The 144179-nt window shown below is 38.8% G+C and overlaps 7 protein-coding genes and 1 long non-coding RNA gene across 13 annotated transcripts; 4 read left to right on the top strand and 4 right to left on the bottom strand.

Moving 5' to 3' along the window:
• Positions 1 to 4453: 4453 nt before the first annotated feature.
• Positions 4454 to 23810, top strand: phactr3b (phosphatase and actin regulator 3b). 2 transcript variants are annotated; one of them, XM_087800494.1, is made up of 13 exons: positions 4454 to 4856; positions 8674 to 8832; positions 8918 to 9004; positions 9073 to 9213; positions 9433 to 9645; positions 9709 to 9916; positions 10001 to 10191; positions 11870 to 12023; positions 20534 to 20589; positions 21748 to 21809; positions 21871 to 22011; positions 23005 to 23081; positions 23340 to 23810. In XM_087800494.1, exons 1-13 carry the CDS (start codon positions 4751 to 4753, stop codon positions 23353 to 23355), a joined length of 1611 nt encoding a protein of 536 aa, XP_087656620.1. In that variant the 5' UTR covers positions 4454 to 4750; the 3' UTR covers positions 23356 to 23810. The 2 variants fall into 2 exon arrangements, with proteins under 2 accessions (XP_087656620.1, XP_087656619.1); XM_087800493.1 differs by having other exon boundaries at positions 9433 to 9916.
• A 5397-nt stretch (positions 23811 to 29207) lies between these two features.
• On the bottom strand, positions 29208 to 39097 carry LOC148070169 (carbohydrate sulfotransferase 11-like). The gene is made up of 3 exons (XM_087800652.1): positions 38861 to 39097; positions 33754 to 33830; positions 29208 to 30078 (listed from the first exon to the last, which is right to left on the bottom strand). The coding sequence occupies exons 1-3, from the start codon at positions 38952 to 38954 to the stop codon at positions 29233 to 29235; spliced, it is 1017 nt and encodes a 338-aa protein (XP_087656778.1). The 5' UTR covers positions 38955 to 39097; the 3' UTR covers positions 29208 to 29232.
• Positions 39098 to 41094: 1997 nt separating this feature from the next.
• LOC148070168 (uncharacterized) lies at positions 41095 to 41727 on the bottom strand. The gene is made up of 2 exons (XR_015712937.1): positions 41341 to 41727; positions 41095 to 41274 (listed from the first exon to the last, which is right to left on the bottom strand). It is a non-coding gene; the product is annotated as an uncharacterized LOC148070168 (long non-coding RNA).
• A 5021-nt stretch (positions 41728 to 46748) lies between these two features.
• txnrd3 (thioredoxin reductase 3) lies at positions 46749 to 58223 on the bottom strand. 2 transcript variants are annotated; one of them, XM_087800335.1, is made up of 16 exons: positions 57951 to 58223; positions 57522 to 57582; positions 56837 to 56946; positions 56108 to 56209; positions 55862 to 55934; positions 55429 to 55611; positions 55207 to 55349; positions 54994 to 55109; positions 54587 to 54812; positions 52579 to 52671; positions 52285 to 52361; positions 50247 to 50403; positions 50077 to 50184; positions 49888 to 49983; positions 48566 to 48700; positions 46749 to 47456 (listed from the first exon to the last, which is right to left on the bottom strand). In XM_087800335.1, exons 1-16 carry the CDS (start codon positions 58065 to 58067, stop codon positions 47394 to 47396), a joined length of 1860 nt encoding a protein of 619 aa, XP_087656461.1. In that variant the 5' UTR covers positions 58068 to 58223; the 3' UTR covers positions 46749 to 47393. The 2 variants fall into 2 exon arrangements, with proteins under 2 accessions (XP_087656461.1, XP_087656462.1); XM_087800336.1 differs by having other exon boundaries at positions 55492 to 55611; positions 57951 to 58221.
• A 2029-nt stretch (positions 58224 to 60252) lies between these two features.
• On the top strand, positions 60253 to 69570 carry bin2b (bridging integrator 2b). 2 transcript variants are annotated; one of them, XM_087801112.1, is made up of 13 exons: positions 60253 to 60339; positions 60898 to 61192; positions 62354 to 62434; positions 63368 to 63422; positions 63633 to 63727; positions 65117 to 65212; positions 66856 to 66963; positions 67026 to 67111; positions 67184 to 67259; positions 67366 to 67448; positions 68360 to 68960; positions 69153 to 69245; positions 69315 to 69570. In XM_087801112.1, the coding sequence occupies exons 2-13, from the start codon at positions 61100 to 61102 to the stop codon at positions 69441 to 69443; spliced, it is 1596 nt and encodes a 531-aa protein (XP_087657238.1). In that variant the 5' UTR covers positions 60253 to 60339; positions 60898 to 61099; the 3' UTR covers positions 69444 to 69570. The 2 variants fall into 2 exon arrangements, with proteins under 2 accessions (XP_087657238.1, XP_087657237.1); XM_087801111.1 differs by having other exon boundaries at positions 69312 to 69570.
• Positions 69571 to 74216: 4646 nt separating this feature from the next.
• On the top strand, positions 74217 to 104337 carry LOC148070165 (integrin alpha-5-like). Its single transcript, XM_087801532.1, has 30 exons — positions 74217 to 74504; positions 81862 to 81980; positions 82901 to 83001; positions 83167 to 83290; positions 83560 to 83621; positions 83737 to 83782; positions 83929 to 84054; positions 85425 to 85469; positions 85555 to 85598; positions 85669 to 85725; positions 87555 to 87607; positions 87867 to 88072; positions 88757 to 88948; positions 89078 to 89123; positions 89192 to 89305; positions 91876 to 91931; positions 92548 to 92705; positions 94077 to 94214; positions 95766 to 95833; positions 98288 to 98438; positions 98523 to 98615; positions 99455 to 99534; positions 100049 to 100129; positions 100226 to 100331; positions 101542 to 101700; positions 101756 to 101854; positions 103330 to 103443; positions 103539 to 103640; positions 103706 to 103828; positions 103908 to 104337. The coding sequence occupies exons 1-30, from the start codon at positions 74314 to 74316 to the stop codon at positions 103989 to 103991; spliced, it is 3138 nt and encodes a 1045-aa protein (XP_087657658.1). The 5' UTR covers positions 74217 to 74313; the 3' UTR covers positions 103992 to 104337.
• Positions 104338 to 104813: 476 nt separating this feature from the next.
• Positions 104814 to 108211, top strand: fbxo2 (F-box protein 2). Of its 2 annotated transcripts, XM_087800453.1 has the most exons (6): positions 104814 to 104874; positions 106911 to 106964; positions 107218 to 107341; positions 107410 to 107502; positions 107562 to 107700; positions 107778 to 108211. In XM_087800453.1, exons 2-6 carry the CDS (start codon positions 106928 to 106930, stop codon positions 107919 to 107921), a joined length of 537 nt encoding a protein of 178 aa, XP_087656579.1. In that variant the 5' UTR covers positions 104814 to 104874; positions 106911 to 106927; the 3' UTR covers positions 107922 to 108211. The 2 variants fall into 2 exon arrangements, with proteins under 2 accessions (XP_087656579.1, XP_087656580.1); XM_087800454.1 differs by lacking the exon at positions 104814 to 104874 and having other exon boundaries at positions 106784 to 106964.
• Positions 108212 to 108324: 113 nt separating this feature from the next.
• On the bottom strand, positions 108325 to 110827 carry svbp (small vasohibin binding protein). Of its 2 annotated transcripts, none has more exons than XM_087800451.1 (3): positions 110733 to 110827; positions 110447 to 110617; positions 108325 to 108653 (listed from the first exon to the last, which is right to left on the bottom strand). In XM_087800451.1, the coding sequence occupies exons 2-3, from the start codon at positions 110558 to 110560 to the stop codon at positions 108567 to 108569; spliced, it is 201 nt and encodes a 66-aa protein (XP_087656577.1). In that variant the 5' UTR covers positions 110561 to 110617; positions 110733 to 110827; the 3' UTR covers positions 108325 to 108566. The 2 variants fall into 2 exon arrangements, with proteins under 2 accessions (XP_087656577.1, XP_087656578.1); XM_087800452.1 differs by having other exon boundaries at positions 110748 to 110800.
• Positions 110828 to 144179: the final 33352 nt, after the last annotated feature.

Here is a 144179-nt window from a genome sequence, read left to right as displayed (position 1 = left end):
ACTGTGAAAAACATTAATCTAGAACTTGAATTCATTAGATTAAAACTGAAAGTGAACTAACCTAATTGATTTAAAATAAACTAAAGAAGAAATAAAATATATATTAAAAGTAGAAATAAAGTAGAAAAAAAAATGTTAATAGATCCAATATGGAAATAATAAAAATGCAAAATAAATACGAACAACAAAACAAATAGGGTAAAAGAAGATGTATTGTGGTCGGCTCATACTGCCAGATAACCGGCAGGAGGGCAGTGGACGTGTGTTTTACTCTCTCCAACCAGGGTCAAAATCAGTGGAGGATATAAAAAATCAAGTCAAGGGACCACAGGATTTTCTGACCTGGATGAAAAGAGAAGTATCATCAACCACCTTCCCCTATCCGAAAAAAACACGCGGATAAGTACATGGGGAAAATACCCAATTTTATTACATTAATAAAAAAAATCATGGTCTGAGCTACCCCTAAATGAAGGTTATTTGTGTGTAGGTTGAAGAAGATGGACTCAGAGGAGATTGACGAAGACGAATTTCTGGGATTGATTTTTCCTCTGCACGCCTGGAATCGGGACATGGACGAGGAGGACCAGCTAGACTACGAGAAGGGACAGTCGGACCGACTGGTGACGGAGGAGAACAGTCATACCGACTATGGAAGAGGAAGAGCAGTCAGACCGATTGAAGATGATGATGATGATAATGCTGATGGACTGGACTACTGAGAAACATGATGAAAGAAAGATGAAAGACCACTTCTGAATAGGGCAAAGCCTTGTGTCACCGATTAAAAAATATTAATATTGCAGACAGATGATTATACTTTTGGTTATACATATAGTGTGTGCTAAAAGATAATCAAAATATAATGTATAAATTACTCGCTTGATCTAAGAGCGGAAACGTTTGACTACACATTCACAATCAACATTCCACTCAGACTGATTGACACTGGTTCGAGGCAAGCTTGGATCAGAATTAGAGATACGACACTGGTAATTTGAAACATCTGTTTATCTGCAAATCACACCTTAAATTCTAGATAAAAGAAAGAAGCAAGACACTCAACTCTGAGAAACTCCAGGTTGAGGTCGGTGGGGCTGACATAAGATGGACCGAGGCAGAGGAAGGCACGCCCAAAGGGTAGGGGCCATCAACAGTAACCTGTGGAGAAAAAAAAAGGAAAAGGTGACTTTTTTGTTTCTAGAAATGGTGACAAAAGAACCAAGTTTATGTCAGTGATTTTCTCCCGGACAATCGGGATGAAACAGAGACAAGTGTTAGAATAACAAACAGAGTCAGAATCCAGATTTACCACCAGCAAGGAGTGGAGGTGTTTCTCACGGCTCGTCCCAAACCACTGATGTTCCTCTCTCCTTGCTGGATTTTTATTCCATAGCTCAGAAGATTACAAACTTCAGACACAAACAGTTTCTCTGGACGCAGACAGCAAGAACCGATTTTCTGAGTCAGTGAACGCAGTTATATCAATAAATGTCATGGAGAAGGAGGAGAGATAAAATGAGTTAATATAAATCAGGAAACAAGAGATAAAAGGAAAAAAAAATATTGCAGCAGGAAGAGTGAATAACCGGATGTTATCATTTAATTATTTACATACATGCATCTTGAGAGGAAGACGACTTTTCGGACATAGATAAGTAAAGTTATTTTCATAGTACCTTGTACCGCGTTTTGAGGTTTTCCTGATTTATTGTCAGCTTGGTTGAGCTCCACCATACCCTCCAGGCCAGCCGCTTTGATGAACTGCCTGTATAATAACAACAAGTAACTTTAAGGTTACGACAGAATAACACAAAACATCTGTGCTTTGATATATTGCGGATATGTTCAGAAATCTAAACATTATGCTTCGTCACTAGAGAACCATTGCCACTAAACTATCATATATTTTTAATATGAACCGTTCACAATTAAGTAAGTAAGTAACAAATTACTCATGCCCATAGTGTCTTGGGAGCTTGTTTGCTACGCAGGAACCAATCCTCCAAGAAAATACTTACATTTTTAGCTCGTTCTTGTTGATCTCATACTTTTTCTTTTAGAATGGCAGTTTTCAGTTGGTCATATTCCAAGGTGAAGGCCGGATCCATGGCAATTAACGTAGTATGTGACTTGCCTGTTAACAATGGGATGAGATGGATGGCCCAATCTTCTTCTTCTGGACCCCCACAGGCTGTCGCCCAAATGCTCAAAAGTGTTGAGATAGTGCTCAACGTTGTCACTGTCTTCCAGCTTGGCCGCCTTGAGCTTATAAGTATGGCTCCCTCTCCTGGACGATCAGGGCTCCTCCGGGGTCATAATAGTTCAGTTTCTGTTCATAATTTTCTCTTTTTTTAAATCACTCACCGTCATCCAAGGGTCACAGTTCAAAAGCTACACATTGTAGTAAAAAGGTTATAATACCACTAAAATACTCTGGACTTGTGCCTTCATTTTAAGCGGGTATGGTTCCAGAGCAGGAGATGTTTAAAAAATGTTGAAGATTTGCACCTTTTTTGACTGCGTCTCATTCATTCTTTATGGGAAATTTAGCATAGTTTTTTTTAATATTCTACATAAAACTTATAACACCATAAGTTTTAGCTTAACTCACTATATTCTGGCGAGAGAAATAACCGCAGTGCAAGGCCGAGTGAGCCACACGTTTTCATTTATTTTTTCTTTGTTTGCGCTCAATGCTATGGGGCGTGAAAAGTGCAAAAGAAACGAAAGAACGATGAATCATAAGTTCCTCGGGGAAGAACAATAGTGGGCTGTGCTCTGCACAACAGCCCACTAATTATTTTTAATAATTATCATTTGTGACTTACTCCTTTGAATGTACTGATTATATGGGCCTCTTAAGGAAGTTTGACCTTAAATTGGGTTGATATATATTTATCGCCCCGAAAAGCTCATTTGGGTCGCGTCAAATTCACTGAAGCATTTACGTTGTAAAGAATTGTAAAGAATAGTCATGATCATTTAATTCCCTTAAAAAATAAACCTGAAAATCGAATTAATTCAATCAGATTTGAAGGTTTTCACTCATAATCTCACGATATATTCATTCTTTCCTTTACACGGATAAGTCGTCCTGGTTCCTTTGCAGAAAAAAAACGGCCCCAAAACATGATGTTTCCACCCACTTTCTTCACGGTAGGTATGGTGTTCTTTGGATGCAACTCAGCATTCTTTCTCCCCCAAACACTACAAGTTGAGTTTTTACCAAAACATTTTTTTTTTTGGTTTCAATCCTCTTCTGGATCATCCACATGCTCTCTAGACAACTTCAGACGGGCCTGGACATGTACTGGCTTAAAAAGGAGGACAAGTCTGGCAGGATTTGAGTCCCCGGCGGCGTAGTGTGTTACTGATGGTACTATTTGTTGCTTTGGTCCCAGCTCTCTGCAGGTCATTCACACGATTTGTTTCTTCTCATTTTGTCTCGTATAGTTGAGGTATACCTATGATGAAAATTACAGGCCTCTCTCATCTTTTTTAAGTGGGCGAACTCGCAAAATTGGTGACTGATTTAATACTTTTTTTGTCCCACTGTAGATTAAAAGTTGATTTGAAGTCAAAAACTCAAATTTCCAAGAAGCTATTGATAAAAAAAAGGTAAGTTAAATTGCATTAATTAATAACATAATTATTCTTCTGCTGCCATATAAGTCAGTGATCTTGATGTATCTCATGTCCACTGATGATTTGATTTGAAGTGGATAGGTCACATTTCCTAGAAGCCGTTGACGAAAAATAAGGAAACATTATACAATTATTAAATAATAATAGTCATCGATATTGTGCTGTAGTGTAGGTCGATAATCTTGGTGTGTCCCAGGGCCCCTGAATATTTAAAGTCGTTTTGAAAGTCAAAAGAGTCAAATTTCCTAGAAAATATTGTCAGAAAAAAAGTTAAATATTATATATATAATAAACGATTATTAATTCAAAATAGTAATCAATGTTTTGATGTAATGTAAGGATGTAATGGAGATGTATAGTCATTAGGTCATCTCTCCTAGAAGCTATTGAGGGAAAAAAAAGGAAATATTATAAAATCATTTATTAATTATAGTAATCGGGCTGTAATATAGGTCAGTGATCTTAGTGTATCTCTCTCCTTGGAATATACAGTTGTTTTGGATTTAAAGGTTTCCTAGAAGCTATTGACGAATTATAACGACAACATAACATTTGTTGACGGTCCCTAACAGACCCAGACGCGCTACATGTGAGAAACTCATGCCGTGATCGCTTGAAAAAAATGAAGGACTAAAGTGTTATGAAAACACTTTTCAAGTAGTGACGCCCTCATGACAAACCCAAGAATAAAGATCTGTTCCGGGTATTTTATTGTCATATATTTTAATAGAAGGGGGAGGAGGAAGACGATGACGACTATCCTGTCACGCGGAGATCGCTCCCCCGTGCGCTCTTACTGCACACATACAAATATTAGAATTAAAATAAGTCTGTAATTCCGATATTTTTTATCAGACCATCGGATGCTTTGCGACACCATGCGCCACTGACGGTGGCGTATATACATATATATCTAAATACTGTATCTATATATATATGGATGTGCAACGAGCGCCACTTGGAGACGTCATAATGCTGCTGCGCCGATGACTCTCCTCGTCGCTGCAGAGCCGCCGCTCCTGCCTCCTCTTCCCCATCTTCTGGATCTAGAGTCGATCCGCCTCAACCGAAAAAGGACTCGTTTTATTGTTATTTACGCGACATGGCATCGGCTCTGGATGAGGAGTGCGTGGTGCAGCGAGGGAGATCTCAGAGTGATCCGAGCAGCATCACCGAGGTCTGGCTGGCTGACGTCCACACAACAGCAGGTTTGTGGTGATATTCCTTCTTTTTTCTTTTTTAAAACACCATTTTTTACTGTGGTGTCTTCCCAGCCCTGCGTCATTATTATTAGCTGCACTTCATCAGAAATGGCTCCAGTGTCGTCGTCGTCATCATCACCAGGTTTCTACCATCTTTTCCACTGTGATAAAAAAAAAAAAAAGCGCTGTCGAGAAAATAGACGTGGAGCAGGTCCAGCTGATCATGGCAATGTGGGGATCATGGTTGGAATATTCTGACACTTCTTCTCCGCCCACATCCGAGGGGATTCATAGGTTTTAACGTCGATGGCGATAGTGAAGATCAATCTGGGTTTTTAGGAATTTGCAACAAAAAAAACCAACATGTTGAAAGGAAGAGGATGAGAGGGATGTAGAAGAGGATGCTGTGTATCTAACTGTTTCCATGGCGATAGCACTTGTCAGCCCCATGTCGCTCTCTCTCTCTTTCTCTTTCTCTCCCTCTCTCTCTCTCTCTCTCTCTCTCTCTCTCTCTCTCCAGGCCTGTAGTGGTGCTAACAGTCACAGCAGTCAGATATGATAAAAACTGTAAAGACATCCCACAATCATGAAGTGGCAGAATAGTACCTTGGTCTGTCATGGGTTCATAAAGGAAACAGTGATCATTCCTCTTCTTATCGAACATAGACAACACAGTGGATTAAATAAGATGTTGTTTTTGGAGACACCGAAATATTCTTCTTCTGTTTTATTAAATCTGAACAAAAACAATTAAAATCTTTAGTGACAAATGTTTACAGTGAAATAAACTAGAGTTATAATATTACAAAATGTAATTTAAAAGCAAATGCAGATATATTCTAAACCTAAAAAAAAGAGTAATATTGTTATAGTAAATAGCACATTTATTAACAAAAAACAAAAAAAATGTAAACTCAACCATCGGAAAGAAGTAAACTTTGAATACATGATTAAAAGCCCTTAGTGGCTCAATGGGCATATAATAGCTTTAATAACGACCATTTTTTTGAGCCATGACCACAACTGGGAGACAAGGTTGGAATCATCAACATGTCTCTGACAATTTATGTGATTGTCGGTTCGCCTCCAGGTCGGGGATCCAACTTGTGACCTTTCTGTGTGTTTGATAAAACAAATAACCAGAAAAAAACATCTTGCATTTCATTTTACACTTTAGATTTACATGTTTATATTTGTATACTTTTCTGCTGTTGTTTAATGAAATCTCCGGGGCCAAGAACTCCAGGGTGTTTTTAAGTTCATCTCCCTCCTGAGCTGTCATTCGGCGGCATTCTGCTGCTGGGTAACGCTTACCAATTAGCTGTTAGCCTAGCCTAGCCGTTGGCTAGCTGGCTTGCGGACTAAAGTCTGTGTTTTAAAATCCGCCTCGTAAACAAGATGACTGATAAAAGTAGAATAATAGTCCAAAATCGAGCACCAAGCACACAACGAGTGATCAGCATCTCAGCAATGTGAAAAAAGGGTGAAGGGGATGATGATGATTATTTTTAGCGTTATACAATTGAATCAAAATACTTTCTGGTGTACCATTTTTAACATTGTGCATTTATATTAATATTATTTTACTTCCTCTGATATAGTCATTTCAGTGCAAGACCGTAATCATCATCATAACTCGGTGTGTTTGCATAGCAACACAATCATGTGTTAATAAATATTTCATCGCAAATTATAAATATTGCAACTGTGTGTAATTGCCATTAAGCATCATTACACACACTGGGCCATTATTGGCTGTATCCTTTTGTGTGGAAACAACCCTAGCATAAGACCAGCACTCATGCAGTGATTCCCTCATGCCTACATTGGTTGCTCTGCAGCATCCAGCATGGTTGCCGCGGCAACGGCCACCCTGACCCTTTACTGCAACTGTTGACTTACTACACGCTTGACCTGATTTCTTCATAACATCCGTCGCATGCGTTTGTTTCACTGGTTACTGACCTGCTACTGGTTCTGAATCTTGTGTTAAGAAGAAGCACAATACATGCAATTCTCACGCTATCCTTCTTCTTTATTTCTACATGTTTTCATTTGTTTCCGACTGAACAGAAAAACATTTTCATTTACCAAATATATTTTCAAAGGAACACGCATGCAATTACTCTTCCATTTTATTTTGAGTTTGTTTCATAATTCTTTTTTTTTTTAGATTACATGTTTGCATTATTATCTTTATATATAAAAAACACAATTCCCTAAAATCTAGTTAATATGGATTATAAGCCAGAAAATGTGGAAAGTACTTACTTTAAACAAACGTGGCACAGTTAAAGGTAATGTACTTTATAAATTATGAGTGGACTCAATTCTGTTTTCCTGAAAGGTAAAGTGCCTGGTAAATTGAGACGGGCTCAAAGAAGAAATACAGCCCGTCTCATTGAGAGGTTGCTTGGTTTATCTCGGTATGATGCTTCATTGACAAATTCTAACTAAGGTCCTCTGGGCAAGACCAACTGGGAGGAAGTTAGTCCAGACCGTTTTCATGCTAAAGCTGGTCGTTAATATAGCTACTATTGACAATCTGTTTAACCCCCTGACTGCCCCCCTACACACCTCTACCAAGTATGCAACTACTTTTTTTGACACTCAAAATCATTGGAAAATCCCAAAATGTCCTCACACTAAAACTTAAGGGGGTGTGGGCCTGTCTTCATTAACTACTGCCCCTATCACCCAACCATGGACAGTCCAGAAAGTTGAACTTTAAAGTACAATCAATGATTTTTTTAATAATTACAATCACATTTGCCACTTGTGTAAAACTGTCCAAACAGATAATTTCCTTGTTTGTTAGATATCCACCGCATTACACTGCAGTATAACATTCCAAGTCTAGCTTTCCCAACCAAAACCTAAGAGTAAAAATAAAAAACTGCAGCATCTTTATTGTCTGGTTCTTTCTGTTCATATGGTGTCTTTCCATGGGTAAGGAACGAGAACTGCCAGCCTTACAGTCCACCTAAACCCTGCAGATACGGAAACCTTTCTACTAGAGATTCATCGGATTGTGTGTCTGTGGGCCGATTGAATTGTGTGTCTGTGGGCCGATGAATCAGCCCAAATTATCTTCAGCTCTCTTCAAGATGAACAGTTGCTGCCTGTGTCACTGCTGGAAATCAATGTAAAAACAGATCCTACCTCCAAACATGTTACATGTTTGTTCCTCAGCTCGGGTTAAGTACGTTCCAAATCCACTTGGCAGTTTTTGTTTGGTTTGTAATATTGTTATTGTTATTGCCTGTCAACATCCAGGTCCACATTTATTTCTTAAAGGGTTAGTTCACCCAACATTTAAACTTCACTCATTTTTTTTACTCACCCTCATGTCGACTACGGTTTGGAATTATTTTCAGAGTAATCCTTTCCTTTTTAGAGTTGTAGGCAAAAATGTATATTCATTTTAAAGTGGTGACTGGTGCCGGTTCAGAAAGAATTTCGATCCGGATTGAAAGGGGTTGGATTTTACCAAAGGGTGTTAAGCATTCATGTAAAACCAGGCAGATCTCCAGGTCTTGGCTGCTTTTGTGTCATTTTAAGTAATTCTGATCTCTCTGGTTCTACTATTAATTATTATTATAACCATTATTTTTGTCAATATTGAAGTGATACTTTTGAGGTGTTGCTATGTCTAGTCGTTTCACTAGATGTAATGAGACTAATGAGAGTTTCTTCTTAATATGCGTGTCGTTTAATGTCGGTGAGTATTTCAAAGAGCCTGAACTACCCTCAGCTAAAGGTTCCCCACATGCTCCACTTGAATAATGACACTTTGCCTGTTATTTCAATGTCTCTGTTGTAGATATGATGGACCAGCAGCGAGCCCTGCATTCTGATTGCCTGGTCTCAGGAGTGTGTACACCTCCCATCAGGCGAAACAGCAAATTGGCCAGTTTGGGGCGGATTTTTAAACCTTGGAAATGGAGGAAAAAGAAGAATGAAAAACTAAAGCCGTCTATAAGTATGTATGTTTTTCTAATCTGAGAATATTTCCTTGGATTTGCACTTCCAGGCCTTTCTAATGATGGCATTGTTTGTTTGTTCAGCCGCGGAGAAGGCAGCTTCACGATCGAACGGTGACCATCCAATCAAGAGGAACCCAGAGGAAATAGAAACAGGTTCAGATGTGGAAGGTAGAGCTGCTGCTATTGCGTTTGACGTACTCAACAACAACGACAAAGGTCTGTCGTTTTGTGCACAGAGTCCGATCTTGCCTTCGGGGGTAACGGCGAAGTTCCAGATACACCAACGCATCCAGCTGCTGAAAACAAAGACGAGGCGCCCATGGCACCGCTGGCCAGCACCACCGATGACCTGAGCAGTGATGTGGAAGCCTCCACAGGTATGAAGACTGAAGGTGGCGCTGTTCCATCCAAGTGTTGCCACTAGAGGGAAACAAACTATTAGCTGTATTTATTCAGTTCCGCTTCTTATTTTTATACTTTGTGGTCTTATCAATATCAAGCGTCTACATATCTTAACATGTTTTGTTGATAGTAGAAGTTTTGTTGCAGTTTGCACTAATTCACATTTAATTTGAATTATTATTGATTCTGTTAAGCTCAAGATATGTCCGAAGACTTGAAAACCGTCGCAGAGCCCAGTCTGAGTGAGGACGGGGAGTTTGACGGCTTCTCCCTGAGCATGACCTTTGACAAGCACATGCTGGAGACGGCTGAAGGCAAACAGGAGGTCCCGGTCGCCAAGTCCCACAGAGGAGCCAGCACCCCACCTCCACCCGTCAAATCTCTCAGTCGGCTCGGCAGCCTGGAAGGTGAGACCGACTCAGTCGTTTGCGATCTTTTTACGACAACGCCTCACCCCTGTGTCCACCCAGGTCCTCCACGTGTGCCGGTGAAGAAGTCCCCGGCAACGTTACCCAGGAACTTCACTCTACCCAAAGAACCTCACGGGTCCCTGTTGAGGGCCCGCATCGCCACGAACGCAGCCTCGTCCCATCTCGGGGTGCTTCACATCCAGCTGCCCCCCAGCTGCATCATCGAGGAGTTGCACAGAACCCTGGGCACCAAACACAGACAAGAAAGGTCAGAGTCCAAACATAAAGCCGACATTGTGGGTCTTTTTATTCGACAAATACCAAAAACGACTCTCCCTACCGCCCGACTCAGTTTTCAGACCAAGGAATTGCGGTCATCGCCGAAAGGCCGGCTGGACGATCGTCTCCCTCGAACGGCTGGCACAGAGAAGGATCCTGCTGGTGAGCCAGAGAACCGGAGTAACTCTGATGAGAACAAGGAGAACTGGCATGTGGACGAGTACCTGAGTGACCCGGACCGCTGGAACAACTCTGTGATCTCTGGTATGAGTTTTCACTCTGATCTGACACTGTGCACCAACTAGTGAATAAGTATTGAATTTAATTAAAGAATAGCGAGCTAAATCTAAGATGTGTTTAATATGGTCACCAGGGGGCGCATGTAATTAGAAAAACATTGATATACCCCCCAAAAAAGTTATTTGCGTGCACATAAACTCAAGCACATTTTCTTTGTACAACCCAATTAACGTCGAATTCATCCCTTTCATGTCAATCATATTCAAATCAACCCGAACCTGGGATTCTTCTTCTGAATGGCGTGAAATAACTGATAAAAAAAATGAGGTACTAAATGTGGTCATGTGGTGGTAACCAAAATGTGGGTGGATGGAGACGCAGAAATTAGTCTGTGAATAGTTTGATATCCACCTATGTAACTGCAGACAAGTGTGTGTGTTGATTTCTGATCAATATTGATTGATGATGTGTCTCTGATGTTCACTTCTCATCATGACTAGCCAGGGCTCCTAGATCTATGTGTACAATACTTCTGAAAGATTTCATGCTTTTTAAACTTGATACACACTTTTCAAGTTCAATCGCTTTGTGAGCCTGCTCTAGAAATCCGCTTTACAAATAAATATTACTTACTTACATGATGAGGCCATAGTAGTATTAAGGGCTGCAGACATCTGCCTCTGGTCTCATCTCTGCTGCTCAGTGGTGAGCAACAGTACCATGACACATTTCCTTCATGTAAGTAAGTAATATTTATAGAGCGCTTTTCCAGACCAGGGTCACAAAGCGCTTAAACAATCAAAACAATACCCAATAAAATAGATGATTAAAAGATCAAGATAACACAGAGAACAACACAGGAGTCTCAGAGAATCAAGGAAAAGTCTGCACGAATAAAAGTCTCTTGAGATGTTTCTTGAAGGAGTCAGTAGATCATCAAACACAGAGATCGTTCCAAAGCTTAGGAGCAACAGTCTGGAAGGATTTCTTTCCTCTGGTCCTGAACCGTGTCCTCAACACGGAACCATCAGTAGATTCTGATCCACAGACCTCAGAGCCCGAGCTGGGGTGTAAGTCTGGATCAGATCACTGATGGAAGGTCTGACCATGAATAGATCTGAAAGTAAGAATAAGAATTTTAAAGTTGATCCTGAAAGAAACTGGCAGCCAGTGAAGAGTTTTAAGGATCGGAGAAATGTGAGTTCTTCTACTAGAGCAGCTCACAATTTTTGCTGCAGAGTTTTGTATCAACTGCAGGCGAGACAGATCCTTCTTGTTAAGACATGAAAACAAACTGTTACAATATTGTAAGCGAGAAGACACAAATGCATGGATTACAAGCTCCAGATCATGCTGTGACAATGTAGCATGCTCTATAAGTTCTGGTCCTTGTGCGATATTGGGTTTCAATATTGAATAATATAAAATTCCCCAAGGGTAGGAATAGATGTATATTAATCAATCAATAATAAACTATAATATCTAACAGTATTTTAATAAGCTTTAAATATAAAAGCTACAGATTAGTCCATTCCAAACTCATTAAACTCAGTTTAATCACCACATACTAAACCAGGATTCACAAAAGTGCAGCAGAGAGGTTTGTTGAATAAAATATGGCTCATCTGATCCATGCAGTTGTTTGTCAGGTAACTTTTAAATCAAGCACCTCAATCAGATCTTGATTTTTTTGCCACAACAGGGACGCTTCCAAGCAGGATGAAGAAAGAGCTCCTGGCCGTGAAGCTCAGGAACCGGCCGAGCAAACAAGAGCTGGAGGACCGTAACATCTTTCCAATTCGGAGTGATCAGGAAAGGCAGGAAATACGACACCAGATAGAGATGAAGCTGTCTAAGTAAGTTGCCTTAACATTGAAATCTGTTGGCCGACAACTTTCAATTTTTTCGAAGCAGTACTACACAACATTTTGACTCATCATATATCATGTATACTTTTTTTTCAATGTTGAAACTAATGTCATCGCTCTGTAGAACTCACTGGCTTTTATTTTAACGCAGCTATGTCACTCTGCCACTCACCCATGTGACCAGCTTACAGTTTTAACAGTTTGTCTTCCTTTTCATAAAGGATTTAATGCTGAGTTAACTTTTTCAAGGAGATGAAAGTTAAAAATGAGTGAAAATAATGCAGAATTTTGTCACGTTTCCATTGAAACTTTGCTTTAAAAAAATAAATAAATAAAAGGAGTGTGAGTAGTTTGAAAAATGAAACAATGGAATACTTTTTTAATACCTTACTTATTTTTAAATGTACGTGTTGCTCTTCAACCATGTCAATGAGCCTTATATATGTGACTTCAGTCTGCGTTTGTTTGTTTCCTTGCTGTTCTGTCATGTCGCTGCCACCACCGGATTCAAGTAATGTGCGTGTTATGATACGTTATACCTGTGATTGACAGTTGTTTGTCACGATTGGGATTTTGATTCATACTCGTGACTTTGAAAAAGTTATAACTTTTTTACTTGTGGACAGCTGTAGATGATTTCAGGACACATTGAAAAACACGCACACATTTGTAAAATAGGCAGAGATTTTATACAATTCAGATACGAATAGCGACAATTACATTCACAAACTTTTCATACACTTACATCATTTTAACAGTATCCTGTATTTCAGCTTTTTACCCCTCCATATTATATTGTTATTATTATATTTTAGATGGTTGTATGGCTTTATTTCAAAATGATTATTATTTCTATGAGTCAAGGCCTATATTATAGTTCTGTGCTACAAAAAATGACTTAAAAAACAATGTAATGATGTAAAATACACATAAAATAGAACCGCATTCATTTTTGACTTAGTTGTTGAAAAGGATTTTAAATAAATAATAAGTTAAATAATGTAGAGGAGAAGATAATAGACATAGAGTGAATGTAGAGAACTATTTTGTTATCTAGATCAAACTGGATTCATAATGGCTCATAAGTTGTTTTTCATATTCTTGAGGTCGATGTTAAGACAGTGGGTCACGTTCATGAAGCACAAGTAAATCCCAGCGCAGATTTTCACATTAAGGTCTTTGCCACAAGAAACCTTACTCCGGATTCATCAACCATGCGGAACAGTCAGATCGGATGGTAAACACGTGTGGATTTGATGAATCCTAAATATGAGAGCAGCTCATGGTAATGCATAATTAGCATAAATATGATCTCATGAGTATACTATATAAGAAGGTGCAGATGCCGCCCATCTGTCAGACTCAAGATAAACAACTTCTCTGAAGCTGAGATCAAAATCATTTTGGGTGGAGTTGAGAAAAACATTGTATTTTCTTCTAGTAGTGGAGTTAAAACTAGTTAACAGTTAATTATTTTTAAACCATTTATGTCTATATGTGATGGCTTCAAGTTCATATGTTAGAACACTCACGCAACATGGCTGACTGTCACTGCATCTACATGAGAGAGAGAGCGATAGAAAGAGAGAGTCATACTTTCCACCTCCAGCCAGGAGATAACAGCATAAAAGGAGATTATTGGACGATACATTTTTATCCTCCCAAGTTACTCCTGTGTTGTTCTCAGTGTTATCTTGACCTTTAAAGTATATATTTTATTGAGTATTGTTTTGATTGTTGAAGTTCTTTGTGACCCTGGTCTGGAAAAATGCTATATAAATACAAATGACTTACTTACTTACCTTCAGAAATGTGACGTTTAAGTCTCGATACAGTCTTACATTTGCTTTTATTAACGGAAAAAAAAAAAAAATGGACAAAAACTGATTTTGAGAATAAGGCGTCTGTTTGAATAAATAATGTGTGCAGCCGCCACACTCGCCGCTTAACACTCTGTCTTGGACTTACACCAAAAGTGCTGACTCACACCTGTAGGTTGCCTCACTTGCAATATGATGAAACATTTGAAACATAAATCAAGTGATCATTCATGTGAGAAAATATGCTTTGAACGTATGCTGCCCACATCAAGAAGTCATGGTTAAGTGAACGGGATGCAAATAACTGTAACAAATGGAGGAATCACGAAAGCAAGTACATATACGCTGACAAGTGGTACAGTAAGGAGTAGCAAGAGGCAGCTGTTGTCAGAACCCGCAGTAAATAACTTCACCAAATGTTACACAACCACCACAGCTGAGGACCTAATGTTGGCAGGCGGTCAGCTGTTACCCACACAGTGACAAGATGGTCTGATGAAGAAGCTTTAAAGGACTGTCTTGACTCTACTGTGTGGGACGTCTTCAGTGATGGTTATGGATCTATTGACAGTCTCACCAAAAAAGGTCACTGACCATTTTAATAATTGTGTGGCAATATGAAAGTTTTTCTTGTTGTTTTTTTTAACCCACCTCCAACAATAAATAAATTGTTCCCTGATCTTTTGGACCTCACAGCATCCTTTGACAAGGTGGTCCACGATATTTTGTATTGATTGTTTATTTGTAGTAGTGCACTGGAGTAGTCGTTTTCTAATCTCTTGTCACGTGGCGTTCCGCAGGGGTCCATTTTAGGGCCCCTCTTGTTTTCTTTGTATTTAATGCTCTTTGGTAAAATCTGCAATAGCATGGAATTTCTTTTCAATGTTACACTGATGACACGCTGATACACAGTATGTACCACTTGAGAAAAAAACTTACTTTCACGCTCCAGCATCTTGATGTGTCTCGAAGACCTTAAAGCCTGGATTTCCCTTAACTTTTATTTTATTTTGAATGAAAGAAATTCAGAAGTCATGTTGTTTGGACCCCATGGCTCTGTTGAACCCCCCGCTGTTAATTTGGGTCCATTGGCTCATTATAAGAATCCTACCATTCCTAACCTGGGTTTTAAGATGGATAGTGATTTTAAGTTGGACAGGCAAATTGGAGAAGTTGTGAAGTCCATCTTTTTGTCCATCTTGTATCGTCCCTTATGAAGTCCAGAATACTGCTGCTTGATTTTTCAACGGGACACTTACTGTAAGAGAGAGATTTTCTGGAACTCCTGTTGTGTTCTCAGTTTTATCTTGCCCTTTAAAGTATATACTTTATTGAATATTGTTTCGATTGTTTAAGCGCTTTGTGACCCTGGTCTAGAAAAGCGCTATATAAATAAGAATTACTTACTTACTTACATAACTCCTGTCCTAGCCTCACTCCACTGGCTGCCTGTGCATTGTAGAGTTCATTTTAAGATTCTTTCATTTGTTTTTAAATCTTTAAATGGCCTCGCCCACTCATCTTAAAACCCACTGTTATTCCCTGGCTTTTAACACAGCATGAGACTCCTGTTGTTCTTAGTGCCTTTTACTTGTTTTGTTGTAATTATTGTATTATCTTCTTTTTTACTTTTTTTTAATTGGGGTGATATTTTTATGTATTTGTACAGCACCTTGTGTCAACTTCTGCTGTTTTAAAGTGCTCTATCGATAAAGTTGAGTTGAGAGAAGTGGAGTATAGAAGAACATTTTATTTCTCATGTATATTTCATTCTTATTCTGCAAGTTGTGTAGTTTAAAATATATATTTTGTACTTTCTTATGTTAGTTTTGGAGTTAAATATAGATATTTTGTTTTCTTCTGTTAGTTGTGTAGTTAAATATATATATTTTATTTTTTTATGTTGGTTGTGTAGTTAAATATATATTTTTTGTTTTATTCTGTTAGTTGTGGAGTTAAATATATATCTTTTATTTTCTTCTGTTAGTTGTGGAGTTAATTATATATATATTTTGTTTTCATCTGTTAGTTGTGGAGTTAAATATATCTTTTATTTTGTTATGTTAGATGTGGAGTTAAATATATATTTATTTTATTTTCTTCTGTAAGTTGTGGAGTTAATTATATATATATTTTGTTTTCTTATGTTAGTTGTGGAGTTAAATATATATCTTTTATTTTCTTCTGTAAGTTGTGAAGTTAATTATATATATATTTTGTTTTCTTATGTTAGTTGTGGAGTTAAATATATATATTTTATTTTCTTATGTTAGTTGTGGAGTTAAATATATATATATATATTTTGTTTTCTTCTGTTAGTTGTTGATTTAAATATATATATTTTGTTTTCTTCTGTTAGTTGTGGAGTTAAATATATATATCTTTTGTTTTCTTCTGTTAGTTGTGGAGTTGTGACTGTCAAAAGAACAGGATAAGATTTGTTTGTAATTCAAATGGTAACACTTGTTTTGTAGTATTGCTTGACTGATCTTTTTTCGTCAGAGTCTGTGGAGGATTTGAAAGACAGTGCTTGCTGATACAGCCTTCACTTGGAAGGAGGTGAAACCTACAAATTACATGTTGTCACCTCATCACACTAACTCTGTCCCGAAGGTGGCAATTATTGTTGTACCATGAGCAGTTTCTTTTTAGGTATGGAGTTTCAAGAAACCTCATAATTTGAATGTCACTAACATCAGCACCCACTTGAATCTCTTGTTCAAGTTTGGGTAACACTGTATCTATTAGTTCTATTTATATCAACTGCTGCTTCAAACAGAACGTATTTTCAAAGTTTGCATGTTATTATTTTATGGCTTGTCTTGTATGTTAATGTAAGTTACATCCTATATAAGAGAATAGTGAATACCTGCTGAACCAGAAATGTTCTCCTGCACTTCTGCTACGACTCCGAGCTGAGTCTCGTCCAGAAGTTGCTGACTACACTGCCATTGTTGGATACATCAGGGACAACAGCGAGGACGAGTACATGAGTCTGATACGTGACTTTGTGGACTGGAGTGAGAGGAACCACTTGCAGTTGAACATCTCAAAGACCAAAGAGCTGGTCTTGGACTTCCAGGACAAAGTCACGTCAAGTGTCTATCAGAGGCGACGAGTAGGAGATAGTTCACAACGATAAGTACCTCAGTGTGTGTGGCTGGACAGTAAACTGGACTGGTCCAGCAACACTGACCATGTGTATAAGAAGGTTCAGAGTAGACTGTACTTTCTGAGGAGGCTTCGATCATTTAACATCTGCAAGAAGCTCCTCTGCATGTTCTACCAGTCTGTGGTGGCCAGTGTTCTATGCTGTGGTGTGTTGGGGTGGGAATGTGTCCAAGAGTCAACAGGTTGATCAGGAGGGCTGGCACTGTGGTTGAAGCTGGACTCACTGGTGACAGTTACTGAGAGGAGATCATTGAACAAACTACTGTCCATCATGGATGATGACACCATCCTCTGAACACTGTCATCAGTGAACACCTTCTTTCTGGAAAAACACCTCTGATATCGATCAAAATGGAACCATGGAATGTAGACAAAAAAACTAGAGACTGTTCACAAAAAAATTGGGCTACATTTTTACCACCCTGTCACAGTCAAGACACTCTGCATCATGTTTTAAAACATTCAACGTTTTACTGCCAAACATTAGGTGAAGTTATCAAGTAGTGATTAACGGAATTTTAATTTCAATCTTCAACAATACAATACAATTAATCGCTAAGCTAAAATGTAATCTCTTAAGCAGCTCGATTTAAAAAAAAAAAACCTCATGGTTTGAAAACTTATAACATTTTTTTCCGTTTATTTCATGTTCCAAGGTTTACTTAACAGACCCTGAATGGAGAAAATGAAAATGTCTTAATTGTGTGGGAAACAGCATGTTTGAGAACTTGAGAGGGAGAGCTGTACTAAAGGACACCTCAAATTAAAGTTTTTCCGGGTTGTCCCACTCCTTTCTACATATGTAATTAGGTAGAGCCGACTTTGCCAATTCGTTTCCTTATTGTCAAAACACTTTTTTTCAATGGATTGTTTGGTTATTTACTACCAACAATGTATTACACGTATTTAACCAATGTACCATTACCTCAATGACGTTACCAATTCCAGGCCACCAGACCAAAAATCTACTTGACTTTCACAATGTATGACCTATGCCCTAATGCACTGGGAATCACTGTGCACGGAGAGGTCATGATCGACAGAGTGGAAGAGTGTTAGTTTTGCTGGAAACTTTGCAGGCCAGCCATCCCAGATGAAAGTGCAGAGCTGGGTAAGCATAGGGTTGATGGTGACTCCAGCTCCCCGAGAGAGAAACTGCTGCTTTGAGGGGTGTGTGAAGCATAAGTATCTGACTCAGATGTGGCCTGGGTTGTTTTCAAAATGACGAAGTTGGTGTAGCTCTGGATAGCAAGTTAGCTACAACGTTCCATCCCACGACTGAACTGTGGGGTTGCAGTTGTATAGTTGCAGCGGCTTGTGTCCTGACCCTGTCGTGGCCAGTACAGCAGTCAGTGCCTGGTGGTCCGTCCTCAGGGCGAAATGTCACCCATAAACATATGTGCCACCTTCCACATGCCTGTAGACAGGCCAGGGCCCCCCTTTTTTCACACTAACCCTGAAGGAAAAGCCACTGGACGCTCTATCTGGGAGAGGACAGGTGGGGAAGTCAGTTGGGATTTGAGCTTGCAGATAGCAGCTGCGCATGCGGGGGTCCAGGAGCAGGGCGCATCCTGTTTAAGGAGGGTGCAAAGGTACAGGAAGTGGATGTAAAAAGGCTGTGATCCCAAGAATGACAGCTACCATGCCAGTCATAGTGTGTCCATATCCATACAGATCCTCTGCATCAGGCTGAAGTGAGTGAAGGGGAAAGAGTTTCTGGACCATTGACTCCCTGAGCAGTGACCTAGACACTGCAGTATCAAGGAGCAAGGGCAAGCAAACTCCAACCAGATCAACTGTGCACCATTTAAATGTCTTGCCGCAGAAACCTCTTTGACATTTTGGCATTTTTAGGGATAGATTATGTGACTACTGCGAATTTTCGAAACATACTCTCTCGTAGCTATGTTGCTTTATTGTAACACTTGAGGTTGGGGTCATTATCTGACGACTGCTCTTCTTCATGTGCCACTAACAGCCATTGACAGCCGGAGCTGTCAATGGCTGTTAGTGGTACCAGCTGCCCAGGCTCTGCTGGGGTCTTTTTTTATATAGTATTTTGAGTCTGGACGGATGTTCGGATCACACTGAGTTGTGTTGTTATGTGGTTTGTCCTCTGATAAACTATCCAGGCTCCCCTGGAAGGTCTCGGATGTGATTAAAGTTCTTCAGTTCTAAGCTTGTTTGTGAAAAACAAATATAGACATAGCAAGTGATGACATTGTGAGGAGCATTTATTACGGTGAAATACAAAAGGAAGAAAATTCCAGATATATTTTTTGCCGAGGAAAGTCATGCGTCATGTTTTCAATTTAAAATAAAAGGGAATCATTTCAAGCTTGGCGAGTTTTTGTAGTGTATTATTTTTAACAACGTGTCAAGATGTTGCATTCCACGCATGCCAAAGTAGCAGGACCACTGGGATGAATCCCAACCGCGATTACCATGTGTTGCATGTCACTCTACTGCTCTTATATACAACCTCCCCCACATATTGCCCTACATCACACCAGTAAAGTAAGGCACACGGGCATCATACTGTATTTATGAGGTCAGAGTCAATATTGTTTCTGAAAACTTAAATATATATATATTTTTTGTATCATTCATTACTAGCTCAACTCCAAAAACAACCTGTTAAAGTTATTTGTGTTGGTACTTATTCTATTTTCTTCTTTTTATTGTATTTCTTGTAGAACAAACTCAATTTATATTAACATATATTTGTGTCCATAATTCTTTTTTGATTTATATTCATCTCATTCCAAAATAATATAATTTGAAAATAAAGTTCAATTCAAATGCTGTTTTATTTTTAAGTTCTTCCATCAGTTTAGACCTCTATATCATCCACTACATGATCATGTGTTGTCAACCCCTCTTAAGAATGTTGAGAGCAGTTCTGTGGTTGTCGGTGCTAGTTTAAAAATAGGGGAAATAATCATGCTCATGTTCCTTTACTTCTTTTTGTCATTTTATTGCTTATATAGGACTCAATAGTTATTACCTGGCAAACAAAACAACCAGCAACAAATCATCTATACAGTGACTCTAATAATTCAGTCCAAAACAGGAAGTGGAAATGGTTTACTTTTGTTGTAAATTGTAACCTGTATTATAAAATAAAGCTACTTGATCTAAGATTGATGGTGGAAAAGATCAAGAGCGCGCATGTGTGCACGCTCACCGGGGAACTCCTTCACTCCTCCTCCCCTTCACTCCTCTCTCACTCCAATTATTCCCCCAGAAGTTCGCTTCACAGCATCCAGTTGGATCTAACGTTTCATTTTTTCATCCCTGGATGAGGCTGTTGTGAGCTGAGGGTTCAGGCGCACGCGTCTGGAGTTTGTGCCCAATGTGGATTTTTACGCGCGGGTGGAGAAGGACTTGAGTTCTAGGACTGTCTCTCCGCACCGACCACACTCGAGCAGAGGACTGGACAAGTAACCCCGCTGCTGGTTCGGGGGACACGATGGTCCAGAACGTAATTCTGGTGTTTTTCCGCAGGAGACTGAGCCAGAGACCTGCGGTGGAGGAGCTGGAGAGCCGCAACATCCTCAAGCGTAAGTGAAGAGGCTGTTGGACTCGTTTACAATTGACAAAAAGATTTAAAAAAAACACAAAAAAACAACAGGTTTTTCTTTTTACTTCAAGTGTAGTGACCTTTAAATATCAAGTATCGAGCTATAAATGTAAATTAAGGAACTACATGATAAACATTTTACAAATTAACTTGTAAAATATGTTTTTTATATACCAATGCAGAGTTTTTATATACCAATGCAGAGTTTTTATATACCAATGCAGAGTTTTGTTTCGGATGTTTAATTGAAATTGGAATCATTCCTTCTAACAATAAAACTGTTTAAGCAATGAAGTGTCACATTTCAGCATGAGGGTCCAAAAGCCAGCAGCTGCCCTGAACATCACCTGTTGGCATCAGACAACTGTCCTCAACCGAGAGCACAAGAAATTAACATTTGTTTTTTTTAAAGTCACACGTTCTTTCAACATTAACTCTCTACTAAAATACTAGTTTTCTTGGAGGAACTAACCATTAATACAACATGTGCACGACAGTGTAGCACAGTCCAGGTCACACTCTTTATAATAGTCATCATTTTACTTGCAAGCTAAGAAGGACATAAGCGACAAAATTAAATGAATTAATTCATCATTGAAATAAATGCAATTGGAATTAAATATATAGATGTTGTTATGTGTAATTCAAGTGAAAAAAATACGTATTCATTGTATTAAGAAAACAATATTTGAATGTTCCTCCTTATAATGCAACAGAGAATATGAAAGGTGTTTTTTTTAATATATATATATATTTTTTAATAATTGAAATGCACTCTCCTAATGTACGGTATCATAAAGCTTTTCTCAAATGTCTGAAAACTCCTCATTATATTAAGCATTTAAAGCAAACTTGGATATTTGAAATACATAAAAACTGAAATGGTGAGAAAGTATATTGCATGTGATCTGTAAAAAAAATGTTATTTTCCAGCTTGTTTCACTTTAAAAAGAAACTGCAACCAGAAGACCTGAGAGCAACCGTGTTCATGTGTTTAGAGAGAATCAGTCACAATTTTGACTTTAAAATGTGATCCACACAGATCTGTTTAGAATTTTAATTGTGAGCTTAAATTGAACAAAAATTCTATGTGGGAACGTAAGTGTATTTGCCTACAATAAGTGTTTCTTTCTCGCAGAAAGAAACGACCAGACGGAGCAGGAGGAGAGGCGGGAAATCAAACAGAGGTTGAACCGTAAAGTAAGAGGATTCCAGGCATGTGTTGTCGTCGTCCATACTGAGAGTCCTGTGTTGTTTTTAGCTAAACCAGCGGCCCACAGTGGGCGAGCTGCGCGACAGAAAGATTCTCATCCGCTTCAGCGACTACGTGGAAGTGGCCAAAGCTCAGGACTATGATCGGCGAGCTGACAAGCCCTGGACCAGACTGTCGGCTGCTGACAAGGTACGTGAACACACACACAGTGGGTGTGTGTGTGTGTTTTTTAGGCTTCAACACACACAATCGCACTGTGCTTGCTCAGGGAATGTATTGTAAGTTAGCGGTGGCTGGTTCTGATAAAAAAAAGATTGTGAAGTGTATGGAACCTCCTAGTCAATGTGGTGTTGGGAGTCCTGAACATTATCAAATGTACACCTGTTTCACCAGGTGTACATTTGATAATGTTCAGGAACACACATTAGTTTGTAGCATAAGGTAAGTGTTGATCATTCAGAGGTGTTGTTATAAAGTACATTCTTCAATGTGTGTTGTTATATATTGTCCTTGATCATTCTTGATGTAATGTATTTAGTATTTAGTTACATACTGTATGTATAACTGCAGACGAACCAAAGAAGTTTTAATTTGCTTTTGTAACTTTGTATTTTCTCACCAGACAAGAAAAATCCAACAAGCTTCCTGGACAATCTAATACTCCTTGCTCACTTATGTACTCACAAATACCGACATCAATCTAGACTGAATTCATGCCTAAACTCAAGGAATCATTGGTTCAAAATGCTATTAAAACTATTTCAATTGCTCAGTACAGAGTTTAAATCAGTTACATCTTAAGACGTTTGTAATTGTTCAGGCTTTTCCTTGATTTTCTGGAACTCCTGTTGTGTTATCAGTTTTATCTTGATCTTTAAAGTATATACTTTATTGAATATTGTTTTGATTGTTTAAGCGCTTTGTGACCCTGGTCTGGAAAAGCGCTATATAAATACAAATTACTTACTTACTTACTTACAATAGTTGACTCGTATGATCATTTGGAAGAGGAGTTGCTCATGAAAGGCTAAACATGAAATGATGGCTAAAGATACTCTTTTCTGTGACCAATAAACGCTAAAACTAGACTATTTAATTGGTTCAACATTGCAACATTTGGCTCATACCTCAGTCATCCATCTACATTTTTAAATTAAAACCTTTTTTTTGTATTCCTCACAGGCTTCAATAAGAAAAGAGCTGAATGAGTTCAAGAGCACGGAGATGGAGGTCCATTTCTCCAGCAAGCATCTGACCAGGTCAGCAGCAGCCTCACCGATCACGCTTTGTTTTGTCCCATTTGCTGAAAGACACGGTGAACCGGGTCATCGTGACCTTTTTCCTCCAATTATCAAAGAGCTTCACGTCACCGAGTCCAAATTTAGTTGCATGCAGGAGAAAACAGGAGAAACACCCTCTTGCCACTGTAATTAACGCCCACTTGTGTTTAGCTTACGTTTGTTTGTGTGAAGCTGAGGTACTTCAAGTACTCATGACGAATCTCCCGCTCTCCGCAGGTTCCATCGACCATAGCGAGCAAAGGTTTCTTCTGTGAAGAGTTGCTTGAAATCTGGTTTTAAAAAGCCTCATCTGGAGTCCTCTTGCATCTGGCCCACAGTCAGTGGGTGTCCTGATATTTGGGTCCAGCGAAACCTTGGAGGCTATGTCTCTGGAAATGGAAGAGGACGTGTGCAGGCTCCCGACACCTCCTCACCTGACCCGGTCCGACAGGCGGAATGCCACTGTCGCTGCGTTGGACTGGCAAATACTTTTTTAGGCATTTGTTTTTTGTGAACACAAGAATTCATAGGTAGACCCTAACATTGCATGTCACCTGGTTAACCCGGTATCAGTCGTCACGAACCCGTCCTGCCTCAGGATATCACTGATTCATGTCCACAGTATCGATGTTCTCAAACTGCAACCAAGATAGAATTCCTTTGTAAGCACTATTTATTGTCTATACAATACAGCTTTTCAATTCCTAACGAGTCTCCTCGTCTTGTCTCTTGAAAACAGCTTTAAACTTCCATTATTCATCAGTGAAAGAACAACGGATAAAAAATAATTGACAAACATTGAGGTAAAATGTGAGATGCATTTAAGTCTATGGAAGTTTAATAAGTTATTAGAACACGGTCTTACATGTATTGTTGGACTTTAGGTCCGGTATCTCAATCTATTCATTCACCTGAAGAGAAATCGACAGGGAATATAAAGCGTGTTGAAGTCACGAAGACGAACTACAACAATGGTGAACTGTCTGGTTGTTTTGAAAGAAGGCAAAAAAATGCAAGATGACCTAAAAATAAAACTCATACTAACATGATTGAATCCATTGTTGTGACCTATAACCCACACAAATCTTACTTCAATTAGTTAACTTTACTAGAAAATCAGGAGGAACCCTGTTACCTTAAAGCATTTGAGTTTAAGAAAAATGATGAACTTAAACTGGTTTGCTTGTGTTATGTAGTAAACAGGTTTAGTCTTTAATGCTCCAATATCTTTTAAAAGTGACAGAACATTTCACAATGGTATTAAAACAGTAGCTATTGGAAAGCTTGCCATCCAAAACATCTGCACTTCCACTGCATCTTCACAAGGACTTATAATAAATGAATAAAAAAAACACTTGTCCATGATTATTATATGACATAAGGGATGACAGATAATATGGTATGTTGGAATATTGTCTTTCTTTTAAATTTCTGTTGTCAGCAATAATTCAAGATAAAAACCAAGTCTATCCATTTTGTTTCTGTCTGTAACTTTATACAGAACAAATTTAACTAACTTTACTGCAAATACAAGCTGGTATGAACAATGCAATGACGAAAGTCCACCAAAGAAATATATGTACATATACTATGTACGCATACTGTACATATACAAATACACATATACCGTAAATACGGAAAGTATTGACACCCTTTCACTTTTTCAGTGTTTTTTTTTTTTTTTTTGCAGAGTCATCTGAAAATACATTAAATTTAGATGCTGGAGCTCAGTCACCTTGGGTTCTTGGTAACCTCCCTGAACAAGGTCCTTCTCCCCCTATAGCTCTGTTTGGAGGGCGGCCAGTTCTAGAAAGAGTCACAATGGTTTTGGATGGTTCTTCAGAATGATGGATGCTGCTGTGCTCTTTGGAACTTTCAATGAATCCAAATGTTTTTGTACCCCTTCCCCAGCTCTGTGTCGTGACACAGTCCTGTCTCGGAGCTCCATGGAAACAGATCAAGGTCAGCATGGATTTAAGCTCAGTTTTGAGGGTCATAGAAAAGAGTGAGAATACTTATGTATCGGTGAGATTTCAGCGTTCTATTATTTTTTTCATCACCAAAATATTATCGGGCTATCATTATGGGGTATTGGTAATGTTAACATTTGTTTTCTTATTAATGTGTAAATAAACAGAAACAACCACTACTATTAACAGTGGAGTGGATCAGCCTTAAAGTATAATAACTAACATTTGTCAAATTAATTTGAAAATTATTTTATGTAAATTATATGAAACTTGATCAATACAGAGAAACTAGGAAACATCCATATTAATCCTTCGGGCCTATATATATATATATATATTTATCATATCCTTATGCCATGTGATGGACTGGTTAGATGGATAAACTTTATTATACTTCATATCATCATTCCTTTCTTGTATCAGCATCCTTAGGGTCTAATTCATAGTTACAGTAAACAAAGTAAAAACCTTCAATAAATTCAGTTATTTATCAAACTGTATATTGTTTTTTTTACTCTTTAAAATGCAATCGAAATGATAAGATAAAATAATTCCAGTTCGCTTAAAAAAATACCTTTCAGTTCACATGATCTTTTAAGTATATATTTTATTGAGTATTTTTTGATTGTTTAAGCGCTCTGTGACCCTGGTCTGGAAAAGCGCTCTATAAATATAAATTACTTAATTACTTACATACGCCCCCTAGAGGTGAGAAATAGTACTGCTGCTGTCTTGCTGACTTCTCTGAACTTTACTGGACGATAAGCAGCAACAATTCGTTCACATACATTCAAGACATTGGTTGAGTCATGCTGTATAAGAAATATTTATGTTCATGTGACGCACTTTGTATTGGATCAGTCAGATATGATTGACAGCTCATGGTCACTTCTCTCGACCTCGCTTCACTCTCAGACGGACACAAATACTGACACCTGACCTGTTAATATGTTAATATGCGGAAACGAAACAAAACTAATTTTATGTCATTATTTTAATGAAAAAAAAATGGTATTTAAAGGTCTGCAACACAGATTTTACACTAGTGCTTTGGAATCTTGAATCCTAAATACTCAACTGGTCCTGATATTTTGATTGATGTTCTTATCAAAAGTTAAGTGGCATCATCGTACAAGCTACTACTTGGTTTCAATAATATTTGACAAATAGGACACGGTGTACCTCAGGATTCAGTCATAGGATCATTGACCATTTTGTTTAAAATGTACCTAAACAATATGTGTGCAAACTTTTCATTGAATTTCACAAACATTTACATTTTTTACTTTGATACAGAGCAAACTGATCTGAAGAAATTGAAACATGTTTTAAAATCCAATTTTTGTTGTTGTTTTTTTTTAAACGTATCAGTTCCCATGGAAAAAAAATATTTCAATTGGAACTTTTTCAGCGAACCAGAAGCCATTAGGGCTTACATTCCAATAACATTTTGCACACGTCTGCACCATTGTTTGGACCAAAACTGGGCAGAAAAAGCTTCCAGGTTCATCTATAACTTTCCACTCCATCTTAATAGACAGGCAACAGAAATGCACTGAACAGTGCTCAACTTTTTAAATTGTTACTCTGACCATAACTCCTGCAAATTATGTTTGTCTACTTGAACTCTTGTACGTCAGTGTTTGTTTTTTAGTTGTTGTCTTCGTCTTTATTTAACAATGATGAGCGTCGATGCCTTGCTTGGCCAGGTCACCCTTGTAATGGAAATCTTGATCTCAATGAGGGTTTTATCTGGTTCAATTAAAAAAAAAAGGCTTTAATTGATGTCTTTGATGTAATTTCAAGAAAAATTATCTTTGTAGTAGCCACAGGCAATTAATGTAATAGTCACATGACCTCACTCTAAATAAGACATTCACGTTATTTACTCTATTTTTAATTTGATGATAATACTCAGCAGTATTGAAGAAACATAGTAAAATGTCAGGGAGCATATCTTATTGATGTAACAAAATCATCTAATTTTATAGACCACTAAAAAAGATTAAAATAAAGAAAGTTTGCTGACATGTAATCTCTGAATTTGAAAAAATATAACTCACACACATTTTGGCTGCAGTCATTAGGGTATATTAGATTCTACTCAGGGTTTTATCTCATTAAAAAGTAGAAGAAAATATGTTATCTAGCAGCTATCACATCCGAGTGTTAATAGATTTTACTTCTTCTGCATCTGCTTCATTAGGAAGTGACATGAGATTATAATTCCTATTTACTCTTGTTGCTTCCTGCCAGGTAGACCGAAAAAATAACATGTTTTGAATTCCTGGGATGGAAATGTTGTTTCTTCAATTAACAACGAAACATTAGTTATCTTGATATGATGGATTATCTCCCAATACCCAATCTCCCCAATAGTGCCTTCCTGAGACTTTTATTTTTTGTCACTTCCTGTTCGTTCATTCGTTGTTAAGAGACTGTATCCTGAATCCTGACTGCTTTTTTATCAGTGCTTTTTGGCAATTTTTTTTTTTACTTCAGACTTTTTTTGGGGTGTTCCAGCGGCTCTCGCTTCCTGTTGCCTCTCGTTGGCTCCTTTTTGCTTTTTCTATGGACAATTATTTCATGATGTACTGAGAAAATGGACTCCTTGAATTGTATCCCCCTCTAGTGGACGTTTTTTGTTTTGTGCTTGTATTTATTAACTTACATTTGTATTTAATTCTACCTTGGCTTGTGTCACTTTGTTACCATCCGCTTCCGGGTCACCTTGTTCTTAAACTATTGACATATAGTATTATAATAAAAGCATCATCATAACATATGTCCGTAGAAATAAGAAATAAACAAATCGTTGTGATAATTTAAGATCGTTATTTTCACTTTTCTTTCAATTTTGTTGTAAAATCAAAGACCCAACAACAAACACACATGTTCAGTTTGTGTATGCACACACATACACTCGCTCCCACACAAGCACATAGTTAATCATCACAAACTTTGACCGTTCAATAATTCTGCTTTATCAGGATTTGTAAACGTTGCTAGTCTGCTTGACATCGCTAGCATTTCATCATAAATACACAGTTGAAACTCAAGATGCTTCTTTACACCCAACATGTGATCTTTTTTCTTTCAAACTATTCTCATTATTGTTTTTAATTAAATATTATCAACATTTTTTTGGACTATTTCGTTTGAGGAACTGTGTTTTGTGTGTGTGGAAATCTTATTTCACTATTAATCAAGCAGCATTCCTCTTCCAATACACCAACACAAACGTTTGTTATTTAGAATTAGAGCGCTCTTATTGTGTCTAATTCATGCACTCATTACTGTAGAATAATGAAAGTATTGAGGTGTGTGCAGCATAAATGTTCTTTTGAACTTCAATTAAATATATATTTTTAAACTTTAAGTCAGGGTGGCTTTAATCACTTTTAATAAAGGCTGTCTTATTATAATTACAATTATGGAAAGCACCTGTCAGTTCACGTAAGCATCCCTTTTATATCGTAATGGCAGGTGAGGGATGCAATTTAAAAAAGTGCCAATCACCAGTGTAGTTCGTTCCTTGAATATAGAGGATTCATAACCATCTAACTATACTATATAACGGATGGAAATGAGCTATTTTGCTAACTCCGGCATATATACGTTGTTGCTGAATGCTGACATGTTGATGAATATGCATTGACCTAGTTCAAATAAACAAATTAACTCATTTCTTCCAACTTGTTTGTCCGCCTGTCAAAGTCCAATTGAAAAAATCCTGATAGGTCCCAAATGTTTAATTTGTAATTTTATGAAACGTCACTTTGAAATGACTAATTTTAGCAATGTTAGCAATGAGTTTGTTTTCACTTATTTTCCATGACAGCAAGGTAGGTTTGTCTTCAATTGTATTTCTATGAAAATCTGCCATTCTTGCCTTCAATTTTGAATACGCCTTGACGTTTGGCATGACAATATTTTGAAACATATGTAATATTATTTATAGATTATTGCTCTATCAAAAAGGAATTCTATTCACAATTAGAGCTTGTATAGTGCCTTCCCCTAATGTGGAGACAATGAAAGATTCACAGAAAATCTTTCAAATAACAAGGACTTCCTCAAGTCTTCATGTAAATGCTTTTATTTAGCCTTAAAATTCTTCATTTATATACAAAAACAGGTCCAAGCAACAATGTCTGGCCTCAACTAAACTTCAGATACTCCGGTGTGGAGTAGTTGAAGAGAAGGAAGTCCATGCGGTACAGGTTGTACAACTTCTTCTGATAAAAGGGACTAACATTGTTGAAAAACTGGGCCGTCATGTCCCCAGTAGTCCTGGTGGTTTTAGATGAGGCCGGGAAGCTGACCAGGTCGTCCACCCGGGCGAGCTGCAGCACGTAGCGGGAGTCCTGCTCCAGCGTCTCGTATTTGCCGACCACGTCGTAGTGGATGAGGCACGGGTGGCAGAGCGAGTGCACCCTCTCCCAGTGCTCGTTGAAAGGCTCATTTTGTTGGGTGGCCGGGTCCACCAGATAGTACACGAACTCCTCGAAGGAGACGTCGTCTCCGTTCGTCAAGGCCTCCGGCTTCGGATCGTGTCGGTGCCGCCGTACGATCTTTGTTCCGTAGCGTTTGTGGAACGCCGTGTTGTAACTCTGCGTGAACTTGTTTCTGTACGCAGAGACGAGACGCTCGAAGGGTTCGCGCACGAAGATGAACTTGAGATACGAACGCAGGCGCTGGTTGATCTGGCTGATGGAGTACTCCGACAAAGTTCGTAGTTTTCCAGGGACGTGGGCCTCGTTGGCCGGAATGGAAAGCGGTTCTTTGTAGGATCCGTTAGCAGCCGTCAGAACCATAAGAACTCTCTTCCAGTTGGTGCAGGCCACTTTGGGGACGTAGCAGTAGAGCAGGCCATGCTGGTCGTCTACAATGACGTGCTTCAAGTCGTCCGGCACCAGGACTCTTTGTTTGCGGGTGTAGGTCCGACACGCTTCCTCCAACAGCGCGTGTCGACCCTGATGAATGGCCAGGACCTCCGACTCCACCTGAAAGATCCATAATCATAAGTCAGTAAGTAATTTTTATTTATATAGCGCTTTTCCAGACCAGGGTCACAAAGCGCTTAAACAATCAAAACAATATTCAATAAAGTATATATTTTAAAGATCAAGATACAACTGAGAACACAACAGGAGTTCCTGAAATTCAAGGAAAAGCCTGAACAAATAGAAACGTCTTAAGATGTTTCTTAAAGGAGTCAGTAGATCCATCAAGCGCAAAGAGAGAGGAAGATCGTTCCAAAGCTTAGGAGCAACAGCCTGAAAAGATTTCTCTCCTCTGGTCCTGAACCGTGTGCGAGGAACCATCAGTAGATTCTGATCCACAGACCTCAAAGCCCGAGCTGGGGTGTAAGGCTGACCATGAATAGATCTGAAAGTAAGAACCAGAATTTTAAAGTTGATCCTGAAAGAAACTGGAAGCCAGTGAAGAGTTTTAAGGATCGGAGAAATGTGAGTTCTTCTACTAGAGCGGGTCAGAATTCTCGCTGCAGAGTTCTGAATCAACTGCAGGCGAGACAGATCCTTCTTGTTTAGACATGAAAACAAACTGTTACAATAGTCCAGGCAACTGCAGCTGATTATTGTGGTCTTACCAGGAAAGTACCGAAAGTTTGTAGACTTCAAATTGTTTACCCGATTGAGTGTATGTGTTCTTTTTATCGTCTCAAAATGATGGTACTAATAATTAAACTGTGTCCAAAATAGTTTGCAATGAGACATAAAAACCCTTGAAAGTGGAGGTCAACAAGTTCACCTAACGATACAAACGCGTCATTTACTTCCAACAGTATTCAGGCCAGCCGCTGGACCACAGGTCTCTCTGCCCACAGAGAACCACACATGGAGGCAAACTGTGAGTCTGTGTCCACTGCCAGAGCCTGAACATCAGAGACGCATCGGACCGGGTCGAAGCTGACTGCTCAAGAGTCAACAGACAGATAGGTCAGGGATATCTTTATCATTTGGGACTTTGATATATCAAATATCCTCCATTACTAGAAAGATTCATTCTTCAGTGATAAGCACTTCAGTGGCATAAGACAGATATAAATTAGACCCAAAATGACTATTTGTTTCATTGCAGCCATTCGCTGACACACTATGTATTCCTGGGGCAAGTGGAACAAAACTCAGACTCAAGTTTTGACCAAGCATGGCTGCAAACTGAACGTTGTTCTTGCTCAGAATGGTAGTCTGGTTCCAGTTTATGACCTTATCCGCTCAACGGATATCAACTTTGACAGGATGTCCGCTCGGCTTAAAAGATAATTTGGCAATTTGGAATGGTCAAGAGGCTGCTGAGAAACTCAAGTGGAAGAAAAAAGTCCAGCCCGTCTCCAAAACTAGTCCATTGTTTAGTAATATACCATTTTTTTAATACACATTTGCTTATTTTTGGGGGCTTATGTCATTTCTTTTTTTTTATTCCGATCCAGGACGGTTGCAACCCAAAATCATCTTTACTTTCATTTAAGCCGAAAATCCAAAAAAATAAATAACCATCATTGGATGGTTGAGGGAGATGTTCTGGGCCAATGCGAGAAGAGATTTGGGTCTGATGACGATGAGTCCTCTTTTGTCGAGTTTGTGGAAATTGTGGTCCATCCATGTTTCATGTTTAGAAGTCAGTGTATAATGGTGGACAGGATGACTGGGGGATTGATTTTGTTTATATGTACGACTGGGTGTCGTCTACATAACAGTGAAATGGAAGTCCATGATGGGGGATGATATGAAGCATGTAGATGATAAAGAGGAGAGGGGCCGAGCAGCAAACCTTGGGGAACCCCCAAGAAGACAGGCAGAGTATTAGATTTGGAGTTGTTTAGGGAAACGTAGTGGTGGCAGTCGGAGAGGTAGGAGGAGAACCAGGAGAGTTCTGTGCCGGAGATGCCAATGGTTTGGAGACTATGAAGGAGGACGCTGTGGTCCTTGGTGTCGAACACTCTGAGGAGGTTGAGGAGGATGGAGAGTGAACTAGACTCGGCGGAAGGGAGGAGATCGTTGGTGACTTTTAGGAGGGCTGCTTCTGTTCTGTGGTCACAGTGAAAACCGGATTGGAGTCTTTCAAACAGTTGGGAGTTGACGAGATATTGCTGGAGCTGTAAAATGATGGCACGTTCCAGTATTTTCTGACAGGAATGGGAGGTTGGTGATGGGTTGTTTTGGGGTGTAGTGATGGTGGCTAGTTGTAGAGTGGAGGGAATAATAACGGAGCTGAAGGAATAGTTGCTTATGGTGGTGATTAGTGGTATGAGAATAGGGATGCAGACTTTCAGTAGGGGGAGCTGGGATGGGGTCCAGGTGGCAGGTTGGTAACATCATGTCTGACAAAACTTCATTGGTGTCTTTTGGGGTGATAGGGGAGCAAATAGGACAAATAATTTTGTAGTCATGTGAAGGGCAAATTGAACAAGGATGACGAGACGTGACCATTACGTGATTTTATTGTATTGCGTTATCCAGCAGTTTTCTTTATGAAGAAACCTAGAAAGGCACTTTTAAATTTATTTTGTTATTATTATTATTATTAATAGGTGCTATTTGTCTAAGTTTTAAAGAAATTCAGTTTTGGAGAAAATATCTGACCAAGTGGCTAAATCGTCTGACAATAACTTACTACTATTTAGAGCTTTCATTAGTCGTCACAGGTCATCAATGTTTTAAAACTGTGACCATAAAAACAACCTTAAAGTCTTGGTGGAGAACGGTATAAATCACAAACTCGCCGAAAATAGCTGCTTCAATCTGCTCACCCATCTGGCAACAGCACCCGACAGAAATAACAATTCTCAATGCCATAAAAATAACTCTCAACACGATATCACATGGTGGGATTGTGTGATATAATATTAATATTAATAATCTATTTATTTATGAACGTAATTTTTTAATCTCTGTCACGTGCAGTTTGATGATAATCGTTGTAACAACGTTTGTATTTTTGCTTTATTTCATTTAACTGTTTGACACCTTTTTTTTTTCTTTTTTTAATCTTGTTGTACTTGTTGCCATGACAATAAGAACAAAAAGAAACAAGCAGGAGCCGAAATCTCTTGAAAGATGTAAGGATGTTGCACAAACTACATGTAATGTATCAGAAGTAATGTAATAATGTTTAAAAAAAAAGGTAATTTAAATGGATAATTTAATAAGATTGTATCAGAAGGAGATTTAAATAAGAAATTAACTTAGAATCCTTGAGATAAAGAGATTGAGGTTTTTATTAGGAGTGACAACAAAAGACAAAATCATAAATCCTCCCTAAAAAAAGGTTGTCAACGTTTTTTTGGAATGTTCTCTTTAAGGCCCTATTTAAGTATTTCATTTATTTTGTTGTATTTCATATATGTTTTTGTAAGATGGTAATGTGATTGTCATTTGCATTGATCATCTTATTGTACATTGTTTACACATAAATGTACAGACCACAAAATAAAGTGAAAGATTCTGGAATAATGAAGCATCTGTTGCTGTGGTGAGGGTACAGAGGGGCGACCAAAATTCAATTCCTTGGCCACTTTAGGATTAGATTCAGAAAGTTACAATCTTGGCAGTATGAACGCAGTACTTAAGAGAACCACTGGTAATGTTTTATCATCCTGTCAGAAAAATAAACCATGACATAACTTTATCAATATGCTTTGTATAAAGATCTACCTGGCCTCCATCAAAGAGCGTCTGCAGTGGACTTCTTCTAGACTTCTGACCAGTGGTCTGTTCCAGCAGCTCCAAATCTGCAGAGAAAAATCACAAAAAACATAAAGGTGGGCACAACGAAATTAAGCAGAGTGTATGTCGGACGTTCACTCTGAGAACAGAAATATCATTAGGCCTTGAGAGCGACAAAACATTTGTGGAGGAAGCCCGGGATTTTTACTTGGTGCTGATCGGATGAATTTTGGGTTGAGCATCACTGACTTGCTGATAATAGTTGTTTGAATTGTGTACATTTGTCATCCTGGCTTCCGCATCCACCACTGATCAAACTTGATCTTTGATTTCAAAAGAAATGTTTTGATTCCAAGCATACAAGTTTGATGTAATACTTGATTTGTTGTCATACTTTCGGAACATCCAAATGAGCCTGCTGACGTTGAAGGTACGTTTAAAAGACGCAGAATCTTCAATAGGCACCTCCACCTCACCTCAATCTGTTTATTATATTGAATATATTTTCAGCTAAACTTGATCATTACAATTTATATTTTATCATAAAAGTCTACTTCACTAATTTTATAGAGAAGCAGATTGAGTGCACGAATGCGCCTCCCAAGATGCAACACTAATAGACTCAGGGAATCATTCATTCCTCGTGCTATTAGACTGTATAACTCTGAATTTGGTGGCAGGAGTGGATTAAAAGTATGACAATATTCTATGTTCTTTGTATCCTTTTCTTTGCGATATTTACTTTGATCTATGTTCTTTATGTTGATCTATGTTCTTTTTACTTTATACTTTGCACTTTGTCATCCTTTGCACTTTGTTATTTTGTTTGCACCTTGTTCTTGTTTTTATGAAACTTTCTCTACCTTCTATCGTCTGCAGTGAAGTGGAAACAGAATTTAGTGAAGGAGAACCACACAGGGATTAATAAAGTCTATCCATCCATCTGATTTACCAATATGATTTTGTCTGAAAGTAATCACGTTTAGTTCCTACATAAAAACCCTGTCATTGAAATAGTTGCTGAACGATCATCTTGGATATGCCAGTGATCAGTGACATTTTTACTGGCATCTCATGGAAAGATACATCGAATCACTGGCATTCCTTGAGGGGAGGATGACTGGCAGCTGCCAGTGCCAGTGATACAGCCGGCCGTCTCTCATGTAAGTAAGTAAGTAAATTATATTTATAGAGAGCTTTTCTAGACCAGGGTCACAAAGCGCTTAAACAATCAAAACAAAACTCAATAAAATATATACTGAAAAGATCAAGATAACACCGAGAACAACACAGGAGTCTCAGAAAAGTCCTACTCAAACAGAAAGGACGTTTGCTTGAGGTGATCTGAACACATTGCTACGAATCTTTGGCGCAAAAAACAAATCCCCACATTGTGATGAGTGTAAAATATACAGTCATCAGGGACTCTAGTAACTCAAAACATCCAAATACTTCCATACTTGTATGTAATGTCCCTCTTGTATCGAAGCCCCGACATGAGAATGATTTAAAGTCAAATGTTCGCTGCATGACCATGACCAGCAGTTAATGTACCTAGACAAGACGAAAGGAGTGAGGCAAGTTTTCTTTTACCTTAATCAAGATTAGGGGATGTATTCTGGAGACTTTGAATGTGAAAATACTACACAACATCTCCTGGTTTCAAATCAGGGAAAAGACCCCTGTAGAATAAATAAAACGCGATGTGAACGCCATCAACGAAACCTCTGTGTTTGAGCACCCAGACTGGAGCCCCCTCCTTCCTTCATCTGCTCTCACCCCTAATAAAGAGCAGTTTTACTGGGATGACCGAGGGGGAACCTAATGGTCTGAGGCAACAGATGTAGGAGTTTCAGTTGAAAAATTTAAAATGCAGGGTCAGAGGTTCAGGTTCAGAATTACAGTCTACAAGGTTCTTAGAGTTCACGTCAAACAAATATATGTTGAGAACTTATGAAGTTAGCTAAGGAGCTTTGAAAATATCATCAGAGATCAAAAACTAGTGTTACTATTGATTGCCATGTTAATATTTTATAGACATTCCTGAGATCTTTTTTTCTTTGGAATCATCATTTTGTATAAATCAACTATCAGAATATCTTCCCAGCAAGAATAATTGTTTTTTAAAAACATTATTTAAGCTTAACGCAGAAAAGTCAAATAGCAGTAAGAGACACATTTTCACCCATGGAGAAAAAATCAAGTAAAGAATCATCAACTCAAAAGAAACTGTCAGATAGACATCACTAATGATCCTTTCGAAATTAGCAACATTTTCTGTCTTTCTTTTAGGAACTTTAAACGTCCAGCGATGCAGTTTATTACAAGTATTTTAATTGACTTCTGTTAAGGACAACAAATGGTCAGATCTAGACAGGAAATTAGAAATAAGAGAGGACCACCGTAAGACATCTAGCCCATACTGGCTAAGATAAAATATCAATTATTGTGAAATAAAACTGCTCATGCTTTTAATAAAAAGCAAAAGTTACCACATATAGAATTACAAAGTTGGTATTTATTCAAATAAAGTGTAAACAAACAAGATAATAAAAGCACTCTCTTATCTGCTTCCAAATAAAAAACGATTGTAAATAAAAGAAGCACAATCAATATAATCGTATGTTGTCGAGAGTTTTCTGTCTCCATCCTGACCCTTAACCTGATCATCATTTGATCTCCATTTAAAAGTAGTTAAAATTGTAAAGTTAACTTCTTTGTTTTGTTTTTGTCTTTCTTGTTTTCGATTCTGCTCGTATTCTTTGTTGTGATGCGGCTTTAAATGCTTCGTAAAGTCAGTCGTGTGGAATCTTTTCCCGCGATTTCTCATTTAAAACATCCGCTAACATACTGTAGCTTGGATAGGATTCGTGGATCTGAGCTTTTTTTTTACCGCCATGTGGAATTGTCAGTGAAGCCATTTGAAGACGGAAGGTGTTGGAACAATTACAGCATGTCCCCAAACAACGTTTTATCTCAGTTTGACCTTGCTAGGCCTGTTATATAAAATTCTTCTGGGAAGTCATGTCGACTGATGCTCCGCCAGCTTGTTCTTTCGGTCACTACCCACAGTTCATGACCTTTAGGTGAGGGTAGGGACACGCTTAATGATTTAATTAAAATGATAACTTTGAACCCCATTTTGTTTGAATAATGTAGTCTAACTTTAACCTTCAATAGATGGATGGATGGATGGATGGATGGATGGATGGATGGATGGATGGATGGATGGATGGATGGATGGATGGATGATGGATGGAAGGATAGGTGGATGGATGGATGGATGGATGGATGGATGGATGGATGGATGGATGGATGGATGGATGGATGGATGGATGGATGGATGGATGGATGGATGGATGGATGGATGGATGGATGGATGGATGGATGGATGGATGGAAGGATAGGTGGATGGATGGATGGATGGATGGATGGATGGATGGATGGATGGATGGATGGATGGATGGATGGATGGATGGATGGATGGATGGATGGATGGATGGATGATGGATGGAAGGATAGGTGGATGGATGGATGGATGGATGGATGGATGGATGGATGGATGGATGGATGGATGATGGATGGAAGGATAGGTGGATGGATGGATGGATGGATGGATGGATGGATGGATGGATGGATGGATGGATGGATGGATGGAAGGATAGGTGGATGGATGGATGGATGGATGGATGGATGGATGGATGGATGGATGGATGGATGGATGGATGGATGGATGGATGGATGGATGGATGGATGGAAGGATAGGTGGGTGGATGGATGGATGGATGGATGGATGGATGGATGGATGATGGATGGATGGATGGATGGGTGGATGGATGGATGGATGGATGGATGGAGGGTTGGATGGATGGAAGGAAGGATGGATGGATGGATGATGGATGGAAGGATAGGTGGATGGATGGATGGATGGATGGATGGATGAACAGATGGATGGATGGATGGATGGATGAACAGATGGATGGATGGATGGATGGATGGATGGATGGATGGATGGATGGATGGATGGATGAACAGATGGATGGATGGATGGATGGACTGTAGTAATAATATATATATATTTTTTTATAATTTGTCATTTCAAACTAAGCAATGAGTCGATACTGCAAACAGACAACAACTGTGCACAGATGTGACGAGGAAATGAAAACGACCTCTTCGGCAAAATAATCAGCCATTCATCGTGAAAGATTATGTCCTCGATCTCAGAAATGTGTCTTGGAATCTCATTCCACTGAAGCTCGTACCTATAAACATATTTTTGCACACGCCCTAAACTAACTGACCTCTCTTTTTCCAGATTCCCAATAGGATGGGCTGTCGAGGGTTTTTTTTTTTTTTTCTTTTTCCCGGCTGGACACCTATGAAGGAGTTCATTGTGTGTCGCAGAGGGCAACCTGGGAGAGTTGCAGCTCCGCCCAGAGGAACCTCATCCCTCGCTCACTGAAGGAACTGTTCTCAGATCGGATGAGGTGACAGAGAATCAACAGATTTGTCACAGAAAAAAAAAAATACAATTTAAGCCATTGCAGCTTCTCCTGCACCACAATAAACATCTATCCTTCATTTTCACATTTCATTCTCAAATTGTTAAAACTGATCAAAGCACCAGAGTTTAAAGTTTGAGGAATAACTGTTTTTTTTTTAACCGAAAGTCAAAATGAAATGTGTGCTACACAGTGCTTTATAATTGCATTGCTAATTTCATCCTCAAATGCACAAAGGTATATATTATTTATTGATTCTATAAATGCTTGTTTTTAATCATGCAATACCATCACTTTTACACTGTAGTTTAACCAACAAAGATTTCATACTGAATCCCAATCGCAATACAGGCTTAAAAAATTAAAATAAAACAATGTAATTGAATTTCTTTCCTGAAATCGTTCAGCTATAGCGTTAAGTTACTTTCCAAACACTGTTGAGGACAAAGATACTAAGATTTAAGTTATCATAAATGTATAACAAATCACATAAGACACACACTTGTCTCTGACATAATAACAACGTTGTTACTATAGCAATATTTTCAATTGTTCAGGAAGAATGAATAAAACTTTTTTTTGTCACTCACCTGGTTGGAGGCAGATGTTGAGGTAGAACAGGACCACGATCAAAGACCCCAGACTCACTGCCAACACTGTCCGGCTCACGCAGAGTTTCCTCATCGTCACTTTCTGACCAGGACCGAGCGATCCACGCGACCCCCGCCGAGGCTCATGCGGACCCCCGGGCTGTGGCGCTCACCTCGCGTTCATCTGACACCGGACATGAGTAGTTGTAGCGAATATTGGATATATTCGAGAGAATAGCGGAGTGTTCGTGCTGTAGAAGCCCGGGGTAGAGCTCACTGACCGCTCGATCTGACCAGACGGTTCAGCTCCAGCGCAGCGTCTGCCAGGGATCGTCAACAAATTGTAAATCTGAAGAAAATTTAAATAAATAAAGAATATTCAAAAAATAAAGTAATATGTCAAATGAAAAACGAAAGGGGTGTATTGTGCATCTAAGTGAGTACAATGATCCAATACTTATTTTGAGTACATTTACCCAAAATTTCTGGAAGGTATCGGAGGAATAAAAACAACTAACTCCTTTAAGAAACATCTTAAGACGTTTCTATTTGTTCAGGCTTTTCCTTGATTTTCTGGAACTCCTGTTGTGTTATCAGTTTTATCTTGATCTTTAAAATATATACTTTATTGAATATTGTTTTGATTGTTTAAGCGCTTTGTGGCCCTGGTCTGGAAAAGCGCTATACAAATAAAAATTACTTACTTACTTACTTACTTAATAAATACAAGCACAAAACAAAAACGTCCACTAGAGGGGGATAAATAACAAGGAGTACATTTTCTAACTTTATATTTACATGTAAAAATAATTACAATGATTTTTAAATGTAAACATTTACATGTACATATTTGAATTTTGTTCAATCAGGTGCATAAAATACACCTTTTATTGTCATTTTTTACATTTATATTTATTTAAAAATATTACTGTAAATGTAAGCATTTTTTCAATAGCTTCCAATGATTTGGAAAATTCACTCAAAACCAGTGTGACATCATTTTACTCAAAACCAGTGTGACATCATTTTACTCACTCGGATGCATAAGATACAACTTTTGTTTTCGTTTTTAACATCTCCACTTATTTTTAAACAATTCATATACTTAAATATTAGCTTTTGAAAAATGTGCTTAAAACTGGTGTGACATCATTTTACTCACTCTCAAATCTATAAGATAGACATTTGGTTTTCAATTTTCAATCTTGAAAAAAAAAAAGGTATTATATGTAAATATTTTTCGATTGCTTTCAAAACCAATGTTGGATCATTGTAGTCACTCAGATGCTGTTGTTTTTTATTTTTAACGTCACGTTATTATATTAGAATATATATTAGCAGTGTGTGTGTGAGTGCAGTAGCGGGACGTCAGGGCCAGTAAGGACTTCTCTGCTGGCGTAAACATAATCAGATAATTAATTAAAATTTTATTTAATTCGATATTTTTTTTATTGTTTATTTTTCATAAAAAAAGAAGATGCACGCTGCTTCCAGGATTGTACGTTCATGTGAGAGCTTTCATCCAAACATATTTGAGCTGTCATGTGTTGCCGGAAGAAATCTACCCGAGGCCTTCAGTCGTTTCAGAGATGGCCCTTGTCCATTGAAATCAACGGCAGCCGAAGGATTGGGTTAACCAGTCAGATTCGAGTTGGAGAAAGCAACGTCAGCGTCATGGCAGCTATCAGAAGGGTAGCTGCCATGACGCTGAACGGGTTGAACATGTGACACGTTTGTGTCCTTTCATTGGACAGCACTGAGACTAGTCAAATGGTGCTAAAACGTTGATTTGGGTTCATTTCGCTGTTTGTTTTTTAAAACAATGGCTGAAGAGCTTGATCTGGTCGCGGATATACTTGCAAAGCCATCTTCAAGAAGGACTTTTCAAGATAAGCTGGACGTTGTTAAGAAAGTGATGCTAACTCCGAGACGAGTCTTTCACGAGCTTCAAAGGATTTATCCGGCACATTTCCTCCATGAAGTACGTGATTAAATGCATTTTTTCCAAAATAATGTTGCGATTTATGAGATCAATAGTGTTGCTTGTGTGTGTGGGTGTGTCGCTTCAGTGTGTGTGCGTTTGTTGCTTAAGCGTGCAGTGTGTGTGTGTGTGCCTCCTCCCCCCCCCAAGTAGAATATTGAGTCTAGAAAATAAGTAAAACTTGAATGTTGAGTGAACTTTAAATACGATTCCTTAGATTCCCCCTCTCAGCTCAAAATAAGAGTGACGACTCTTGGTTGATAATGTGGGTTTATATTTAAAAATACTACAGATCCTTTTTTCAAAAGTCTACAAGAAGATCTAGCTAGAAGCAGCACCCACAGGGGGACTTTGCTTTTTTGTGGAGCATCTTCGAGAGTTCACTAACGTGATCGTGCACGGTCCGTGCGATAGCAGCGTCAATAACGGGCTCCTGTAAAGTGATGACATTTCTTAGCATAAGATTCCCACAAAACTGCTTTTCCAGGTCTTTAATCACCTTCCTGCAGGCAGGTCTGACATGCTGGGGTGTCGGGCAGAAACCATTAGTGAGGCTGATCCCATCAACCGTTTGATTGACAAGCTTCTGGGTGTGGGTGCCCCAGTCCACTTCAGGGGTTGCCTTAAAAGCCTCGCATTTGACTAGAAGTTGAACCGTCAAGAGGGTCAAGAATAACTTCAGGTCTTCCTTTCTTATGTCCGAAGCCGAGTTCCGGTGATGTGCCTGCTTAGCTGTGTTCTCCACGGAGCCATCTGCCACTTCAGTTACGTCCGCTACGTTCACATCATCAGCTGCAGCCATCTCTGGACTCTTGGGTTTCGCTCACACACCTCCCTCATCCATTCGTCCATGTCTGCACTGCAGCCCAGAGGAAACGTGTGAGAAGCAAAGCCATCCGTGACAAGCTGGAGCATCAGAAGGAAGCCACAACTCTTATAGAGCTTATGTAGTCAGAGGTGGTGATGCAGTAAAGGGCGCGAGACTTTATAGTGTTGGGACACGACGACAGAGGAAGAAAGCAAAACATTAGCAGTGACATCATCTTACTTTTGCAGTGGCGGGTCTACTATAAAAGACAGCAACTGAGTAGACGATCGTCATTGTTGCTGCTGTGATGTTGGCACAGTGTCAATGACATATTTTAAGAGCGCTTTTCCGGACCAGGGTCACAAAATGCTTAAAAAATCAAAACAAAACTCAATTAAATATATACTTTAAAGATCAAGATAACACCGAGAACAACACGGGAGTCTCAGAAAATCAAAGAAAAGCCTGAACGAATAAAAATGTCTTTAAATGTTTCTTGAAGGAGTCAGTAGATCATCAAACACGGAGAGAGAGGAAGATCGTTCCAAAGCTTAGGAGCAACAGTCTGGAAGGATTTCTCTCTTCTGGTCCAGAACCGTGTTCAGGAACCATCAGTAGATTCTGATCCACAGACCTCAGAGCCCGAGCTGGGGTACATGTCTGGATCAGATCACTGATGGAAGGTCTGACCATGAATAGATCTGAAAGTAAGAACCAGAATTTTAAAGTTGATCCTGAAAGAAACTGGCAGCCAGTGAAGAGTTTAAAGGATCGGGAAATGTGAGTTCTTCTACTAGAGCGGGTCAGAATTCTCGCTGCAGAGTTTTGTATTAACTGCAGGCGAGACAGATCCTTCTTGTTAAGACATGAAAACAAACTGTTACAATAGTCCAGGCGAGAAGACACAAACGCATGGATTATAAGCTTCAGTTAATGTTGTAACAACATTTTCCTAAGTTTAGAGATTTTACTCGGTTGAAGGAAACAGTTTCTGGTCAGTTTTCTGCAGTGTTGCACAAGAGAGAACACCCAGGTTTCCAGTTTTACAAACTGACCTTAGTCACCCAAGTACTGACGCAACCCTGGAATCTATCATCAGGAGCAATAACCAGAGTTTCAGTTTTCAGTTTCAGTAAGTGTTGCCATTGTTTAATTTCCAGCAAAGAAGCTGCTCCGCCTCTGGGGCTCAGTTGAATCAAAAGATCAATACAGCTGGAAGTCAAAATTTGTGATTTTAAATGTTTTTAGTGTATACTACAGTATGAAACAAAGGAAGGGAGATATGTCCGATTTATACATAACAAAAAAACATCTAAATAATGTGCTATTCAATTTAAAGTGACAAACTATTGACTGTGTCAATACATACTTTCAGATGCACAAAGGTGAAGACTCTGAATCTGATGACAGCTGTAGCAGCTCCAGAAGTCACATGAACCTTCCAGCTAAGTGCGTGAGCGTGAGCTTGACTAGGTCAAGTGGATCTTGAAGAGAAAGAAGGCAACCAGTTTGCTTAAAAAGGGCTTGTATAAACTTAGAAGTTGTGCACACTTTATATCCTACTATTAAATCTAGTTTAGAGTTAAGATCAGTTTTTCTGCACTGTTCAAAAAACTTCCAAATAGTTCCAAGTGTGGCGTCAGAGAGGTCCTTGGATGTGGATGAATTTATAAGATTGTTTTGCTGAGACCTGAATGACGTGGAAAAGGCCATCGCTGCACTCCTGAGAGACCCGAGAGACGACGAGGACTAAGACAATGATAGGTGTTCTTGACTAATCTCTACTTCATAATGAAGGTTTTGTGGAGAAGTAACTGTTGGTGAGCAGAACGCGTTCTGTGCGCATAACAGGAAGTCAGTTGCTGTTTGAGGAAGTCAGGAGAATCAGCTTTATTTCACCATTCAGTCTCAACTGCTGTGCTTCACATCGACATTCCAACACGACGTCCTACAAAGACCGTTTTTTAGCACTCTTTACAGCACTCTTCTTGTGTCTAATTGATATTTAATGTAAACAATTTATAGTATAGAAATGTGTGCAGTATTCATTGACATTTTTACTGAAGGTAAACTTTAAATTTGGCTTAGGTTTGTATTGTTAAACGACAAGAGCAATAATAACATCTCTGGAAACATGATGATGGGAAGCTACTGCGATTCAGTTCAAGAACACAATCGATTTTTATTATGTATAATAAAACCTTCCGAAGAAGATTCCCCAAAAGATGCCACTCACCAATGTTTTCCATTCCTATACAAAGGATACATGAGGATCTTTTATCTGAGCAATTGCATTATTATTACTCATCAGGTCCAAACGTTACAAAATAATCCACATGGTTCATTCTCTTTGTTAATTTAAATTTTTAAACGTTTTAACAGATGGCAGCAAGTAAGTATGTAAGTAAATAATTTATATTTATAGTATATGTATATATAAGTATGTAAATAAGGTTGTAAATACTGTATATTTCTCACTGTTCTGTGCTGGCCTCTAGTGGAGCTGAAGGCAGGAACACAGACGAGAAAGAATTCAAATGGAAAGCAGCATAAGCGTGTGTGTTTACACACCGAAGTGTTGGTTTAGTAACATGACTAAGGCTGTGCACTCAAACAGAAATCAGAGATGGTTCAAAGTCACACACGCTTTACTTGCAAGGCCTATAAAAAGGATCTTACGTAACTTCCCTCTGAAGCAAACCAGTCTTTGGTGGCTGTTTGTACTGTAGTACAGTAGTGTTTGCTCTTCCATTATTACTAACAAATATAAACACCAGGAGCCATCAGGATACAAATATTAGAATAGTATACAACACATCATACTTTCGCTCCACTCCTGCTCCCAAATTCAGAATTATACCTTTTAATAGCATGAGGAATGAACTAGTCCCTAAGATTGTGCAGAGAATTGTAAATAGCAGATCATTGGGGTGATGTTGTTTACACTGTGATCTCTAGCAACACTCCGACCTACACTCAAGACCACATTGAGGTTTGTGCCCCCTTCTCGTGACAGTCAAATGTTGACCACCACAACTTGTTTTTCCGGCCAGTCCTGTGTGAGACTGAGCCCTCGACCATTATGCAGTTGGATGTGGCCTCTCTCCACTCACATCCTGATCCCAGTGAGAAGTAGGCCATGGATTCTTCCTCTCCAGCTTCTCTTGAATCATCTTGTACCTGCTGGGAATATCGTGCACAAGGTTGTCACTCAAGACGGTCCTGCAGTGGATAGTACCATCCATACTCAATATTAGTGCTGTGTCTCAAATCGCATACTTCTCTTAGTATACTAGAAGTTAGTATGCATCAGGATAGTGTACGTACTAACTAGTACGCAAATTCTCCACAGATAGTACGTCTCAAACCAAACCAAACACTGCCGCTACGCACTAACCGGAAATGACGCGACAGCTTCTTCTTCTACAACTATTTAACGCTATCGCCGCCACCTGCTGGCAGCACGTTTTGCAAGTTTGGAAAAAGAAATAAAGAAAAAATATGAGAATGGAAATATTCGCGAGATATTTAAGCTGGTATCAGCAGCGAAGACGTGTTTATCCTCCTACTGCTGCTGAAAATGCACCTGTAAGTATATGAATATATATATTTATATATGACGTAACTTCCATTTAAAACGTCACTAAGATGGCGACTGTTTAGTGTGTTTAGTGTCCATCGAAGCATACTCAGTTTTGTGGGCGTTTGCGCACTAAAAATAGTAACTTTGAGTACGCAAGTATGAGATTTGAGACACAGCATAGGTTTCTTAGATCCCGTGAGAACTACAGAGCAGGTGCCCTCAGTTATGCCTGTAGCGGAGACCTGTGTGACTAGTTGTGGCTCTGAGAACGCATGTGTGCATGGACGTGCTTCTATTAATGCACGACCCGAATGCCACCTTCTGATGTTCAACTTTCCTGAGGTGTCATGTCTCTGAGCCACTTCTCCAGCTCTTTCCACAAGTGTCCCTGTTGAAGTACCCAGTGGTCCAAAAATACTGGAATCTGTTAGACCTAGCTCACTCAGTTCAGTCGGTTTAGAAAGTGGTTCCCCTTCCGTTTTCAGTGTAAACTTTATGTAAATCATGTCTGACATGTAGCTCGTTTTAATCCTTCCCCGTCTGTATCTTTATTTCTGTGACTACAGTTTTTCGGTGAATTAAAAGACTACATTCAAACATAATATGGGTCTTACAATTGAAAAAGGCTCTGAAATTGTATATTTATGAACTACTATGCTCAATCTGCTGTTGGAAAAAAAAACATTATTGTAGTAGAACAACTGAACAGCAGAGGGCGTGCTCACACATGTCATCTCAGGCACCGAAATGGAAGCAACGACTATTTTGAACCCTGCGGGATTAAAATGTACTTTTTTAATTTAACTTGTCATTGACGAAAGAGATTAACGAGAAAAGTCATGGCCATGAAGAAGTGTGGAGATCCTTCCTGGGAATCCATCGTAAAATAATTACGAATTGAACAGACTCAATCTAGTTATTGACTGAAGGGGTCAGAGGTCAACCCATATTTATGAGCAACACGCATCGACAGTCATCGCGATAAAGATAGATATCAAGAGTTCGGATAATGCGACGTCAGCGAACGAATCAAAGGGTGTTCCATGGCAACCGCCGCGGCTTGTTGAGCGGACAAAGAATAAACACCCGATTGATCCTCGTCGCCACCTGTGGAGGATGAATGGCCGTCATTCATGTCTCGTCTCTGATGTGTACGATTGTACGTCGGCAGGATCCGACAGGAAGCAGACGCACACAGGTTGTGGCTTATTTAATAGCTACACAATTCTGCAATGACACTTTGTATGTTTAAATAGTGAATATATATCACCAAAGTTGTTTGCGATGGCAAGAAAACTAATAAAAACTGACCATTTCTCAAGTGTTATTTGTAAGTTTTGCTGTCGTGAACATCTGCTTCAACAAGCTTTACGTTCAAATATGTTCCAAGATAATTATCTGGCAAGTCTGCTCTTGAAGAAAGTGTAAATGAGAGACTGCAACAGTTCCAGAGAAACCGGTTCAAACCTGCCGAGGTCTGGGTTGCAGCAAGAAATGCACACAACTTCAAGCAAAGTTGAAGAAAGATCATGAACAGAATGTTTTAGTTTATTATTATTTTTTAAAGAAAAAAAAAAAAGGTCAAGGTTCAGGCTACAAACACAACTCATGGTTGTTGACACTTAAAATACAAACTCCACATAGATATGAAGAGGCAGACAGCAGGAACACAGAAATCATCTTGAAGAACATTCAGTATTCAGGGGGTTCTTTCTAAAAGTGCTAATCTTAAATAGAGTTTATAATTCAGTTGGGTTTGAAGAGCCAATTACCATATATTCCGCACATGTTCTAACCCAGTGTGCACAAGCAAAGCAGAAAAGAAAGAGAATAAAGGCGGACGAATTGGGGGATCGTTCTGAGCTTCCAGAGGTCCATCGATCTCTGCCCACCACAGTATTTTGGGTTAAGGGCAAAGACGTCACAAATAACACAGATAGACGCACACACAAGTGTGTACCTGTGCTCCTCTTAAAAAGCCAGACAAGGAGGAATATTTGCAGAGTAACCCCGCTGTTCAGCAGGACGCCTTCATCAGCCAGATTCAGCAACGCTTGGTGGAATTGACGCGAGCAGAGTGTCTGGTTCGTACCAACTAGTTTCACCTGAGCTGAACTGGCAGATTATCGAAGGCATCCCGCTAAACCAGCAGGGTTTAACCTCAGCAGCCGCCGCCAGTGATGTCTTCGCCGGAGCTCTTGGTCACATCCAAGGTGGTGAAGACCTGCAGGAGGACACAAATGTTGTAGTGAAATGTTTTATGTGCGTGTGTGGAGAAAGAAAAGGCTTTGCTGTCGTACAGGGGATTGCGTTTCAACTAAAGTACTTAAAAAAACAATGTTACGACAAACTAAAGGTTGCATATCCTGTTTGTTTAGTTTAAGTTGGATCACAGTGCACCAAAGAAAATACCTGTATGCATTGATGAAGCGCTTTACAAATGTTAGCTTTTAAAACACTATAGAGCAGAGAGTGCCATCTAGTGGGCAATGAAAATACGAACTATGCTTTATTAAGTGCCACTGTGCCAATCCGTCTTTAGTGCAGTGCAAAAATATCCAAGCCTCACAATTCCTTCTGCTTTTCGACTTCACTTCCTGTCTGTCACTTATGTGAAACAATTCTTTTACACAAATGATACCAATGAGAAACAAAAAACCAAGTCCATAAACTTGACATTAATTAATTGATGGTGAAAGGGATACAGCGAATTTATTAAGCATTAACTTATAAGGACAGGCTGATTTTGGATACGATAAGTATCACAATATAGGGGCAAAAGTACGATATATTGAGATATTCTAGGACCAGTGATACATTTGTTGAATCGTTGAGTACTTGACTCTGGTGTTGCAGAATTTACAGAACGCATGACTCTTGACGAAATCCTAACTGCCTTAATTTGTGTTGAAACCAGAATATGTCCAAACATCAGCTTTAAAAGCTGCTGGAGTCACTGTATCCTCTAGTCCTCAGTCATTACCAGGATCTTACAGGATTTCACTGTTCATTTAACTGTGGATGACGTAATGACTGCTAGTGGCCAGACGTTAAATGCAACAGAAAAATAGTGGGTAAAAAACAAAAACAATTGCATGTAAAAATGAATTATTTGATTTAGCGCAAGAACTATTGAACTGTAAACCAAAAACTTTTGTCATAATAAACAGGGTTCTGTTGAATATCGATAGAGAATTGTGGAAAACAATATTGATTATATTCTCCATGGCCTCGCCAAACTCCTCCCACACACAGGTTTTTGTCTAAGGTATTGCTGAAGCCCAAATTTCGCAGACGAAATCTTGGTAAAGAAGCCCAGGGGTCGGTTCTTACCTCAGCGCAGGTCGGATGAATGCCAATGGTGGCGTCAAAGTGCTCCTTGGTGGCGCCACATTTCATGGCGGCGCCGTAACCTTGCGTCACTTCCCCTGCGTTTGGACCCAAGTAGTGGAAGCCAATGACTCGGTCCTGCAGCAACAACACAAAGAGAAGATCGTTATTTAAGCACATGCAGCGAAATTCAAAACAATGCCACGTTTATGAACATGGAGATAATAAGACATCAGCCTTTTCACTATGGGATGCACCAATCCATTGATGGTATCGAATATCACTCCGATCCAGCCTCTAAAAGTCAGATCGGGGAAGACTCTAGTGCTTACATTTGAAATGTTTATTATACAAAAATGTTATTATTTAGTATTTAGTTTGGACTTGTAGTGTGTACTTTATAATCTTGACACCGGCAGGGTTGTTTGCAAATTGTCACTCTTAGTATTGTTTTACTAACTTGTCAACTTCAGGGACAAAGAAGTTTTTTTCAGGTTATAGGAAAACAAAGTTCACAATTTAATTATTTATCAACTGATTTTCTTTTTGTTCTCAAAATGCTGGTAAACAAACACTTAATTTGAATAAATACAAACTTTGTAATTTTCCATATGTATTTTTTTTTGGCTTTATATTAAAAGCATGAGAATTTTTATTTCACAATAGGAAAGAAAGTTTTCATTTTAACACTTTGATCGGCCGAAACTCAAAGCCCAGTTACTGGTATCGGGACCATAAAAGTCGGATCGGTGCAGAACCTACTTTGCACCGAAAAGTGCAGGTATTTGTTCTTAATATTTTTGTATGTGCACCATTTTCTGGAGTGGAGAGTACGACCTTTATTTTAGTAGAAATTCCACAAACTTCTTTGTACACGAGGCTCCAGATGTTATTTTGTAAACTCACTAAAATGTAAATCAACTGATATACAAACATTTCCTGCCAATATTTATTCAGCAGAAATAAGGTAAGGTAAAACTTTATTGAAATTGTTTTTTCCCAGTAGCCAATACATGCATACAGTATTATCTTGATCTTTAAAGTATGTACTTTTTTGAGTATTGTTTTGATTGTCTAAGCGCTTTGTGACCCTGGTCTCGAAAAGCGCTATATAAATAAATGTTACTTACTTACAATGCATTTTTTTTATAAAAAATAAATCAAAATAAAAGAACAAGAGAAATAAAGAGAAAGAACACAATTACACAATCTAAGTCTAAAGATAAAGACAAAGAACATAGATCAAATAAGAACAACAAAGACAAAGGATACAAAGACTAACAGTAAAACTAAATAAGGAATTAAGACTCAACGATGGGACTTACGCTGTCTAGCTTATTGCAGATAAGTTTAGCGTAGCATTTGTTGTTGTCTCTTCCGGCGACGGTGAACTCGAGTGGCCAAAACATGGTGTGGTACACCTGAGGAGAGGAAAAGAGGGAAAACTGGTCAGCCTCAGAGAATTTTTCTACTTTTAACCAGCTTTGAAGAAGCAGTAGATTAGTGTGCGTTACCTCAATGTTTTCCGAGCCGTACAACTCTGTGGCCTTTTCCTCAGACAGACCGATAGACCCGTATTCCATGGGTGTGAAGACGGTGGTCGGGACATTGATGTAGTCGCACTGTGGAAGCACATGCTTATAGTGAAGGTGGATTCTTTTTTAGCGGAGCTCGATCGTTGTACCTTGAGTGTGGCGCCGGCGTACAAGCGCCGTGCTAGCAGTCTCCCCGCCTGAATGGCCACTGGTGTCAATTCCCACTTCCCCTCCAAGATGTCGCCGATGGCATAAATGTGCGGGACGTTGGTCTGCTCCTCGTCGTTGACTGGGATTTTCCCATTCCTTGAGTGGAGAAAACGATCGTCAAAATAATCCCACAACAAAGGAATTACTTTTTATTGTCCTTTCAATCAATCTTGATAAGAAGAGTAAACCTTTGGTAAACCTCCCTTTATCGTCGTCATAGCTCAGATGGTAGAGTGGTTGCCTGCAGTCCAAAAGGTTGCAGGTTCAATCCCAGCTCCAGACAAGCTTGTGTCGTTGTGTCCCTGAGCAAGACACTTTACCCTGATTGCTCCTGATGGTAGACTTGGCGCAGGTGTGCAGCCTACTCCCATCAGTATGTGTGAATGGCTGTCAAAAGCACTACCGAATTTCCCCTCGCGGGACTAATAAGGGATTCTATCTCTCCCTGACATGTTTTTGATTGAGGTTTAAACTCAACCGAGGGTACGTCACCTGCACCGGCTCAGGACAGGATAGTCCAGTTCCTACTTCATTCGTGAGCCAAAAATAAATCACAACAGATCAATATTCTTGGCCAAAAGAAGGAAACTCAACCAATATTCACATGTTCACACAAGCAAAAAAAAAGAAGTTTGTTCATTCTTATGGGTTGCCTAGCGGCCAAATCTTCCCTGGAATTTTAGAGCGGTTCAAAACATGGAATGTTTGCCACTACTTTAGAAGCTTTTGACACGAGTTTCAACCAAATAGAAAATCCGTTTGTAATATTTGTTGCAAGAAACATATGTAACGATGGTGCTACAGATGTGCTCGTCTGAAATGATATACAGGTTAACGCGGTCGCCTCACAGCAAGAAGGTTGCCGGTTCGATTCCAGGCCGAGCCAACATTTCTGTGTGGATTTTGTATGTTCTCCCCGTGTTGCGTGGGTTTACTCCGGGCACTCCGGTTTCCTCCCACAGTTCAAAAACATACAGAGGTTGATGGGGAACTTTGGGACAATTTTCCATAGGTATTAGAGTGTGTGTGTGTGAATGGTTGTTTGCGTTTGTGTGCCCTGAGGCAGACTGGGCGTCCTGTCCAGGGTGTCCCCTGCCTCTCGCCCTATGATACTGGGATAGGCTCCAGTCTCCCCGCGACCCCGGTAAGGGAATAAGCGGTAGAAAATGAATAAACTCTAAATTATTATTATTGTTATTATTATTATAACAGTTTTTTTTTTATAGTTTCAAGCCTTGCAAGAATAAACACTAAATGTTTGTTTAAATTCATCTGGTAGAAGAATACTAAAATGGACAATATAAAGTAAGTCCAAGGCCACGTAAACAAACAGAAACGCTGTGGTCGATTAAACACAATAGTTCATTTACACAGCAGTGGCCACTGAACAAACGCAAGTACTTTTGAAGAGGGGTGTAGAGTGAGAACTTGGTTCTGGTGTCAACATTCAAGCACAATGCATTCATTGCTTGTTGAATATGTTGAGGAAACAATTTTTTTTGGATAGAAGAGATTTTTGCTCTCATAATATTGCAAAGGTGTGATTACAGCCATCGATGTGAGGCTGTGTAGATGCAGTAGTTTTGCATCAAAACATTTAAAATGAAAGTATGATTAAACTAATGTTCATGTAGTGCCAAATTTAAAAAGACTCTTTCAAATCACATTGTGTAAAACTACCGTCACAAGACTGCAGCACACAACCTAAATCTCTTAAAAGCTGCTTTTAGCAGTTACTCAGAACGAGCGCCGGAAAAAGAACTTCAAAGAAATCCTGCATTTCATGCCGAGGGAGATTGTGGTTTGGTCCAGTAAGAAGGAGCAGGTGGAGACCTACTTTACAACCATGAGCAAATTCAGATAAGTGTGTCAACAAAACCCCCCTCAAGGGAACCGAGTGGCAGCGTATCTGCTGAATCACCATGACCACAGCGAGAGCTTTAAAGAGACAGTAGGACGAGAGAGCGGTCCACTCACTTTGGGTTGACTTTGACCCCAACTTTATCCAAGCCGATCTTGTCCGTGCAGGCATCTCTTCCAACTGCAACCAACACCTGAGGATGGATGAATATTTTAGAAGATGCTAAATGAACATCAGAAACCAGAGATAAACATTAAAAAAAAAGGATAGTTGAATGCAGAGAGAAGATACAGATTAAAAATGATTATTGTATTAACACTGCATTACAACTGTATATGGACGATGGTGGCCAAGAGTCCAGCAGGAGGTGTAATGAGGGAGAAGCAGAGAAAACAGGAAGTATTACTTACAGTATTGTATTCTCCCTCGATGATCTCATCCGTTTCCGTAGACTTGGCTGTCACCTTCAGCCTGCCAGGAGTTCCTGCTTCAAGCTGCTCCACCTGACAGCCACAGACGTCACAACGGTCAAGGCCATCATTCTCTACAGTGTCGTTTAACAATTATGAATAAAAAAAACTTGTGATCCTAAATAACGGTTGGGTATCAGAGCCAGCTTCCCGAATCCATTCAATAGGTTTTTAATAGATTAGAATCTGCTGTTGAATAATGAAAATGGCTTCCTGAATTACAGTTCACTTTGTTTCAGCTCTACTTCATGCATGACCTTCCCCCCCGACATTTGTTTAAAACTCGTAGAACCAGGATTACAACTGCAACTGGGTCGTTTTTTATGTGCAAACTGCCCAAAAAAAAGCCCCAAAGAGAAGTTGAACAACAATATGATCGTTTCACCAAAACCACATTAACTTGGTTCTTACATGGCATCTCTCTGATTCTATGTATAATCAATAATCTAAGCAGGACGATGTAAGTAAGAAAGTCATTTTTATTTGTATAGCGATTTTCCAGACCAGGGTCACAAAGCGCTTAAACAATCAAAACAATATTCAATAAAGTATATACTTTAAAGATCAAGATAAAACTGATAACACAACAGGAGTTCCAGAAAATCAAGGAAAAGCCTGAACAAAGAGAAACGTCTTAAGATGTTTCATCACGATGCAATATATTGCAATACTGTAGAAGCAAATGTAGGAGATATATTTGTAGTATTGCTCAGGTACTTGACTCATGCGTGTTCCACAAAGACAGATGTTCATTTTTTTTTCTAAAGAAACACTGACCTATTCAAAGCAGTAATGTTAAATTGTTTTGTAACTTGTTTGCACATTTTTTTTTTCTGTAAAGTTGGAGGGGAAATACTTGAAATTAGCTAAAGAATAATGTTGTAAAATTGATATAGGAAAAAAGTATTGTTCAGGAAACAGTACTGAACGTTTCTAATCGGCATCAAAAGCTACTGGGGTCGACTGTATCCTCTTGTCCTCTGTCATCGCCCGGATTTTATTGTTCCTTTAGTTATGAAGAACGTAATGACTGCTGCCATCCAGCGGCCGGAAGTTGAATTGCGACAAACGCAGGACATTTGCATGTAAATCGGACATCAAATTAAATTACTATTTTTCATTCATTTATTGATATACAAACCAATAAATAGCTATGGTAACAATAAAACATAAACAAATAATAAATCTAAAATATTTTAAAGACAAAGAAAACATTTTTTAAATATTAAGATCTATACATTCCTGTGGAGTAACGAAAAATGACAAAACATAACGCTATAGTCGCTCCATTTTCTTTCTTACACCCTTCTTTGCATAACAGGTTATGCAAACTCTCTCAGAATCAGACAGAAACTTTTATTAACCGAGTAAGTAATATTTGTACAGTGCTTTTCTAGACCAGGGTCACAAAGCGCATAAACAATCAATAAAATAGATGAATAATAGATAAATAAAAGTGTAGACTCAATGAAGCGCAGAGAGAGCCACAACATTGGGGTTTTTTTGTGGTACAGAACAAATGTATAAATAAGATGACTCACAAAATAAGCAATAGAAAAACAGAACCGAGCATAAAAGCCAACATTCTGCCGCCACCGACTCCATTGTTGTTTTTAGCCAAACAAGTTTCACACGTTCATCTACCCCGAGAACGCACTATGACGTTGTACAATTTTTAGCTCCTGAACCAGACTTTTTAAGTCCACATTTTTCCTCTAGCGAGTAAGCGCTTAATGTCAACATCCATTATCCTGATGGTACGGATAATAGGCCGTTTAAGTGGTTCTGTCGGTCTTGGTCGTTTGCTAACGTTAGGGTTTTATCTTGTTTAGTGGGTTCTGACTGAAATGGGCCGCTATGAGATGACATGCAAACAATTGTCCTAACGCTCTTAAAATCTATGAATTTTTTTTTAATCTAGCTCTTAAAGTAAAGAGATGTTTCTGACCTTTACGGGCACATATTTGCGCAGGAACTTGATTCCGTGTTCCTCCATGTAATCCCCGGCTCGGTTGGCCATGTCCTGGTCGAAGCCCCTGAGCAAGATGGAGCGCACCATGACGGTGACGTCGAGTCCGATGCTGGCCAGGAAGCCTCCGCACTCCAGCGCCACGTAGGACGCGCCGATCACCAGGGTCTTACCCGGGCAGTACGGCAACGAGAACAAGTCATCGCTTCATGGGGAAAGAAAAAATAAAAAGATTTATTTTGAAAGTACTTTTCAAACAGGTGAGAGAAACATCAAGAACATAATGTACAGAAGACTTAAGCATCTTTGTTTGTGTGGTTTAACAGATCACACCATAGCAACACAACCACCTTTCCCACACCCAAGTTAAAAAAAATAAAACTTGCCTTGTGATGCAGTACTCTTTGTCTCCAGGGATTCCGAGGTATCGTGGCCGCTCACCAGTCGCCAGGACAAACTTGGCAGCCGAGTGAATCGACTCCTTCCCACGTTTGTTTGTGGCCTGCCAAGAAAGGTTTGAAAAATGTAAACATACATAACCAGAGCACATGTACCTCACAGCCTTCCAAGAGGACTTTCCGAAGGGTCTACTGCATTACCTTGATTTTGTGCGGCTCCACAAACTCGGCATAAGCGTTGACATAATCCACTTTCTTGTCTCGCAGAGAAACTCTGTAGCCCCAGTTCAGCGAGCCGATGTAGTCGTTGATGGCGTTCTTCATCGTCTCCCAGTTGTGACTCACTGTTCAGACACCAAAAAAAAAAAAAAAGCTGGAAAAACTAGGTGCGAGTCGTTCCAAGTCTGATCATCTACAATTTACCGCGCCATGTCGCCGCGATGTCGCCCCTTCGTGACCTTCTACGCCGCTGATCGGATTCCTCACCTTGTTCGTTGAACTCCCAGCCAAATTTACGGGCATCCTGCATGGCAGTTCCCAACAAGGCCGCCTGGTGCATTAGCTTCTTTGGAATACAGCCGACATTTACGCATGTTCCTCCCAGACCTGGACGCCATAGCAACATTTTTAACATGCCATTTGAAAATGAAATGAGCTACAGTGTTCATAAAAGAAAAGCAACTTGAGAAAGGTGATAGAAAAAGAGTAGAATCAAGAACATTTCTCAATACTGCCCATTATTCCCAACTTTTTTTTTTAAACCATTCTGATTGAAAATGCATCAAAACTTTGCAACAACTTTACTAAACATTTTTTAAGGTTGCCCCAAGTTAATAAAACACGACAAGTATCTCACCCCAAGTGGTTCCTTTTGGAGTTGGTACCACATAGTCTAAAACCATGACCTTCAATCCTAAAGAAGCCGCTTCCTGTTGATAAAAAAACCCAGATGAGTTATGGTTAATATAAACCATATCTATAGTCACTGAATACAGATGTCTTCACGCTGTGCTGGCTAAGAATTAAAAAACAAACAAAAAAACAATATTGCACAATAGCAATTTAAAGGTCGAGACAGTTGCACGGATCATAATTGAGTGACCTTTGAGCAGGACAGGCCTCCGGATCCGCCCCCGATGACAATAAGGTCATATTCGTACACGTCTCCGTCGAGCAGCTGCTGCAATCTTCCGTCGGTGTGCGCCTTAGAGAGGGAAGTTACGAGTCGATTACATTCATATAAACGTTTGTTTAATCGTTTTTTTTACTCAACTTGGAAAAACTACATTTCAACAAAACTTAAATTATATTCTATATAATACAGATAGATAGTCACTTTTTCCAATATCAGCACTTTTGATTTAGAAATTAAAAAACTTTGACAAAGTCCATCTGGCTGGGTTATCGGACATAAGAATTGCAAAATTTCAAAAGAAAATGAGAGCAAAAAAACAATTTTAAGAGTGAAGATCCGATAAGTAAGTAAGTAAGTAAGATTTATTTATATAGCGCTTTTCCAGACCAGGGTCACAAAGCGCTTAAACAATCAAAACAATACTCAAAAAAGTACATACTTTAAAGATCAAGATAATACTGAGAACAACACAGGAGTTCCAGAAAATCAAGGAAAAGCCTGAACAAATAGAAACATCTTAAGATGTTTCTTAAAGGAGTCAGTAGATCATCAAGCGCAAAGAGAGGAAGATCGTTCCAAAGCTTAGGAGCAACAGCCTGAAAGATTTCTCTCCTCTGGTCCTGAGTCGTGTGAAGTCAGTTTTTAAAACTTTTCTATTGGATCGGTAATCTCCCAACGGAAAATCATTAGTGGTACCTTCAGCGTTTTGTCGCTGCCGCCGAGATGGTTCTTGTTGACGAAAACGTTGGGGACCGTCTTCTGTCCAGTCATCTCCAGCAGCATCTCCTGGTAGTTGGTTCCATTCTCTGGACATTAAAATACACATTTACTTAAGTACAACTGCTCAGTTAATAGATGGCACGGGCACCCCTATTTCGAAGGGTTTCATGGGGCCCATCTAGATAAATAAAAGCACCTGTTTTTTGTGGCTTGGTTCAAACTGAAGTAATCAATAAAAATCAACATTTAAATTGTTTTTAACCAGTTTTTCATTTCCTGGCTACAGAAGTCAACAGAAATAAAGTAAGTGGATCATTCACTGAAAACAGGTGGTTCTACCTATTCAAGGAATGCGTCTGTCAATCATTTCCAAAACGACTCTTCGCCCTTCTGTGATGTAACAACATTAAACGACAGGAAGAACAAAAGGAAAAGGCATCTATGGCGGCAGGCCATGAGATCACGACAATGACTCAGCATTTTTTTTCTTTTACCTCATGACAGCTAGATCCGTCCGTTTAATGTAAAACTGTTAAAAAACTATTGTGCGAGTGAACACACAAATAAAACCACCTCACAACTCCACTCAAAACTTTTGATCGCAGGTGTACTTTTTGTTGTTGTTGTTGTAGTTCGATCAAAAACAAAAGGATCTACTTGCCCATAAGATCCAACTCCACCACATGACAGTCCACGTTCAGCGTCTTGAACAATTCTTTAACCTATAAAAACACAACAGTGAGTAACTTCATAGAAGTTTAAATTAAAAAAAACAGGAGAAAATAGACACAATTTTACCAGATGCATTTTTGAACCAACAGATACATCTATAGTATGCAATTTTAAACTTAACATTTTGTTGCAAGTTTTTAAATAAGAAGTCTAGGATTGAACACAATACATTTTTTAAGTTGAATATTTCGCATCACTTTTAGGTATAAAAGAATCTATTATTTAACATGTTTATTTGCCGCTGAACTAGAAGTTCGTGTCTAAGCTAGTTGCTGGAACGTTCGGTTCCCAGCAACTAGACGGAGCCCGAGAGTAGTAGGAAACGGTCCAAGTTTATCCGGAAGCGAAGGCGTCTTACCTTCAGACAATACGGACAGTAGCTTTTACTGAAGACCATCACTTGGTTGGAGTCGATCAGCTGCTGGATCTGACACTTGAGGTCGCCTTTCCCGCTGTCTTTTTCGACGGGAGGCATTTTGATTCCACGACTGGTCCACGCTCACGACAGAAAAAACAAAACTACGCCGCCCTTGCAGCCCCTGATCTCGCTGAGCTGTTGTGGTGGTTCGAGTCCTGGATGAAGACACTCACTGAGGGCGGATCCTGTCCCTCATCTGTCGGCTCGGTCTCTACGCGCCGCGCCAAATGTCTCCCCCCCCCCCGCCTTCTTGTCTTGTGTCTTAGGGTGCACTCGATTTGTTCGCCGAAACCCGACAGCGTCGCTCGGTGCGTGGCAAATCCGTAGGGCCCCGCTCACGTGTGCAACGCCGTTAAATAAAGCGAGCATACCTTCGACTACGTCATCTAATTCCCGGCACGACTCAGATGACAGCGGAAATAACTAAATTTGTTAAGTTGTTTTCGATAATTAGCGAAGCACTTAAATTACTATAGAAGAAAATTACATTTTAGGAGGAGTATTTTGGGGATATATTTGTAATGGAGCTGTTGTTTTTTTTGTTTTTTTTTTCCCGCAACAAACAAGACAGGGTTGCCAAGTGTCACATCTTGTTCTTTCTCTTTATGTTCTTATTTTATTTTGATTTATCTTTTATGAAAAATTGCTGTATTTTCTGTGGCTATTGGAAAAAAACAATTTCCCGAAGGAGACCTCCTGAGGATCAATAAAGTTTTACCTTACCTTACCTTACCTTACGGTCACAATAAACTTTTCTCGCGCTCATATTTGCCCTTGCAATATTCTTTATTATTTTTATTTTTTTTAATAATAAACGTGGGTTATTTGGCGTACAGCTGACACTCGGAAGTAACCACCGCAAGCGCCGTAAAGTATCAACCAATCAGAGGGCAGCATGAGGCGTGTCTGTCTTTCGTTGCGGCACAACTACACACAACTGTCACTGTAAGGCGGAAAAATGTAACACAACACCGATGAAAATGAGACACTTTATCGTAATCTTGTTATCTCCTCGAAGACCATTAGGGAAGAAGTAGGGAATTAACTTCCGGCTTTCGAACTGAATCAGTTGCTCTTCCTTGTAATCCTTTTATTATCACTGTTATTCTCTGTACTGTTTGTTAAAATATTTGTTTTTTATTCATTTAGAGACATTTAGAGAATTGTAGGGAAATGTATTATTGAGACATATTTTAGCAGTGACTCGTATACAGTATGTCACAATAAACAATTTCTTACAACCTTACCTTATGTCAAAGATGTCAGGTTTATGATGCTATGAATCAATATCTATCCCAGAAGATGTAGACTACTATCCTACAAAATATCACAACATATGAATGTCTTTTGGGGAAATTAACAATTTTATTATAATATTTTAGCCAATTTATTCATATGCCATTGTCAAAGAAGGTGTATGACCTTATAAAAGGCATGGAGGCGAAGACATCAGTCTTAATATTCTTATCTTATTTATATTATCTTAAACAATTTCCCGAAGGAGACCTCCTGAGGGATCAATAAAGTTCTACCTTACCTTACCTTATCTTAATAAATCGTACACTGTATATCAACATTAAAAAAAAGAAGCCATTATTTAATTATGTGCGTCATGACGTCCAAATCTCACACTTTTATTTATTTATTTATTTTTTAAATTGGCAGCCACTACATAGTTAAATAAAAATAATTGCCTTCCAGTAGTTTTTTTTAAAGTTTTTTAATCACATAACATAAAAGCATTCATTTGGTGGTGAATGATGACAGCAGTCCTGAAGGTATTATCTTGACTTTTAAAGTATATATTTTATTGAGTATTGTTTTGATTGTTTAAGCGCTTGTTTGTGACCCTGGTCTGGAAAAGCGCTAAAATAAATACAAATTACTTACTTACTTACTTAAGAAGTGGGAATTTTAGAGATTTGTCTCCGACTGCAGGTGAGAAAAGAAATCGCATGTGTGTGAAGTTCATCTGGTTTGATCAAGTTTTTTCTTTCTTTCTATAAACATTATAATAAGGTAAAATTTCATGAAAGTCGATCCCCATCATCGGATACGATTTAATTCAAAGTCAGTAGTAGATTCGAAAACAATACATGACGTATAAAAAAAAAGAATATACACTGTAATTTAGCCTCGATGTTACTCTCTTTGATGACCATATTCTGATCAATTACTCTTTTATTAAAGTGTTCCTTTATTACCTTTATTGTACATTTTTTTAAAAACACCCTCGATGTGACTTAAAGGGAGGGGAGAGAACTTTTAGAATCTAATATCAATCGTGTTAGGAGATGATACACACGCTTCAATTGACCAGGATCATGAGGTAAATGATGAAATAAATGCACCATGTTCAGCATTAGGACAGTGTTTTGTGAAAAAATATTAAATGTATTCGCTTTTGCTTATTTAAGGTTAGGTAGAACTTTACTGAAATTGTATTTTTTCCAATATCCACAATTTTTCATAAAAAATAAATCCAAATAAAATAAGAACAATAACAAAGATAAATAAAGATAAAGAACAAGATGATACAATCTAAGTCTAAATATAAAGATAAAGAACATAGATCAGAGAAAAATAAAAAAAGACAAAGGATACAAAGAAAAAAAACATAGAACGTGATCCATCACGTGACACAGGGAATGCTATTTTTTCTAGTGTTGAATTTAAAATATTTGATTCAAAATGTAACCAAACTTTGAGTCATTTATTTAAACGGATATTTTAGGTGGTTTTGAAATGAACGAGTGTACTTGAAAGCACCGGTAGTCTCGCTATCGGAGAACGTGACGTCACTGACAGGTCAACTCGTCATCAATGGCAGATTGAAATGTCTTTCACCTGAGCGTCACTCGCCACTGACACAAGTTCTGATCTGTAGCGACAAGCCCGGGGAGGTGTGAGCAGACGACGAGCTGGTGACGTGATGGAGATGTGAGGAGGACCGCCGTCGCTCCTCCTTCAAGTCAAGAGCCGCAGTTCGGATCCGAGGCACAGAACCCAAGAGAGAGAGAGAGAGAGAGGAACTACAGCGAGATCCCCTGGAACGTTGACGAGATAAAGAGCGAGATAAAAGTGGGACCATGGCTGAGGGTAAGATCGGTCCGAACCTCCAGGCCGGAGCCGGACTGTTCGCCAAGAAGGTCCAGAAGTCCCTGAACCGAGCCCAAGAGAAGGTGAGAGTCGTAGAAGTTTTTTTTTTTAACAAAAACCTCCAAACATCACTTCTGATCATATGGATGTAACGTTTCTGTCATTGACTCAAACTAGAGTTTTAATAGTTGACCAGGTCACGTTATAGTCACGTGATCTAGTCTATAAGTATATATTCTTAAGCACAACTTTGCATTTCGAAGTGTTTCAAAGTGTGTTGGAGTTCACGAGAGGCCAGTTTTTGCAGCAGTGGGCAGAAAGTTCAGAACCAGGTTCCACTTCCTGATGAACACTTCCTTTCTCACTAGTGTGGTTGTGTCCCCCCCCCCCCTACTCCCCTGTACTTCAGCAGCTGCAACAATGGCTGACAACCACTCACTGTTGCTCTTCTGGGTATAGACTTGACTTGTTTATGGATCAGGACTTGTTTTTTCAAATGGTTTTCTACACAAAGACCTGAAGTGACTTCAGCCAGTGTGTGTTTGGGATCAACATGCACGATTGTGAAATGAGTGTGCGGAGCTTGAATAAAGCTGCTTCAGCTTATTTTGCTGTTGGTAGAAATGGAGTCATTGAATTTATATATATATATATATATATATATTTATATATTTATATGATGTGGAGTACACAATAGATAAAGTGACCTCATGTTACTAGTCACTGCTGAGTTAAAATACATTTTATTTTGATCATTTTTTATGGAAAATTGCTGTATTTTCTGTGGCTATTGGAAAAAAACTATTTCATCAATAAAGTTTTACCTTACCTTAAAGAAAATTGGATTAAGCAAAATAAAGTGGGGATTACATTCTGACAGCTCGATGGGTGAATCTACTACTAAGTACAAGTTCACTGACTTTGTGTGTTAAATCCTTGTTGTGTTTACAGAAGAAGAATGTCCTATAAACATCTTAAGATGTTTTTTATTTGTTCAGGCTTTTCCTTTATTTTCTGGAACTTCTGTTGTGTTATCAGTTTTATCTTGAACTTTAAAGTAAATACATTATTGAATATTGTTTTGATTGTTTAAGCGCTTTGTGACCCTGGTCTGGAAAAGCGCTATATAAATAAATATTACTTACTTACTTACTATAAACACTCCTGGTCTACTGTGATTGACCCTATTCGAAGTTCTTTCATGGAAGCCCGTGTCGTTGATTGTTTCTTCTGTTTCTCTGCAGGTCCTTCAGAAGCTCGGCAAAACCATGGAGACGAGGGACGAACATTTTGAACTCTGCTCACAAAACCTCAACAAACAACAGGTACCTGGAAGAAGGTCAACCGCAGTCGTCCTTCTTCGACACATGCTACCTTTAGTCTGGCACTTTTTAACAAACATTCTTATCCGTCCTGATGGTCGTATGTCGAATGCAAGGTCATTCTTTTTCCAAAACAAGACGTAAAAGATTAAAGCTTGGAAGAAGGATTAGACTAAACATGTGACGTCCTTCTAAAAAAGAAAACATTTTCTAATACTTTGTAAACAGGTCATTTAAGCTGGAAATGATCTACCGTTGTTTTTTAAACAAGCAAGTTTCAGTAACGACACACCAGGAAGTGAAGAAGAAAGTTGTCGGAGCTACAGATCTGAATAATGATATAAATATTAACATGAAACCTTTTGAGTGACGGATCACAAATCCTCCTTGTCAACAATTAACATAAAAAGAGTTTAGGTTAGGTTAGGGAGAACTTTATTGATCCCTCAGGGGGTCTCCTTCGGGAAATTGTTTTTTTTCCAAATTATCCACAGCAAATACAGCAACTTTTCATAAAAAATAATCAAAATCAAATAAGAACAAAGAGAAATAAAGAGAAAGAACAAGATGATAGAAAGCTATATAAAAATATGGATTCCAGATTAAAGAAGGAAACAACATGGGGAGAAAAAATGTCATTTTAAAGAGATTTCAATAGAAACATCCGAAAAGTGTTTTATTTATAAATTAATAAATGAAAAAAAAAAAGTATTACACTTTCCTCACTACTTGTATTGCATATAAAAAAACATCCAATTTATTTGGCGAGGAATTGTGTCTGTTGCTCAGACTTGCAGTTTGTTTTTGAAAAACCACATGTGTTTCTTTCTGAGGTTTTCGTAGGAATGAGATTACAAAAACTGTGACCACGTCCCCTTTTTGTCCATCATCTGCAAATCATGACTTGTTACACATTTTTGTGGCTCTGATCCACAGATGGATGGAGGCCGGTTGTTCAAAGATGTCAAAGCCTACCACGCCGCCATCAAAGGTGAGCGTCCGTTTCAGCATAAAACGAAAGGGGAATTGACTTTTTGACTCAGAGTTTTTCCAACACTGTCTGAGCCGCATGAGTGATTCGAGCCAGGAAGTATGTGTTGTTGTGACCTTCACTTTGTGGGTGTGACAGACCTATTTTATAAGAGTATAAGAGTTACATTTGTTGTTTTTATTTCTGATTTCCTGTTTCCCGCCCACGCAGCTGTGCATGAGACGTCGAAGCGTCTGTCTCAGACTTTAAGGGATGTCTACGAGTCTGACTGGAACGGGGCTGAGAACGTTCCTGTCATAACGGATGTATGTTCATTTTCTTTCTTCGCTGAACACAGTTTAAAACTCGCTCGTTTATCCGCCTCTATGTACTGAAAGATACTCCCAAGCATGTCTGGATAAAAAAAGATTCAGTTTAACGCTTGGCTGGATATGATGGGACAACAGTTGAGACATTACGGATAACAAGTAAAATGTAATCCAAGACCGAAGACATGTTGACACTGTCAATTTAAAAGCGAGACTTATTATCTATACAAGACTCTTTTTTTTTGAAGGAAACGCTTAAAATTTCTCTCTTAAACAAAGACTGTGACAAGTGGCTTTCTTTGAACAGATTTATTTAAGGCTTGTTCGGAAAATCCACCGTGAAAACGAAACGTGAATTACTGACAAAATAAAGAGTTAAACACAGTGTTTAAGATAACAGAAATAACATTCTTAGCATTTTATATAAAACAAAATGAGGACATAAACAATACCTTGTTGGCTGCAAGGGGAAAATCTTGCTTGTTCAGTAGATTCTGATCCACAGACCTCAGAGCCCGAGCTGGGGTGTAAGTCTGGATCAGATCACTGATGGAAGGTCTGACCATGAATAGATCTGAAAGTAAGAACCAGAATTTTAAAGTTGATCCTGAAATAAACTGGCAGCCAGTGAAGAGTTATAAGGATCGGAGAAATGTGAGTTCTTCTACTAGAGCGGGTCAGAATTCTCGCTGCAGAGTTTTGTGTCGACTGCAGACGAGACAGATCCTTCTTGTTAAGACACCAAAATAAACTGTTACAATAGTCTAAACGAGAAGAAACAAACGCATGGATTATAACCTCCAGATTGTGTTGTGACACCATTTTCCTAATTTTTGGGGATTTTAGAGTAGAAGTTTAGAGATAAGGTTGAAAGTGAAATTCTTAAGTCTGTGAGTATATGTAATTAAATGCTCCTTCACATTCTTACAGGTAAATGAATAAGCAAAACACAACTTAAATTGACTTCACAATCATACAGACATTATTTAAAATAGAAAACAAAAACTAAATGTTTCGTCTTTTCTAATGCAGTTGAATGGCTGTGTTTTTATTACCTGAAACCCAGTTTACCTGAGCCACATTTAGAGTTTCAAAACGCTATCACTCTCTGGGTCACAGAGTTTTATTCAGACAAAATAAATTAGCTTTACAGGTAGAAACCAGGGCTGGGTAATTTTTAAAAATTGAATTTGGGGGGAACATTTTCAAGCAGATGACTGTATAAATACATTCATAGTCAACAGTTACCCGCTAACCAAAAGGAAGAGAAGTTGATGCCGAAGTCACGCGTAAAAGAGAGGGGGGGGGGGATTATTTGTTTTTCCTTTAGTTAAAGCTCTCTATATGATAGAATAACTCACTGTAACTGAACATTGTTTTTCTTAGAGTGAAGATTTGTTATGGAGTGACTTTGAAGAAAAGGTTAATGACCAAATCGTCCGGACCATGGAGAACTATACCAGCCAGTTTCCTGAAGTGAAGGTGAGCTGCTCTACACAGTATTTGTATCTGGTTATCAGGAACACAAATGTGTTCTGCAAGAGAGAGCAGAAATCACAAGCACAAATAAACAAACTAACATGAAGCTGGGACATGTAAAACAGGAAAAAATGAAGTGATATCAAATTAATAGATAGATGGATAAACTATATTGATCCCTCTGGAGGTCTCTTTCGGGAAATTGTTTTTCCAGCACACATCAACACACACGATAGATTCATAAAAACAAGAACAAAGTGCAATAAGAAGAAAGTGCAAGATGACACAATCCAAAGATAAAGAACATAGATCAAAGAAAGTTAACAAAGTCAAAGGATACAAAGATTAAGACCGAAGATTATACTTTCACTTCACTCCTGCCCCCAAACTCCGAGTTAAACAATCTTGTAGCACGAGGAATGAATGAGTCCCTGAGTCTATTAGTGTTGCATCATAGGGTAGAATTCGTGCACTTGTTGCGGATGAAATTGTGGGTGAAGTGACTTTTTTTTTTCCAACCTACTTTTTGGATAATTTATTGGTTAAACAAATATTTTAATTTTAATATAGTATTTGTGAATATAAAAATACATTTTTCCGCCACTCCCTTCTGGTCTAACGGTAAAAATGACGTGGTTATGTGTGACTTCATCAGGGGAATTAAAAAAAAAAAAAAAATTTCCAGTTGATTTTAGTTTTTAGTGATGGCGAAACAAAATGTGATGAGGATTGGAGGGATTTGAACCTGAACTAAAATGAACTCTATAAAGATGACTCACTCTGAAGTAGACGTGTGTGATTTCGTCTTCAAAACTGGTTTTGTTACTTTTACAAATAACGGTTACGAAATACTTAAAGCAGCACTGGGTAGTTTTGGGTACCTTTTAATATTTTTGTTCCAAAATAACTTGTGATGACACCTCGACTGAAAACTAGTTGAATGACTCGTAAACTGACTTGAGGTGTTTTGTGTGATTTTTTTTTTTATTTTCACTGTAAAAGTTCTTGATGGTGTGAACATGCTTCATATCGCGATGGTTGCAGTACAAAAACAAAGTTAAAGTTATGTTATTTTCAAAGCCGTCATAACTTATATTTCATGATCCACAATCTGATTTATAACCTCATCAGTATCCATCCTTCATTCATCAATGGAAGTCTGGAAACAGAAACTTCGTTCAACTGCTGTAAACCGGGACATGGTAACTTTTGTGACGTTTAGCGAGTGCTCATGGGAAATTATGCCCCCCCCCCATCGAGCTAAACACTACCACTTTAGTCCACTGGCGTCGCTAGACTAAAAATCGCATAGAGCAGCTTTTAAAGGGAGGCAAATTTTGCAAATGTTCGACTCGCCCTCATGTCGACTAAGCTTGAACTTCCGCTACAAACAAATGTAAAACATGACTGTATATAAAACATTATTTCACTTTAGTTCATTCTTTTTAAACTTAAACTTAGAATTTAGCTAACAAGCTCGATTTTCTTTGATATGATGATATTTAGTTATTTTCTCATCATGCAGAAGATCTGTGGTTGGTTTATTTAAATAGCATTTGTATGTTTAAATTGGAGTTATTGTGATGTGTTTTTTGAGGAAAATATATACTTTTTTACCGATCATTTCTTGTTGTTTTTTTTGTCAGGAGCGAGTATCCAAACGTGGTCGAAAGCTTGTCGACTACGACTCAGCGCGTCACCATCTGGAGGCGCTACAGGGCGCCAAGAAAAAGGATGACGCTAAAATCTCTAAGGTAAGAGAGACGCATACAAAGTCGGTGTTTGTATTTTCCTCAACCTTGAGCTGGTCTGATAGGCAGAGGAGGAGTTCACCAAGACGCAGAATGTGTTTGAAGAGATCAACAATGAGCTGAGGGAGGAGCTGCCAGTCCTCTACCAGAGGTGAGTTCAGGTCAACTTCCAATTGGACAGTATTTTCTACACACAATAGCTGGTCAACGTTTCTATTCACAGTCGGATAGGTTGTTACGCCACCGTGTTTCAAAACCTCTCGAACCTGAGAGACGTCTTCTACAAAGAGATGAGCGTGGTGAGATGTGCTGCTACTTTTTTTATATTCACAGTGTTGTTTGGCATCGAGTGCGACCGCGATATGTTTGTGTTGTTACTAATGAGTTTTTGTGTGTATTTCACAGCTTAACAATGACTTGTACAGCGTGATAAAGAAACTAGAGACGCAACATTCAGGGAAGTCTTTTATTATCAAAGGACTTAGCAGGTGAGAGTGCCTTTTTTCTTTTTGTATCTATCAATTTTAATTGAAGTTAACATCTCACCACATTTAAAGGCTATCAGTATTTGGAAAGTATGTGCCTGTAACTTGTCCCACTTTCAACATTTAGTGGAAAAAGGAAGGAGGAGGAGGGAATCTGTTATTTTGTTTGAGTTATTTTGGGGACAGAGAAACGCTGAAGTTAAAGGGCACCTAATGTTAAAACCCAACTCTCCTGACTTATTCACAAGTTTTAAATGTCAATCATGTCATCATGACGTTGCTCCGTTTTGAAGTTATTCCTTAATAAAGTTCTTGTCTGAAATCTCGCCAAACAAGATTACGGTTTAAAGTATATATTCTGACGTCACTCTGGTGAAAATGTCCTTCCCTTAGAAGCCCTAAATCAGTGAAGTACCTACATGTTAATCGTGAAAGAAAATAAACATTTATGTAAACATGGTGAGAGTTACTTCTGCCTTTAGGTGTTTTTTGTGTGCATTAAACGGCAAACCTTATTTTTATTATTCGTTTTTGAATGTACAAAACGGGAGTTTCAGGGCTGGGTGTGAAATTCACGTGAGTCCTTGAATGCAACTAATGTTTTTGTGACCAATCAGTGCAGAGTGGGCGTGGTTTCATCTCAGCCAAAACGGAGCATTTAAGTGGGCGGGGCTTAAGCGTATTTTCTAATGTAAATAGTTTTGTGCAAAAAAGAAACATACTGATGAGTATAATAGAGGTCCAAGATTAATTTAAGAGAGACTTAAATCATCACAGTAGGTGCCCTTAAACTTAATGATTCCTGTTTAAATACTTTTGAAATATTTATTTATTTTGTTATCATTAAGGAAACAAAGAAAACTTTAAAAAAGTTGACAAAAAACTTTCTTTCTGTTCTCTGTTGAACGTTTTAGCTCGTCAATGAAATCCAAGAAGAGACCGTCTTTGGTCATTTCCAACCCCATCCCATGCAACACGGCGTTCCCGACCGACCACGTCTCCATTCTGTCCCAAAATGGTAAAGACGCCCCCCCGGTGTGTCCCGCTCAGCAAAGTGACAGCACCGCGGAGGGAACTGGTTTGACTGAGGAGAGCAAAGACGTGAGCTCCTCCGACACGGACCTGAGCTCGAGTGGCTCTAACACCCCCAAACGGCTGTCCGTCAATGATCTGAGCGACGATGCCAAAAGTCCAAAGGAAGCAGAACCTCCTACGAACCAGTCGGATGACTCCGGCGATGCCAAACCTGAAACGTCCAACGTTCCGGTCGGTCTGGAAACGTCCAACGTTCCAGGCGATGAGGAGCTCCAGACTCCAGAGGAAGGCGGCGATGTAAGCGAACCTCCGGCTGCTCAATCCAAACCTCCACCGGTCCCTGCTCCTCGCTTGTCGTTCCGCTCGACGGACGGGCATCTTCACCCCCCAGCTGAGGAGCAGGAGGAGAATGAATGTGAAATCCAGGAGATGGTTGAGTCTGGAGATGGTTACAAAAATCCACCTGGTTTCTTATACAAGGTAAGAGTCCATGATGGCTTGTTTCCTTTAGAAATCTCCTTATTTTTGTTATAAAATAACACGTCTTCTCTTTTTTTGCCATGTTTGGATAGTTTTAGTTTGGCTTTAAGTAATATTGTGACTTTTTGAACTTTAAAAGAAAATAAATCACCTTATTATTCTTGTTATCTTTTGTACAATTTATCCCTTCAGGCAGTGGCGGTTGAGAGCCACACACCCTGTGGACCGGGGCTGCTCAACTTCGCACAGGGCGACGTCATCTTGGTGCTGTCTGAGTCCAATGAAGTGCGTTTAAGATATTATTTGATGATATGTATAAAAAAACAAAATAAAAAACGTTTATTTCTGCAGCAGAAGGAGGAGGAGGAGGAGGATGGCCAGGTGAGGGGAGTACGGGAAGAGACCTGGAAGTTGCAGCAGGATGAAGAAAACGACTCTGGGAAGTTCCTGGAAAAACTCATCCAGCCTCTTCAGAATGAATAAGACTTTTAACATGTTACATTTTACAGTATTCTCCCTTCGTATATTCAAGCACTTTGAAGATGTTTTTTTTTTTTTTAATTGCTGATTTTTATTGCCCGAATGTCATAATAAAGTTTTTGTGATCTCATGTTCGTGGCTTTCCTGCTACTTGAGTCGCCTCCGAGGTGAGCTGCAACCTTAGGGTCGTTCCAATTCTCAGGACAGACAAAGTGATCCCACCTTGAGGATAGAGTTGTCGAAGGAACATCGGTGTCCCCTTCAGAACTGTAGAAACACATCCACGTGGTGGCAGTAATGGACCACAGTTGTCTTCTGTCTGGTTACTACGAGAGAAGAAAAATAAAATACATTTTTTTCCCCCCTCATTATTTATCAGTTTCATTTATCTGTATCAATCCCCTCCTTGCTCACTTCTCTACTCTCCAAGTGGTCTCCGCGTGACGTCATAGTAAATCAATTGCTGCAGTATTTTATAAAAATCGGTATCAATCTCCTTATGGAAGTTTTTTTTTTTTAAATTGATTAGAATGTTTGATAAAACGCTTGTTGTGTAAAATGTATGAGACTGGTTTTCATCATATTCAAGGTTTTAGTACGACCGTGTGCCTCCCTTCCAGCAGGTGGCAGTAATGCTCGCTACCAACAAAGGAGTAAGTAAAGCATCACTATTCTTTCTTAATATGTCTGCGAAGTTATTTGTTATGGTAAAAACTGCACGTTATGCGTGAAAAGATTTCATTTGAACCCTCTTTGGTGAGCAGCTGAATTGGAGAACCTTGATGAAGAGACTTGAACTTTTATTTATTTGTTTTGACAAACTGAATGCATTTACTTTATTTTCCTTATGAAGGCCATCCTTATTTATTCATGTTTCTTGTATAGTATTGTCAATGTTAATATATGTCTTGCATTAAAACATATGTGCTACCACTCCATCAGGTCCATCTAGTGTTATGTCCACTTAATATAGAGTTACATGCTACATATGCATTTATAGTTTTGTGGAATTTTTGTAAACCTTGATTTGTTTTCTCCCTATTAAGAACTGGTTGCGTAATATACTATATTTTTGTAAAAATGAGCCACTCTTTTTCCACCGCAAACACATTTATTGATTTTTAGTTACCAACTACCAGGGGCACTTTCTAGCCATACATGCAAGATAGATGGATGGATGGATGGTTTAACATGGAATACATCATCTTTTCACTTCACTCCTGCCTCCAAACTCAGAATTATACAATCTAATAGCAATAGCAATGAATGAGTCCCTGCGTGTATTAGTGTTGCATCATGGGAGGAGCATTCGTGCACTTAATCTGCTTCTCTGTTCACTGATGACAGTGTTCAGTTTTAGTGCTCCTTAGTACTAAAAACATTTGATGTTGAGTAGAAACGGATAAACGGATATTGTTTCTAATTGTAAATTTGTAACTGTAACAATGAGAATAGCAATTAAGTAAGTAAGTAGTTAATGAAGTAAGTAAGTGAGTAAGTAAGCAAGTTATGAAGTAAGTAAGTTAGTAGGCAAGTAATGAAGTAAGTAAGTAATGAAGTAAGTAAGTAAGCAAGAAAGTATTGAAGTAAGTAAGTAAGCAAGCAAGTAATGAAGTAAGTAAGCAAGCAAGTAATGAAGTAAGTAATGAAGTAAGCAAGCAAGTAAGTAAGTAAGTAATGAAGTAAGTAAGCAAGCAAGTAATGAAGTAAGCAAGCATGTAATGAAGCAAGTAATGAAGTAAGCAAGCATGTAATGAAGTAAGTAATGAAGTAAGTATTTGAAGTAAGTAAGTAAGTAATTAAGTAAGTAAGTAAGTAATGAAGTAAGTAATCAAGTAATGAAGTAATGAAGTAAGTAAGTAGGTAAGTAAGTAATGAAGTAAGTAAGTAAGCAAGCAAGTATTGAAGTAAGTAAGTAAGCAAGCAAGTAAGTAAGTAATGAAGTAAGTAACTAATGAAGTAAGCAAGCAAGTAATGAAGTAAGTAAGCAAGTAAGTAAGCAAGCAAGTAATGAAGTAAGTAATGAAGTAAGCAAGCAAGTAATGAAGTAAGTAATGAAGTAAGCAAGCAAGTAATGAAGTAAGTAAGCAAGTAAGTAAGCAAGCAAGTAATGAAGTAAGTAATGAAGTAAGCAAGCAAGTAAGTAAGTAAGTAATGAAGTAAGTAAGCAAGCAAGTAATGAAGTAAGCAAGCATGTAATGAAGCAAGTAATGAAGTAAGTAATGAAGTAAGCAAGCAAGTAAGTAAGTAAGTAATGAAGCAAGTAAGCAAGCAAGTAATGAAGTAAGCAAGCATGTAATGAAGTAAGTAAGTAATTAAGTAAGTAAGTAAGTAATGAAGTAAGTAATGAAGTAATGAAGTAAGTAATGAAGTAATGAAGTAAGTAAACAAGTAAGTAAGCAAGCAAGTAATGAAGTAAGCAAGCAAGTAAGTAATGAAGTAAGTAATGAAGTAAGTAAGTAGGTAAGTAATAAAGTAAGTAAGTAAGCAAGGAAGCAAGTAAGTAAGTAAGTAAGTTAAGGTAGAACCATGGGCCCTCTGGAACCAGCAAAAAATACTACACTGATACAGCAGCTGTATATATTAAGTCATATATCGATCCCTGGCGATGGTTGGTTGGTGCAGACAAAGTTGACAATAACAAATAACAACATTAAGATTGGAGCTTAAAACTGTATTTCGCAGTCTAGGGTCAGAGTCTCAGTTTCCAATGTTCGTTCACACGGCAAGCACATGCAGCCTTGATCAGAGACATGTCATCTGGGCACATTTACAGAAATATTTGACTCTTGCTTGGTGGTTTTCTTAAGTCAGCACAACCTCAAATTCTAAAATCCTAGCAAAGGCACCAACAATTGGATTCAGAAAGTCATTGGCTTTATTTTCCCCGGAGCATTTCCAAACTGAACGTAAAACTTGGAATCTATGTTGGCTCAAGAAATTCAAACATGGCATGATGTCACAACACGGACACGCTTATGAAGGGATCGCTGTTGTTTTGCTGCATCTGTGGCATGTGGAAGTGGAATTTTATTGAGAGAACACTTTCTTTGTCCAAGTTCTGTTGCCTTTGGCGAGAAACACATCGTGACTCACTGTTCGACAAATCTTGGGCCTCATTTGTTTTACAAGACACACACATCCTTAACATTTACATGTGCTACCCTCACACGGATTATTTAGGTTTCTCTTTGAGAATGTTCAAAGTGTATGTTACTGTGCAGTACGAGTGATGACGGACACAAGGACGTTTGGGCTTTTCCACGTTTACTCAGTGATTTTCTGCTGACATGCCGAGAACGCTCCGCCCGAACCAGGATTACAACGGCTATTATTATTTCAATTTAAAGTACATTTTTGTTGTTGTTGTTATCTATACTTTCTACCTGACTGGAACCCTTGCTTATCTCACTCAGATGCACGAATCTGCGCGTGCACTCGAATAAAACCACCAATCAACGTAGAATTCTTCGCAGTCTTGTTCATCCCTTTCCACTCCCTCATTTACATATTTAAATTCACCAGAGTGCGTGATTTTTCTCTACTCGATCACAAAAAAACTAATGAAAACATGAATTATATCCAGTTTATATTTGTTCATTTAAACATTTCTGACATGGATCAAATACTTACTCTTACTTTAAATGAGCGAGATGAGCTCCGGTCTAAATGTTTATATTTTACATACAGTTATTAACGCTTACACTTTATTTACAGAGACGATCAGGGGGTTATTTAAAACATCGTAAAATGGAGTTTAACAAGAACAAAACTGTAGATCAGTATCTTTAAGTACTGAGTAGTGACGATGATGATGTTGTGAAGATGGTCTGATCGTCTGAGCTTGAATAGTGAGGCTGACATGCATCTGAGCAGTAATAAGTACGTACTGTAGCTTCAACCTTCGGAAAGTACGAACTTTTTAACGCTTTTTTTTGTGTGTACGACCCCTGAGTGCATGAGGCCTCTGGAGATTAATAACCACATCCACTCTGCTGTGATTGGTCAAACTCTGAACCTTGAACTTTGATTGAAGTTTGTCATGTAACGTCATCAATCCCGGAAGTCTCCACCCCCAAGGTTCTTGTTGTATAAACAAAGCGGGGCGTGAGTACAACTGGCTGAAGGAGGAATGAAGCCATTATTACATCATAATGGACTACACTCTTGTAACCTCTCGTTCGCTGAGCGTGAAAAAAACTTTTTACAACAAGGAGACGTTGATGTTTCCCCTCTGACCGCCAACATTGATGACTTCATGTTCAGCTGCTTGGCAAACACATTTCAGTGCTTTTTGAGTTTATTTGAGATTTTCACACAAATTCTTTGGATCATGACCAATACGCATGAATGGAAATTGCTTAGTGACGTGCATTGGTTTGTGGGTGTATAAGAGATGTCATGATGAGCAGTTTTCCAAAAGAAACAACACAAAAAAACTTGCTCTAGACGAGGGGTAAGCAACACAAATAATAAGTTGTCCTTGATGTGTTTAATTTATTATTAGTTATACACATGAAAACTGAACATATTAGAGAATCTTTCAAAAGTAGAATCAGACTTGCAAATGCTTTGTGACCCCCTGCTGTGACCCCTAGAGTATTGTCCAGCTTATGGAATTTACAGTACATGAGTCGACAACAGTTGACTTTGTGTTGGAAAAAAAAAAACATCTTTGAAAGTTGAGTGTGGTAATGGAGGCTCCACCCTTCTTCATTCTGAATCCCACCCTCCTCTGTCTCTCTTGCCTCCCACCTCAGTCCTCGCCGATGGGATCTGAGCCCTGGACCCTGAACGCAACCCTATGAGCCAGAAGCACGGGCACGGACGATGCGGATTTTGTCTGAGAAAAGAGCATTTATGAACCACTGCCATGGGCTCCGTGTCTGGACCGCCAGCTGCTCGGTGCTGGGAGAACCTTCTTCTTCACTTTGGACTGGTCGCGCTGATGGTTCAGATCCAACTGTGCGCTGCTTTTAATCTGGACACCGAGACCCGCGTTGTGTTCACGGGACCAGCGGGGAGTTACTTCGGCTACTCGGTGGAGTTCTCCGGTGACTCGAGGTAAACTTTTATAAACTTATATTGAGACTTATTTTATATTTGATATAATTAAGATAACTTCAAACAAATGATGACACAGCTATAATGCAAAATATAACTTTATCTCAGTTAAATATAACACAGACGCGCAACCGCACGCACGCACACACACACACAGATACATTCCAGTCCAGGTATGATTGGAAACAGACCTGCGTGGTACTGAGTGCTGTTGGATTAAAAGCAGACTTTTAAGATAAAGATGGATGGATGTTGTCGTTTTCTGCTAAATAAAGGAAGTGTTGATTTCCGAACTTAAAGATACTTCACTAAAACTAAACCCAAATCTTGACACATGAAGTTACCGATAGACATGGAAATATGTCTGTTTAAATGTCATGCTGACACCACCATGTGTCACTAGGGACTGTGCAAAAGTTGATGCTTAGTTACCGTTAAACATCATGTATACACTTTATAAATGAAATGAAATGAAAATGAAAATGAAAATGTTTATTCATCCCCAGAGGGGAAACACACTTTTACAACAGCACAGTTGAAAAAAATAAAGTGCAAGGAAAAAATAAATAATAAAAGAGATAATAAAAAAATAAAACGATCCTAAAAATATACAGATTATTTACAATATTAGACATTTATCAATGTTAATCCACGTTAAACTGGAAACAGTATTAAATCATCACTACCAGAAATCCTGAGATGTTTATTAGAAACATCTTCTACTTCAAATATGAAGACACTTTTATTTGTTCAGGCTTTTCCCTGATTTTCTGGAACTCCTGTGTTATTCTCGGTGTTATCTTGACCTTTAAAGTATATCTTTTATTGAGTATTATTTTGATTGTTTAAGCGCTTTGTGACCCTGGTCTGGAAAAGCTCTATAAATACTAATTACTTACTTACTTATTAGAAAAATACTGCAATTTCTTTGTATAATGTTGTGACTACTGATATGACTCTTATATAGACGTAATGGGTTTCTCTTAGAAATAAACATTAATAATGACGTTAACGCTAAGAGATAAATCCGAAATCATCACAACTATTGGTCCTTTTGTTGATGATATGCACCAACACAATGTATGCTTCTTGTTTATAGTCAAAACAAACAGACCTACATTTACAAACAAACAAATACTAATAAGAAACAAGCACATGCATAAGCATTTTAGACATGTTTTAACCTAAGGTCAAATTAACAATATTATTTTAGTTCAACTTTTTAGTTAGATGTAACACATCAATGTTCCAGAGCAGTTGTCCCCAACCCTGGTCCGGGGGACCGCTACCGGTCCATGAGAAAATGTGTCACCGGGCCGCACAGGAAAGGAAAATTGTTCTATTTATAATCACTACCCAAGGGTGTTCCATTAAAAAAATAAAACGCATTTTTCTCCGAAATAACATTAGCGTGTGACTCTTGACTAAACACAAAGTCTAGAAACAAAAGTTTTGTTTCAGAGTTCTCGATCCATATAAATAAAGCTTAAACAAAAACTTGGCACAGTCTTTATAAGCTAGAAGACGCACACATACAGAACACCATTGTCGGTATATAATCAAATATGCATGAATGCAAATAAACAAACATCTTGTTGTTACCAGTCCAGAGCTCTTGCTGATTCAGCATTACAGTGAGATGTTTTTTTCATGCACTTAATTGTAGTTTCAGTGCATGTCATGCTATTGTAGTTTTATATTTTCCATCTGAGCGTCGGCCAGTGAATATAATCCTGACATTTAAACCGTCCGCGGTACAAAAAAGGTTGGGGACCCTTGTTCTGGAGGACCCCTTCTGGTTTTGATTTCCTGAAGACACGCGCACTAACAGTGATGTTGTTTTACTATGTCAAAAGGAAATTGGCTTAAGTTCGCTTATTTTTATAAACTAAGCTCTGTTGATTAAAGGCGTATGAACTCTAGGGATTATCAGAATGTTAAATTACAGTGTTTTGCACAAATTAAGCCCCTATTTTTATTTCCGGACATGTACATGGGAATCTAGTTGAACCCAGATATGCGCTGCGTAAACGAGATTTGTTTCCTGAGCGAGCTCAATGTTTTCTTTCTGCAGATGTGCTTCTGCCGGTTGTTATGCGTTTGAACAATCAGTCGCCTGTTGAAGGAAGCGATGCTCTTAAAACTTGTGATCCAATTTATATACTCGGGTTACTTCGTAACCTTGGTTCTAGGAATGCGTGTAACCCTCGAGCAGAGCAGAGCTGATGGCTTATCCCCTTGTTTCCTGCCCTGCCACTTAGAAGATAAAGCGTTTCCATGCTTTGCTGATAGACGTGAGTAACGGACAGCGATCTATCGCCCCGCTGGCTCTTTGAGAAGACAGTACCAGGGCAACCTCATCCACAGCTGCTCGTGTTGTGACAGGCGTCCGGTTCAATGATGCAGGCGATGGGACTGTCTGTAGGTGTCAGAGACACCTGACAGGAAAAACGAACTAGACGGTTCTTCACAAGGGCTCAGGCAGCACAACAACCCCACGGCGTGATACACAAAGTAAGAATCAGTTCTTAGAGCTCCGGCAAAGCCGAAAACCCTGCAAACACTGAAGATGGAGAAGCGTAGAAATAAGCAACAATGTGGCGGAGGAATTATTTTAGATCACGTCACTGGAGAAATCCCCCTTTGCATGCATTCAAGTGAACTAAATTGTCATTTATACAGCAGAACTAGTGAACTAATGACTTTTGGCTGACCACCCCTGGCAACATATTAAGATGACAATATATATTATAATGAGCAATAAAATGAAACGCCCTTGGCAGAGTTACAAGTGGAGTGTGTTGTTGTTTGTCGTCTTGTTTTTTACTTAAATAGAAGGGACAAATCATGAAGATATTTGAATAGGTGACGACACAAGTCCTTTTGAGGAGAATCCAATGTCAAATATATAGTCCTTGTTAAGGTGAAGACTTGTTCAATGCTTAACTGAAAACAATGGATGGATAGATAGATGGATGAGTGATTAGTGAACATTTACTACTGTGGCTAAAACACAGAGTGAGATAGTTCAAGTGCATTATCGCACACAGACAAAGAAGATGCTTTACTAATCGTTAACTAAAGATATGGTATATTTAATACTGTATTTTTGTTTTTACAATCTGAGGTTTGCAGTTTATTAAACTAAAACATACTCGATACGAAAGAGAGATTTTCTTCTTCCGATATGAATCTAAAAAAAGCATAAAATATTTGTTTGTTTTGTTTAATTAAATAAAAGTGTAGATTGGAGTGTTTTTTATTGAAGTGAAAAGTTTTGGTCCATATCTTGTCTTGATTGAATAAATAAAAATATGTTATCCCTCTAATTCCGTTAAAGAGTAGTATTATCTTGCACCTATCCGACTATTATGGTCCCGATATGTTGGCTTTGAGATTTTTAAAAAAAAGAGCTTTTCTTTTATTTTTATTATATAAAAATATATAGATAGATGGATTGATGGTATTATTCCTTCTGGAGATACTTCAATATCACATCTTGACCCAAACAGGATTATAAATGGCTATTTCATTCTTTGAGAAGATGGCAGAGGAACATATTTTTTAATGAACGCATTAGAAAAACCTTTTTGATTTAAAGCCATGTGGGAAAAAATGGAAAGTCCTTTAGAGAAACGGAAAAGTTATACCATTTGTCTTGTGTGCATAATGCTATGACCTACATCAGTGCAGTTAAGGCAAGTTTGCTCGTCTGTCCCGCAATGAACTTGGTTTAGAATGAACTGTTTACACGGTAATTCAATGTTGCAGGATTTACCTTTCAGAGAAATCCCTAAAGTTCTCGACTAGCACTACGGTCAACCACTATCTTATCTCTCTCTCAATAGTAAACTGCTTTGTTTTGTTTCTTCTTTCTTGTTCCTTCGATCTGCTCATACTCTTTTTCGTGATGCTTGTCTAGATACTTAATAAAGTACAATGTAATCTCACCTAGAACTTCAGGCAAGAAATATGGTAACACTACTGTAGATAAGGCATTATAACAGGAAAATAAATTAAGGAAGCAAACAGATTTTGGCTGTGTCAGAGTAGAAGCAATAAAGTAATACTTTGTACAAGGAGAAACTGTCTAAAAATCTTAACAATGAAAGTATGTGTACTTTACTTGGGTGAGCATAAATACACTGTTTGGAAATACAGTTAAAAGTATTTGGTCACCCACCAATTGTAAAAGTTCTCCCATTTGAAAAAAAAGCCTGATCTATGAGAGACGGAATAGAGGGCCAACTATCCAGGAAATTACATTGTAGGATTTTTAGTGTAATCATTGGTCTATTTCTCTGTAAAATTAGTATTTGGTCACCAACAAACCAGCAGGATTTTATGGCTCTAACAGACCTGTAACTTTAAGAGGCTCCTCAGGGCAGGCCAGTGAGACTTCTGTAATGGACGACCTCCATCTTTCAACATCAAGTTAAAAAAAAACTTGGAGAGACCATCGAGACTATTAAACACCGAGCTGGTTATGTCGTTAGTTGAGGTTTCAAAGTAGTTGCCAAAAGCTACCAGGATGAACAGGAAGCTCATGATTGAAATGTAATCATGGGAAACCATTGCAGTTTATTTCATGCGGAAATGATTGGTAAATGTAACAAATGCTGAATGGAGCTCATACATTCTTGAGCAGGAACGACGAGTTCCATCTGTGACCTTGCTATGCCTGTAAGCTGTTTGCCCATGTTTGCAGATGTTCACATTGCAAATGAGTTAATGGAAAGGAATCCCACTCGCAAGTCTCAACAAACGCATCCATCGTTCCACTTAACAGAGGTCCTGTGTGTTTAGCGGAACTAAACAGACTATTCTGCCGTTTGTTTTCATAGTAAGTGTTTTAAATACACCCAGGGTTAAGTTCTCCGTGTGCAGACCTTGACAGGCGGCGCTTAGCAGTTGTCATTGAAAGTGACTAAGGAGAAGCGTTTTTGGGAAGTTTTTCAAGTTTTAAAAATGAGTCGATTAGATAGATAGATAGCCAAAGAAAGAAGAACACAGATTATGTTGTTGTTTTATTTGCACAATTTGTTCCATTGATCCAACTCCTGATGTTTTTCATTGTACATATTCCTTACATTCCTTGGCTATATGATCTATAAAGCTATGAAGCTTGGATAGATCTCATTGTTCAACTTCTTCAACTGTATATGTTGATGCTAATGAATCAGGAAGTAAGTAAGTAACTAAGTAATGGTTATTTGCAAACCCTTTTCTAGACCAGGTTCACAAAGCGCTTTAACAAACAAAAACAATATACAGTTAAAATATATAATTTAAAAGGCCAAGACAACATAAGACGAACACAGGAAATCCCAGAAAATCAGGGAAAAGCACAAATAAGAATGTCTTAAGATGTTTCTTGAAGGAGTCAGTATATCATCAAACACAGAGGAAGATCGTTCTAAAGCTTAGGAGCAACAGTCTGGAAGGATTTCTCTCCTCTGGTCCTGAACTGTGTTCAGGAACCATCAGTAGATTCTGATCCACAGACCTCAGAACCCGAGCTGGGGTGTAAGTCAGGATCAGATCACTGATGGAAGGTCTGACCATGAATAGATCTGAAATAAGAAACAGAATTTTAAAGTTGATCCTGAAAGAAACTGGCAGCCAGTGAAGAGATTTAAGGATAGAGAAATGTGAGTTCTTCTACTAGAGCGGCTCAGAATTCTTGCTGCAGAGTTTTGTATGAACTGCAGGCAAGACAACTCCTTCTTGTTATTTCCTTCCTCCTTCATATATTATTGAACATGTTGGTCTGCATCTGTATTTTAGTTTCTTAATCACACATTTTGAGAAACAAACTAGCCACATCTTCAAAATGTCCTGCCAAAGTAGTTGGGCGAATTTTTGTAGACAAATGTGTGTGTGTGGAATTTAGGGGTTTAGGAAATAATTCTGGTGTTGCTTGTGGAACACAACGGAGGAAGTGGGAATAGTTACAATTATTTAGGGAAAGAAAAAAGTATCATAACATCCCTGTCATTATCCAGCTCAATTTGGTAAAGTTTTTATTACCTATAACAATATCTTGTGGATTAACACAATTGACTCTGAATGGCACGAAAATATTTGAATCAGATCCTACATAATGTATACTCTTCTGGTAATGTTTTGGGATTATTTAAAGCACAGATTGTTCTTATCACTTATATAAGCAATGATAGTGTGGTTACGGTCAGAGTACCTGGGCATGCGTGTGTTTGGGCAGGTTTTGTGTTAGAGTGTTTGAAGAGCAGTCATCCTTCTCTTGCCATTGGAGTCTGCATGTGAACATAAAACCCGAGCAATCTGATTTAAAACCACAGCCACCAGACTCCCCTTCGTCTGAGACAACACTGGCAATACAAGTTTCTCATACTGATTCTGAAGATCAATCTGACGCTTACTTAAGGAGCTGTCTTGCCTAAAGTTGATGCAAAACTCTGCAGCGAGAATTCTGACCCGCTCTAGTAGAAGAACTCACATTTCTCCGATCCTCAAATCTCTTCACTGGCTGCCAGTTTCTTTCAGGATCAACTTAAAAATTCTGGTTCTTACTTTCAGATCTATTCATGGTCAGACCTTCCATCAGTGATCTGATCCAGCCTTACACCCCAGCTCGGGCTCTGAGGTCTGTGGATCAGAATCTACTGATGGTTCCTGAACACGGTTCAGGACCAGAGGAGATAAATCCTTCCAGGCTGTGTTTGATGATCTACTCACTCCTTCAAGAAACATCTTATGACAATTTTATTTGTGCAGAATTTTCCTTCATTTTCTGAGACTCCAGTGTTTTTCTCTGTGTTATCTTGACCTTTTAAGTATATATTTTATTGAGTTTTGTTTTGATTGTTTAAGCGCTGTGTGACCCTGGTCTGGAAAAGCACTTTATATATCATTTTCTTAATATCTTACTTCAGATACTATTGTGTAGCTTTATTTTATGGGGCAGCTTTTTAAACAGCTAACCCTTATGTTTACTGTTGTGTTTATCTTATATAATGATCATCATCATGAAGTGTTCATCCACACCCTAGAGCTACTTCTGGCTAAAATTCAGTGAATATTAGATTGTTTTATTTGGTTTTTGCACATATTGTGCAACTAGAATTATATTTTTTGTAAGCTTGGAGTGAAAATGTACTGGTAATTAGCTAAAATGTATACCCAGGCCTATCTTTGTTTATGAATAGTTACTGTACTGACTGTTGGCACGGAGTTGTTCTGAAGTTCAAGTGAAATTCTGAAGGTTGGACCTCATTTCTGTAATGGAATTGAAGATGTTATCGGGCATGTTAATGACTAATGTATTGGTTTCACATGAGTCTGGGACCAAACCCTAACTTTCTGTGTTTTGTTCTAGAGTTTTAATCGGCGCTCCCAAAGCCAACACCAGCCAGCCTCAAGTCACTGAAGGGGGGGCGGTCTTCTCGTGCTCCCCGAGCCAGAACGACTGCAGCATGATCAACTTTGACAATCAAGGTAGGGATGGTTGATGAAGCTTTGAAGTAGAAAGAAACGTATTTAGAACATCCAGTGTTAATAAATGTCATAAAAAATGTAATACATTTAAAAAAAAAGAGGCCAGTTTCCCTTGAAGACACGGTTGAACAGTGGGGAAGCAACAATTCTGTGATTGACTCTGATATCTGGCTAAAATCTGGCTTCACAGTTGTCTGTGTTTTCACTGACATGAACTCCAGTGGATCTGGACAACCCCTTCCTCGGTCAAAAGTGAATCCGCTCCATCAGAATAACAGGAAGTGATAACACGGATTAAAGGGTCCGACTTCACATGCTGATATCCAAAGATATCTTCTTTTTATAAACAACTTCTCACACAGGGAGAAGTTAAATATATTCAGACCACAGAAGATAGAGCATGTCAACGCTCGTATATCCACAAGTGCCATAATTGGTCTCAGCAGTCTTGGTGGGTTTGAGGACGCATCCCAGACTCCATCAACCTTCAAGGTATATTAACTTGTGCTCACCACACTCCTCTAGGCACCAGGCAATAAAAGAAGAGATCCACCACAATGAAGCTTATTAAGGTTTTTCTTAACTGTAGTCGGGTTCTCACACGCAGAAACACACACACACACACACACTGGCACGCACGCACAAACGACCACTGTTTACCAGCACAGAGACCAATTAAAGCCTGACAATGAAGCACATCGCGATCTCTTTGAACTGTTTGATGTGTGCTATGACATGGCGAGTGGATTAAACACGCAGCCCCTGAACCGAAGCTATAAAACAAGGATTTGCAAAGCGGCAGACATGTCGGGAAGAGCGGTCGATTGAAGCGCTCGTGGCATAAACATATCCTTCTTAGGGAGAATGATGACGTCGCATTTGTGTGTGGAAACGTTGAACTTGAACGCTTTTCTTTTCAGGTGATCAGTATCTTTACATCAATAATAGAAGCACTCAGGTTGAGTTTAAGTCCCATCAGTGGTTTGGAGCAACAGTGCGTTCCCACGGCAACTGTATCCTGGTAAGAAAGGAGTATATTATCAATCTTTTATTCACTTCAAAGTCTTTCAAAATTGATTTCATTTCTCCAGCATGTTTCCAAATATACGGATGAAGTTCAAATATATGCTGCATTTGCTCATGGAAATGTTTTCAGTGAAGGGATTTATCATCGTGTTCTCAACAGGCTTGTGCTCCGAGGTACTACTGGAGAACTGAACATGAAGTACCGTTTGCTGACATGACAGGAACCTGCTACCTCACCGTAGACAACCTGGCGTCATTCGTGGAGTTTGCTCCCTGTAGAACAGGTGAATTACTGTCTCACATTTGATCACATTTACAGAGAGAGCTCTTGTGAAGTCATTCATTTTTGGTTTGAGAATTGCTTAAGAGTATTGCATTTGGCTGATTTTTCATCTTCTAAATACAGAGACCAAGCATCTTTAATATTTAGAAATATAAAAATGTAACTCCTTCCTTGTGCGGGTGACCCGTATTGCCCTCTCCGTCCACCAGAACAAGGCCCAACAAGAGCAGTGTAGGATTTGAAAATATGTATTTCTCATTCGGCTTCCAGAAAGACATGGACCTGCTGGCCAGGGCTTCTGTCAAGGGGGCTTCAGTGCAGACTTCACCAAGGTAAGAGCAACAGTCCCAAAAACATCTCACCTAATGTCAGCAGTGAGAGATCACACATCAGAGTTGAACATGGGTAATGAATGTGAACAAAGATCTGCTATGACGTCTGTTGCAGGATGGACGGGTCGTGATTGGTGGACCGGGCAGCTTCTACTGGCAAGGTGAGGAATGTGGAACGATCTTAAAATGGATTTATCCTTTAAGAAGGTCCGATTGAATCAGACACCCAACGGTCAATATGCTTGCGAGGCTCAGTTTCTCAATAGGCTGTTTGAAGATAACCTCTGAACTCTGCTGTTATGTCCAGGACAGCTGATCTCAGCAACCACAGAGGAGATTGTGAAGGCCTACTACCCGTCCTACTTTCTGCTGTCTGTGGCTGGACAGGTCCAGACTCAGCAGGTGCAGGGGAGCTACGATGACAGCTATCTTGGTAATACACGTATAAAAACATGCTAAGCTCGAAGCCTTATGTCAGCTTTTGTTACCTTCACTTCTTTTCATCAGATGTTTGTCCTCAAAGTGCAGAGATGGTGCAGGTTTTTGAGCCAACCAGTCAAGTACATAGAGCAACCAACCAGTGCTGTGTCACAAACCATGCACTTTTCAAAGTGCACTTTTTACAGTACACTTTAAGACAGTGCATGCACTAGGCCAGTGCGCAAATCTTCGACAGTGTAGTTCTGTCTCAAATCAAACACTGCTGATACACACTTACCAGAAATGACTCGACAGCTTCTTCTTCTACTACTTCTTAACACTGTTTGCAACCAGCCGTTGGAAACCTATCGCCGACACTTGACAGTGATTTTCGCCAATTGAAACAAGTTATGAAGTTGTGTTTTATTGTATTATTATTGTTCTTGTATTGTTTTGTGGTAAGATTAGTGTTGTCTCCAGACATTTATGCCGGTATCTGCTCAAAGGTTTCTGGCCATTGGCCATTTACACCAATTGAGTGCTCATTGCGCACTACATTTTTGGACACTGCTCATTGGGACGCACTTGTGTGCTCAATATATTAAGTGTAAGTGCAAAGGTGCGCTGTTTGGGACACGCCCCAGGTGTCTGAAGACTGTGTTGCTTGTTTCAGCTGACACCTGATTAGTTAACTCATGTGCTTGACTGGTTTGAATAAAAAGCTGCACCAACCCAGAGTTAAGTAAAGGGGCTTTTGTAGGTTTTTGTTTAAATTACACTATTGGAAATTTATTTTTTTTATTAATATTGTGCTTCGTAATGTAAACAATACACAGATGCCTTTGAAAAATATTTAAAAAAAAGATATATGTCCCATTTATTGTTAATTTTTAATGATAGATTACACATCTTTCTACATCATGAATGTTGATTTTAAAAAATGAAACTAATCAAATGAAAAAATAATATAGTCCTATAATTGGGTAAAATATTAACAGTTGTTGGATATATTTCCAAAAGGTTTCCTCAGTAATGCGACGTTCTCGTCAGCAGGTCATATACTTGACTGGGATATAACTCCTCCTATGACTCAAGTCTTTATTTTACATTACTTTGCCTCCAGTTGAATGTCAAATTCACACTCACTTTTCATCTTTGATACGTTCCCTGTTCTACAGAGGTAGCTACAGTGTTTTGTTTGGTAGGATCTGATAAGATCTTGTATATATTTATCATCTCATATGACACTTATGTAGGGATAATTACCTGCATTTGTCACATCCCTGCACTTTGACTGTCCTGTCACAATAAGAAAAACAATCTGTGTGTGAGATGAACCGTGTCTAGAGCCAACACTTCTCTCTCCATGTTTCCCTCCTGCAGGCTATTCCGTGGCTGGCGGTGAGTTCAGCGGCGACGATGAAGAAGGTAAGGCTCATGTTTACATATGACTGGGTTAATAGCCCTACGTTTAAGACTCAGTGGAGTGAGTTGAGTGTCCGTCTCTTTATAGACTTCATCACAGGAGTTCCAAAAGGGCTGATGCTGTATGGTTTAGTAAGGAGTCCCATGTCAAGCATGATTATGGTGTGATGATGAATCGTGACTGACAGCCTCTACTCATTAGGTGTCCATATTAAATGGAAGTGACTTCAAGTCCCTGCTGAACTTGACAGGCGAGCAGGTAGGTGCCCTTCAACTGTGACTTGTATAGTTTGCTGTTAAACAGAAATAAAATGCATTTATTAGAGTCTGAGTGTTTCTTCAGCACACGAGAAACCTGCTTGATTTTCTAAAGTAGCTTTGCTTTAAATACGGTCCAGGTGAGATGTTCCTCGTTTTATTGTGAGCATCATAACCTTTCCTCACAACTCTCATCGCTCAGAGGAAAGGGTTAGAGTTTGATTGACATATCAAATGAGGTTGTATTTTATATATCGTTTCGTTAGTGAATCTGCATTGTATGATTCGTTATTAGTTCGGAATTTGTTTGTGAAGAGTTTGGATAATTCACTTTGTTTTGCACTCATTTGAATATACTATTTTTTTTGTTGTTACACTGAATTATTATTTAATTACCTGTTATTACCAGTGTTTTTGAAGAGATTACTGAATTCTTCACTTGACTGGTCAATATGCTGTGTACATCCTACCATTTTAAGTTTTTATATGGTCACAAGCCCATTTTTTTTGTTGGGATATTTAATTTCAAATAACCGGTTGGTCACCCAAAATTCAATCATTTTCTACTCACCATCATGTCATCTAAGGGATTATTTACATTGTAATCCGTTCATTTCAATCAAGTTATAGGCAAACATGTTGAATATACCAATTTAGATGTGCTTACATGTATTTTTCCATAAGGACTAACTTAAAAACTTTTCTTCCAATAGATCATTTAAACCTCTTTAAAGCAGTTTGATTTTTTATTTTTTGTTTTCTAGTCTCTGTAGAATAATCTTGTGGTCAACGATGTGAAATGCAGCACTGAAGCGCTTGAAACAACGCCCTTATCAGAGGCCATTCAGATGTCATTGCTAACTATTACCAGAGCGATCTCTTTTCTGTGCTGCTCCCTAGAAACAATAGTTTACTTGAACAGCTGACTGACAAATTCATCTTCTTTTTTCTAAAAGAGATTTATTTACTGCAACTTTAAAAGTCTGAGGCACATAACCTGATGGTATTCACTACTCAATAGTACGGATGTGCTAAGTAAGACGAACACTTCTCTAAGCAGCCTCTTGGGAACAGAATCTAAAAGCCATGTTGTGGATTTGGAGGAGGAAATGATAGATAACAATTGTCGAGGACTGACAGTAAGAAAGAAGATTGCTGTCTATTTTCTGTGAAAAAGTGTGTTTTGAGGATAGATAATGTGTGATTAGAGCAGTTTGCTGTGATACTGAGTTACTAAAGAGGATAGTGATGATTGAAAAAGTTTGGTTGCTATTTTCACCGGGCGTCAGCAGCCACTCATGTCTTTGTTGAATGTTTGCTGTTGATGCTTGTTGACCGTGAGCGTTTCTTTTGGCTCCCGAGCGCCACAGGAAGTGGTGATCAGGTTTCTCTCAGTGTGAATAAAAACCAGAACAGCGCCCCTCAGACATCCATGCTGCCGTGAACTCTGACCCCACCCGTAGTTAGATTTATGTTTGTTTAGTCCAGTTTCAAACGTAAGCACCGGAGTAGAATTCCAGTGTCCAGCTGGTTCTTCAGAGCGCTACAGTCAACTCCTTGTTTCAAACAACAGAATCACATTCTCATGAAACATAATTCAACCTTTAATGTGCATTTAAAACCTTTCAGGATTTAATGAACCTCACTTTTTTACGACCTATACCTTATCATGACTTGGCGAGTCTAGGAAAAAGGCAGAGAGCATTTTAAGTGATAAATACACATTCATGTAGGTATGATAGAGTTTGAATTTGAGAGCACGAGGCGCTGAAAGAAAAGAAACAGCGTGTGATTACAGGCTCACCGACTCTATTTCCTAATGCGTTCCAGATGGGCTCCTACTTCGGATACGCAGTGGCAGCTACTGACATCAACAATGACGGGTGAGTGGAGAGTGATGGAGGCCACAGAGAATGAAAATGGGGAACGCCGATTGAGTGAATGAGAGAATTGACAAAGAGTCACGCAAGGTCAACTTTTGGGAATCTTTCTTCACTTCCAGTCTGGCTGAAATCCTACCTCAGCGTTTTTTCCTTTTCATTCGCTCCCACCGGCGGCTCCCAGCACACTCAGAGCCCATCAAAATAAAAGTGAATTCATGTGAAAAGTGATGTGATCTCGTCGTATTTTTTCCCCAAACAGACTCGATGACCTCGTGGTGGCGGCGCCGCTTTTCATGATCCGAGGGCCGAACGGCCGTTTAGAGGAGCTGGGCAAGGTGTACGTCTACATGCAGGTCGCACCCATGCAGCTGGAGCCGAGTCTCCACCTCCTCGGCCTTCAGCCCTACAGTCGGTTCGGGACTTCACTGGCTCACTTAGGTGACGTGGACCAGGATGGATTCAATGGTAAGACGCTGGATCGTCTCCTGTGTTACAACGTGTGTTCGACTGATTGTTGTTTAATTACCTGTTATTACCAGTGTTTTTGAAGTGATTACTGAAAAATTCCCTCGACTGGTCAATATGCTGTTTACATCCTCTTTTAGTTTTTATATGGTCACAAGCTATTCGTTTTTTTTGGATATTTAATTTCAAATAACCGGTTGGTCACCCAAAATTCAATAATTTTATACTTACCCTCATGTCATCTAAGGGATTATTTACATTGTAATCCGTTCATTTCAATCAAGTTATAGGCAAACATGTTGAATATAGATTTAGATGTGCTTACTTGTCTTTTTCCATAAGGACACACTTAAAAACTTTACTTCCAATATATCATTTAAACCTCTTTAAAGCAGTTCGATTTTTTATTTTTTGTTTTCTAGTCTCTGTAGAATAATCTTGTGGTCAACGATGTGAAATGCAGCACTGAAGCGCTTGAAACAACGCCCTTATCAGAGGCCATTCAGATGTCATTGCTAACTATTACCAGAGCGATCTCTGTTCTGTGCTGCTCCCTAAAAATAATAGTTTACTTGAACAGCTGACTGACAACTTCATCTTCTTTTTTCTAAAAGAGATTTATGTAAGACGCTGGATCGTCTCCTGTGTTACAACATGTGTTCGACTATTTGTGTTCGTCACCAGACATGGCCATTGGTTGTCCCTATGGAGGAAGTGACCAGCAGGGAGAGGTTCTTATATACAATGGTCATACTGGAGGACTGAAGGAAACACCCACACAGACTCTGTCTGGCCAATGGGCTTACGGCTCTTTTCCCTCCAATTTCGGTTACTCTCTCAGAGGAAACAAGGATGTGGACCAAAATGGCTACCCAGGTTTGAAAAGTTAACTTTTGAGATTGAACTTATTATCTTTTCCTTCATAGTCAAAGTATATTTTCCTGTAATCTAATGTTAATTGTACAACTAAATCTTTCTTTTTTTTTTTTTCAATCTCTTAAAAAGATCTTATTGTTGGTGCTTTTGGAGCGGACAAGTCGGTGCTGTACAGGTGCGTTCTGAGTCGTTCAGAAACTCTCTGCAACATGAGCCTCGCCATTCATGGGTTTTTTCATCCAGAGCTCGACCCATCGTAAGTGTCACTGCCTCACTGACTGTGCAGCCCACCATGTTCAACCAGGAAGAGAAACTCTGTGAGCGTATAGATGGAAGCGAAACCACCTCAGTTTCCTGGTAGGAAAGCCTTCTGTTTTGATCTTCAAGTTTGATATTTTAACACTGAGACCAAATCAGTTTTTTTATGGCCGGTCGAATGTGACTTTGACCTCATTCTGATGTTGGTTATGTGTTGATTTTTTTTTTTTGGCCAGACTTATACGTATTACTGCTTTTTCCATTTATGCGGAAAAAAACCCAGAAGTCTAGATTGAAAATGACAAAAAATTAAACAAATGTTGGGAGAACTCCAGGTCTGAAGCCAGTTTAACACTCACACATGCCCACACCTTCAACAATAATTTATAAATACATATAAAAAATCTGAAACCACTATGTTCCTTTTTCGTTTTTAAAAGTGCAAGGGACAAATAACCTGAACAGAAAACCAGGAAAACGTTATCATTGCGTTTACACCACAGGTCAATTCTTGTGGAGACTCGGCCGACAGCAGTGGAATCTTTTAGTCACATTGTTTTTTTTTGTTGAATTTTATATGGATTATTGTGAATTTGTGTCGTTTTTGTCCAATTGCATGTGTTTCTAATTTGAGAAATCAGTTCCATCTTAACTATATGATCAAAGGTATAAATAATCTATATAACCCTGGACTATATAGAGAGGATTATATCACTATATGGACAGGTTTGTATTAGTTCCCATCTTCCTATAGGCATGGAAGTTGGAGAAGTTACAAACAAGAAGTTTGATGCACATTGGCCAAATCATAATGACCACTGCTGTGCGCAGCTCTGGAATAAAATCTTCTGAAAGAAATTTTTGGTGCACATTCAACTAAACTTGAACACATAAAGCCGATTTAGCCGAGGGTGCACTGGGATCTGCATTTAATCACACCCTTCGATGTGTTTCTGTTTTAAAAAATAGTTAAACTAGTTTTGAAGTAGAGAGCTTTGGTGGAATGTTTTGTTCCGAAAATAATTCAAGAAGTCTATATTTAAGGCTGCTTGGCCTTCTTTCTAAACTGTGCACCGCCATGATGGAGTAGCTAGATGTGAGATCGCTCTCCAACATTCTGCACCTTTCGCCCTAACAAACTTGTAATATTAGACAAAAACAGTATCGTGAAGCGAGTTAGTGTCAGGACTTTAATATTACCAAAGGAAAAAGGTAAAAATGCCCAGGGCTCACGAGAATAAACACTAATCAGGCTAAAAGCTCGTCTGAAGAAGCTAACGCATGGTCGCCGTTAGAAGACATCATTGCCGTGATAAAGGAACTAACAATTGTACCTCTAGCTTCACAACGAGTGCTTACGACAGGAGTTTGTTCATATGGATCAAGACATAAACGTAAACTCGACAACATGACGAGGGAAATTAAGACCTGGCGAGTATCGGGGGCGGGAACTCGAGTTGGAACCGTGGAGAACCGAGGTAACCAAAGTTCTCTCCGTCTGCCTGGATGGACGGAGGCGCTCGCAGAACAAATGCAGTGCAATGCAGCCAAAAGAGCCACGAATACACTTCCAGAAAGAAAAACTGAAAGAAAGAATTCCAGAGGGAATAAACAAAGGGAAGTGAAAAACAAACTGTGGTTATAGGATACAGATAACAAAATGTCTAAAGTAACCTAACAAGCAGTAAATAAGAAAATAAATAGGGATATGTCAAGGTGGTTAACGTTGATTCTCGGGTTCAGCTCAAGAATAGAATCGCTGAAAATGAACCTTATACTTGTACATTATTTGGACTGGTGCAAAACCTAGAGTCAAGATGAAAACACTTAAAGAAGATTGCATATAAACAGTCTCCTTCCAAAGTTGTTGTTTCAAATGTTACCAATGTTTCCAGAAACGGAATGGAAGTGACTCGCTTTATGTTAAGGAGAGACGGGAGAATGAAATTAAAATAGAGCTGTCTGTGGATGATTGAGACTCCATTTTAACACACATCAAAGATTAACATGCTCCAAAAGATGGAGAGAATTTGAGACGGAAAAACATTAAGCGATTTTTCATAAGACCTAATATTAAAAGCAAGCAATTAAACAAAGAACAACATAGTTGGTGACAGTGGGTATGTTGGAGTAACAATCGCACATGCGTTTTTTTGGAGTTATTTTTGGTATCATGTAAAAATATTTGCAACTCTTATAGATGAAAGATCCATATCTTTAACATCCTAACTTTAGCCTTTTAAAAAGCAATCACGTGAAATTGCGTGTATCTACCAATTGCGTGGGTTTACTCCGGTTTCCTCCCACAGTCCAAAAACATACAGAGCTTAATTGAGAATGAATTGAGAGTCAATAAATGAATGAATATATAAATTACGGGTACATTTTGGGTGAACAAACTTTTTTTTAACAAGGCAACTTTTAATAATTGAAGCAACTATTTGTATTCATTTTTTTTTCATTTCAAGAAAAAAAATCGACCTAAGACCGAATGTTTTGAGTGTGAGTTACTGGTTTTGATGCCTGATAATGTAACTTAATATGATCATTATAGGCATTAAACATACCAACAGGATGAAGACGTGTAAACAAGGGTCTTTTCTTTAAATGATAAACATCATCAATGTAAACACAACAATAAGTAGATTTCTGTATATTCTTGTCTTCAGTGTCAGCATCAGTTTCTGCCTGCAAGCTCATGGGAAGCACCTACCCTCGCCTCTAGGTGAGACACAATCACATGCATGAACACACACACACGCGCACACACACTCACACACACACACACAAACACACACACACACACAGATGGTCCCCATTACTTTGCTTTCTTTGTGTGGCCACAGGTATGCTGGAACTCACGTTGGTCAATTCGGCAGTTAAGATCAGGATAAAAGAACAATCATGAAAACACTCAAGAGTGTGTGGGCAGATGTTTCCACACACACACACACACACACACACACACACACACACACACACACACACACACACACACACACACACACACACACACACACACACACTTCAGTAGGGGTCACCAACGTGGTGCACACCAGGAAGCTCATTATGTTTGATTTTTAATTTTCTTTCTTGTTGCACCTTTGGTAATTATTGAAGAATTTGTAATGTGATCGTTGTATTAGAGAAATATACAGTATAATGTATCATCCAAAGTAATACATTATATATGAAGTTATTTAGAAGTGTGTAACAAACTGATGTTAGCTCTTTAGGTCACACAGTAGTGTAGTAAAAACATTGGGGACATGTAGGATATGTATCATATCGAATAACCCCTTTTCCTTTAAAGCCGTAATAACCATGGTATTTATTTGCAGGGTTTGTGGTAGAAGTTCAGCTGGACAGCATAAAACAGAACCAGAACCAATCAATCCGCAGGACTCTGTTTCTGGACAGCAGACAGCCCAGCCTGTTGAAGACCATTCACCTCACGAACGGGGAACTCTCATGTCAAGATGCAAAGATCTACCTGCTGGTCAGTCATTGAACAATATCCATACGTTCACTTCTTAAAAAAATAAAATAAACCAAAGTTGCGTGCTGTAGTACTCTGGGTCTATTGCAGTAAAACATGTGATGATAGGAATATTGGTATAAAATGTTAGAGCTTAACATCTTAGATCAAAGGGGAACATGTGCTACCATGTGAGAAGAAAATGACAATGCAAGTCTAAACATTGAGTTGATGTTTAAGTGCTGCTAGTTCTAGTACTGGAACCACAAGGTCTGATCCAGAGTTCAGTCTGTATATCTTTCTTAATGACTAGTATAAATATCTGCACAGAATTTTTCAAATTGTTCAATCATCGACTGGATTGTGGACCTCAGCTTTCTGGTCCCGTTTGGAATCCAATCCACTATTTGAATTGTGCGTGCGCTGTCTGCAAAAATAATTGGTTTCGCTTCAAAAGAAAGGGATATTAACTTAGCTTAAGAAGCAAATTCCAAACTGGTAAAGGGGGGATGTTAACGTCTTTTGTAACACTAAAATAAGCAGAATTGATGTGTAGCTAAAAGGGTAAATATAAACGAATGAAACACCTCTTAGGCTAAAAATATACCCAATTAAGTAAGTAAGTAATGTTTATAGAGCGCTTTTCCAGACCAGGGTCACAAAGCGCTTAAACAATCAAAACAATACTTGATAAAATATATACTTAAAAGGTCAAGATAACACAGAGAGTCTCAGAAAATCAAGGAAAAGCCTGCACGAATAAAAATGTCTTAAGTTGTTTCTTGAACACTCAAACAATTCCAACTGTTCCATTCTGGTAACCATGAAGTCATGAAGTAACCAGAGACATGATAGGAATTCACTTATTTCAGTTATATTAGCACTAAACGAGACGTATTCACTTATATGTTCTGCTCACTCGAATCTTTTACAGCGATTCAAAAATCTGGTTGTGATTTGCTGACAACCAGATTTCAGCACCTGGAGTTCCAGGTGAATGTAGTTAAAAGGGGTTGAAGTCATTTCCTCGTCCGAGGAGTTTGTTTGAAGTTTTTGTTTTTTAAAATACACGCGGCGAAGAAAGACCAATCTTCTCGTCAGTCAGGGTCGAGCAGATCAAAGACGTCTCGTAGCGGCTCCGACACACATGTAGTGTCAGTGAAGACATAATCATCCCGAGTGCTTCACCCTGACGTGATAAACACACTTTGACTCAAAGTGCTTCACCTGTCGTTCAACATCGTAGACTTGACGGTGGAGAAACGATCGTACCGTTACGTTCTCTATGCATTTTGTTGCTGTTCATTAATTCAGGTTATTGTTGTTCTTTAAGTGTCTCTGATAATGAAATTAATTTCAAGACTTTAACAATTAGTTCTCTGTCGTTTGCAGGGAGAAGAAGAGTTTCGGGATAAACTCTCTCCTATTTACATCAGCCTTCACTTCAGTCTGGATCCTCAGGCCGAGGCGGACCAACATGGACTCAGACCGATCCTGAACTATCAGACGCAGCAGTTGATAGAGCAGAAGGTATTTGACATGTCAAGCAGGACAATCTTTGACTGACAACGAGACTAAATGTTATTTCAAAGAAACTACTATTAAAAAACAAAACACCTTTAAGACAGAAATGATGAAATTGTTTGCTGTGAGTACACACGTTTTTGGCCTCACTCAGACTTTCTGTTGTAAACAGTGATAATTATTGGTTGACAGTACACACATGATGTCATGCCTATATTGCATCACCACACCTTCCGAGCTGCCACGGGTCTCTTTCAGGCCGTAACCACACGTTGATGCATAGACTTTGATGTCGCAACATCGTCTTCGTCAAAAAGTTGAACAGTGTGTGTCTTTGTTTTGAAATGGCAAGGGTCAAAAAGAGTTTATACTTAATAGTGCTGAGACAGCATGTTTTAGGGGTTGAAGTTTCGCTGATCACTGCACTTTGATCTCCTTGGCTTTTTCCCTCCTTACACGAGTGTGTGTCAGACCGAGAGTCATGGCTTTGCAAAAACACAGAGGAAGCACTGACAGCCTGTTCGGGGCGGCGCTCTGCTCCACTCTGACCATCTGGTTGTGGTTCTTTTATGTATATTACAAGCTTTCTCCCGGGAGAAGGCTGGAAACTGTGCACAGGTTTAAGTAAATGGGACAAGGTATAGCATGTGTATGTGAGCGTTTGAGTCTTTCTTTCTGACATTTTAGATCAGATATAATAGACCCTAAACCTTTTTGTCGGGGAATTGATTAAATCGGCGAAATCTTGATCCTCAAAACTTAAAAAAAAGGTGCAACCAAGTGAGCAAACTGAACTTACTTCGTGCACCTTTCTGACTTATCCCAGTTAGGCATGAAATGACATTAGAATTCCTTCAAAATCAACCACCTTTAACTGTCCTCCACTTCATGGCGTCGGGTTTGGTGCAAGAAAACCCCGGCGCGTGTGTCAAGTAGTCTGGAAGATGAAAGAGAAAGAAAGTGTAGACGTGGATGAAGAAGACGAGTTTGGATCTTTGAAACCAGGGGCTTGAAAGGAGAGTCTCCTTTGAGACATCCTTAACTGTTGCCAGGCTGAGTCTTTCCCCCCTAAGCATTCTTTTTTTGACTTAAATGTCTCCCACATGTCAGAGAAATCATGGTATGCAACAATATAGTGCTCCCTATAGAGGAATAGAAGATGAGAAGAGCCTTGAGCCTTAATGGAAAACATAAAACCCTAAAAAAAAAAATGATTAGAAAGTGAAATTCTTTGGTTGCTTAATATATCTGTGTTCGTTGTATTTTTGATGCATACCAAAGATTCATCATCCTTTCATCACTCCCAAACTTTCGCTTTCTACTCTCACATCTGTCCAAATTCGAAGCATGTTTTATCTTCTCTTTATGGTCTTTGATGTTGCCAATATATGGAGGGGTCTATGGTCTAAATCTTCTCGTCACCCATCATCGAAAAGCTGTATTCACACCTCTGGCTAAACCCGCTTCCTTTTCTTTGACTATTTCTCTTATTTATTTTCAACCGTGCTGATGCATTCTTTCTTTCCCCGGCCGTTTATCTCCGGTCTGCCACCCCAGGCCCAGATTCAGCTGGATTGTGGTGAAGACAACATCTGTGTCCCTGACCTGAAGCTGGATGTTTATGGGTAAGTCAATCACATGTATGTCCCATTAACTGATTCAACAAACACAACAAGCCCTTGGGCTGAAATAACACGAACATACCAGAGTCCCCACCACCATTTCACTTATTCAAGTTCAAGTGTTTTAAGGGGTGTTCTTCATTATGTGGTCATGTGATTTCTCTTAGGTTGAAAGCACACACACACAAATTTGTTCTTGGCTTGAGTTATTTTAAAAACACAGAAACGTTACATCTTGCAAGAGTTACCAAACAATGACATTCTGGACTTCCGTGTTCTGGATTCAATTTTTCTTTTTGTTTATGTTCAGGTCTTTCAAGGCAAGAAATGATCTATTCTCAAGCATAACTGTCCCAAGAAAAGGGTGTTATCGAAAAAGGCATTGACTTTTTCATGTCATTGCCATCGTCTTGTCTCGTCTCGTCTCATCTTTCATTTGGGTCGTGGGGAGGCGGCTTCAGCTGGGATGCCTAGAATTTCCTCGCCTAAGCTTTGTTGTCTAGATCTTCCCAAGGGACCCCAAGGGGTTTCCAGACCAACTAAGAGACATATTCTCTCCAGCGTGTCCTAGGTCTACCACATGGTCTCCTACTGGTGGGACATGCTCTGAACACCTCACCAGGTAGACATCCCAGTATATCACAAGTATCCTGATCAGACGCCCAAGCCACCTCAAGTGACTCCTTTCAACACCAAGGAGCAGCGGTTATACTCTGAGCCTCTACCGGATGACCTTGCTTCTCACATTATCTCTAAGGGAGAGCCCAGCCTCCCTACAGAGGAAACTTATCTTGTCCGCTTGTACCCGCAATCTTGTTCTTTTGGTCACCACACACTGTTCTTGACCATAGGGGACAGTAGGGATGTAGATCAACGGTATACAGAGAGCTTTGTCTGAGCTTTTAGCTCTCTCTTTACCACCACGGACCGTTGCAAAGGCTGATGCTGCCCCAATACTTAGAGACACTGATTTTCTTTGCTGTGGGTTCACACTCGGTCGCCAACCTTTCTAGTGAGTCCTTAAGGTGACAGTCTGATGAGGCCATGAAAGTTAAGAATAGATGTGGTTTCAAAGGGCACCCCTGATCAACCCTCACCGGAAATAAGTCAATTCCCATACACCCTCTCAGCCGGTCGCAGCAGGAAGTTATCAACACTGATCCTGGTCCTGCTTGAGGTTTCTGCCGTCTAAAAGGAATTTTTTCCCTTGACATTATCACATTGTGATTCACTCACAAGTCGCCGGGATATGTTTTGCTGGCCAAAAAGGCCCTATAGGCCAATTTCTTCACCTTGGCGGTATCCTTCACCACCAGGGTCAACCAACGGGTTCTGGGATTACCGCCACGACAGGAACCGGCCACCTTACGGCCAAAGCTTCAATCAGCTGCCTCGATAATTGAGGCATAGAACATGGCCCACAGGAGATTCTGCCAATCGCTCCCAGCGGGCAACAGGTTAGCCTACCTTACCATCAAAGCCAACCCACCACCAGGTACTGAACGGTTGACAGCTCTGCTACTTTCTTCGCCAGAGTGACAAAGACATGTGGCTGTTAGTCCGACAACACGACTACAAGTCGATCCTCGAACTACGACCTAGGGTGTCCTGGTGCCAAGTGCACATGTGGACACCCTTATGGTTAACATGGTGATCATTATGGACGGTCTGAGCACAGTAGTCCAATAATAAAGCATCATTCGGGATCCGATCAGGTGGACTATTCTTTCCTATCATCTACCCCAGGTCTCACTGTCGTTGCCAACTGTAGGGACATTTTCCAAGGCATCCAAAAAGGGTAGACGGTAACTCCTGGGTGAAAAAGTGTCCAAGGGTGCCATATCTAGCTAGAACCTCTCACAGTAAAGCTATCTTCTGCTGCCCGGCTCATGTCGCACTAAACCCCTTTAGCCCCTATGCCAGGTGGTGAGCCCATGGGTAGGAGGTTCGACATTAATTTCCTTTTGGTGCTACACCTATGGGGCATGGGCACCATCAAGCGCCAACCACAGGTCTGGATCCAAGGGGTGACCTGCGTCCGGGCAAGGGAAGCTGAACTCCATTAATATTTTTCTTCATAAGGGGTGTGAGCTATTCTTTGTCTGGTTCATACCCCACCCTGTTTGCTCTGGGTGACACTACCAGGGCCTTGAAGCATGCAACAACATAGCTCCAGGGACCAATGGGACTCACTAACCCTTCAACCACATGTGGTAAAATGTGGTAAACATGTTTTCTCTTTTTGCAATCTATCTTTTGTGTGAGAATGTGTTTAGTTCTCGGGGGCTGTAGCTTCAGCAGGAATGCTAATAATGCCAATTAAACAGGATTTCAAAAGCAAGTGTTACATAAGTGTAAAATAAGTTGGACCTGAACCAATACATAGCAGATGCATGATTTTCCAGGACTCTAGTTATTTCCAACAAAGCCGTGCAACTGATCACATTTGTCTCTCAGTCACAGAACAGAAGTTTACCTGGGGGACGAAAACTCACTCAGTCTGACCTTCAATGCACGGAACGAGGGAGAGGGAGGAGCTTATGAGGCGGAGCTCCATGTGGTTCTCCCGCCCGATGCCGACTACAGTGGAGTTGCCCGTAAAAATGGGGTGAGTGACATGTTCGTGAAATAAATGTTCGTCATCAATATACACATCAAGTTTACAATCTTATTGTTTTTCTGCCTCTTCCAGAGTCTGACCCAGCTCACCTGCAGCTACGAAGCAAAGAACCAGACCCGCTATCTCACATGTGATCTGGGAAACCCCATGAAGTCTGGAACCAGCGTAAGAACCAACACAGTCCTTATGATTTTTTTGGCCATCTGTGTGAACTATGATCAAGTAGATTAATTGTGACAAAACAAAAGTTACATGTTGACATAAAGTTCCAGGATTTCCTGTTTTCTATTAGAGAAGTCGAGTTCAGGCTTTTAAGTAAGTAAGTAAGTAAGTAAGTAAGTAAGTAAGTAAGTAATATTTATTTATATAGCGCTTTTCGAGACCAGGGTCACAAAGCGCTTAGACAATCAAAACAATACTCAAAAAAGTACATACTTTAAAGATCAAGATAATACTGAGAACAACACAGGAGTTCGAGAAATTCAAGGAAAAGCCTGAACAAATAGAAACGTCTTAAGGTGTTTCTTAAAGGAGTCAGTTGATCCATCAAGGAACTCCATTTAAGAAATGTTAACCTACACAATAACAACCAGAAATTCTTTTTTTCACCGTAATGTCAAATATATACTAATTATAGATCAAATAAATGTCTGCGTCTGGTTATTATTAATAATTTAACCAATAACACAAACCAATGTCACAAACCCCAATCCAAACTGGAACTAAACAGTTTATGAGTATTAAAAGCAACTCAAAGATTAAAACCATCAGAGGTCCATAGAGTGAGAGTCGACAAGAACATGGAGGTCCATTTTATCGACATAGATGAACGAACAATCTGATCCCTGGAACCCTGGAAAAGACCCACAATGCTTAAGTCGGTCGGTGCTGATTTCAGATTCCGTTCCAGCTGGATTTCATTATCAGACAAAACACAAAATGGGTGACAAAGCCGAACGAATCAGAACAATGAGAAACATGTGGTTTTTCATTTGATTTTTCAGTTGTGGGGCGGCCTCCGGTTTACTGTCCCCCGACTTCAAGATACCTACAAGTCCGTTCAGTTCCAGCTTCAAATAAAAAGGTAAGACCTTTGAACATTTTATGATACCAGACGTTATGATATTAAACAAATATGGCAGGTGATTGACTTTAAGAACAATTTCTAATTTGTTACTGTATTTAATACGGACTCACACCTTGATATAAAGACACCAGGATAGACACACACATTTATGCACAAGACTATCCACAGACATCTTAATTGATGCTTCCACAGAAAGACTTTAGTATGTACAGTAATACAAAGAAACACACAGAAAAATGTGAATAAAAAAAAACAGAAACACAAATGCAGACATAAATAATTTCATGGTAGACATAGAAAGAATGAAAGACATACACATAGTGAAGGAAAACGGAGAATGACATAAACTCAGTCAGAGACAGATTGTGAAAGATTTGTATATTCAATTTAATAACATTGTAGTGATAAAAGTTCATTGAATTTAGACATTTATTAGTTACACTGATGACTATTTTCCATACGTTCTTTGAGGAGACCGGCTCATTAACAAATCCTCACTTTCCATTGACAGTAAAAATGCAAACAACTCGGAGAGTGAGGTGGTTTCATTCGAGCTGGAGGTGGCAGCCATGGCTGATGTCATCCTGCAGGGGTAAGTTGTTGTCATCCATATATATATATTTTTTTATCTCCACCTGATTTCCACCTGAAGTGTGTTCTCAGCTGATTAACCTTTTTTCCGTTTCAGTGTTTCTCGGCCTGATAAAGTCTTCTTTCCTTCTCCCAAATGGGGTGCGAGTCAGAGTCTGAGGAACGAGCTGGACATTGGCCCTGAGCTTCACCACGTTTATGAGGTACCATAGACCAGTTTCTATACACCCTAAAACATTGTTTTAAGTGTGGTTGAAAAGTTTTGAAGTTATTGAGTTATACATTTGGTTGGACGCCTAGTTCAGCAGCTTTACGACCTTTGAAATGTTAAATTTTCTCTTCAGAATTGGTTACTTGGAGTTTGTAATTTCAATACTAGTTCTCACTTCATCGTTTTGGAAGGACAGTAACAGCTGAAAAGGGGGTTATTTGTTTTGATTAAGTAATAACTAATATTTATTTGTAAAGCCCCTTCTAGACCAGGGTCACAAAGCGCTACAAAAACAATACACAGTTAAAATATATACTTTAAAAGATCAAGACACATTAGACAAACACAGGAGACCCAAATAAGAATATCTTAAGATGTTTCTTGAAGGAGTCAGTAGATCATCAAACACAGAGATCGTTCCAAAGCTTAGGAGCAACAGTCTGGAAGGATTTCTCTCCTCTGGTCCTGAACTCAGGAACCATCAGTAGATTCTGATCCACAGACCTCAGAGCCCGAGCTGGGGTGTAAGTCTAGATCAGATCACTGATGGAAGGTCTGACCATGAATAGATCTGAAAGTAAGAACCAGAATTTTAAAGTTGATCCTGAAAGAAACTGGAAGCCAGTGAAGAGTTTTAAGAACCCGGGAAATGTGAGTTCTTCTACTATATCTAGCAGGTCAGAATTCTTGCTGCAGAGTTTTGTATTAACTGCAGACGAGACAGATAATAATAATAATAACCTTCTTGTTTAGACATGAAATATAAACTGTTACAATAGTCCAAACGAGAAGATACAAACACATGGTTTATAAGCTCCAGAACGTGTTGCGACACTATTAACACTCCAGTGAGACAATTTAGTAAAAATAAACCGTTTTTACCTCCAGAGAATGCAGTGACAAGTCTTTTGCCCTCGTGATTTTCTGTCGCACACATGTACAGGACACCAATAGTTAGCTTCGAAACCGCACTGTATCCAGAGAGGGCGTGGCTTAATGTACATTTTTTTCTATTAGCACATTTTCTGATGTTACCTTTTCTGGCTGTGTTACTTTTCCTGGCACTTTTTATTCGATACAATATGTAGAGACAAGACTTTTAAAACAATGCGTTTCTGCTGCAGGTCTATTTGAAGGTGTTTTTTTTGTATAATATGACTTAATGTCAGCAATAGCTCATTATCTTGTCTTGTGTGTCACAGTTAGTAAATAATGGACCCAGTGTCGTCAGCCAGTCCCTGCTAGAAGTGAGGTGTCCTCTGAGGGTTCATGGTCTGGAGCTGCTTTACCCCGTCAGGCTGGAAACTGAGGGGCCGCTCAGCTGCTCCTCCAAACACACGTTCAATGCACTGAAACTGCAGGTGAGTCTATTGTCGATGACGTCGTTGGGGCTTGACAGTGACATCTTGTTTACAGCTACAGAAGCCAGCGGAAGCAACGGCAGAACTCGTGTCTGACTTCTCGCATCGGGCTCATAAGAGGGAGGCGTATACGATGTCTGAACTGGGAAATCTGGTGAGGAAAAAAGATGCAGAAACAAATGGAAAATGTTGATTCATTGGCTGGAGCCGAGTAAGTCGATTGATTGATGTAGATAGATAGATAGAACTTTATTGATCCCTCAGGAGCTTCATTCGTCCAGTTCACGCGTACATACACTTTAAGACATAAACAATTACAAGCAAAATAAATAATGCACACACTACAAACGTACACAAATGGGTGTGTGGGACAATTAAGTGACAATTACGAATAGTTATTAGGTTAGGTTAGGTTAGGTTAGGTAGAACTTTATTGATCCCTCAGCAGGTCTCCTTCGGGAAATTGTTTTTTTTCCAATAGCCACAGCAAATACAGCAATTTTTCATAAAAAATAAATAAGAACAAGAACAAAGAGAAATAAAGAGAAAGAACAAGATGATACAATCTAAGTCTAAAGATAAAGATAAAGAACAAAGATCAAAGAAAAATAACAAAGACAAAGGATACAAAGACTAACATAGAACAGAACATTATGATACTTTTACTCCACTCCTGCTCCTGAACTCAGAATTAAACAATTTAATAGCCCGAGGAATGAATGAGTCCCTGAGTCTATTTGTTTTGCACCTGGGAAGGAGCATCATTCTGCTTCTCTGCTCACTGATGACAGTGTTGAGAGGATGACTGTCATCATCCATGATGGACAGTATTTATATAGTAATTAATTAATAGTATAGTAATTAAATAGCAGTCAGGATCTGCAGGTAGGAGGTAGGTCTGTTGTTGATCTGGTTCAAAGTGCACAGTGTCAGTTGTTAAGGGAGGGATGAGTGGAAGATGTAGACGATGGAGTCGGAGATTGTTACACACTTCTCCAGTTTGAAGAGAATCCTGTTTGGACCTCTGCTTCCTGGCCCTGACATTTAAACACAATAAGATGCGATCTCTTTCAGCGGAGGAAATGAGTGCAGACATAATGAGCTCTGGTCAATGTCTCCAGCTGTTTAGTGAGCAGAATTGAATTTCTCTGGGAACAGCTGCTCGAGTGTTTTACAATCTGCCTCAAACACTGAAGGGCTTTATTTACCAAATCCCTTTGTCTTGGAATGTAAATGAAATATCTCGCACTTCAAATTGTGCATTTTTAATGCCCATCTCATAATAAACTGTATATGTTTTAATTTGCTGTTGATATGTGTAGATAAACACACAAAAAAACAACAACTTTAAACCATAAAAAACACTTGATGTGCTTTAAAAAAAACAAAAACATAACATAGAAATTCTTACTGGCTCATTTGCTATTGCACAACAGAATGAAGCAAAACATACTGTAAAACCATGTACACGTCTACACTCTACTACACAACACAAGCTATACATAACTGGCCAACCATGGCAATAAACGCACAAATATACAGTTGACTTGTTGAAGTTAATGATACCATTTAAAAAAAAAAGCTACTTTTATGTGTCTCACCTTAACAAGTCTCGTTGTGTTGCAACAGACCTGCGCATCTGTCGAATGCTTTACACTGAGGTGTAGTGTCGGGATGCTGGAGAGAGGAGCCAACGTCATCCTGAGAGTTTACTCCAGGATCTGGGCTGAAACCTTCATGGAGGTGAACAATCTCTTTCCTACTAGGACACGCTTTTGCTGCCCTCTGTCGGTGAGAATATGCAGCACAGTTAATTTAACTTTTATTTTTTTTTGCAGCGCCTCAACAAGCAGCAACATCTCGAGTGTTCTGTTCACTTCAAAGTGGAAACGATGCCGTATGAAGTTCTCCCCAAATCCAAACCATCAGGCTCTAAGAAGGTAGAGTCGGTTTTTTCAACTGGAACTGAAGTGGCACCTGTTGACCCCCCGTGACCTCTGATCAGGTGGTGACCACGGTGATGTGGAGTAAACCGGACAGCATGTTCCCCATTCCGGTTTGGATCATCATCCTGGCGGTTCTGACCGGGCTGCTGTTGCTGGCCCTGCTCATATATCTGCTGTATAAGGTAACCCGTGATGAAACTTTGATCTTGTTTGTCGCCGTGGAGACGACACTTCTCAGCCTCTCTGCATCATCTCCTCCAGATGGGTTTCTTCGAACGTTCGGACCCCTACGGCACCACCATGGAGAAGGCTGAGCTTAAACCGCAGGCGTCGTCTGAAGCGTAGCCAGAACCCCTTTTTTTTTTTTTTTTTAAACTGGAGTCCCCCTTTCGCTGCTCCTGGACTTTATGGCGGAACCTTTGTTTTTATTTTCCGAGTGGATCACTGGAATTCTGGTGCTGCCCTCTTCTGACGCCGGGCCGAGCAGCAACTCTTATTTATACCAGACGTTTGCGGGTTCTCACCCGGACCAAAAAAAACTTTCTGTGGACACAAAAAGTGTAATTTATGACTGCGAGCGATGACGTCGTTCCGAAACTCTGATCCCGGCGTCATCCTTCTCCCACATTGGGAGGTTTTCTTCTGTGTTATTGTGTTATTGTCGTTGAGGTGTTCTGAGCCCCGGGTGCTGCGGCCGAGAATAAAATGTTATTTACTCAAACCCACTTATGAGTTCCATGCTGCACCGACAGTCATTGACTAGTCATTTATTATAAGTGCGACACACGTTTCTGTGTGCGTTTGTATTGACTTGTGAGTCAGCATTTGTGTATCTCTTGTTCTTTCACTCTGCTGTGTGTGTGTGTGTGTGTGTGTGTGTGTGTGTGTGTGTGTGTGTGTGTGTGTGTGTGTGTGTGTGTGTGTGTGTGTGTGTGTGTGTGTGTGTGTGTGTGTGTGTGTGTGTGTGTGTGTGTGTATGTGTGTGTGTGTGTGTGTGTGTGTGTGTGTGTGTGTGTGTATATGGGTTTATAAAGTCCAGTGTGAGTCTCTGAACATGACACACGTTACTATGTATTACTTATGAGTGCAGCTATTTTGAGTTCCTGGCTTGATGTCTGTAGCTCCGCCCACCGCTCCTCCTCCCTCGACCGGTCGCAGCCGGCGAGCAGGAACGTCCACACAGCACTTCACTGTTGTCCAGGACACCGAGACGGACCTGCACTCTGCTGTGAGTAACTCTTCTGGATCCTTCTTTCATTATTGCTGCGTCACCTGCACCAGTGTGGAGCTGAGCAACGACCAGTTCTACTGGTTTAAAACCAGCTTCTTTGGACCACTTACCTGGTGGACCGGCTCTGATGAGATGATGCTGACGACTGATGATCTGATCCCTGTGGACTCTCTGCTTCCTGGGGTGCATGCATTGCTTGTGTCCTCGATTGTTGCTGAGTCAGCAAACGAGGCATTAGCTCTCATTGTCCGAAATCCCTGGAACGGGTCCCACATTAGTTTCAGTCATGCATGTTAACTTTTTTTTGGAGAAAATCTGGGACATTTAGAAAGTGTTTGAATGACAAATCATCCAAGCACTCTCATTTGTAATAGCTTTATTCATTTTAGTGTTTAATTCAAGTGTCCATCATGAACATTTGATTAGTTTACATCTTGTGAAAGTTCCTTTACCTTTGATCAGAATCAGAAAACTTTTATTTCCAGTGATGTAAACACAACACAAGGGTTTTTTGTGTGTGGTGGCAACATACAATTATACTTTAATAATGAAAACATTATCAATAAAACTAAAACTAAATAAACGTAATTCATAATATTCCTGCTCAGGACAACGATCTGCAGTTAAAACAGGAGGGTGTCCAGGGTGAGGGGGAGGGGGGGGTCATATGATCCTGCACTCATGGATGTCCTGATGACGTACAGTTACTGCAGAACGAAAAATCCGCTGCAGTCTGTTCTGGTCTGTAGTAGTTGCAGCAGAGGACCACACGGTGATGATGTGCTTCATAATGGCAGTGTTATACTGCACATGGTCGTCCGCGGGAGCTGGAATTTCCTCAACTGACACATGAAGTAAAACCACTTCTTCCGTCATAATAATCCGAGTGTCGTCCACGATTGAGTTATAGAGTGCACATAATAATAAGTAATGATAATAGAATAATTGTAAAATAATTAAATAAGAGTAAATGTTTTTTTGTTTTTTTTGTGTAATATATGTTCATTATTCGATTACCATCATAACTTTTGAATGATTTTTACATATATACATGGTAGTGTTAGCACCAGTATTTATTCATCTTTGTGTGTTTTTATAATTTATCTTTTATTATTATTCTATTATAACTATTACTTTTTAATGATTTTAAGATATATTTAGATATATCTATGATAGTGTCCCCACTAATTATTCATCTTTGTGTTTTTATATTTGTTTTATTATTATTATATTATCACTTATATTTTTGAATGAGTTTTAGATATACCTGTATATATATATATATATATATATATATATATACAGGTATATCTAGAATATATATAGAAATATGCGCACCAGTTTTTATTCATCTTTGTGTGTTTTTATATTTATGTTTTATTATTATTCTATTATAACTTTTTTTTAAATAATTTTTAGAGATATTTAGATATATATATGGTAGTGTGTGCATCAGTATTTATTCATCGTGTGTTTTTATATTTATGTTTTATTATTATTCTATTATCAATAATATTTTTGAATGATTTTTAGAGATATTTATATATGGAAGTGTGCGCACCAGTTTTTATTCATCTTTGTGTGTTTTTATATTTATGTTTTAGTATTATTCTATTATAACTTATTTTTTAATGATTTTGATATATTAAGATATATATGGTAGTGTGCACCAGTATTTATTCATCTATGTGTGTTTTTAATGTATGTTTTATTATAATTCTATTGGCATTATTATATTTCAATGATTTCTACAATTCTATATATACAGTAGATTGACATATACATACTCGGGGGTTTGTCACTCAGACTCAGGAGTGATTTTGATATAATCATGATCACAGATCAATAGCTGATGAACTGTTGATCTAATCCATCTTCTTGGCAGATATTCTAGGATGACCTTTAGGCTTCATCTGAAGATAGCGTTGACGTTCACATGCATGTAAAGTTCATGTTGAGCTTAAATCCTTACAATATTGTGCATGACTTTAGTAGAAGTTATCGTTTGTCTAACTTCTGTGTGATTCTTCAAGCCTCCCCAAGTTGAACTATGACCAGGAACCTGCTGAAGAACCCTAATGGAGAAGGTAAGAGGTCATCTCTCCTGACCTTAACAGAGTAGTAGAGGTCAACACGGATCAACGTGAGAAAGCAAGTACGACATGTAAAAATAAATAAATCATTAAAATCCAAAATTAAATTGCCTTTAAAATGCTAACTTATCCTAAAGTATGGCTACCATAACAAACATGATGCTATGATGCTGGTAAATATATGATCTTTTAAAAGAACACGATAGAGTCGTAATAATAATAATAATGATCATTTTTCTACACACAGACAACTTGGAATTCTGGGAGTTGACGGAGAACGGCGGCAGTGAGTGGAAGGTGGAGGACATGCCCGGAGACTGTGGCCACGACTTTGACGGCGACGTGACCAAATACTTCGCCACCTCCTTCCAGTGAGAAACCCTGACTTGTTGTGCTTTTGGTATCATGTGGTGCACGGCTCACTCTGGGGGTCCCGCAGGCTGTGTCTGAAGAGGCAGGTGATCGACCTGGTGGAGGAGGGCTACGCCGCCGACGTGCTGGACGAGCAGCCGACCATCTCGGTCGACGACTGGTGAGACGGACGCTCTGGGCGAAGACGCTCCGGAGACTTGACGGCTTCCCTTCCTGCAGGTACTGTGGGAGGAAGGACTGCGGCTGCACCTACCAGATCTCCGTGTGTCTCCTGGACGAGGGTCAGGAGGTCTTGGACGAGATGAAGCTCGAGCCGGTGACCCTCGACCCGGATACCGACGACTGCTCGTGGAAGCAGGTAGAGATCAGACAAAAAAAAAACGAAACAAAAGAGACCCCTGAGGTCAGATTCGTGACCTTCTCTCTGTCCTGCAGGTGCAGCACACCTTCTCAAACTATGGTCCCGGTGTGCGCTTCGTCTCCTTTGAGCACGGGGGGCAGGACACCCGGTTCTGGGAGGGCTGGTTCGGCGTGAGGGTCACGGGGAGCTCGGTCACCGTCGAGACCGCGGCTCAGTGATACACGACGGTGACGAAACGATGCTGTAGGAATCGTTCGCTGCTATTACGACCCTGAAACTCGGGTCCAACAACGGCTCCCTGCAAACATCAACTGCTGCTTCCTAACACGTTTGTACTGTAATGACGACTTTACTAACTATAATTCGATGTTTGTCAGTTGCTCTCCTTAGCTGCACATTCCTGGAAAATTATTTTCCATTTTGAGATGTTCCCCTTATTCAGCGACATGGCAGAGTTGTAAGAAGGTTCTTGTTATGTTCTCGGCACCAGTTGGGGGGAAAAAGTGTGAATAAGCAGCAGAAGTGTAGATGAAAATACATAAACTATTCTTGGAATCCTTCCATTCAGGCGTTTGAATGTTTCTTCTGAGCCTCACCTCAAAGTCTTGAACGAGACAAACGTTCACGATAACACATTCTTTATTGGCTTCATCAGCTTGAAAACAGAAGCTTTAAACACTGAGTTTGGTACAAAAATAAAGGGAATATTCACCTTTTACAGAATCACTTGAATAGACAAGAATCCAATAAATACACGTTTCAGTTTTTTTTCAAGCGCCGCCGACATGTGGAGTCCATCACATCGCCCCCTTTTGACGAGATAACCCGGTGAGCTTGGACACGAAGACACGCCTCTGTTCGGGTCATTGTCCCGTCGACTGCATCTGGGCACAGAAGGCTTCGAACTGCTGCTGCTCCAACTCCGTCATGACCTTGTTCAGAGCGTAGATCTTCACGGACCAGGAGTAGAAGAACATGTTTCATGAAGGAGAAGTCGTCTTTTCAATGATAAACACCAGCTCGCTACATGGACTCCTAATATGGATGGAGGACGCTCGGTAAATTTGCATTAACTTGATGAATTCAAGTGGTCCAAGAGAAGCTTCAGACCTATCCACACACTTATAGTTCCAGTAGAATAAACTTTGGTTAATTTTGCCTAAATTCACCAAATGACAGAAGGCACCACTAAATATCAACCGACCTGAAGCAACATAATGCGGTTCTACTTCGGGTTTGTCCAGTCATGAACCAGTTTAAATCTGTAAATTTCTTGCTTAACTTTGCTGTAATTTCCCAAACAGTAATAGGAATTTGTGAATAAATACCAATAAGAATACAATTAAATCAATAAACTTCCAGCTTTCAAAGTAAAAGCAATGAATCAGATGCATCTGCCTTTTAATTCTTATATTATTATGGCCGTTTAAAATGCACATTTGATCATTTTTTAAATTTAATTTGGTTATCGTTCATTATTTTGTGCAACATCTGTTGATCGTTTAAAAAAAATGTATATATTTTCAGTTAAGTTAAAGTTCAAGATGCAAAATAACAACATTTAAACGTAGAATTTTAGATAAATTGATCATTAAAACAATGATTTAGCAGTGACTTGCTGTGAATCAATAACAACGACTTCTATCCCCCAAAATATCGTCACAATTGAATGTAGACTTTTATAGAAACTGAAAATGTAATCCTCACATAATAACCATCTTAGTCATTTGACATCAATGATAATATGTTAAGGACACTATAGACGTGGAGGCGGGGAGATTTGTCTTATAAATGGTTTAAAATAAGATTAAAAAAAAGAAGAAGCCAATTACTTATTTTTCACAAAGTGCATCATGACACTTCTTCTTGTGATGATGAACGGTGACTAAGTAAGTACTTCTCCAGCTTAGATGTAACTAGTGATGCATTAAGAAACTGGCAGTGACTAGAAAATTGAAAAAGACATATTGTAAAGATTGACTTTAAATGACGCAATTAAATAGATTTCAGATTCCCACTGAGCCTCAGGCGTCTATTACACGTCTTGTTTAGATTTTAGACTCAAATTCATCTGATCTATATTTAAACTTAAGCCAATAGCACCATAATCCATGAATATTAAATATGAAAACCCCAATAAAAGTAAGTAGTACGAATGTTGAATTCAACAAGTCATTGATCAAGTCATAGTGTAGTTTAGATGTTTGAGAATATATTGATTTAGATCACAGTGTGATAGTTTTGTCAATATCAACACCAAGACATGTATTTATATCCAGTTGTTAAATGACCATGACGGTGTTACTTAAACCTATTCAATAGATTAATAAACACAATGTAGGTAAATCAAGGCAAACATCACAGGTCCATTTTCTTTCTTTTTTTGATTACCTTATTAAACATTTAATTTTAAATTAACTTACTGTAAGTATAGGTTTGTTGTGAATAATTTGAAAGATTCTAATGGATTTATTAGCATATCTTTTGTAAATGTACGTTTAATAAATGTCTGATTTTATCTTTAAATAGATATTCATTAGCAGTTATTTATTGGTCGAAGATTAGAATACTTGTATTGTTTCAACTGTGTTTTAAGACTAAATTACATACTAAACATTTTCGATGGACCATAATCTAGGAACCGTCACAAGACATTTTCATGATTTGTTTTCCCAACGTTAACACGGTCATGGAAAATTATTGTTGAACTTTAAATGGAGTATAAAAGATGGTGACCTCTGACCTCTGCTCTCTGCCGCTGCTTCAGCTTCCTCTGCGGGGATCTCTGCTTGGCTCGGTCTCCTCGTGTGGGAGAAGAGTTGAGTTTGGGTTTGTCTTTCCTGCAGGCAGGTTCCATGGAGACCCACAATGGCAGACCCTCCAAGGTCTTTGGAACACTTGTGTCGGTCTGTAGCTAAAGAACCAAACAGAAACGAAGAGTGAAAATGTCTTAGTAAACAAGTATCATTTTAAGATAATAATAATAATCGCGTTTAGATGCAGTTTGACAAAAGTAAAGTATGATTTACCTGCGACTAAAGTACCTTTAAATACAGATATCAGATCCAGAACCAGTGTCTCGATGTGGATCTGACACAAACAAACCCAGAGACTAGATCCGTTTCCGGTGGCTCTTCTTTTGTCACGTTAGCAAATACTGCCATCTCGTGGAATATCATGGGTACTGCATTGATATGACGTTTTCTTCTTAAAGCGTTTATTTAGTGTCAGTGGCGACTAGTGACACATATTCTAGGTAAGGCTCCTTATCCAGTATATTTATCTCCCTTTACTATTGAGCGAAAATATTCTAAACTAATAAAAAAAATACTCATTGTTTGTAGAAATCATAAGCATGACAGATAATGAATAATAATATTTATTATCCTTATCTTTATTCAGATTCAAATAAAATTACATTTTAGTCATATACAATAAAACTAATGAAACCAAGCTATTAACAACCTTCCCTCTTCGCCAGGACATCAACAATACTTTCTACCTACTCATCACAAATACATGTTAGGTTAGGTTAGGTTAGGTAGAACTTTATTGATCCTCAGGAGGTCTCCTTTGGGAAATCGTTTTTTCCAATTAAACACAGCAATACAGCAATTATTCATAAAAATAAAAATAAGAACAAAGAGAAATAAAGATAAAGAACAAGATGATACAATCTGAGTCTAAATATAAAATCTAATATAAAAAGACACTGTAAATAATAATTATAATAAAAACATTGATTATTATTATTTTTCGAATTGAAAAAATATATATTTTTAAAACACAGCATGTCAGCAAGAGGTCGGCGCCCCTCTATCTACACGATATCGTTCTAGAATAAGAGTTTTTTTTCTTTATATTTTACCATCAAGTGGTTGACTACTTTTACTTTGGCCGCTACTATTTCCTGCTCCAACAAACTTTCTCTTAGAGCACGAATTATATACTCTGACTGTTATGTTGTGTGCAGCAAGACAAAAGAAAAAAGTGCGTGGTTGGTTATAATTTAAATTATAAAGAAAATAATAATAATAATAAAAGGCATATATTTTACCACTTAAATTAATTAAATTATTATTAAATTAATTATTAATTATTTTGATTAAATATAATATAGTTCATATTTTAAAAATAACAAAGAAATAAAGCCATACAATAAATGGTGTAATATTTAATTTTGCTTATATATTTAATTTTTGCTTTAAAGGCAAATTTGATTTAAAGGCTTTACGAAAAATATAAAACCAACAACCATAAGAAGGACAAATAAAAGGATGAAGGTGAACGTGGTATCAAACAGAGATCTTTAAGAGGTTAAATTGAAGTTGAATTAGTTGTAAAATTGTTTTGATTGTTGAAACATCCAAAGAGTTTATGTTAAGAGTTATACATCACAAATCAAGCATTTATTGTGAAAGGGCAAGAAGAAAACCTTTAGTAAGTAACGACGAAGCTGGTCGGAGAGATGGAACTAAAAAATGCAAGGCATTCATTTGTTGGAACGACCCAGGTGAAGTCCAGACATAAATCGATTGAGCATCTGTGTAAAATTGCTTTTCTTTTTCCCACATATAACTCAAGGATTCTACTTCATGGTGCGTCGCCCTCTAACCGAGCTCAGCCATTGGTTAACACCAAGGCAAAGAATGACGGGAGTAATGCGCCCCCAGTTGACTGAACCTGACAGCAGCGTCTCATGAAGCCCACAAGCCCTGGACACAAATGCTGGCCTCGGAGGCAAACACAACATATCCCTTTTTCCAAGAGTCCAGTCGCTTTCCAAACATGACGATACACCAGGAGACTTAAGCCTTGAGCTACAAACAGTAGAAACTGCCACGTCCTCCAAGCAAATAACGAACACATTAACTTCCACTTTCCCCAGGAATCTATCGGGCGTCCATCTGCAGATATTCCTGGTTCTGCTTGATGTTTTTACTCGATCAATAAACTCAACTTCACCGATAAGAAACTAAGATCACGCATACATCCGCCAAATATGAAAAATTAAAGCTGATTTTAAGAGATTAGCCAGCATAAACAAGATTTAATCACCAGAAAAACAGTGTTTCAGAGGCACATTTAAGCACATTTCATAACGTAAATACTTAAATTAAAAGAGTTTTAAAAAAAAAAACACATACTGATGAGTACAATTGAGGTCAAAGATCAAATTAAGAGACACATAAACAACACTTTTGTTCTGAATGTGTACGTTTTGACCCGAATTTCCTTTTTTTTTCATCGTCCTGTTACACACCTACAAATGAAACTCAGTCGGCTCTTTCACATCAGCAGCCCGTCCACACAAAAACACGCCACAATCTCCCGACCCACCTGACGCACACGCACACACGAGCCGCGGACGTGTAAAATGTACACAACAAGCCGCCCGCAGCTAAAAATAAACGTGGGCAGCGAGCGGCGCTAAAATAAGACGCACACACACAAGAAACAAACACACGCACCAGAGTGTAAAACACTGTTGCTCTCTCTTCGCTCCCGAACCCCAATAGACCGACAACGGCCAAAACACACAGTGGGCAGAGACCGGCGTGAGGTTTAGACAGGATGTGACCTGACAAGCAGAGGTCAAACACACACACACACACACACACACACACACACACACACACACACACACACACACACACACACACACACACACACACACACACACACACACACACACACACACACACACACACACACACACACACTCACACCCCCCCCCCACACACACACACCCTCACATCTAATCGTGGTGAAAACAAGTTGCTTGTGACCTTGAATTGTTCTCATATTTGACATGAGACTGAAGCTTTATCAACCATTATTAGTTCCATAAAGATGAAGCCAAAGAGGTCATGTTATGCTATTTTCTATTTATTTTAGCTCCATAGCTCACATTAAAACTGTTGAATGATTGTTCTTTAAGAAATGGAATTATCTACCCCTGATGTGGACCCCCATTTTTAATTTTTTTATTTTTATATCTCCATTTTCGGGGGGCGTACGGTGGCGCCAGGTTAGCGTGATCGCCGCACAGCAAGAAGGGTTGCTGGTTCAAATCCGTGTTGCATGGGTTTACTCCGGCCACTCCGGTTTCCTCCCACAGTCCAAAAACACACAGAGGTAGATTGAGAACTTGGGAAAATTGTCCATAGGTATGAGTGTGTGTGTGAATGGTTGTCTGTCTTTTTGTGCCATGCGACAGACTGGCGTCCTGTCCAGGGTTTCCCCGGCCTATCGCCCTATGAAACTGGGGTACGCTCCAGTCTCCCCCATAAGCGATAAAGCAGTAGAAAATGAATGAATGAATCTTCGTTTTCGCTACTGCAAGAAAGCTAGTTCACGTCGTGTCTGCTGCCCCCTGCTGTCCAGTGGAGTCCATTGTAATAAATCCATGCATTGGACTTTCATGGTAGTAGATTTACCAGGAAGTTATTATAAACATCTCAGCTCAACATGATGCTCTGGTCTTCACTGACGTGATTTAAGTGATTTATCAGGATTACACAAGGAGTGTTTTCCAGGACAACAATCAGAGTCATTGACCCTATGGTGACTCCCCTCAAACCCACTTCTCTCCAAGAACGCCGCCTCCCACATTTCTAATAGACTTCTAATTGCCGTCACTCAGCTCGTACTCAGCCGTCACCGACCCCCCCCCCCCCCCGCCCGTGAAGGATGGCGAAGGAGTGCGAGGGGGGCATCGGACTCGGAGTCTTGCCTCGGGACGGTGGCGAGGAGAACAGTGTGCCCTTTAAGCCAAAGCGCGAGGAGAGACAGCAGGGTCAGTGTTTGGTGTCTCCGCCATTTCTCGGTCGCCATCCCAGGAGCTGCTTCTCATTAGTCCTGTTGGTTTTGGACCACGGACTGGCACTTAGCAGCGACGCAGTCCTGACGCGTGTGCATGCAAATCCAAATGAACGTGGCACACAAACACGCGCGCACACACACACACACACACACACAATTGTTTGTTTTGGCTCCGACCAGATGCCACTTTGCAGGAGCCCTAAACGCTAGCAATCACACTGACACGCTGCTGTTTACTTTCCAGAGGGGCTTAAAGTGTCCCGGATTATCAACACTCAATGATTCTGGATACTAACCTCCATCCACCATCTGAATAGAAAGAGAGTTGTCCTGACCATCCGATCTGTTGTGAACCTCTAAGCATATCTTCAGGTCAATCTCTACAACTGTGTTTGAGATGATTCATCTGGTTTAGACTATTGTAACAGTTTATTTTTGTGTCTAAACAAGAAGGATCTGTCTCGCCTGCAGTTGATACAAAACTCTGCAGAGAGAATTCTGAGACGCTCTAGTAGAAGAACTCACATTTCTCCGATCCTTAAAACTCTTCACTGGCTGCCAGTTTCTTTCAGGATCAACTTTAAAATTCTGGTTCTTACTTTCTTATCTATTCATGGTCGTAGGACGGAGGCTACAGAGGTGTTTTGGTGATTGGTTATCAGGTCTAACTTTCTCTCAGAGGGATCCATAAGTTGTAGAAAAGTCAAAACAAACCGAAAATTGATGATCTGTTAGTTGACCAGCCAGATTACAAATAAATTAAATGAAGCCCTCATGAAAGTACATTTAACGCCACACATTTGACCTTGTTTATGTTTATTGTTTTTTCAGCTGACATTACACTGCAAAAACTGAAATCTAAGCTTGATGGAGTCTACTGACTCCTTTAAGAAACATCTTAAGACGTTTCTATTTGTTCAGGCTTTTCCTTGATTTTCTGGAACTCCTGTTGTGTTATCAGTTTTATCTTGATCTTTAAAGTATATACTTTTTTGAATATTGTTTTGATTGTTTAAGCGCTTTGTGACCCTGGTCTGGAAAAGCGCTATATAAATAAATATTACTTACTTACTTACTATTAACGTTTTGTTTCAAATACAATTTTGTCTGAAAAGCATTATTTTAAGTCATGTCCACCTGAAAAGGAGGTATTGTTTTACATTAAATAAGACATTTGCTTAGATTTAATTTTTGCATTGCAAAAGAAAATGTGTCGCTAAACCGACTAAAGTTGTTTGTCCACTACCAAACTGTTGGTAAAAAAAAGAAATAAAGAATAAAATACTGAAAAAACAGCAACATAAATTCCAAAGTAAAGACAACTAAAGTGTTTTTCCTCAGTGTTACTTTAGCACCCGAAGCCAAGCCTGCCAAACACCTGTGGGGGACTGGAGGCTCTGGACAGGTTCCTACACGTGGCATCTTGCTGCCGACGAAAACCAACATGTTTTATCGTCCCTGATGCTGGTGGTAAACGCTTCCCTACCGAGCTCAAGAACCTTGAAAATATGTCTTCATTTGCCACTAGTTGGTCGTTTTAAGTCTAGAGTAAATGATCACATTTTAGAATAGAATAGAATAGAATAGAATAGAATAGAAATAGAATAGAAAATGTTTATTCATCCCCAGAGGGGAAACACACTTTTACAACAGCACAGTTGAAAAAAATAAAGTGCATGGAAAAAAGAAATAATAAAAAAAAATAAAAATAAAACGATCTTAAAAATATAAAGATTATTTACAATATTAGACATTTAACACTATTAACAAAATAAAATAAAAATAAAATAAAATAAAAACAAAAAATAAAATAAAACACACGAGAAGAAAAACACACTACGGATTTGCATCAGGATATTTAAAGTAGAGAGTTAAATATCCTGACACCAGTTGGGATGAAGGACTTTCAATAACGTTTTATAGTAAACGTTTTACGTAAATTTTGCGTAATTGTCTCTCAGTGTCACCTAAACACCTGCCGATCTCTGGGTGACCCTTTAAACAGACACTAATATTATGCATTTTAGGATAAAACTTTGTTTGACTTTCTAAAGAAGAAGCTGATCAATGCATACTTTTGTATGTCCATGTAACCATTTACAAGTATTTATTCATAAATCTTCTCAAACAAGTCTGTTATTGGTCAGAAATCTGGAGTAAAATACAGCAAAAAAACGACAAAAACAGTGCTTGAATTGTAATGGTTTTTCAAATTCAATGATGCTGTAAAAATTCAATGTTAGAAATTCTTCCAAAATAAGATGGAACACATTCACTTTCATAGTCTGTCCCAGTTCCATAGGGTGAGAGCCAGGACAACCCTGGACATTTATAGACAACTGCTCTCAGAAAATTCAGTGTCAGTAATATACCTCTTATGTCGTGTGGCTGTGGGAGGAAACTGGAGTGTACAGAGCAAAATTGAATATTGTTTATTGTTTATTTATACTGTTGTCGGGTGTATGACACTGAGAGCAGTGAATGTTGACAAAAGAGTGTCGGCCGCACACAGATTTTTAGTTGTGGGTGTCGGGTCTTGTTGCAAAGAGTGACACAGGAGTGTAGTTGAGATTGACTGAACGTTCTAGAGCAGGTCACACAGTGGCTGGAGTCAGCGAGCACTTTCAATCAGCCTCTACAGCACACACTGACAGGAAACAAATGCAACATTCTCTTCTGTCACCAAGAGCAATTTGGACCCCAACCCTCCTAATTTTCTGTCTGAGACGGACTAAGAGAGCTGCAGGCTACTTGACACACACCTGAACAATACACACATTATCAGTACTCAACACAGACAGCACACACCAAGTTGCTCGGGTACACCTGGTTATACTAACAACACTCAACTGTGTTTTTTATTTACCACGTTTTTACCCCTTTTTTTTCCACTGTAAATACACTTCTCTTACAAAACCCAATGTCAACGATTTTTGGTTGCTGTTCTGGAGAAAACAGTGACTCACAGAGAAAAAATAAGACACATTCTGGTGTTTGAAAAAGACCCAGAAGTAAATGTGCTGACTATTAAGAGATAAGAAAGTAAAAGAATATTGACCTGCAACTTTTCTTGTTCTCTCGGCAAACGTATGGTACTAAAATAATGTTGATGGACCTAAACGAAACACTTTAACCCTAAACCTAAATTCTGACATTCATGGTGAACCCTTGAGCATATCTTCCAGTCAATCTCGAAAATCAAGAAAATGGTGTCACAACGTGATCCATGCATTTCTGTCTTTTCATTTAAACAATTGTAACAGTTTATTTTGGTGTCTAAACAAGAAGGATCTGTCTCGCCTGCAGTTAATACAAAACTCTGCAGCGAGAATTCTGACCCGCTCTAGTAGAAGAACTCACATTTCTCAGATCCTTAAAACTCTTCACTGGCTCTTTCTTTCAGGATCAATTTTAAAATTCTGGTTCTTACTTTCAGATCTATTTATGGTCAGACCTTCCATCAGTGATCTGATCCAGACTTACACCCCAGCTCGGGCTCTGAGTTCTGTGGATCAGAATCTACTGACGGTTCCTGAACCAGTTCTGGGCCAGAGGAGAGAAATCCTTCCAGGCTGTTGCTCCTAAACTTTGGAACGATCTTCCTCTCACTTTGTGTTTGATGATCTACTGACTCCTTCAAGAAACATCTTAAGCCACTTTTATTTTTGCTGGTTTTTCACAAGTTTTCTTGCTGTGTTCGTCTCTATGTTATCTTAGCCTGTTAAAGTATGTATTTTAACTGTGTATTGTTTAATCAGTTTACAAATAATAATTACTAATTTACAGGGCGTGTCCATGTAGTTCAGTGTGTAGAGAACAGACTCTGTATTCCCACCGTTGGTCTTAAGCACCACACGATTCCACCTCCTCCATCTCCAGCATCTGAATCCCACCAGCGGCTCCATTCAATCAGCTATTGTTGATGTGGCAGAATTGGTCGTCTGCGCCGCATTTAATCGAGTTGGAGTTTGTTGCTGCTGCGTCGGTCAGAGTGGCGATTGAGGTGTGAGGTCAGAGGGTCAAGGTTTTAGTGGGAAGTCTGAGGACGTGCGCTGCCTGCCAGACACAGCTATCAAAACACACACAAACAAAGAAATATGCAGCCAGATGTCCGCGTATGAATGAGAGCAGTATGTCAGAGTCGTTTCGCTGATTCATAAAGGAGACACATTCTGAGCAGGTGTCTGAAATGCTCTAATTCATGAGCTTAAAATGTGTATTAATGTGTCTTTTGGCCGGGCTTTGGACTTCTGCAAAGTTTGTGAAAACCACCTTGGACAGGACAGGTGCTGCAGATGTTTTGCTGGTTTGCTTCAGTCAATGCGGGCACTGTTAGTTCAGTGCGTGATTCCAGTGTTTTCTGCAAGACCCATGCCCAATTCTCATGGGTGAGAACCACATGGCGTTTACTTAAAGGGCAACTCATGTGAAAACCAAACCTTCCTGACTTAAAGTTAAAGTCTCAAATGTTGAAATGTTCCTTATCAAGATGCAGTAAGTCCTTCATCGTGATGATGTTTTGAAGTTATTACTTAACAAAAGTTTTCCATCCTTTGGAAATATTAGCGTGAGTTACGGAAGTGAAGCCAATTACGACGTAATAATGGGCTTCACTTCTTTTGTAGCCGGCTGTAATCACGCATTTTATACATAGGAGCTGTTTATCTTTCAAAAGTGACTGAAGAAGTTGTGGTGACGTTCAACTTAAAACTTGACAAATGCAGCACTGAAGTGTTACAAAGTACAAAAACCGACTTATGTTCGGAAAAAAACGAATTAAGTTGGTGTTTGTCAATCTTTTCAAATTCCTGTTCCTCAGTACCAGCCTGGTAAGAGGCTTTGGTTGCCCATCTTCCGCGTAAAGGGGCCTCAAGAAAGTTGTCTCCCAGGTTACTTGGTCCTGCTTTGTCCACCGTGTACACGGCCACAGTTTCCGGTACTTTGTCGATTGGGAGGGTTACGGTCTGGGGTATTACGAGCTCAGGTTCTGGATCTGGATCTCTTCTCAAAGACAGTGAGTTTCGGACAAGGGTGGTGAGAAGGGTGGTGCTTTTTAGAAGGCTGCCCTAAATCAGTGACACCTCCTGGGATCTATGGAGCCCATTGGTGCAAGACAAGTGCAAAGTCAAAAGTGTCTCTACATGATGACTGGTAACAAACTCTGAGTCTTAGAACCTACTAGTGGTATTTAGTTTCGCTGATTGTTTTAGAAATTCAGTTTTCAGTAAGTTTGCTATTTTTTCAAATTTCCTCCTTCAAGTCATCTTTTCTACACTTTAAACTATTTTGTCATCTCAGCCTGATATCGCCCTGTTTTGATCTATTTGGTCTTTTTATTGGTCTATTGCCTCTAAATCAGATCGTGTCCCTGTCAGAGCCAGCTGCTTCTGCAACGCAAGGGAGTGTCTTTTTCCTGGAACTTACACGGAATCATATTTTTAAAGACACTTCAAGAATTGGTTTTATTTTGTGTTTCATGGATCTAATTTACTGCTCCTTCTTTGAAAACCTTTGATGAATCAAGTCACTGTATTAGACTCTGATTCTGCTTTTAGATCCGCTCCTTCTTGACTGAGATATATCAGGACATAATCTTACACATGGATTTACTTGAAGTCGCTATCATTGAGTTGGAAACAGACTGTGTTGTCCGTGGAGCAAATTAAAATAAGTTTATAATAATAGTGTCCCTGAAAAAAGAGGTAATTGACGGTTAATGAGATCAGACTTGTTTAGCTACAGTAGAAAACAGAAGAGAAAGAAAACAAGGACAATGATGTTGGCTCGTGATATAGTGATTTGTATCTTGTGTTGTTTTGTTATGTGTTGTTATCTAGTGTATGTTTCTATGCTGTAACATATTCTGGAGCTGCTGAACTGTGAATTTCTCTGTGAGATGAATAAAGTATCTATCTATCTATCTATCTATCTATCTATCTATCTATCTATCTATCTATCTATCTATCTATCTATCTATCTATCTATCTATCTATCTATCTATCTATCTATCTATCTATCTATCTATCTATCTATCTATCTATCTATCTATCTATCTATCTATCTATCTATCTATCTATCTATCTATCTATCTATCTATCTATCTATCTATCTATCTATCTATCTATCTATCTATCTATCTATCTATCTATCTATCTATCTATCTATCTATCTATCTATCTATCTATCTATCTATCTATCTATCTATCTATCTATCTATCTATCTATCTATCTATCTATCTATCTATCTATCTATCTATCTATCTATCTATCTATCTATCTATCTATCTATCTATCTATCTATCTATCTATCTATCTATCTATCTATCTATCTATCTATCTATCTATCTATCTATCTATCTATCTATCTATCTATCTATCTATCTATCTATCTATCTATCTATCTATCTATCTATCTATCTATCTATCTATCTATCTATCTATCTATCTATCTATCTATCTATCTATCTATCTATCTATCTATCTATCTATCTATCTATCTATCTATCTATCTATCTATCTATCTATCTATCTATCTATCTATCTATCTATCTATCTATCTATCTATCTATCTATCTATCTATCTATCTATCTATCTATCTATCTATCTATCTATCTATCTATCTATCTATCTATCTATCTATCTATCTATCTATCTATCTATCTATCTATCTATCTATCTATCTATCTATCTATCTATCTATCTATCTATCTATCTATCTATCTATCTATCTATCTATCTATCTATCTATCTATCTATCTATCTATCTATCTATCTATCTATCTATCTATCTATCTATCTATCTATCTATCTATCTATCTATCTATCTATCTATCTATCTATCTATCTATCTATCTATCTATCTATCTATCTATCTATCTATCTATCTATCTATCTATCTATCTATCTATCTATCTATCTATCTATCTATCTATCTATCTATCTATCTATCTATCTATCTATCTATCTATCTATCTATCTATCTATCTATCTATCTATCTATCTATCTATCTATCTATCTATCTATCTATCTATCTATCTATCTATCTATCTATCTATCTATCTATCTATCTATCTATCTATCTATCTATCTATCTATCTATCTATCTATCTATCTATCTATCTATCTATCTATCTATCTATCTATCTATCTATCTATCTATCTATCTATCTATCTATCTATCTATCTATCTATCTATCTATCTATCTATCTATCTATCTATCTATCTATCTATCTATCTATCTATCTATCTATCTATCTATCTATCTATCTATCTATCTATCTATCTATCTATCTATCTATCTATCTATCTATCTATCTATCTATCTATCTATCTATCTATCTATCTATCTATCTATCTATCTATCTATCTATCTATCTATCTATCTATCTATCTATCTATCTATCTATCTATCTATCTATCTATCTATCTATCTATCTATCTATCTATCTATCTATCTATCTATCTATCTATCTATCTATCTATCTATCTATCTATCTATCTATCTATCTATCTATCTATCTATCTATCTATCTATCTATCTATCTATCTATCTATCTATCTATCTATCTATCTATCTATCTATCTATCTATCTATCTATCTATCTATCTATCTATCTATCTATCTATCTATCTATCTATCTATCTATCTATCTATCTATCTATCTATCTATCTATCTATCTATCTATCTATCTATCTATCTATCTATCTATCTATCTATCTATCTATCTATCTATCTATCTATCTATCTATCTATCTATCTATCTATCTATCTATCTATCTATCTATCTATCTATCTATCTATCTATCTATCTATCTATCTATCTATCTATCTATCTATCTATCTATCTATCTATCTATCTATCTATCTATCTATCTATCTATCTATCTATCTATCTATCTATCTATCTATCTATCTATCTATCTATCTATCTATCTATCTATCTATCTATCTATCTATCTATCTATCTATCTATCTATCTATCTATCTATCTATCTATCTATCTATCTATCTATCTATCTATCTATCTATCTATCTATCTATCTATCTATCTATCTATCTATCTATCTATCTATCTATCTATCTATCTATCTATCTATCTATCTATCTATCTATCTATCTATCTATCTATCTATCTATCTATCTATCTATCTATCTATCTATCTATCTATCTATCTATCTATCTATCTATCTATCTATCTATCTATCTATCTATCTATCTATCTATCTATCTATCTATCTATCTATCTATCTATCTATCTATCTATCTATCTATCTATCTATCTATCTATCTATCTATCTATCTATCTATCTATCTATCTATCTATCTATCTATCTATCTATCTATCTATCTATCTATCTATCTATCTATCTATCTATCTATCTATCTATCTATCTATCTATCTATCTATCTATCTATCTATCTATCTATCTATCTATCTATCTATCTATCTATCTATCTATCTATCTATCTATCTATCTATCTATCTATCTATCTATCTATCTATCTATCTATCTATCTATCTATCTATCTATCTATCTATCTATCTATCTATCTATCTATCTATCTATCTATCTATCTATCTATCTATCTATCTATCTATCTATCTATCTATCTATCTATCTATCTATCTATCTATCTATCTATCTATCTATCTATCTATCTATCTATCTATCTATCTATCTATCTATCTATCTATCTATCTATCTATCTATCTATCTATCTATCTATCTATCTATCTATCTATCTATCTATCTATCTATCTATCTATCTATCTATCTATCTATCTATCTATCTATCTATCTATCTATCTATCTATCTATCTATCTATCTATCTATCTATCTATCTATCTATCTATCTATCTATCTATCTATCTATCTATCTATCTATCTATCTATCTATCTATCTATCTATCTATCTATCTATCTATCTATCTATCTATCTATCTATCTATCTATCTATCTATCTATCTATCTATCTATCTATCTATCTATCTATCTATCTATCTATCTATCTATCTATCTATCTATCTATCTATCTATCTATCTATCTATCTATCTATCTATCTATCTATCTATCTATCTATCTATCTATCTATCTATCTATCTATCTATCTATCTATCTATCTATCTATCTATCTATCTATCTATCTATCTATCTATCTATCTATCTATCTATCTATCTATCTATCTATCTATCTATCTATCTATCTATCTATCTATCTATCTATCTATCTATCTATCTATCTATCTATGAGGAGGAGGTTGAGGACATTTAAAAAGTTGAAAGACACGCTCACATGTAGAGGTGAGACAGGAGAGATTTTGCAAGTTAAAAAAAAGATCAGAATGCAAAGAGTAAAACTAGTTTTTTATTCCCCTCAATAAAAAAATCCAAGGTATGAGTCTGTATTATATAAAACTTGAACAAGATGTTTCACCTCATCAACCTAACCGAGCGAGGTGTCAGTGTGTACATATGTGCGCCCACAGATGTGTGTTATCTAGACCGGAGCGGACCGGACCACCTGTTCTGAATGAATCGCTTTCTTTCCTCTTTGTCTCCAGTGAATCCATCAGGTTTACGGTAAAAATGATATATTGAACATGAGGGCAGCGTCCTCTCAGAGCTGCTTCTCTATAAATCGGAGAATGTATAATGAGTGTGATGAAAGCAGATCTAAGGTAAGGTAAGGTAAGGTAAAACTTTATTGATCCCTCAGGAGGTCTCCTTCAGGAAATTGTTTGCCGTCGGGATCTGCCGTCATCCTCACTTCCAGTCATGCCAGGAGGTCCTGAACCATCTCACTGATCTAGATTTCACTGGTGCTGGGATGACCAATGCTACACATGTGAAGCCTTTATCTGACCTTAGTGTATTGTGACTGGATGAATATGATTGTTATGCTCAATTATAATCAAATACTTTGACGTATAATCATTGAAAACGTCAGCGAAACACAGCTGTCCATCATACAGCCCATCAGCCAAAAATAAATGTTCATAAAGTAGTTAAATGTCCATCACCTGTTTACAATAAATATGAACCAATTAAACATTTAATGTAAACAATGGGTTACAATTGTAAATAAGAAGATACTAATACTACCTGCTGTGGCAGAAGTATTTGAATGACCAACACAAAAGATGTAAACCATGGATTTTTGAGAGATGGGCAACAGAAAACTAAAATCATCTGCAATCTACACATACAAGAAAAAAAACTACAGTGGTGTTGGAGCATGAACAGCATTATACAGGTGAGATGGCTGCTTATCTCTGGGGAAGTTGGGTGTGACGAGCGGAGCAGAAACCCCTCATAAAGGCTTATATGTTGACAAAACATTTGGCTTAAACATCTGGTTCAAGATCAAGATTATCCCCTTCAGTCTATCTCTGATCTAGAACCTCGATCAATCACCGCTTACTTGCTTCTGACAGCCCCGTCTCAACTTAGAAAACCTGCTAAAAAGTGATGGAAAAGTGTTTGTTGACGAAACAACAAGATATTTCCGAGCTCAAGACAGCTCACTGGTTCCGATGACTTCATGGAATCCAAATGTCACTTAAAAAAAAAAAGTCTGGGAACTTTGTTTGGTTAAGAACAAATTTGCAACATCATGTAAAGTTCCACTCTTTTAAAATACATTTTAAAATCCATCACCGTACTTGTCGTCTTTACTTTTGTTCCAATCAAGTCTCTTATAATCTGCTCCCGTTGTCCCCCCCCCCAGTCCAGGAATGTCTTATCTTCTACACTCTCGCTAATAAAGTCACCGCACATGTGTATGTGCTTGTGTAATGCTGTGTCTCAAATCGCATACTAGCGTACTAAAAGTTAGTATTTTTAGTGCGTTAGTGCGTCTCAATTCTTAGTATGCGAAATTTAGTGAGCCATGCACACTAAATTGGCGTACTAACACGCCCACAAAACTGAGCATGGTTCGATGGACACTAAACACACTAAACAGCCGCCATCTTAGTGACGTTGTAAACAGAAGTTACGTCATATATAAATGCATATACAGTATATACATATACTTACAGGTGCATTTTCAGCAGCAGTAGGAGGATAAACACGTCTTCGCTGCTGATACCAGCTTAAATATCTCGCCATTATTTAGATTCTCATATTTTTTCTTTATTTCTTTTTCCAAAGTTGCAAAACGTGCTGCCAGCAGGTGTCGGCGATAGCGTTCAAACAGCTGGTTGAAACATCGTTAAATAGAAGTAGAAGAAGAAGCTGTCATGTGATCTCCGGTTAGTGTGTAGCAGCAGTGTTTGATTTGAGACATACTATCTGGGGAGAATTTGCGTACTAGTTAGTACGTACACTAAACTGATGCATACTAACTTCTAGCATACTAAGAGTAGTATGCGATTTGAGACACAGCATAAGTGTGTGTTAACGGCCACCATCCCATCCGTCCTGACTGTAAACATACACGCCCATTTCACCAAATGGTTCCAAATGGCCCAACAGGTGGAAATGATCACACGAGCCACTGTAAGTTAATGTGAGTCCTGTGCGAGTGTGTGTGTGTGTGTTGTTGTAATATATGCAGGGACATTGGGCCGAGCAGCTTGTCATCGCTTGGAGAGGACCACTCCGCTCAGAACTCTCATCTCCATAATGGTTTCCAGTTTCTCGTAAAAAATCTAGAACCATGTGAAACCAGCGCTGGCCAACGACCATAGGAATGTCTTCGGATTGGTCAGATGGCCAGCTGGCTCCAGCCGGGGTTGCCGTTGCGTGTCAAGTCAAGACGATCTGGAGGTTGGTGCCATGAGGACAGTCTCAGATGGAAATTTGAAAAAAAATGCCGTTTAAACAGGGTTCAGGAAAGACGCTATGTCGAGATATTGATGAATGTCTACAGTTATAATGCGAGTTTGAGTTTAGATCGTAATAAGACTCGTGGTCTTAAGTCCAGTTGTTGTATGATTATCCGTACGATGTAGTAAAACCCCAACTGGTAATTAACCAGGTCAGTGCGACAGCTCAGTCGATCTAATGTGACAACCTCTGTGGAGGACAAATGATTATTTGCTATTCATTTACCTGTATGGACGCCAGCATTTTATGAACAGCGATTACCAAAAAGCAGAAACAGACGAGCAGGACGCCCGGTAATCTGTGAGTCTCACAGTCTGCTCCCGCTGGCTGGAGCTCAAGTGTTTCGGCCCTGCGTGTGGAATTCTGTCACATTCCTGGGCAACAGGCTCTGCGGTCACTTTTATTGCTGAAGAATATTGAAGCGCCGCACCAACGCCAACGGAGTGATAGATGGATCGACCGTGTGTGGGTGTCCGTGTGATCATGGGTGTGGATGCGAATGTAAAAATGTTGCAGACATGCAACTGTGGCGGACGCCGACGCTCAGGACCAAGTATTAAGCGCGTCAGAGGGCGGACACGCACTTGGATGCCATTCGTGACTGAGGAGCCCAAAGACAGTTAAAGATAGTGTTATTGTGACGATGATATACACCCGTTAACTGGACGCTCCCATCCAGAACAATCCTCAACATGTAGGTGGCTCTTTCTTCAGGGTCAATGAAGCACAGTCATGCAGGAGAGGAACGCTCACGTTGACCTGTTTCAATGGAGGTTCACACACTATCCTACTCAACTCTAAACACTCTACAGCTAAATGTGGACAAAACTAAAACTCTGGTGATTGCTCCTGATGATAAGGTTCCAGGGTTGAGTCAGTACTTGGGTGACTTAGGTCTGTCAAACTGAGCCTGAGAAACCTGGGTGTTGTATTTGATAAAGACATGTCTCTTGTTCAACACTGCAGAAAACTGACCAGAAACTGTTTCCTTCAACTGAGAAAAATCTCTAAACTTAGGAAAATGTTGTCGGAACATGATCTGGAGCTTGTAATCCATGCGTTTGTTTCTTCTCGTCTGGACTATTGTAACAGTTTGTTTTCATGTCTTAACAAGAAGGATGTGTCTCGTCTGCAGTTGATACAAAACTCTACAGCGAGAATTCTGACCCGCTCTAGTAGAAGAACTCACATTTCTCCGATCCTTAAAACTCTTCACTGGCTTCCAGTTTCTTTCAGGATCAACTTAAAAATTCTGGTTCTTACTTTCAGATCTATTAATGGTCAGGCTCCTCCTTACATCACTGATCTGATCCAGCCTTACACCCCAGCTTGGGCTCTGAGGTCTGTGGATCAGAATCTACTTATGGTTCCTGAACACGGTTCAGGACCAGAGGAGAGAAATCTTTTCAGGCTGTTGCTCCTAAGCTTTGGAACGATCTTCCTCTCTCTTTGCGCTTGATGGATCTACTGACTCCTTTAAGAAACATCTTAAGACGTTTCTATTTGTTCAGGCTTTTCCTTGATTTTCTGGAACTCCTGTGTTGTTCTCAGTATTATCTTGATCTTTAAAGTATATACTTTTTTGAGTATTGTTTTGATTGTTAAAGCGCTTTGTGACCCTGGTCTGGAAAAGCGCTTTATAAATAAATATTACTTACTTACTTACTAACTCAATCTAGTGGTTCCTGGAGTGATCTGGGGCCTCAAATACTAACTTCCACGTCAAAGTCCATGTGTATCAATAAGGAAAATAGTGTTAAAAAGGTCGTACTTCCCGACAGGTTTGTAGGTGGCGTACATCATTATTTACTGCTCAGATACACGTCAGCCTCACTATTCATGTTAAGATGTTCACATCAGAGTTACATTAACGATCAATATTGATCAAAAATTAACACACACACAAGTGTTTATAGTTACACAAGTGGATATTAAATTATTCACAGACGTATAAATAAGTTCTCATTCATCAAACTGATGATCTGTATTTATTAAGACAGCATCGGTTGTTTTATACTGAATATTTAAATCCGCTGTTTCACAATATTCAGAAAAACATAAAGGAGTTATGAGCTTGTTTTTATAATATAACGAACAAAATGATCAGCGTCTGATGCTTCAAGTCTTTCTCCACGAGAGTCACAGACGTTCTTGTCAAACAACATCATGTCATGTGATCACGCGATCAGATCTACTTGAGAAACACACTTTTATAAATACGTCACATGATTTGTTCATTTGTAATTCATAAACAAAAAGCTGTTTCATTTTTAAATGCAATACGAATTTACGCATGTGTTGAAAACTATGAATGCAGTTTAAACTCATGTTTTAATTATTTTTTTCTGATCACGGAGTGAAAAATAATGGACTCTGGTTAATTCAAAATGATTTCAATATGTAAATTAGTGCAGGGAAAGGAACAAACAATTCCACGATTAATTCTACGTTGATTGGGATGTAAGGAAAAGTTATTGTATTCATGTACATGCGCAGATTCATACATCTGAATATTTTTGTACGTGCCCCAGTTTCTGCATTTGACTGTGCAACTGTTTTTAGTGGCAAGATCCACGAACTTCTTTGTACATGAGGCCCCTGGTCTGCTGCTCAGCTGCTGTTTTTTTCTTGTTAACTGTGCAATTTGTATTGAAATTACAAAAAACGTGTGTTTAGTTTCATTTTTAAACACTCATTAAAAGTGACCAATTGACCTGTGTAGGTGTTTTTGGAAGAAACCATGTGAGCCAGCAGAGAGAGAAAGATGTTCAACCTCAACCCAAGAGTTTGGTCCTGATCTCGTCAACTTCCTCTTGTGCTCCTGACCTGATCGCCCTGATTTGTGTTACCTGTGTCTTCGTCTCACCTGATCCCAGTTCCCATTGATTGTTGTGTTTAAAAACCTCCTTGGTCTGGTGACGTCATATTTACCTGGCGCGTGTATCGCTTGTTTATAGTCGCTTGTATTTGCTCTACGACGCCATCAAGTGGAAAATCTCTGACATAAATTTTGCTTAAATTATTCAGATAAATAACAAAAAATGTGCTTTAATTACTAGTGGTTGGGGAACAATGATTCATTTTATATTCAACAGAAAACTGTACTGAATAAAATAATTAAATAGGGTAACACACAAAATAAGCAATAGAAAAACAGAACATTTATATACGATGTGGTAGACATTATGGTAGATATTATATTTAGTTAAAAATCTGAATACTCGTACAGAACTATTTGAACTTTGAAACATGGCAAGCTTTGGATTAGCTTACTTACCCAGCTATTCAGGAAATTAATCACGTGTACACAAAAAAAGGAAACTGTATATTATTTGTATAAATAATCAAATTTAATAACATTCAATCTAATACCGCTATCGTACAAATATTAAGGCAGTACATTCTTTAGGATAAAGGATCTGGTGTGAACATATAAATACTGTCTAAACAAAAAGAGTTTGCCAATTCTTTATGGTTTAGTCATCCCTCAGAATAATATATAAAAAGTCACATCACAATAAGATTAAAAGAAGAATGATACCGAACATGAAATCCTATCTTTCTGTAAAGTCTCTAAAAGTACAAAAGGTTGGTTTTACACAAAAATATGTTCGATCCAGGAGATGTTCAGGGAGATTCCTTGGGTTTCTATGGCAACTATATTTCATGGAAGCAAACCTGAACCGGACACGTGGTTTGAAGATTCGTGAGGCCTCGAACATCAACGGCTACGTCACCAACACGCGTCTTAATACACGCTTCACCAAAATCAACCTGGATTAACGATTTAATTGGTTGAGATCCGGTCATAATTTGTTTGATACTCCACATGCTTTTTATATAGTTCAGGGTTGTTTTTTTTAACTTGTGAGTACTGTTGATCAATTTCTTTTATTTTAATAATTAGCTCAAATCGCTTCTAATCCCCCGAGCAGCAAGCTCTTCACTATAACGCATTGACAAAAAAAACAACCCCTTCCACATCTTCATCACCTGCTCCATTTTTCTTCTTCTTCATTTAAAAATATGCACTTATTTTGTCAATAATATATATTGTGAGACCACAACACGTATCAGGACAGGTAACTAACATGTGAAAACCTGTGTTTATATTCACAGAATGACGTCAAGTGGCTGAATCAGTATCCCTTAAACTCACAATATTGTCACTATCTGTGTTTATTGAATGTCACCCACATATTTATTTGCTTCTTCTGCCAACTTATACTGCTTCTTCTGTCCTCCAGAGAGTGGGATGGAGAGTCGAGTCGGGAACCGCAGTGACGGTTTAAGTCCACATAAAAGTTCCCACATCACTTCTCTGTATTCGCAGACTCCACCCCTCGGATTAGTGTCCCATGGTATTCAAAGTTCCCCCTCCAGACGAGGTCCACGGATCGAAAGTTCTTTCAACTGGCATCGTTGAAGGTGGATGATGATGTGTCGCGTCTTCTGTTCAATAGTTGGTACACAGTGGCTTCTGTCTATCGTAGGCAACTCCTGGATATCTGGGACAAGATTTATCTGAAGAACTCTGTGGGACGTCCTCCCTTCTGTGTTTACAGCGAGACCCAGGATACCAATGTTTTGCCGTCTGCCGCGGCCCTCCAGATTGATAACTTTAACTCTTATCTTAGAGTGAGCTCCTGCTGCATATGTTCTCCAATTCAGCGACACGTTGGCTTACGTCCTCCGTTGCAACCTCGAGCGACGAGAGCCTCTGACGGTGGTCCTCCACAGTAGTTTGGATTTGGTCCGTCTTTGACTCCAGCGAGTTTCTAAGAGACTTTAAAACTCGGCCTCTAGCGCCTCCCAGTGTTTGTCCAGCAGTGCATCGACAAGTCGTGGATTTGCTGCTATTTGATGCCATTTCAAAAATAGAGTAATATTGCAAAAAGCTTGTATCGGTTGTCGTCGTTCTTGTTGGGTTACAAAGTACCTAGAAGTAAGTAAGTATTATGAAAGTTAGGGAGCAATATTTTTTTGCTGCTATTCCATGTGGCGCCACTGGGAAGCCCCTGTTTTTGTTTTACTTTCATGTAAAGAACTGCAACAGTTGATTTTAAAAAGGTTGTGTCGTTTAAATAAACCAACCTCCACTGACATATATACCCAAAACAAGATGGACCTGTCAACCGATAGTAAACTGTTAATAACTGGTATATTACAAGGATAAAGTAGTGTATTTCAACAATAAATTTAATGAAATTATTGAGAAACAAAAACTCTTTTTTTACGCAGTTACGTATTGAGAATGTGAAAGACTGTCTGATATCATCTCTTGATTAATCCACACGGATTCGTCCAGTCTGCCGCCTCTCTCGCTCTCTCTCTCTCTCCATGAGCTCTGATGGATGGGCGCTCACCATGAATGACTGTCTCTATTTATTGAAGGTGGACGGACACAGATGCAGTGTTGTTGGGACAGGACTCAGACCCCTGGACCTGTCACCCCCCGTATCGCACGCAACTCTCGCTCGCGCACAAACAAGCTCACACGGCGTCGATCAACCCGGTCGCCACAGAACCTCGCTTCACTTTTAAACGTATATTATATCGTGAAAACATTAATCATTTCGGAGGAATCACTTAGAGAGATTGGAGTCTGGTTATATATATACTGCGGGGCCCAATAAATAGTCCACTATAATACCTCCCTATACCACGGTGCCAGTGTCTGAGTCACCGAGAGCCAGAGCATCAGCTCTAATCGATTGACTTCATATAGTTGATGGCAATGAATACCGTTTGGGAAAGTTTTTGAAGGCTTTGTCATTCAAATCTACGGCTTGTCACCACTACGCACTTCCATTTAGAACTAGCAAAATCGAGATAGGTCGCCTCAAAACACCCATAAATAATAAATAAATCAAATGAAAGGACTCAAAGGGCCTGTCGTTTCATATCACGTATAACTAGTGGCGCAATTTGACCCATTCTCACACCAAACTGTATGCCAGTGTACACACCACACTTGACGCTTACCTATTTAATACCATTTATTTTAAAATTGATAATAAAAACAGGCCCCCTTTGCGTAAATGTAACCAATAACAGAAAGCCCACCACAACATTAACCAATCAGAAGCAACAGAAGGAAGATCTATCTTTTAAGTGCAGCACTACTACTTACACAGATAGAGACAAAATAATAATAATCATAACTTAACAGCGTTGACATTGTACTGCGGTCAAGGTATCCGTAGTTCAGGTTTCTCCACTTATGAGAGTTCTTGTTAAACTTTATGGTTAATTCCCCAAAATCCTATCAGAGAAAGGAAATAAACTTCCGCCATTATTGCCTGATCTTTGATTGTTTAAAACAAATTTAGATTTAGATGTTTGCCCAATTCACAGGTTTCAGATCATTCATATTCAATGATAGGGTTCTAGGATTTGAGAAAATACACTTTAATAACATTTGAAGTTACAATTTAAAAAACATTCAAGCTTTAACAAACCACAACGCACCATTGTGTTTGTCTCCAGCGACACACACAAATGACTCTGTGGAGGAAGCACTCTAAAAGGCTGTAACACAACTAATTAAATTGAATGCTTAAATAAAAAAACGAATGACGTAATATAATCAGGATCATTGTTGGCAGGAGACTGAAATCGATTCAGACTCGTTTTATCCGTCTGCTGTCCTGATAATGAATATTGTTTAATTAAATGTAAGTCATTTTTATTTTTATACATTTTTTTTTTATGACATTTTATGGTATAGTATCTCATTTGAATGTATTATATTGATATTTTTTTTATTCCATTCACATATTTAAATTTGTATATTCTGTAATACCACCACAGCAAATTACTGTGTTGTGTTTTCAACTCGTATCACTGATTCTGATAATGAGTTTTGGAGAAGAGAACGACGGCATTTAATGCAGCCAAGCCCAGGTTCAGCAACACTCGCCCATATAAGAAAAAAAAAACATGTTTTACATACAATGCAACAGACCCATGATATTATTCTTTTCTTTTAATAAATGATGAGAAAAGCATAGAAAATGCAAAACATGTGTTTGTTTATGCATCAATATTAACCTGTAACGTGTGATTTGACTCTGACTTAATTCCTAATTACTTTAAATTATGAAAATTTGGGCGTGTGAGATATATTGCCCATTTTATTTGACATGTCTGATATTTGTCACACGGCAAAAGTGATGAAGAAATGGTTAGCAGACAAAGTATTCACGGTAAGACACAGTCTGACATTGATTTACTGTAGTAAATGTGATTTGTTTGTATATTTATCCTCTGCTTTTAAAACAATGCAACCTGACATCCTAACATAAATATTATAAGAGCACTGATTTGAGCAAAAACCCTGTGGCCTGGGTTTTAGATCTTTGTACAAATAGGAAACAAAGAGAACATCAATGTAAATGGTGAATAGCAGCCTCTCCCATCAAGCTACAACCAAGTCTAAGTAGCAACAAAGTTCCCCCTTCAGCTCATTGTGATCTACTGGGACCTGATCTCTCTTCTCTCATGTAGTTGATACAACGATATGTTCGACACCAGCCGTCACACATTTTGGTAAATTTACAAATTTAATCCAACTATATTTGAAACACTCTTTGGGTGTTTTAACTCGATTCAATTGTATTTAAAGTATAACAAAGTTTTCTGAAGACTCTTTACAGTTTAGTTAAGACTACATGGGAGAAAAGAAACTGATCCAAGCAAAACAGCAATGAGTAAATCTTGTGCTTGGTCTTAAATAGCGCACTTCTTTAAGTGCACTGCATTAGTACACAGTAAGACAGTGCACTTACTTGTGCAGTGCTCAAATTTCGACTGTCTCAATTCAAACACTGCTGCTACACACTTACAGGAAATGACTCGACAGTTTCTTCTTCTACTACATTTTAAAGCTATTTGCAACAGGGCGTTGAACCCTATCAAGGAGCGCTTTTCGCCAATTCTAACAAGTTATTAAGTTGTGTTTCATTGTGTTATTATTTTTGTTGTCTTGTTTTGTGGTAAAATGTGTTTTCTTGAGAATTTTACGTCGGTATCTGCTCCCTGGCGTAACTTCACTTTAAGGTAAGGTAAGGTAAAACTTTATTGATCATTGATTATTAAATTGTTTTTTTCCAATAGCCAGCAATTTTTCATAAACAATAAAAAATAATACATAAAAAATAAAAGAAGAAGAAGAACATAAAGAGAAAGAACAAGATGATACAATCTAAGTCTAAAGATAAAGACAAAGAACATAGTTCAAAGAAAAACAACAAATACAAAGGATAGAAAGACTAACATAGAACAAAACATCCAGATACTTTTACTCCACTCCTGCCCCCGAACTCAGAATTGTACAATTTAATAGCCCGAAGGATGAATGAGACCCTGAGTCTATTTGTTTTGCACCTGGTAAGGAGCATTCGTCATCTACGTCACTAAGATGGAGTCGTTAAGGGTGGAAAGTGTTCATCGATCCACACTCAATTTTCTGGCCATTTGAGTGCACCAATTGAGTGTTCATTGCCCACTACATTTTCGAACACTTCTCATGGGGATGTACTTGTGCACTGAAAATATTAAGTGAAAGTGCAGAAGTGTGCGATTTGGGACACGCCCACAGTCTGAGAGTGATGATTCAGAACCAGGCTCAGTGTCGAGGGCCACCTGCTGTGTTTTAGTCAAGGGGTCATATTTTACACGTGAATATTAATTTGTATTTTCATAAAACTCATTTCTGGAGATTTGACAAGAAGCCATTAGCTTATCGTACACTTTCAAAAATTGAAAACGGTCGCTTGAGTCTGAATAACCCTGTTGTCGCGTTTTAGGTGTGTGACACTTAAGATTGAGCAGACGATTGCAAGACAAGCGAGGATAGAGAGCGTGGCTCCTGGACACTCTATAAACCTTTCTTTATGACGAAGCGGAGCACAACTGATCTCCCCTAGGACCCCCGCATGAATGACCCACTCAGCTTCACCTCTGGCTGAATTGGCGTGTGTCAAAGTGCGGCTAGAGATGTACACAAGTCTGGGTTCCTACATTTCCGAAGTTGTTAAATATGAAGTAACATTTGCCTGACCCTGACTGGAGTCTAGAGATGCTGACACAGTCGCTCTGTTTTTGCTGGTCTATCTTCGTCCTTTAATGATTTAAAGTAAAGTACTTCCAGTGATAGTTCTAATTTCACTCATGTTTTTGCTCATTTTTTGTTTTTATAGGCAGAAATGTATGTTAAATATATAATATCTATAAATAGTGTGTGTCTGTTTGTACAAAACTCCCTTTTCATTGAAATGTTTACATTAGAAAGTTATCTTAAGCCCCGCCCACTGAAAACACTTATATTTTCTGGAGATTAAATCTTGTTTACCATAACCACTCTGCTGTGATTGGTCAAACATCAAAGTTTGTCACTGTGCGTCATCAATCCTGGAAGTCACAACCTCCAAGGGACTTGTTGTATCAACAAAGCAGGGCGTGATAACAGCAGGAGGATTGAAGCCATTATTATGTCATAATGGACTTCACTCTCGTAACCTCTCATTCGCCGAGATTTCAGACGAACTTTATAAAGTAATAAGTTTAAAACATGGTCATGATGAGGAACTTAATGCTTTCATTTATCTTGGAGAGAAATACTTCAACATTTCGAAACATGTGAGTGAGTCAGGGGAGTTGGATTTTCCCATTAGTTACTCTTTAACTCCTTTGATCTCCAAACGATTGATTTACAGTTAATATTTACAGGATGGATATCACTTTAAGCTGTAAGGTATTTCCTCAATATCCTGAGCCTGACATCCATCACTAATACGATATTGATAGTTACACAGACTTATTATTATTATTATTATTTTTCTACACCCTATCTGAGGAATAATGTTCCTTCTAAATGAGTCGCTGGGAAAGTCCTTGGAGAAGGGCAGCCTGTGTACTGGAACGCAGGGAGTTTTGGCTACGAATAACTCTGTCTGTTCATCACTAGAAACCCCAAATATAATTTAACATTTGCTCCCAGAGGTTATACAGCCTGCGGTACCATTTGCCCAGTGGCCAAATTATTTGGGTTTGGCTTGAATATTGTTATCCCGAGGACCTGCAGGAGAATCACTGGTTGTGTGCGCGCGTGTGTGTGTGGTTGTGTGCGTGTTCAGTAAACATGCTAATATCATGAACACAAGCATCCTACCAACTTCTTATGAGTCGTGTTTTCTCAGCTGCTGTGGGCTCAGAGCGGGGACGTCACCAACCGGCTCCGTCGCCAGAACCTGGGATGGTCAACAACAAGGGGTTGCTTGAGTCCGTGCTGCGTTTGGTGAGCATCTTTAGCCGACATTTAACCATCATTCTGAACTCGTTTAATCAAACATTCTAAACCACTGCTGTCTTTTAAGTGCAGGTTCAAATTATGAAACATAATTTCTCTGTATTTGATAAATTGACTGAACATTCTCAATTCACAGATTTTTTTTCTGGTTGTCTTCCTTTATTTCTTCTTCTTGGTATCTCTATTTCTTGTCCAAGACATCACCTACCTCTTCTCTCCTTGTATCAAAACCATCTCACACTGGCCTCCCTTAACTTTAACTTCTCCACCTAAAGATCTTGTTCCTTCTGTTGAAATAAAAAAGCTTTGTTCCACTAGAAGACTGCAGGTCAGTCATAAACAATACTTTCAATAATCCCAAATAATTCTAAAATGTTAAGACTAGCCTCAACAAACTCAAACATGTTTTGTGAGTTAAAATGGTCTATTTAGTTTTGAGCACTTTTGTTTTAACCTCCTAGCCACCATACCCAAAATGTAGTGACATCAACAAATGGAATGGAAAAGTCTCATGCAGGAAACAAGAGGCTTCAACATTTATAACGTGAGTAAGTTAGGAGAGTTGGATTCTCACATAAGTTGACCTTTGATTCACACTGGCAGCCCCCAAAAAAATCACAAACATCATAATATTAACAGACCAATAGATGTAAGTTGTCAGAAAGGTCATACAAAGGTCATACAGATCTTAGAGAGACATTGACCGTCAGGTAGTTGCGGATCCATACCATCAGGTGTGATTTAACTCCCATTCTTAATAACTTGTTCTTGAGGAGCAGTGGCTTGGATGATGTTCAAGGCACTGGAGGAATCCAGAGACGTCATCTTCATGTTCCAGAGCCAGTGATGTGGTGGGACTGGAATGATGCAGGAGGTCTTCCCTTGTTGGGGGAGGTTTCCCTGTCTCCAAACTTAGATTGAAGATGTGCTGAAGAGGGTTTCCTAGATATGGCACGCAGGTCTTCAGTAGTCTTGGTGGTACTCCATCTGGGCCAGCCAGCTTTGGTTGAATGGTTGACCTGAGCTGCTGTGATCCTGGGCGGTGTAGGGCGTTAGGGGGGGGACGACTCCTGCAACACGTCCCAGTTGGTTCACTCGAAGCACTCCTGCAGAGACTTCCTTGCCTCTGGAGACCACTTCCTGAATGAGCGTGTGGTTGCTTGTAGTCTTCTCACTTTTTGTTTGTAGTGAGGTTTAAGCAGGACCAGATTGTGGTTGAGCTCTTCCTGGTGCATCCTCTACGTTTGCATACAGGAGATCTAGAGTCCCGTTCCCCCTGGTGTTACAGTTCAAATACTGGTAAAAAACAGCCAATGTTTCGTCCAGAGTCACATGATTTAAGTCCACAGATATTAGCACAAGATGCCTCTTGCTGCTATTGTAGTTTAGACGGCGCTGTGGATAATGTCACTCGCCATCACCTACCCGTAGAGGAGCGTAAACAATGACGTGGCTGAACTCCCTAGGCAGGTACTAGGGGCGTACAATGGTAGCCAAAGGGTCAATGTCCCTTTATCTCGGTGCTAAAGTCCAATAGATCTGTTATCCACATTTCAGGAAGTCAGAAAAAGCTGCATCATTTGATGGTCTTCGCTTTTTTTTCGTCAGTGTAGCCAATTCGCCGATCTTGCTTGGTTATGAGTTCAAGTTTACCATGAATATTGAAGGAAATCAATCGAGTGTGCTTAGCAGCTTAGGGGTCAAATAAATAAAACATACACTATATGTAATTTGGTATTATTATTATATATAAATGTGTCAAAAAACCTTCAATTTCAGTTTATTTAAAAGGACAATTGGCAGTTGCATTAAAAAGATGGCTGCACCAGATTTAGCACAATGCTACTTTCCATCTGTAGTCCTCAACAAAGATGCAGGCAGTTTACATAATACATCACATACAAATAAAGCAAAAACACAATAATATACAAAAACATAGTACAATCTAACAATGTCAATGATGACCTTTTGATCCTACATTGCGTCTCAAACATGTGAAAATGTGTCAATTATGTTCCTTTCACACGTTATAACCACCAATCGTGTTCTGCTGCAGTTCTTCGGATAAGAAAAAATACAAAAGTCTATATGACAAGGAGCTCTACTGACCTCCTCACCTAGTCACGTGACATTGGCAGATGTGAATGTGACAAACCCTTCTTCACCTCAGTCACCCTGTCGTAGGTTCCGGCCCATTAAAGCCAACTCTATTTACATACCTCAAGTGGTCTTCTCTAAACATGTTAGAAGTCGTCGCGGATTAAAAAACAGGTTTGGATCACATTAACATTTCAATCACTTCTACATTGGCAAAGTTGAACAGCCCAACCTTCACGTCCCGGAATTCTCAAGTGCTGCAGAACTACGACGACCCTGTCAAATGGAAGTTTTGGAAATTCCACATTATATACTCAGGGAAGATTCTGTCTTGACCACAGCTAAGCTGGGTAATTGAATTAGGAAGTGGTGGGAATCTAAAGAGCTGCAGAGAGGTCTGTAAGTAAACAGACATGACCTTTTAATCCCTGGCTGTGTTTGAAGTGCATAATCCCCCACAGGCCTTTTATGAGGTGTACTTCTCTCAACATTGTGCTGCGGAGGATTGAGTTTCACAAGCGGGGTTTAGCTCCGTTTATTTTAAAAGAACAGCAGCAGAGGTGAAGTCTAATAAGAATAATTGTAAAGGAAGATGGAGATGAGTCCAAAGTCACAGATGTCAGACGTGGGAAACAACACTTTGTTTAGATGTTCCAAGGATCCCTGAGTCCTGGTTCCATGTGATGCTGATAATCATTTTTTTTATTGCTGGAAACTTTAAAGTAAACAAAGCAAGCCGACCTCAAAACATTCTCAAAGTCATCGGCAGACCTGGCAAACTGTAGTCACACTCGTGTCTGTGTGAACCAATGGACATTCTCTTGCTTTTGCCTCTCACTTCTATAGGAAATTATAAAAAAAAAACGTATTATAAGAGAACAGAAGTTAACCTTTACATATTACTCATGTGTATGTGCATAAATAACATACTAGCAGGTAATTCATGACTACTACTTTTGAACACAAGGATGGAGTTAACGCAAAATCCAAATCAATCAGCAGCAAATACGGAAGAAAAAATGTATCCATGTTTAATCTGAATATTAATACATGTTTTTTATATTGTTTATTGAAACATTACATTGTATTTAACAATTTTATCTTTTTAATATTGGAAATATCTGCTTTAATACTTTATTGATCCACTGGACTATGTTCTGAGAAGACGTTTCATCTCTCAACCGAGAAGTTTCTTCAGTTATAAGTGAGCTTGGATTAGGAGCCAGTATTTATCTTGCTAGGGGCAGAGCAGAGAGCAATAAGAAGGAGTTTGGAATCGATGTATGGGCTGAAACTCATGAGGGCGATTGGCCTGGTGAGGGTTGTTAACACCTGTAGGTTTGTTGATCCTACCTGTACATCAAGGTGTGACCATCACATGATCCCAGTTGGCGTTCCTTGGAGACTTTCCTCGCTGCACTGGATGGAATATACCACATTGGTCTGTTTGTGTCTGGGTGCTTCGTCCTTGGGATGGACCAGCTTGTGCCTTATGGTGTTCATATGCTTGAAGTGCACAGGAATCTGGTGTTTGTTGAAGATCCTCTTTAGTTTCTCTGATACTCCAGTAACGTAATTAAAATTTCTTTGCGTTTCTCGTTATTTTCAGGTTCTGTCCCCCCCGCCCCCCTTTTTTTTCAAGTTTATTGGCCTTATGACCAGTGCCAGTTCGAGACAAATTTGAATGCAGTGGCCAAGGTGGGGCCGAGGCTTAACCACCGAGGTCACATTAAAAAAAAAAAAAAGATCACGTTAAGGCAAATAAAGAAAATTGTAAACTTGGCAGAAATAACCATTTAACAAAGGTACCATGGTTCAACTCTTTACAAATCAAATCATAATATGAATTTGAATAACATGTTTTTATTGCTCAACTGGAACATGCAGCCAAAACAAAAACACTAACAGATAATACTAATGCTATCTGTGGTTATGCTAATGCTTGCTGTGTACGTTATTCATGTTGTGACTTTTCTATTAATAATGTAAAGAACAACTAAATGTAGATTTAGGGTATCCTGTTATAACTGAAGTGACTGACCTTACTTTACTGTCCAAGAGTGCTGGCTGTGAAAAATTGAAAGAAAGGTGGTGGCGAAGTTGTGCTTTTTGTGTGTTTATGCACAAGACTTAATGTAGCTTAACATTGACCACACACTACAATGACTTTGTTTTTTATGTAAACTGGGTCCTCCTGTCCATATATGGTGATAAAAGGCTGAAGGTCTCCTGTTCCTCTGGAAGACATTCACAAACGAGGTCATGTTATCCAATATTTGTATTTTTTAACAACACACCAGTACTGGGCACATTTTAGGATCCTTTTCACTCAAATAAACCAAAGTCAATTTTGCCTTCTTAAGGCACTGCTTTCTTTCCCCTAAAATAATTTAAAAAAAACATCACTGAAAAATCTGTCTAAATTAAACAACATTTTTCATCCACATTTGAAATCTTATTGGATTTGAATGAATATTACTCTTTTTATGTACATTTTCCAATACATTTCAGCCAGGTATATATCATTTGTAATCCAGACACACTAGAGAAGAATGTTATAATTTGATCTCTAGGTTCCAGGGTTGAGTCAGTACTTGGGTGACTTAGGCCAGTCTGTCAAACTGAGCCTGAGAAACCTGGGTGTTGTATTTGCTAAAGACACGTCTCTAGTTTAACACTCGTTTGGACTATAGTAACAGTTTATTTTTGTGTCCAAACAAGAAGGAGCTGTCTCGACTGCAGTTAATACAAAACTCTGCAGCAAGAATTCTGACCTGCTCTAATAGAAGAACTCATATTTCCCCGATCCTTAAAACTCTTCACTGGCTGTCAGTTTCTTTCAGGATCAACTTTAAAATTCTGGTTCTTACTTTCAGATCTATTCATGGTCAGACCTTCCATCAGTGATCTGATCCAGACTTACACCCCAGCTCGGGCTCTGAGGTCTGTGGATCAGAATCTGCTGATGGTTCCTGAACACGCTTCCGGACCAGAGGAGAGAAATCCTTCCAGACTGTTGCTCCTACGCTTTGGAACGATCTTCCTCTGTGTTTGATGATCTACTGACTAATTCAAGAAACATCTTAAACACATTTTTATTTGTGAAGCCTTTTCCCTGATTTTCTGTGACTTCTCTTTTTGTCTTGGGCTTTTAAAGTTTATATGTTAAAATATATGTCAAGTATATTGTTTTTGATTGTTAAAGCGTATTATTTACTTACCTCTGATTTTTATTAGGCCAGTCAAAGCGAGGAGGGAGGTTTGTAGATTTTAGGGAGGATTTAATAAAAAACAAGACACTGTTCACAAATACTCACGTACATCTACAGCTGTATTGCTTTGATGTTTGGAATTCAAATATAAAATGGCTTTCTGCGCTGGGCACATTAAATACCCTCTTATATATAATTCAGTTGCCTTTGATAGAGTTGTGCTTTTTGAATACTCAACTAAATTAATTCACTTAGGTAGAAAAAGTACTGCAAAAATGTCACTGGTCCAAATTCAGGTTTTGATGTTTTCTTTTGTGATTTAAAAACACATGCAAAGTTAAATACTCTCGGGCAGTGGTTCCTAAATTATTTTTTTTATCGGGCCAATCCAGCCCTTGGTTCATTAAAATAGCTACAAACAGATAAAACACACACTTTTATGCACATTACACATCCTGTTATTTCATGAAAATATCCACTACAAGGCATTTACTGCGTTATTCCTTCTCTTAATAAGACTGGCGGGACTTACAGTTATTCTAAAACTGTCCTCTTAGATCAACGTGTATATCATCCTGGAAATTGTTGTGTTTCGTGGCTGGAGATTGATTGAACTTGGCTTGTGGTCGCATTAACATTTCTAGGAACTGAAACTTAAGGCACCCAAAGTAGCCGAGAGCATTGTTTTTCTATGGTTCGAATCATTTATCTGGAGGTTATGACTTGGCAGAATTCAGGCTTCTCATTTTTTAGGGATTCCCAGGTGCTTCGTTCGCGCTGTGAGGTCCTGACGCTCGCCGAGCCTCATGTTGGATTTACGACAGAGGACTCCAGCGACATACCATAGATTTCTCTTCAAACAGATCCATCTTTTGGTGGGTACATGTGCTCAATAAATCAAGCTGATGAGTAGATGGACTAATAAAACCAGGGATAAAAATACTGTGTCCTGGCCCCTGCTGTTTCTGGCTCGACTTAACCAGGGTTAAGGGTTTTAAGTGCCAAAACAGACTGCAATATGCTGAGTCTGCATTCATTGATGTTTGGGTTTGATGTGTGGCACCACAAAGAGGCGCGATGGTGGATATTTATAAAAGCTGCACACTAGAGTGAATCATGTGACACCACAGTTGTGTAGTTGCTACCTCATGAACTTAACCTGACAGTGTCCACTGTAATGATTTATTTTAGATCCATGTAAGTAAGTAAGTAAAGGTTTTTTGTAAAGATCTTTCTAGACCAGGGTCACAAAGTGCTTTCACAATCAAAAACAATACACAGTTAAAATATATAATTTGAAAGGCCAATATACATAATACAAACACAGGAGTCCCAGAAAATCATGGAAAAACACAAATAAAAATGTTTTTCAGATGTTTCTTGAAGGAGTCAGTAGATCATCAAACACAGAGGAAGATCGTTCCAAAGCTTAGGAGCAACAGTCTGGAAGGATTTCTCTCCTCTGGTCCTGAACCGTGTTCAGGAACCATCAGTAGATTCTGATCCACAGACCTCAGAGCCCGAGCTGGGGTGTAAGTCTGGATCAGATCACTGATGGAAGGTCTGATCATGAATAGATCTGAAAGTAGGAATCAACATTTTTAAATTGAAATGTGAGTTCTTCTACTAGAGCGGGTTCAGAATTCTCACTGCAGAGTTTTGTATAACCTGCAGGCGAGACAGATCCTTCTTGTTTAGACAATAATAAAAAAATAAATAAACTGTTAACGTGAATAACTATTTTATATACATAACAGTGTGGCAAGGTTAAAATGCTTGTTAAGTGCTTCCTCAAGAGATGATTTTCTAGCCAAGATCTATCTTGTGCTCTATCCCACACACATACATGCACACACACTTGCTCTTTTGACTCTTCATTTGGAGTCTATTTAGATTACTCCTCAATCTGCAAACGTTGGATTATAATGCATCTGACATTTGACCACAAGTGTACTCATTTTTATGTGACCCATCAGCTGGTAGATTAATCAAAGTAAGTTAGATGTCCATGTGAGCTGTTGTTGATCTTTCTTTCCGAATAGATGTCATGTCATGGAAGCTGTTACTGCTTGGTTCTATGAAACCAGTGCCAACTCTACTTAGCATTTTCTTTAAAAAGTCTTTTCCCAAAACAAGATGAAAACACATATGCTGGAAACTGGGTGTTAGCTTTGATCAAGACCTGCCATTT

The sequence above is a fragment of the Callionymus lyra genome, chromosome 10 (assembly GCF_982586985.1).
Source record: "Callionymus lyra chromosome 10, fCalLyr1.hap1.1, whole genome shotgun sequence".
Taxonomy (NCBI): domain Eukaryota; kingdom Metazoa; phylum Chordata; class Actinopteri; order Syngnathiformes; family Callionymidae; genus Callionymus; species Callionymus lyra.
This window is presented reverse-complemented; position numbering and strand designations above follow the sequence as displayed.

Bases quoted from the DNA above. Each gene is read 5' to 3' on its own strand.
- phactr3b (XM_087800493.1), top strand. From the start codon at position 4,751: ATGGCATCGGCTCTGGATGAGGAGTGCGTGGTGCAGCGAGGGAGATCT. The intron at 8,833-8,917 runs GTATGTATGTTT...TTGTTTGTTCAG, and splicing joins AAAACTAAAGCCGTCTATAA to CCGCGGAGAAGGCAGCTTCA. The intron at 9,917-10,000 runs GTCAGAGTCCAA...CGCCCGACTCAG, and splicing joins ACCAAACACAGACAAGAAAG to TTTTCAGACCAAGGAATTGC.
- LOC148070169 (XM_087800652.1), bottom strand. From the start codon at position 38,954: ATGAGGAAACTCTGCGTGAGCCGGACAGTGTTGGCAGTGAGTCTGGGG. The intron at 33,831-38,860 runs GTGAGTGACAAA...TTTTCTCTGCAG, and splicing joins CAACATCTGCCTCCAACCAG to ATTTGGAGCTGCTGGAACAG. The intron at 30,079-33,753 runs GTAGATCTTTAT...TGGATCTTTCAG, and splicing joins CGCTCTTTGATGGAGGCCAG to GTGGAGTCGGAGGTCCTGGC.
- txnrd3 (XM_087800335.1), bottom strand. From the start codon at position 58,067: ATGCCTCCCGTCGAAAAAGACAGCGGGAAAGGCGACCTCAAGTGTCAG. The intron at 54,813-54,993 runs GCAAGTTTTATT...TTCCCCATGAAG, and splicing joins AAAGAGTACTGCATCACAAG to CGATGACTTGTTCTCGTTGC. The intron at 49,984-50,076 runs GTAACGCACACT...TCCTCTCCTCAG, and splicing joins ACGGCTCGGAAAACATTGAG to GTGTACCACACCATGTTTTG.
- bin2b (XM_087801111.1), top strand. From the start codon at position 61,100: ATGGCTGAGGGTAAGATCGGTCCGAACCTCCAGGCCGGAGCCGGACTG. The intron at 62,435-63,367 runs GTACCTGGAAGA...TCTGATCCACAG, and splicing joins AAAACCTCAACAAACAACAG to ATGGATGGAGGCCGGTTGTT. The intron at 67,260-67,365 runs GTGAGATGTGCT...TGTATTTCACAG, and splicing joins TCTACAAAGAGATGAGCGTG to CTTAACAATGACTTGTACAG.
- LOC148070165 (XM_087801532.1), top strand. From the start codon at position 74,314: ATGGGCTCCGTGTCTGGACCGCCAGCTGCTCGGTGCTGGGAGAACCTT. The intron at 74,505-81,861 runs GTAAACTTTTAT...GTTTTGTTCTAG, and splicing joins GAGTTCTCCGGTGACTCGAG to AGTTTTAATCGGCGCTCCCA. The intron at 103,829-103,907 runs GTAACCCGTGAT...CATCTCCTCCAG, and splicing joins TCATATATCTGCTGTATAAG to ATGGGTTTCTTCGAACGTTC.
- fbxo2 (XM_087800453.1), top strand. From the start codon at position 106,928: ATGACCAGGAACCTGCTGAAGAACCCTAATGGAGAAG. The intron at 106,965-107,217 runs GTAAGAGGTCAT...TTCTACACACAG, and splicing joins GAAGAACCCTAATGGAGAAG to ACAACTTGGAATTCTGGGAG. The intron at 107,701-107,777 runs GTAGAGATCAGA...TCTGTCCTGCAG, and splicing joins ACGACTGCTCGTGGAAGCAG to GTGCAGCACACCTTCTCAAA.
- svbp (XM_087800451.1), bottom strand. From the start codon at position 110,560: ATGGAACCTGCCTGCAGGAAAGACAAACCCAAACTCAACTCTTCTCCC. The intron at 108,654-110,446 runs GTCAGAGGTCAC...TGGTCCGTGAAG, and splicing joins AGCAGCGGCAGAGAGCAGAG to ATCTACGCTCTGAACAAGGT.